Raw genomic sequence first — 108,026 nt, forward strand, 5'->3', positions numbered from 1 at the left:
TATCACTGGATTAGCACACTGTCCCTTCACTCGGATTCAAATCCATTCAGCTTAATAGGATGGAAGCCTCCTGTCTTCGTTGACTGTCACCATCTTAAGTGAAGTGTGTTTGAGCAGTGTGATTTCAGTTCCTAGTGAGTACAGACCCAGAACACAAAACTACCCCAGTTCAGCACAAATTGGCAATCTCGTTCAGACAGCACTTATGGATAGCTGGTATGAGAAAAAGAAAAAGCCACATTGGTGCAATAGGGGATGCTGTTCTGAGATTAAAGTGCATTGTTGTGACAGAATAAAGGTATCAGTAAACTGGGCAAATCTGTTAATGGGTAAAACGACTGATGATCAGTGGGAAATGTTTAAAGAAACATTTAACATGATAAAGAACAGGTTTATACCCCTGAGGGGCAAGAACTCCACTTGCCAAAAAAAAAGCCATGGACAACTAAAGAGGTAAGGGACAGTATAAGACATAAGGAAAGGGCATACAAAAAGGCAAAAAATGGCACAGATCCTAGCGAATGGGAAAGATACAAAGATCAACAAAGGGTCACAAAACAGGAAGTAAGAGCTACAAAAAGAGAGTAGGAAAAGAAACTTGCAAGGGATATCAAAACCAATACAAAAAACTTTTATAGTTATATTAGGAAAAAGAGGGTGGTCAGGAGCAGTGTTGGCCCCTTAAAAACTGAAAGTGGGGATATTGTCATTGACAATGGGGAAATGGCGGACATGTTGAATAATTACTTTGCGCCAGTATTTACAGTAGAAAAAGAGGATAGCATGCCGGAAATCCCAAGAAAACTAATATTAAATCGGGGACAGGGACTCGATAAAATTAACATAAGTAAAGCAACAGTAATGAAGAAAATAATAACACTAAAGAGTGACAAATCCCCAGGACCAGATGGTTTCCATCCCAGGGTTTTAAAGGAAGTTGGTGAGCACATTGCAGATGCCCTAAGTATAATCTTTCAAAGTTCTCTAGATTCAGGAACTGTCCCTCTAGATTGGAAAATTGCACATGTCACTTTGCTTTGCTTTTTAAGAAAGGAGAGAGAGGGAAACCGGGGAATTATAGACCAGTTAGCCTGACATCTGTTGTCAGGAAATTGGTGGAGTCTATAATTAAGGATAGGGTGACTGAACACCTCGAGAATTTTCAGTTAATCAGGGAGAGCCAGCATGGATTTGTGAAAGGTAGGTCGTGCCTGACAAACCTGATTGAATTTTTTGAAGAGGTGACTAAAGTAGTGGACAGGGGAATGTCAATGGATGTTATTTATATGGACTTCCAGAAGGCATTTGATAAGGTCCCACATAAGAGACTGTTAGCTAAGTTAGAAGCCCATGGAATCGAGGGAAAAGTACGGACTTGGTTAGGAAATTGGCTGAGCGAAAGACGACAGAGAGTAGAGATAATGGGTAAATATTCACATTGGCAGGCTGTGACTAGTGGAGTCCCGCGGGGATCTGTCTTGGGGCCTCAATTATTCACAATATTTATTAACAACTTAGATGAAGGCATAGAAAGTCTCATATCTAAGTTTGCCGATGACACAAAGATTGGTGGCATTGAAAGCAGTGTAGATGAAAACATAAAATGACAAAGCGATATTGATAGATTAGGTGAATGGGCAAAACTGTGGCAAATGGAATTCAATGTAGACAAATGTGAGGTCATCCACTTTGGATCAAAAAAGGATAGAACAGGGTACTTTCTAAATGGTAAAAAGTTAAAAACTGTGGATGTCCAAAGGGACTTAGGGGTTCAGGTACATAAATCATTGACGTGTCATGAACAGATGCAGAAAATAATCAATAAGGCTAATGGTATGCTGGCCTTTATATCTAGAGCACTAGAGTACAAGGGGGCAGAAGTTATGCTGTAGCTATACAAAACCCTGGTTAGACCGCACCTGGAATACTGTGAGCAGTTCTGGGCACCGCACCTTCGGAAGGACATATTGGCCTTGGAGGGAGTGCAGCGTAGGTTTACTAGAATGATACCCGAACTTCAAGGGTTAAGTTACGAGGAGAGATTACACAAATTGGGGTTGTATTCTCTGGAGTTTAGAAGGTTAAGGGGTGATCTGATCAAAGTTTATAAGATATTAAGGGGAACAGATAAGGTGGATAGAGAGAAACTATTTCTGCTGGTTGGAGATTCTAGGAGTAGGGGGCACAGTCTAAAAATTAGAGCCAGACCTTTCAGGAGTGAGATTAGAAAACATTTCTACACACAAAGGGTTGTAGAAGTTTGGAACACTTCCGCAAACGGCAATTGATACTAGCTCAATTGCTAAATTTAAATGTGAAATAGATAGCTTTTTGGCAACCAAAGGTATTAAGGGATATGAGCCAAAGGCAGGTATATGGAGTTAGATCACAGATCAGCCATGATCTTATCAAATGGCGGAGCAGGCACGAGGGGCTGAATGGCCTACTCCTGTTCCTATATTCCTATGTTTCCTATGATCTTTACTCTACATCTGGCCATGCTGTTCCTGACCTGGGAATGCTGGGTGCTGACAGTAAACGGCAGATTTGGAAAGATAATCCATTTCCTACTTTAATGAAGGCAATAATTCACAAATATTTTTTAAAAAATAACATCCAATAACCATATACCTGAAAATTCTGCAATGTGACCAGATCAACAAACTATCCTGGTGGAACTGTTACAGTCCATTGAGAAATTCAATCATTGTTCAGGAACCTCTGTCCTTCTGGTGAACAAGAAGAAATAAGAAAAACACATCATTACCTATCCTCTCTGTATACAGTCTTGATGCTGGATAAATGAAATAGATCTGAGCTTCTCTAGAGGCTGAGTTTGTAAGTGTACTGCCCAATGTGAAACAACCTTGCAAACCAGGAATTTGATCCTGGCCTGTACTGAGTTAGCTGACTTCAGTCAGGATGCTGATACGGTACTAAGGCAAATTGTAGCACCTCTGGACTAGTTAGAGGAGGAAGCCACCAGCCAAGGTTCACAATCTTGGTCACTATTCAGTATCTCCTGCTAGAAAGTGTGCATTTATGGATGTCGGGGGAACAATATTAGGCTTGATTGTATGTTTAGCAGGATTGAACAGCTTGCTGATACTCAATGTCTAGGTTCACACAATGAATGACCACCTGGAAATGTACTCCAGTATATGTCAATGTCTTCAGGAGAGGAAGTAATTGTAATGAGGACAAATTGATCCTGAGGGCATTCTGGTGGCAGTGGACAAACCAGGACTCTCCCATACCACCTTTGATCAAATGGTATACCAATGTTCACTGTCTCACATATGAAGAATGGCTAGTTGGTTGAGATACTGCAATTCACCTCAGTTACCTGTCACTATCTTTTGGATGAAAGCAAAAAAAGAGAAAATTAAAACATTTGCTAAGTATAAAATTCAACAAATTGCATTAATTGTATAGAGATTCATTCTGTTTTCTGACACCTCTACTGTGTACCCTTGTATTTGGAATGATTAGCTAAATCTTTTCCAGCTCAAAAAGGTACACAAGGCTGCACAGATGTAAGAATTGTGCTTTTATGTGGAAAGTTTTTTTAAATTACCACTCCTTTATGTCCATGGCACAAAAGCCTGATTGAGTGCTCCTTTTAAAATATTTGGACATAAAATTTATTGTTCAAATTTCAAATTAATGATGTACTTGAATCATATTTGAATATGTACACAAAAGAGAATATATCCAGTGTTCAGGTATAGTGTTCAATGGTGTCCTAGAAAAAAAATCTATTATTGTAGACAAGGTTACAAAACGCATTAGAGAAAAGTTTCTGAGTTATTTATATCTGTTAATTAGTCTTTAGATTATTTTACTAAATATGTTCCATAACAAAGTTGGCATTTTTTACTTTAACAGCATTAACAGTCTTTTACAATATTCAGATGGACAAGCATCTGGTAATTATTAAAAGGAAATGCAGCTAGACTTACCAAACTTTTACCACTTGGTCTAGTTATGCAAAGAAATTCAATAGTTGAATTGTTCACCTTAAAGATCAACGATTCAAGAGCATTGGTCTCATGTGCAGGTAGTGGAAGCAGTCTCTTCTCATATGGTGCTGATGATGGAACCATTGGAGAAGTCCAGCAACCACATCTACATTTCAATGTGGGAGGTATGGCATGACGTGAGGAAAGTCCTGGTGACTGGCAGTTCAGGAGATTGATACAGCCGCCAGACATCAGGAGGAGGGTATAAGTGATATTGTCACTTCTGCAGTGGAAACAGTTACTGCTTCCATAGATTGAAGTCTCAGAATGTACCCTTGACTGCTGAGAAACTGCAGTTTCAAAGTAGTGGACATGATTCCCAGTCAACCGTGTTGCAGAATCGCACTTGTGCGTGTTTACATTTAACCATCCCCACCCACTTCGGTGGGCGCGCTGCCAGCAGAATGATCAGGGCCACAACTAGTTCACGGGAGGGAAACTGTGGCAGAAATTGAGGTGGCCAATTTTGGGGCAGAGTTTTGGTTGAGGGGCCCTACCTCTACACCACCCAGAAATGGGCGGTTTTCAAAAGGAAAGTCCAGGCCCTTACGTTGGAGGAACTTTTGAACAGTCTGCTGCTCAGATCACACTTTGACTACCTTGTGCAGTGCTGGTCATCGAGGCACAAGGGAGATACTGAAGTGCTGGGGCCAGTGCAGAGAAGAGGCACAAGGTGGATCCCCAATATAGGACAAAAGGACATAAATTCAAATATGATTCAAGTAACATTCGTGCCAGACAAGTGGTGGGCAGTGACCATCTCCAACAAGAGTCTAACCACCTCCCCATGACATTCAATGCCATTACCATCGCTGAATCCCCCACCATCACCATCCTGGGGGTCACCATTGGCCAGAAAGTTAACAGGACCAGCCATATAAATACTGTGGCTACAAGAGCAGGTCAGAGGCTGGGTATTCTGCAGTGAGTGACTCACCTCCAGACTCCCCAAAGCCTTTCCACTATCTACAAGGCACAAGTCAGGAGTGTGATGGAATACTCTCCACTTCCCTGGAGGAGTGCAGCTCCAACAACACTCAAGAAGCTCGACACCATCCAGGACAAAGCAGCCGGCTTGATTGGCACCCTATCCACCATCCTAAACATTCATTCCCTTCAGCACCGGTGCACCGTGGCTACAGTGTGTACCATCTACAGGATGCATTGCAGCAACTTGCCAAGGCTTCCTCGACAGCACCTCCCAAACCCGCGACCTCTACCACCTAGAAGGACAAGGGCAGCAGGCACATGGGAACAACAACACCTGCATGTTCCCCTTCAAGTCACACACCATCCCGACTTGGAAATATATCACCATTCCTTCATCATCGCCGGGTCAAAATCCTGGAACTACCTACCTAATAGCACTGTGGGAGAACCTTCATCACACGGACTGCAGCGGTTCAAGAAGGCAGCTCATCACCACCTTCTCAAGGGCAATTAGGGATGGGCAATAAATGCTGGCCTTGCTAGCAACACCCACATCCCACGAACAAATTTTAAAAAAATCAAGAAATCATTCTCCACACAAAGGGCGATCAACATGTGATGCAAGGTGGGCCATATGGCCTAGCTCATCCATAGTTACCTTGTGATCTCTCTTTTTTGAGGTAGGAACAATGGAATGAGTTCAGGCTGCATTCATAGATACACATATCCCACTGCCAGAGCAGCTCTAGGGTTGAAGAGATGATATTGTGTATTTGCCTGTGATTTTTGATGCAGTAAAGCACCTTGGGACTTTTACTATGTTAAAGATGCTATATAAATGCAAGTTGTTGTTCTTAAATAATGTGCAATGTCTAAAAGACATTGCACATTATTTGCTGCTGTGGAGTAGAAGGCAATCCTGGTGTCCATTGGCCCTATGCCTATCTGCCATGTGCACAAGATGGCAGGTCGATGGTATGTCCACTTTTCAACAAATTGCAGGTCTGCCATAGATATTGGCCCAGATTTTTGCGCAAAATGGACAGCAGCTTCCGATGATCGGAGATGTGCTGACAAATGTGAAGATCCGGAAGTTGCTGTCCAAAATGTGCCGCTCCTACACAAGCTGCCGAAAACAGCATCTCACCATTCAAATGAATGGAACGGCGTGAAGTTCCTGTACTGACGTAGAAACGGACTAAACTCGCCACAAAAAGTTAGGGCTTGTCCATTCCAGTCTAAGCACCCTTTTAATGGCGTTGTAAGTCTTAATTACTGCCAAACAACCTCTCTGGCACTGAAAATTAACTTTTACAAGTGTGGAGTCTCATTCCTTCAGCTTTTAATTGTTGTTGGAAATTTTTTTTTAAATTTAAAGCTTTTTTTTAAACTTTTTCTTTCTGCCTCTTTTATCTCTCTCTCTCTAAGTCCAATCTTTCTTGCCCTCTCTTTATTTCGCTTCCTGTACCCAATTTGACATTGAATTCATTATTCTAACTTACATTTCCTGGTTCAGTGTCTATTCTGCCAATTAACGATTCTTCAATCTGAATGGTTAAAGGAGACACACAATTGCTTGCTCTGTTCACACAGGTCCCAGATGCCCTGTAGAGGGCACCGCACTGTTTGGATTTCCCGCTGACAGCAACTTGCGGCGCAAAACCCTATGGATAGTCTATGGGCAAGTGCAAGCCTAACCAGCATCTGGCACTGTTTGTTTGCCGCTCACGGCTATATCTGGCCTAATTTCTCAACACAGGAGTGCAACCATACTGCCCAGTGACAGTTCGGACAAATCTAACACACTTCAGCATAACCTCACCCAGTTTCCTCCTCATGAAGAAAAATAAGAAACCATGCGACCCTGTTCCAGTCAGCAGAGCAGATATGCACTTTCTGTGGCCCTCTGTGTGTTATCATTAGTGCAGTGTTAGCACCTCTACTGTTAGCACTGCACATCGCCAGTTCCAATATTAGCCCTGTGCATTGCCAAACTCTTGGGGGGCTGTTCAAGCTATGCGCTGTCTCAACTATGGGCAGTGCTAGCACTGTGCACTGTCTGAACTATGGGCAGTGATAGCACTGTGCACTGTCTGAACTGTGGGCAGTGCTAGCACTGTGCGCTGTCTGAACTGTGGGTAGTGCTAGCACTGTGCGCTGTCTGAACTGTGGGCAGTGCTAGCACTGTGCGCTGTCTGAACTGTGGGCAGTGCTAGCACTGTGCGCTGTCTGAACTGTGGGCAGTGCTAGCACTGTGCGCTGTCTGAACTGTGGGCAGTGCTAGCACTGTGCGCTGTCTGAACTGTGGGCAGTGCTAGCACTGTGCGCTGTCTGAACTGTGGGTAGTGCTAGCACTGTGCGCTGTCTGAACTGTGGGCAGTGCTAGCACTGTGCGCTGTCTGAACTGTGGGCAGTGCTAGCACTGTGCGCTGTCTGAACTATGGGTAGTGCTAGCACTGTGCGCTGTCTGAACTATGGGCAGTGCTAGCACTGTGTGCTGTCTGAACTGTGGGCAGTGTTGTCACTCCGCATTGTCTGAACTTTGAGGAATGTTAGTACTGTGTGCTGTCTGAACTGTGGGCAGTGCTAGCACTGTGCGCTGTTTGAACTGTGGGTAGTGCTAGCACTGTGCGCTGTCTGAACTGTGGGCAGTGCTAGCACTGTGCGCTGTCTGAACTGTGGGCAATGTTGTCACTCCGCATTGTCTGAACTTTGAGGAATGTTAGTACTGTGCGCTGTCTGGAACTGTGGGCAGTATTAGCACTGTGCGCTGTGAGAACAGTGGGGACATTGGTGCTGTTCGTTGTCTGAACTTTGAAGGGTTATTCCTGCAGTGTGACTATACTTTGGCAACTAGCTCTATGTTGTCAATCAGTGTTTGAATGCAGCACTGCCTGCCTCCAGCCTTACTGCCACTAACTAGATCAAATTATACATTTCAGGCAGGATGCTGGGTGACTGGTGTCCAATTACACATCCTACTTCCCTAAGTCCTCTGTACACCTGAACACAACAGGACATGCCAATGTCCACAATTGGATCCTTTCTAAATTACATCTTTACATGTAAAATGAGGCCAGGGCCAACCTATTGAGAAAAACTTTCTAATTAATGGCTCTGAATTACCTTGGGGTCTAGGGTGTAGTCAGTGTAAAACAACTAGGAGAGCAGCAGGTTGCAGGGAGTGGTGTAGGCGGAGGGGGGGAGTGGGATGCAATCCAGAAACACCAGGTCTCTGCTCCCAAGAGCAATAAAGGCTATTTGTAATTTTATGAAAAATAATATATAAATTCTAATAGTCAGTTTTACTGCACTAGTGACAAAGTAGGAACACAAAGAACAATACATTTACTGTCCTGAAGCTTTTTTCAGGACTGATGATTCATTCAGTCATAGCCGGATTTCACTACTATATCTATCAACAAAAGATTCATTTACATAACACTATAGATATTATGGTGTCTGTTACACTTGAACTTCTACAATCATTTTGTCAGTTGTGAAATAACAATATATTTAGTTTCCTAAAGTTAGCTTTGTTAGCTTGGAAGACATTAACCCCAAATCAAGTAAAAATATAAATATATGTTTTGTTGCCCAGTGACTAAGCTTCAATATAATTCCTTTGGGTGCTTTAGCTCTTGGTTGCTTGTTACATAATAATGTTGTTGCTGCATTTCTCCTGCTTTATAAAAGAATATTCAAGAATACACACTAATTTCCTGAAAAACAAATTTATAGTGAAAATCTGTGCATTCTGAATATTATTGTATTTAGTATAATATGATGACTGGGACAGCAGAATGGTGCAGTATGTCAAGTCCAAAGCACTGTGCCACAAGAATGAGCAGATGTAATTTTACACCTGTTACTAACCCACAAGCTAAGTCACAATTTCAGCCATAATGGTTTACAAGACAGGGAACTGCACTACAGAGGCAAATCATTTCCAGATCAACCTCAGCAGCAATTTCAGAGCAAGTCATCCACTTGGCTTCTTGGGCAAGCGCTGTGCATAATGTGAAGAGACCAAAGAGGTGAAAATAACTGAAAAAAAGCAGAGGTATTACATAGTATCATAGTATGGTACAGCACAGGAGGCCATTTGGCCCATCGTGCCTGTGCCGGCTCTTTGAAAGAGCTATCCAAGTAGTCCCACTCCTTGCTCTTTCCCCATAGCCCTGTAAATTTTTTCCCTTTGAGTATTTATCCAGTTCCCTTTTGAAAGTTACTATTGAATCTGTTTCCACCACCCTTTCAGGCAGTGCATTCCAGATCGTAACAACTCGCTGTGTAAAAATTTTTTTCCCAATTTGCTTCTGGTTCTTTTGCTAATCACCTTAAATCTGTGTCCTCTGGTTACCGACCCTTCTGCCATTGGAAACAGTTTCTCCTTATTTACTCTATCAAAACCATTCATGATTTTGAACACCTCTATCAAATCTCTTAACTTTCTCTGCTCTAAGGAGAACAGCCCCAGCTTCTCCAGTCTCTTCATATAACTGAAGTCCCTCATCCCGGTACCATTCTAGTGCACTCTTCTGCACCCTCTCTAAGGCTTTGACATCCTTTTTAAAGTGTAAAGTGTGCCGCCCAGAATTGAACACAATGGGCCCGATATTACCAGGGTTGGCAGTGGGGGGTTGACTGGGCGCATGGGTAACCCACCCAATAAAATCGGTAAGTTCCCCACGCGATTGCGAGTAAATTGAAGCCACTTACCTTGGCTTCCGGGTTTCCCGTTGGAAACCTGCGCACCCGCATCACAGGCTGTCAGCTGGAGGAGCACTATTTAAAGGGGCAGTCCTCCAATGCTGCTCCTGGAGCAAACACCCAAAATTACAGCATGGAGCAACCCAGGAGAAAGGCTGCTCCCAGGTTTAATGATGCCTCACTCCAGATCCTACTGGATGGGGTGAGGAGGAGGAGAGAGATCTTCTACTCGGTGGACGGGAGGAAGTGGCCTGCCTCTGCCACCAAGAAGGCCTGGCTCGAGGTGGCAGAGGAGGTCAGCAGCACCAGCAACATATCCCGCACCTGGATACAGTGCAGGAAGCGCTTCAATGACCTAACTAGGTCAGCCAAAGTGAGTACACTTATTCTCCTACACTCAGTCTTCCACATCATCGCCCCCACCCCACAACTCCTGTGCTGCCAACACTACTCTATCACATCACTCTCACACCCACTCAAACCTCATCCTCAACTTACCTGCACTTACTCACCTCCCCAGTACTCATCCCACCACTACCACTCAACCCAATCCTCATATAATCTCACGGCTCTGTCTCATACTCACCCTCTGATGCATCTCTTTCACGGTCACCCTCACCCAACCTGCCACTGCCTCTGCTGCAGCCACAGGGGATGTATCACATATGAGTAGTAGGAAGCATAAGGCAAAGGTTTCGTGAGCACAAAGGGGATGCACAAGGGTGTTTGACAGTTTGTCATGTTTTTTTATTTATATTTGATTTTGGTTCAACTCACATTAAATATTATATTGTCACCACTACCGCCACGTCTTGGCCATTCTTGATTGGCTTGTGCAATAAGTCCCATTCATGAGGTTCTCCATGAACACCCACACTTGATGCCACCCATTAGGTCACCCTACAGTGGGTGTATGTGTAGTTGCACGACTATTCTGTGCAGGTGCCTGTGGCGCAGCACTGTGTTGTGGAGTTCCACGTGGCGGAGGTGGATGGCGTGCCTGGCGAGGCTGGTGATGTTGCTCGTCCTCGGATGACGTAATGAATGCAGCCATGGCGTCCCCCATCCTGACGGTGTGAGTTTGAGGGGGTCCACAAAGTAGGTAAATGTGTTTGTACAGCAGAGTTTAGGGTATAAATTAATAATTTTGAGTGGAAAGACAAAGGTGTTGCAGCCAAAACTTTGAAGTGACAGAGTGCCCTGCTGCAATAAATGAGGTATTCCCAACTGTCAAAAAATCCTTTGCATCTCCCACTGGCTGCTGACTGAAACACGTCTGCTCCAACAGGGAGTGTTTCCCACAACACGGGAAACACGCTGAGGATCCATGAAAATTGCACCCCTGCCAAAATCTCCTGTCAATGAGGTCTGTCGAGTACCTCAACTAGGTAAGTAAGTGTTTAAATTGTCATCCCGCCGGCATTCCAGGAAGAGAAATAACAGTGAATTAAACACTAAATCAAAAGCAAAATACTGCGGATGCTGGAAATCTGAAACATGCTGAAACGATGGGTCTCCCAGGGCAGTCCTGTTTGTGGATTTTGGGAAGGAGGTAGAAGCAGGCTGTGCGGGGTTGGGGGACCACGAGCTAGGATTGTTCTCCTTAGTGCAGAGAAGGTTAAGGGGCGATCTAATAGAGGTATTCAAAATTATGAGAGGTTTTGATAGAGCGAGTAGGGAGAAACTATTTCCTCTGGCAAGTGGGCCAGTAACCAGAGGTCATAGATTTAAAATAATTGGCAAAAGAACTAGAGGGGAAATGAGGAGAAATTTTTTATTCTTTTTTTACACGGAGGGCTGTTAAGTTCTGGAACACATTACCTGAAAGAGTGGTGGAAGCAGATTCCATAGGAACTTTCAAAAGGCAACTGGATGTGTACTTGAAGAGGACTAATTTGCAGGGTTATGGGAAAAAAGCTGGGGAGTAGGACTAAACTGGACAGCTCTTTCAAAGAGCCGGCATGGGCACAAAGCACCGAATGGCCTCTTTCTATGCTGTGAGATTCTATGATTCCAGTTTGTCCAAATTATTTGAAAACAATCTGCAGAACACATTTTTCAGTTAAAGTTTCATGTAACCAACTGTTAAATTTCATCAGAAATTGGTCATAGGAACAGGAGTAGGCCATTTTGCCCCTCAAGCATGTTCCGCCATTCAATGAGATCATGGCCGATCTGTGACCCTACTGCAGCTCAGAGACAACTAACCACCAAGATGGAGTAAGAGAGAAGATAAAAGACACAGAGATACAAACTTTCAACTCTGGCTGACGTGAGCGAGGTGTATGCCACATGATGGTGTCATCATGACACACGAACCATTTTCAAGTTTGTGCATCATTACACTATTTATGGGGAGCTGCCAGCATTAATTGTGCTTATTATTGGCAGCTCACCCATTGAAAGGTAACCTGCACCTCTTATAGGGGAATTGCTCTTATTCAATGTTGGAAAAGATGGCTTCAGTCAAGGCCCCCAAGGTGCTGGTGGAAGAGGTTGGAACCAGGAAAGAGGTACTCTTCCCAATAGATAGCTGCAGAGTGCCCAGGGAAAAAGCCCAGCAGCAGTGGAGAGAGATTGCAGAGAATATGAATGCCAGAAGCATTGTTCCCAGGACATGGAAGCAATGCCACAAGAAATGTAATGACCTGACCAGAACTGCTAAGGTGAGGATCCCATTCACATCCCTCATACTCTCTGCACAGCCCTGCACCAATCCATTGTAGCCACAGAACTACCAAGGCTTCCCTGCTTCCCATCCCTCTCCTCCAATCACAACAGCACACTTCACTGCTCATCTTTCCACTTGCACTTGGGCACTCAGCACCTGATACTGCCCTCACAACTGCTGCTTCTTTCTCTCACCATGCACACTATACCAAGCTGCCTTATACATCATCAAACCCCTTCAACAAGGCAAACACAAACCTACTAGTTAGAGGGGGAGTGTGGCTAGCTGGATTGCTCTTGCAGACAGCCGGCACGGGATCAATGGGCTGAATGGCCTCCTTCTGTGCTGTATCCATTCTATGATTCTACTTCAACTCTTCTTGCAAAAAGGAGATGATCAGACCAGCAGCCACGGTAGTGTTGACACCAGTGGAGGAGTCCACCATAAACATCATTGGCAGAGGGAGGAAATGAAGGGTTGCAGATAGTAAGGTTGGAGGATACGTGCAGCAGTGTGTTGGTCATCTTCCTAGAATCATAGAAAGGTTTTTTTTTTATTCGTTCATGGGATGTGGGCGTCGCTAACGAGGCCGGCATTTATTGCCCATCCCTAATTGCCCTAGAGAAGGTGGTGGTGAGCCGCCTTCTTGAACCGCTGCAGTCCGTGTGGTGACGGTTCTCCCACAATGCTGTTAGGGAGTTCCAGGATTTTGACTTTTTTTTATTCGTTCACGAGATGTGGGCGTCGCTGGCAAGGCCGGCATTTATTGCCCATCCCTAATTGCCCTCGAGAAGGTGGTGGTGAGCCGCCTTCTTGAACCGCTGCAGTCCGTGTGGTGAAGGTTCTCCCACAGTGCTGTTAGGAAGGGAGTTCCAGGATTTTGACCCAGCGACAATGAAGGAACGGCAATATATTTCCAAGTCGGGATGGTGTGTGACTTGGAGGGGAACGTGCAGGTGGTGTTGTTCCCATGCGCCTGCTGCCCTTGTCCTTCTAGGTGGTAGAGGTCGCGGGTTTGGGAGGTGCTGTCGAAGAAGCCTTGGCGAGTTGCTGCAGTGCATCCTGTGGATGGTGCACACTGCAGCCACAGTGCGCCGGTGGTGAAGGGAGTGAATGTTTAGGGTGGCGGATGGGATGCCAATCAAGCGGGCTGCTTTATTTTGGATGGTGTCGAGCTTCTTGAGTGTTGTTGGAGCTGCACTCATAGAAAGGTTGCAGCATGGAAGGAGGCCATTTGGCCCATCGAGTCTGTGCCGGCTCCATGTAAGAGCAATCCAGCTGGTACCACTCCTCGCCCTATCCCCATAGCCCTATAATTTTTTTTACTTTCAAGTGCTAATCCAGTTCCCTTTTGAAGGCCATGATTGAATCTACCTCCACCAGCCCCTTGGGTAGTGCATTCCAGATCCTGACCACTTGCTGTGTAAAAAAGTTTTTCCTCATGTCCCCTTTGGTTCTTTTGCCAATCACCTTAAATCTATGCCCTCTGGTTATTGACCCTTCTGCCAATGAGAACAGTTTCTCTCTATCGACTCTGTCTAGACCCTTCATAATTTTGAATACCTCTATCAAATCTCCTCTCAACCTTCTCTGTTCCAAGGAGAACAACCCCAGCTTCTCCAGTCTATCCACGTAACTAAAGTCCCTCATCTCTGGAATCATTCTAGTAAATCTCTTCCACACCCTCTCTAAGGCCTTCACATCTTTCCTAAAGTGCGGTGCCCAGAACTGGACACAATATTCCAGTTGTGGCCAAACCAGTGTTTTATAAAGGTCATCATGACTTCCTTACTTTTGTACTCTATGCCTCTTTTTATAAAGCCCAGGATCCCATATGCTTTTTTAACCACCTTCTCAATCTGCCCTGCCACCTTCAACGCTTTGTGCACATATACCCCCAGATCTGCCTGTTCCTATACCCCTTTTAGAATTTTAGAGCTAATATATATTGCCTCTCCTCTTTCTTCCTGCTGAAATGTATCAGTTCGCATTTTTCTGCATTATATTTCATCTGCCACGTGTCCGCCCACGCCACCAGCCTGTCTATATCCTCTTGAAGTCTATTACTATCCTCCTCACTGTTCACTACCCTTCCAAGTTTTGTGTCATCTGCAAATTTTGAAATTGTGCCCTGTACTCCCAAGTGGTCCCGTCACTGACCCCTGGGGAACACCACTGTACACCTCCCTCTGGTCCGAAAAACAATCGATCACCACTACCCTCTGTTTCGTGTCACTTAGCCAATTTGGTATCCATGTTGCTACTGTCCTCTTTATTCCATGGGCTGGAATCTTGATGACAAGCCTACCATGCGGCACTTTATCAAACGCCTTTTAAAAGTCCATATACACCACATCAACTGCATTGCCCTCATCTACCCTCTTTGTTACCTCATCAAAAAACTCTATCAAGTTAGTTAAACACGATTTGCCTTTAACAAATCCGTGCTGGCTTTCCCTAATCAATCCACACTCGTCCAAGTGACTGTTAATTCAATCCCGGATTATCGTTTCTAAACATTTCCCCACCAGAGGTTATACTGACTGGCCTACAGTTGCTGGGTTTATCCTTACACCCTTTCTTGAACAAGGGTGTAACATTTGCAATTCTCCAGTCCTTTGGCACCACCCCCACCTTTAAGGATGTTTGGAAGATTATGGCCAGTTCCTCCGCAATTTCCACCCTTACTTCCCTCAGCAACCTAGGATGCATCCCATCCGGACTGGGTGACTTATCTACTTCAAGTACGGTTAGCCTTTCTAGTACCTTTTCTTTATCAATTTTTAGCCCATCCAGTATCTCAACTACATCTTCCTTCACTGAGACTCTGGCAGCATCTTCTTCCTTGGTAAAGGCAGATGCAAGGTACGCATTTAGTATCTCGGCTATGCTCTCTGCCTCCATGAGTAGATCTCCTTTATGGTCCCTAATCGGCTCCACCCCTCCTCTTACTACCCGTTTACTGTTTACATGTCTGTAGAAGACTTTTAGATTCCCTTTTATGTTGGCTGCCAGTCTATTCTCATACTCTCTCCTTGCCCCTCTTATTTCCTTTTTCACTTCCCCTCTGAACTTTCTATATTCTGCCTGGTTCTCACTTGTGTTATCAACCTGACATATGTCATATGCCCCTTTTTTCTGCTTCATCATACACTCTATCTCTTTTGTCATCAAGGGAGCTCTGGCTTTAGTTGCCCTACCTTTCTCCCTCGTGGGAATGTACCTAGACTGTACCCAAACCATCTCTTCTTTAATGGCCGCCCACTGTTCAATTACAGTTGTGCCTGCTAATCTCTGATTCCAATTTACCCGGGCCAGATCTGTTCTCATCCCACTGAAATTGGCCCTCCTTCAATTGAGTAATTTTACTTTAGAGTGGTCCTCGTCTTTTTCCACAGCTATTCTAAACCATATGATATTATGATCGCTGCTCCCTAAATGCTCCCCCACTGACATTGGCCTGCCTCACTCCCTAGAACCAAGTCTGGCAATGCCTCCTTCCTCATTGGGCCGGAAACGTACTGGTCAAGAAAGTTACCCTGAACAATTTCAAAAATTCCTCCCCCTCTTTTCCCCTTATATTATTATCCCAGTCTATATTAGGATAGTTGAAGTCCCCCGTTATCACTATTCTATAGCTTTTGCACCTCTCTGTAATGTCACTGCAAGTTTTCTCCTCTGTATCCTTCCCACCAGTTGGTGGCCTATAGCATACACCCAGTGGCCTATAGATTGCACCCATCCTGTCCTTCCTTCTTGATACTGACCTCTCCCCCTCACATACTCTGCATGACAACCTGGTGATGCATAGTGCTGCCACTCATCTGCTACAGCTTACCCTTGCCATTAAGTGCTAACCCTTGTCCCTCTATCTCCTTTCAAGGTCCATCAGAAGTCCCGGGACAAGTTGCAGCAGACGATGAGGAGGACATCCCTCCAAGAAAATGCACCGTCACTTCCTCTCAGCCTTGCAAGCCCCAGCTTGGAAACTGGCACCCCCGCTACTGTAGAGAATCAGAAACCAGATAACTTTATTATGCATCAAGGTTAAGATAACTTTAGCGTCAAAAATATGAGTTATTGCTAGTGATGGATTATAAGGTGTCAGACTTAATTACCCCAAGTGCTCAAATTTCTGAGATGGCAAGTGCTATGTATAAATCTTTACCCTCCTGTATGATTTCAAAGCACAATATCCTTGGAATAGCAGTGAGGGAACAAGGACAAATGGGATCAAATTGCAGTGTGCCACGAGTACTTCCGTGCAGGTGCTGAACTGAAGCACAAGAGTCTTTTATGGATTCTGTGGTTCAGGATGTGCTATATAATTGAAAGTAAGTTTTAGATTTAGTGGCCTTCACAGAGGTCATTACTTTGTTTCCTAATTTTTATAATATGAGGAAAGAAGTGAGAGAAATGTTCATGTGTATGTTTTCTTTATACAGTAAATTATAGTCATGCTGCTCATTTGGCCAGCTGGAAGAGAGGAGCAATAGGTGACTCAGATTTATTGTGAACATAAGTTCAAGATAACAGAAAAATGTAAGAAAGGATGAGGATGAACATTGCTCATTCTTCCCAAAGTGGAAACTTGCCTAATATTTTGTAGATTGTAACAGGAAACCTATGTGCCTTCTTTGTTATGACAGTCTACCACAGTTCAAATCCTCAAATCTGCAATTTTATTTCAGCACTAATCATTTTCAGGGGCTTGAAAAGTCAAGTCCTTGAAAAGTCAGGTTGAAACAAAAAAGTTTTCAGTAAATTTGCCAAACAAGCCAAGACTGTGACTCTAGCTTCCGATCCAGTCTCATGCAACATTGCCTGTGCAAGAAAGCTTTACTCCAAGAGTGCTTTAGTGATGTCTTGCACTGAACATGGGATCTCAGATCTAAGTAGTGATTTTGAATCTCACCTGCATTCAGACATCCAAAAAGTGTGCATATTTAGCATATTTAAGTCTCACATTAGGTAAGTATTTGATGTTCGGCCAGCAGTTAGTGCATACTGTGTCCAACGAACGCGAACCTGTACATCGAGGAAGGCTTGAAGCCTGAACTTCAGAAATCCCAGGGACCTTAACAGAAACTTACAGCAGTTGCTACAGGTAGGGTGCCAACAATGTTAAGGTCAGTAAACCGGTTAATGGAACTTTCTCAGCGGTAGCACTCTCATCTTCGAGTTAGAAGGTCGTGAGTTCGAGCTTTACTCCAGGACTTGAGCACATAATCTAGGCTGACAGTTCAGTATAGTGTTGAGGATATGCTGCATTGGTGGAGGTGCAATTGCAATCTTTTAAATGAGATGTTAAACTCGGCCATCTGCCTACTGAAATGGCCATATAAGATCCTATAGCACTATTTGAAGAGGAGCACGGGAGTACTCCTGATACTCTGCCCAATATTCACCCCCCAAGCAACCACCGCCGAAAACAAATTAACTGGTCATTTATCTCATTGCTGATTGTGGGACCTTGCTGTATAAATGCAAGTCTACCTTTCTTTGGTAAAGATGATGATGGCTTTCCTGAATTCTTTACTTTTTATTGCATCATTTGCCAGCAGCAACTAGTGTCAAAGTACGTAGCATCATAGAATGTTACAGCACAAAATAGGCCATTCAGCCCATCAAGTCTGTGCCAGTGTTTTTCTCTACATGAGATACCTTGTGTAATCCCAGTCTCCTACTTGCTCCTCATAATTTTTAATATCATTTCATTCTTTTTGCAAGCTATTATATATTTCTCTTTTAATAGAACTTAGAGACCTGCATTTGAAGGACATGCATTGAATCATAGGCAAATCAAAAATCTGACAGGAGAGCTCTTGGCAAAATCTTGCTTCAGACCTTGTGCTTCATTAAGGAGTGCACTAGCATTGTAGAGGAAAACTGAGGAAAATCCTTACACTCCTGGATCTTCCTCTGTTTCAAATGTTTATCTACATTTCCCTTAGAAGAAGCAATGGTCTTTGCCTCAACTATTCCATGGCAAAGCATTCCATTTCTTTACTTGTTCTCAAGATGTGGTGACACTAGCACCTACATTTATTACCAATATCTTTGACCATAGGGAATGGCGTCACAATTGACCAGTGCAATATAAGTCCCTTCTCCTTACCACATTTTAGTACAACCAAGATGATTATCCCAAAATTATCAAAATTGATGCCCTATCCTAGATAACAAGATATCATTCTATGATTTACAGATACACACATTGACTCCTATTAAATCAATTCACACTCACCAATACTCAACACAACGCCAATACATCAATTCACACTCACCAATACTCAACACAACGCCAATACATCAATTCACACTCACCAATACTCAACACAACGCCAATACATCAATTCACACTCACCAATACTCAACAAAACTTAAACTTCAAATCACTCAACATTTACTTCAAATCATTAAGCATTTAAGAAATTCAAAGTACCAATTTTTTGTGTGATGATCTCATGTCCGGAATTTGAGATGCTCACATTTTTAAGAACCAGAATTTTACTTGGCCACAATAAAAATCTGGTTTTCCCAATTTAATAGGTTAGTTAACCTCTATAACTCCAATTTTAATTCAGCAATATCAGAATTAAACACAAGACAAAACAGATAAAATCATCAATATAACACATGCTTACTAAAACACAGTAAATTACATTGTCTTTCATTTTGTTCTTTCTTCAGGCACGCCTTTCCAAAAACTGTGAAAATACTGGAAATAACTGCTTTCGCAGCTAAACAAAATCTTTGTTACATTACAAAAAGAGGAAAACACACCGTTAAGGGGGTGTAGCCCACAACACAAAAAGAAAGCATTCATAAAGAGATAGTACACTGAAAACAATAAAACACATTTTGTAGCTTGTGATCCTCTCCCTTTCTCCTTCTTGATTCCATCATAGAACTCCATTCTGTACTAACTCAAAGTCTCAAACTCACAATCTGTGTCCTCACCCAAGCCTGGTGTGGTGAAGGTCCCTCCATACTTTTTGTTCTTCTTTCTCATCTTTTAACCTACCCATCCGAATTTCAACTTCCTCTCTCAACCTCCCTAACTCCTGTGGCTGAAACAAGACACCTACTTCCCAGTCCTCTTTAGTTTCCTTCTTCCTTACCAGTTTCTTCATCTTAGTCTCCACCTCGCACAAAATCTGACAGATTTTATCTAATACAGTACAAGTTCCTATGTTGTCTCATCCTCCTGCACAATCTTGTCCTGTTAATTGACTTTGAATCTATTTTGTCGCCTTTTGATACAAGTCCCCTTCTGGACTAATCAAAAATGACACTAAATCTCTTGCACATAATTTCTCAAACTTCTCATCTCGGGCTCTCTCAATATTAGTGGAGCTAGCCATTCTTCAGACACTAAAGTGTTAATGAACCACCACTATAATACTGGTAGGCCAGTGTCCTACACTCTCCGAAGGTTCCCTTCCTTAACTGACTAGGCGATATTGGTCCACCTCAGTCCTAGGATCTTACTTACACTAAATATGCCTGCGGCTATTATGTCAGTCTCCTGGCTGGCTCGCCAATTTGTAGTCAATTTCTGTTCAATTGTTAGAGACGGACACCATAATAGTTAATAGCCATATAACTTTATTTAGCACAAGAATCAATACCTTACAGTATTTAAGCAGTAGGTTACAAATACAATTGAGAATTATACTACCCCGTTGTCCTTTGGGTAGAAGCCGCAACCTCGTTCCCCATTCCTTCATGCACGTACCCTCATTCTCATTTACCTGCCTGGTACTTTTTTTTCTGTTCTCTAAAACCTCTCGCAAGGGGTCTCTCTTTTATGCTATTTTTGGGGGCAGGCACAGGGGCTGTTACTGACACGTGTGTTTACCCTATCAGGGTCTTTCTAAAGGGCGAGGTGGCCAATTAGGTGTCATGTATCTCTTTAGACAAAGGGGAAAGAGTCAGCCCACTTCTTGTTTCTACATTTTGCGGGCAAGGGGTGATTGAATGGCCCTCAAAATGTCATACCCCCTGGTTGACCAATGATCAGCTTCCAACACTAGAGGGGGCCTGCCTCTCCAACTTACCTTGTTAGGCGTCTCTTCAAGGCTGAAACCGGCGGCTTTCGGCCTGTTATCTATCACTCCCTGTCTGTTCCCAAGCCACTAAATCTGAGGTCCCTTTGTTATGTTAAGGCTGTTGGCCATTTGGCAGCTTGGACAGCTGTCTCATCCTGTGGCTGCAACTGTTCATGTTAGCAATCTCCACCAGTCTGTTAGTTATCTTCGAAGCAAAAGGCCTTATAAAACTTACAAAACCTGTAGGTGCGAGTTAGTTACCATATATTCCATATACTGTTTGATGAATATAAAAAGGTGATCATATAAAGAGAGTAAAAGTTACACATCAAAAACACATATGGTACAATGAGTCTAGGTATACTGATTCTGGAATGTGGTTGCCTAGCGACATGTCCAGCAGTTTTACAGAAATTAAGAAATTTGCATATGAGCCAATCAGCTGGGAAAAATTTGCCGAGGATTTGGGTTATGATTAAATGCAACACAGGAAATATATGATGTGCCACATCATTTTATTATTTACCAGTGGCTTTACTCCAACATGTTAGATGGTAGTATGATATAGGGACAAGTGGTACGTTAGCCTTTATTGCTAGGGGGTTGGATTGTACAGGGCTCTGGTGAGACCACACCTGGAGTACGGTGTACAGTTTTGGTCTCCTTACCCAAGGAAGAATATACTTGCCTAAGGAAAGATATACTTGCCTTAGAGGCGGTGCAACGAAGGTTCACTAGATTGATTCCTGGGATGAGAAGGTTGTCCTATGAGGAGAGATTGAGCAGAATGGGACTATATAAAGAGGATAGCATGCCGGAAATCCCAAGAAAACTAATATTGAATCGGGGACAGGGACTCGATAAAATTAACATAAGTAAAACAGCAGTAATGAAGAAAATAACAGCACTAAAGAGTGACAAATCCCCAGGACCAGATAGTTTCCATCCCAGGGTTTTAAAGGAAGTAGGTGAGCACATTGCAGATGCCCTAACTATAATCTTTCAAAGTACTCTAGATTCAGGAACTGACCCTCTAGATTGGAAAATTGCACGTCACTTCGCTTTTTAAGAAAGGAGAGGGAAACCAGGGAATTATGGACCAGTCAGCCTAACATCTGTTGTGGGGAAAATGCTGGAGTCTATAATTAAGGATAGGGTGACTGAACACCTCGAGAATTTTCACTTAATCAGAGAGCCAGCATGGATTTGTGAAAGGTAGGTCGTGCCTGACAAACCTGATTGAATTTTTTGAAGAGGTGACTAAAGTAGTGGACAGGGGAATGTCAATGGATGTTATTTATATGGACTTCCAGAAGGCATTTGATAAGGTCCCACATATGAGACTGTTAGCTAAGATAGAAGCCCATGGAATCGAGGGAAAAGTACGGACTTGGTTAGGAAGTTGGCTGAGCGAAAGGCGACAGAGAGTAGGGATAATGGGTAGGTACTCACATTGGCAGGCTGTGACTAGTGGAGTCCCGCAGGGATTTGTCTTGGGGCCTCAATTATTCACAATATTTATTAACGACTTAGATGAAGGCATAGAAAGTCTCATATCTAAGTTTGCCGATGACACAAAGATTGGTGGCATTGTAAGCAGTGTAGATGAAAACATAAAATGACAAAACGATATTGATAGATTAGGTGAATGGGCAAAACTGTGGCAAATGGAATTCAATGTAGACAAATGTGAGGTCATCCACTTTGGATCAAAAAAGGATAGAACAGGGTACTTTCTAAATGGTAAAAAGTTAAAAACAGTGGATGTCCAAAGGGACTTAGGGGTTCAGGTACATAGATCATGGAAAAGTCATGAACAGGTGCAGAAAATAACCAAGGCGGCTATTGGAATGCTGGCCTTTATATCTAGAGGAATAGTGTACAAGGGGGCAGAAGTTATGCTGCAGCTATACAAAACCCTGGTTAGACCGCACCTGGAGTACTGTGAGCAGTTCTGGGCACCGCACCATTGGAGGGACATATTGGCCTTGGAGGGAGTGCAACGTAGTTTTACGAGAATGATACCCGAACTTCAAGGGTTAAGATACGAGGAGAGATTACACAAATTGGGGTTGTATTCTCTAGAGTTTAGAAGGTTAAGGAGTCATCTGATCGAAGTTTATAAGATATTAAGGGGAACAGATATGGTGGATAGAGAGAAACTATTTCCGCTGGTTGGGGATTTTAGGAGTAGGGGGCACAGTCTTAAAATTAGAGCCAGACCTTTCAGGAGTGAGATTAGAAAACATTTCTACACACAAAGGGTGATAGAAGTTTGGAACTCTCTTCCGCAAACGGCAACTGATGCTAGCTCAATTGCTAAATTTAAAACTGAGAGAGATAGCTTTTTGGCAACCAAAGGTATTAAGGGATATGGGCCAAAGGCAGGTATATGGAGTTAGATCATAGATCAGCCATGAACTTATCAAATGGCGGAGCAGGCTCAAGGGGCTAAATGGCCTACTCCTGTTCCTATATCCTTTAGAGTTTAGAAGAATGAGAGGTGATCTCATTGAAACGTATAAAATTCTTATCGAGCTTGACAGGGTAGATGCTGAGAGGCTGTTTCCCCTGGCTGGAGAGTCTAGAACTAAAGGTCATAGTCTCAAGATAAGGGGTCGGCCATTTAGGACTGAGATGAGGAAAAATTTCCTCACTCAGAGGGTTGTGAATGTTTGGAATTCTCTACCCCAGAAGGCTGTGGATGCTCAGTTGTTGAGTATATTCAAGACTGAGATCGATGGCTATTTGGACACCAAGGGAATTAAGGGATATATGGGGATAGGACGGGAAAGTAGAAGGTAGAAGACCAGCCATGATCTTATTGAATGGCAGAGCAGGCTCGAGGTGCCATATGGCCTACTCCTGCTCCTATATCTTATGTTCTTATGAAGGCTGGGGAATTTAGTTAAATTTATAATAAAAAACCATAATCCCTAAGTTCTGATGGAGGTTCTCGAACTGAAATATTAACCTATCTATCTTCTTTCCAGATACCAGAGGACCATCTATGTCTTTCCAGCATTTTCTGTTTTTTTATTTATAAACCCTTCTAAATTTAATAGCAGACAAAATGTAATAGAACAGGCAATTGCAATGGGAACAATAGCAATGTTTTCCTATTTTCCATCAAACTTCAATGTTATTATTTTGTCTCTGTTTGTTAATTGCAGCTCATCTGTTTATACTATAAACTCCGGCTATTACAAAAGCCTCTCTACACAGATGTAGAAGTCCATGCTTAGCAATATTGAAGCCTAGCAATTTTAAAAAACAATTTGATTGTTGTATGCATTTTATCCAGTGCAAGTTAACAATTTCATTCTTTTAAAAAAAATCCAGAATACAAATTTGGATCTACTGCGATCTATGTGTACTCATCCACATTACACTGGCTTTAATTACTTTTGTCATATTACTTTGCTGTTTGCTTTCTACTGAAATTGCAGAAAGTCCCTTGGGGTTCTAATCCAGGTACCGAATGCTTGCCTCTGTATTTCCTTCCAGGCTTCCTGATAATTTGCTGCAGCCTCCTTAAATTCCCAGTATGTTTTTAGTACATTATTTCTATTAAAAGAAGGAAAAGAGAGAAATGTCAGTTTCAATAATAGGAGTAATGAAAGAGCTATTGTTAGGAATAACAAAACAACAAAATGATTAAAATACATTAAAACAAGGAATCAGATACATTAGAAATTTCTCATGGTTGATTTGGCTTTTTAATGACAATTTTTCTCTTTTTTATTTAGTTTGACATTGTGCAGTTTACAGTTGTGCTATGCATCTGCTTTTTAGCTGCAGGGCACTGATACACTTCAGCAACTTGTAGTCTAACTTTTTTTTAAGCTACAGGGTACAAATAGATTTTATATACTAGCTTCTTATTGTCTATCCATTTGCTTTTTTTTGTAAATAGCTGCAGCATCTCGTTTGATTTTACATGTTAGCATTTATTCTAATTTTCCTGCAGTATTATAATTAAGGATTTCTGTTTTCGGTTTAAACCCACAAATAATGACAAAACCCCACCATAAGTACCGATTTTTGGTTTAGTAACAAGAGCAATCCTAAAGAATTTTTTTTTCTAACGCTGAAAAGGCCTAGGTAACACTGAAAATGTGGTGGGGGAGGAGGGGGAATAGAAACTATTAGCTCCAGTTATAATGCAGTTTGATTGTAGATATTTCTTTAGTACTGGATGTATTTTGTTTCAAAACTCAATAAAATGTAACCTAAAAAAGACCTCAAATTGTCATCTGTTGGAAGATGAAACGGGAAGATTTGAAGCACTCAATGGAAAAGCCCAATATCTGTGACTATTATTAAAACTAAATACTTAAAAGAAAAACAAACTAAATTATCTGAGACATATCTAGGGATCTCTCAGGTTTTTCTTTATGGCTTCAATCTAATTTCTTCCACCATTCAATTTCTCCTGTTTTCCCCATCAATCAGTTATTCAGTGCGGATACACTGGAGACCTGCTCCATGGGTTCCAATCTGATTTTTTCTTCCTTGCGGTGTGAAGTGCTCAGTGGCCCAACTGAAATTAGGAACTGGGAATTCTCCTACATTAGAGCTAAAATTCCATGCAACTCAATCAATCTGATTCGCTTTAGATAACTTGGAGATATCAGGAAAAGTAATGTGGGAGACACAGTGAAGTGTTATACTTGAATTGCCTTTTTTTGTCAAACTGCAAACAGCACGAAGTACAATAGGGGAAAATTTCATCTATGTGTAATATATAACAAAACCATATACATTTAGAAAGATTGTGTGTACAATTTCACTACACACAGTGCACAGAGGATGTCTTCCCTCAATGTCTACAGTTTACAGTGATTATGTTGCAGATTGAGGAATCAAGCTGGTTCCAGGTCACTGCTTACTGCTGCAAAAGATTTGAATGTCACATTACTTACTAAATTTCAAATATATAGTGTTATTACAACAATGTTAACAGTGACTTGCATTTATATAGTGCTTTTAACGTACAAAACTGCTTCAAGGCGCTTCACGGATTGAGCAGTAGAAGGGAATATTAGGAGGGGTGACTAAAAGCTTGGTCAAAGAAGTGGCTTTTAAGGAGGGATTAAAGTAGGAAAGGGAGATGGAGACAGAGAGGTTTAGGCAGAAATTCCAAAGCATATGCCTAGATAGCTGAAGGAATGACCACCAATGGTTGGCAATGGGAGTGGTGGATGCACAAGAGTCCAGAGTTGGAGGAATGCAGGGCTGGAGAAGGTTAGAGATAGGGAGAAGTGAGGCCATGAAGGGATTTAAAGATGAGGATGAGAATTAAGGATAATAATTTTAACAAGTCATAAAATGCAGTTTAAATTTGAGTTCATTATTGTATAAACCTTAAAAATGTTTTAGATGCTGTTTTATTACTGCATAAGGCATATGTTACTGTGAACTTCAAATAAAGCTTTGCATATGGCATATGTCCGTAGGGTGCAGGAAAAAATGTTAAATGTCCCCGTGGTGTAAAGCATTCTGGCTGGCTCAAATTTCCAGACAGCAATTAAAAACCACAAACGCTAACTTCAATATTTCTGAGCACATCTTAGAAAATTTTTCTCAACTCCTCTCAACTGCTTCATCCATTCCATGCCCCTACAAATACGTGGAGGTGGATTTTCCCCGGAGCAGAATCCAGGTGGCTGGCTGGCGGAACGCGCCGTAAGGCAGTCAACAGTCCACAAAATGGGCCAGGCCTCATTTGTATTGGGCCAGCAGGCTGCAGCCGGAAGCGGAGCACCTCCAGGCAGCTTGCCAGCTCCAGGCAGCCACAATATCCGGCCTCCAGGCTAGAGAATTGTAGGTTCCGGGTGGAGCCTGGAGGAACACTCTTGCTCCTCCTGAACCCACAGAAATTAAGAGGTGTCGGACCACCACCTGATGCTGGTCAGAGCATGCACAGTACACCCTCTGCCCAGCTCAGTCCAAAAATGGCAATGTACGTCATAGGACCCTGATTAACATTTTAAACGGGCCTACTGCCTGACTCGGTGCTGCTGCAGCCGCCCAGCAGTCGGCCCGGGGAAACATTGCTGAGGCCGCAACAGGGCAGTGGGTCATTACCACCTGGTTTCCCCCAGTCAGGAGGCCTGAAATTACAAAAGTCAATCCAACATGCCATTTTCTCAAAGCTAGCCACACCTGAAACTTTCCTTTCCCCCTTCCCCCTGCAAGAGGGTAACGTCTGACTCACTATGAGCAGTGCCACAGGAGATCCACTATACTGTTATAAAACTTTAGGATATAGTAGATCTCTCGTGGAAATATTCACTGGTGGTCCAGGTCGTGGAATGTAGTTTCTGATGCTTAGTATGATTCCACCTGAGCTAAAATGCTACAGCAGTTTACCTATAGGTGTAACACAGCAAATTTACTACGGCAACACATCACATGACTTACAAGTACAAATGCACCTCTTATTCTCACTTATATTATAATTTTTTTTAAACCTTACTGCGCATGGTGCATTTGCAGTAATTGCTGAAGATTCATGTACTTTTAATAGTTTATTCTTTGCTCCCCAAAATTTTTCTCCCCATTTATTTAAATGATTATAAAATCTACGTTTCTTGACCCCTTGCAACACTGAGGCATAACAACCATGAGAGAGTGACTATAAGGGGAAATATTATCAATGCAATAGGGCAAACACGGATTTAAAAAAATGTTGCAAGAAATAAAACAGCAGTTAAGACAGTGCATATAAACCAGAAGGATCCCAGGTTTGATCCCTGCTCTGTGCTGAATTAGCTGACACCAATGGTGCTACAACTGGCCTCAGCGCCTCTTAGATAAGGAGCTGAAATCTATGCAGAATTCCTGCTATCCAGTTACCCCTGCTGAAGTATGCATACTTGTGCATAGCTTGCCGACACTCACTATCTAGGCTCATACAAGAAGTAATGGTCCCAACTGGATCAGATACTGGAGATCAACTGGCACCTGTGGAACCATATTCCGTCAAGAGAAAAGTGATGGTTAGCGGAGAAAGAAAATCAGTAGTAAAAACAGCAAAGAGAGAAAACCTAATTTTTCTGTGCCTATATAGTGACTTTCATTCCAAGGAGAAGGGGGTTATGTTAAAATGAACTCATCAGACAAACCCATGTGAAACATTTGGTTCACAGACCATTGATATCCTATGAGACCACAGAATGAGCAGGAGTAGTACTTTTACTGGAGCCAGGAAGACCAGCAGCAGTAAGGAAGATCCAGTTTTTTTAAAAATGGGCCTTCTGGATCACTGGTCTTCATGATGCTGCTGGCTGCATGAGATCCATGCTACAGAACCCAGTGGCTGAAGAACAATATAAAAGCAACTAATCAGTCTAAGCACGAAGAGATTACTTTTTGTACTGTTAGCAATCTCAGTTTAAAATCATGTCCACTCACTGTTCTATCCTAGTTTAACACAAAATACCTCTATATCCATTTATCTATTTCCTTCATTATATAAAAAAAAACTTTAAAGATGACAACCTGCCTCTCTTTTCCTCCTCCACAAAGATGCCAACACACTTCAGCTGGTCCTTCTTCCTTTTGTTTTGTTCCATTCCAATAAAAGACTAACTTATCTTCCAGCTTTCAGTTCTGAAAGGAAATTGAAAGCTGGAAGGTAAGTTAGTCTTTTAATGGAATGAAACTTAGTTGTGTATTGCCAGTATTTTTTCTTCTTATTCCAAGTTACAGACCATTGAGTTCTACCGAGAGGCAGTGAGTTTAACATTCTCAGGGGAAAAAAAGGTGAATATGGGGAATTTGATTCAAAGTTATGCTGTATAAATAGGGTAGCTTCGCTAAATTCACCCACAGATTTGAATGGGAGTGGATCTCAACATAAATGTGAATATATTAGTTCCCTTGCCACGAATTTCTCCCCAAGATGATTAAACATCTGTCACTGTGAGAGTTGTCCATTTACCAGACTATTCCAAGAACCCATGAAACACACTATCAAATAGTTATGAGTGAGTTGAAAGCTCATGTGGTAGGTAACAAGCATTCCAGGGGCTCAAACCCACAGTTTGATGGAAAGGTCTACTATAGACTGTGATCTGTGCAAAGTTTCTAATTGCATACTTAATTAACTTCATCATGTGGTAAAAATATAGTGAACATACATAAGATGTTAACAAAATTGCCCAATTTGCATTATTGGACTCAATAAGGTATTAATTCTCAGGACAGCCAAAAAAATGACTGTCGCATGTGACCAAACAGCTCGTCTTTTCCAAGTGAAACATCTGCAAAGCATTTATCTTTTGTGAAGGCTGGTCTTTAAAAGTGCAATCCATTAAAGAAAGATTTTTTTTCGTGTTGTTTAAACACACCACCACGCTATGACCAATAAGATTTTGTGCTGCAATATCACACGATACACATTACCTCAAACCTTCAAAATGCTGTTTTTCTAAATTAAAAACGCTCTCTCAGTAAAGCCTTTTTACTTGAAAGTAGCCGACAGTAAAAGCAGCAGTGTACCAGCTCCAACTGCTTTAAAACCTGCATGTTTAGAAATGTTGAAGATGCTGATGAATGGAATTCATTTTACCACAGTTTTACGGTAAACAAAACTTGAAAATTCACTAACTTTATCTTGTGTATTTGTGTATGGTTGAAGATCCAATAACTGAGTCCTTTAAAAATTTGTTTCAAAGAAAATCTCGGCAGAATCGACCCGTCCACCATCAATTTAGCAAAAATAAACGTGCAAAAAATTAGAGCTTCCACGATTTTGGAAGCTTACTTCATCTGTTTTAAGATAAGCACCACTAGGGCTTTAACTATTAATGTTTGGAAACCTGCTCTAACATCATACACAAAGCAACTCTAAGAAAATAATTCAACAAAAGCTACTACAGTTATCAACAGCCAAATATTTGGCTGGTAAGAAATATTAATGTTGTTGCCCAAACGTGTCACAGTTGACTAACTGACTGCTAGACGAGGAAATTTAGTTGTAAGGAGTCTCATGAGTGGCACTAAGAATATGGCTGCTGCCATCAACCTGGGATCTGTAAATAATTGTTGGAATCTTGCCTTTGCTAGGAGATTGAAGCTTTCCATGTGCATGTTCCTAAAGTGATCCAGTGGCAGTGAAAAAGTGATTTAAAAAAACCTCAGAAACCAGATCAGAACCGCATGATATATACACAGACATAAATTTATTGTTCCAGTATTAGTTAAATTCATATTTTCATTGTGTATATTTCATCACCAACATATCCCCACACCATTTCTCTCCATTTGTTAGTTTTCATTTTTGGCAGAACATTTTTTAAACATCAATAAACATAAATGTTTCTTCAGTAACATTACTATTTTTGATGGACAACGTGTATAATCTGCAAGAAATACAGAATGGTTATTTCTCTTGTGGTCTGGAATCAGTATATGTCTTTTTTGTAAAATGAGTGTCTACACATTAATGTGGCTAATACTAAACACTAATTTTAACAAATGCTCAGGAGTCTGCAGCCACATCATTTTGTAGCTGTGTATAAAACCCTCAACGCAAATAGTATGCCTCAGGTTATATTCTCCCGAATCAAGTAAAGCAAAAATGCAACTAAATCTGAATTAATTCCAATCATCCACTTAAATGAACTGAATCCTAATCAATTACAATCTACAATTATTTGGAATTTATTTCTAAAAGAATTCAACTTAAATTATATAGTACCTTTAATATAGAAAATATCTTAAGGTGCTTCATAAAGGCAAAATGGACGCATAACCTTAGTAAGAGAGTTAGAAGAAATGACAGAAAACAAGGTTCAAGGGATTTTAAAGGCAAGGAGAGAAGTAGCAAGATGAAGGGGTTCAGGGAGATTAAAAAGTAGGATCAGAGACGGATGAAGGAGGGAAGGGGGAAATGGACAGGAAGCCAGAGCTGGAAACCAAAGGGCTCAGGTTGAGAAGAGCTTCAGGGTAGGATGGGAGGTCACAAAGGGATTTGTAAGTGAGGATGAGGATTTTAAATTTGATATGGTGTGGGATAGGGAGTCAGTAGATAGTGGCAAGGATGGAATTGATACGCAAGCAAGCGTTAGAGTGGGGCAGGATATGAACAACAGAGTCCTGGAGTTTGTGTAAGGTGGAGCTTGAAAGGCCAGTGAGGAGGGCTTTGGAGAAGCTGATTATGGAGGCAAGAAAAATACGAATGACGGTTTCGGCGAAGGTAGGACGAGGTAGGGGTGGAAGCAAGCAGTATTGCAGAGGTGGAAGTAAACAGTTCTGGTGATGAACTTGAAATTTGAAACTCGGCTCTGGGACACCAAAGTTGCGTACCATTTGAGTCAGTCTAAGCCAACAGCCGGGAGGGGAGTCAGAACAAAAGGTATGGAGATTTTGGCAGGAGCCAAATCACATGGCTTAGTTATTTTCCGAATGCTTAGTTGGAGGAGGATCAGTCTTTAAGACAAAATGTCTGGCTTTGAAGATGAGGGTGGAAGGGATGCAGAGGGATAGTTGGTTGTTGCAAAGGGGAGTCTAGGATTATCTTTACCCTTTCATGTGATCATGGAAAGGGAACATGATTTGGTAATGTATACTTCAACATGGTCAAGCCAGATCTGCCAATGGGCGACCAGGCAAGTCGTGTGCCCGCTGCACGTCCGAGCCCGTGGATCTCTGACTTGAGGGTGCGCAGGTGGGATTTGCACCAGGAGAACAGCAGGGATGAGAGACTAAGTGACTTGGTGAGGACAAGGGTGTCAAACAAGAAGCAAAGGAACTGTTCAGCAGATTGATAGAGGCAGAAGTATCATGAAAGAGGCAATTGGGAGTTAGAGAATGTGTTGGTGAGGGAATTGGGGAGAGTGGTGGGGGAAGCACTATTTCTAGATGCATAAAGTGAAGTGGAGTTGGAGGTGCCACAGAAAAGTGAACAGTAATGGACTGAGAAAAATGGCCTTGGCAACAATCAAAGCCTCATAGCTAACAATGTCAATAAGAACATAAGAAATAGGAGCAGGAATAGGCCATACGGCCCCTTGAGCCTGCTCCGCCATTCAGTAAGATCATGGCTGATCTTCGACCTCAACTCCACTTTCCTGCCTGAACCCGATATCCCTTGATATCCTTTCAAGGGGGTGAAAGGCTGAGAGAAGATAGGAGGGTGGAGAAATCAAAAGATTGGGGCAAAAGAAATTTAGATAGCGATTGAAGTCACCGAGAATGATTCACCGCTAGGTGCAAAGGCTAAGAGGAGACAAGAAATTTTGTTGAAGAAATCGGCATGTTGTTTGGGAGAATAGCAGACAACAAGGACTTTGAAGGAGAGGTAAGAGGAGTGTAAGAGTGTAATTTCAAACAACTTCAGAGCGTAGAAGGATAAGTTGAGATGGGACCTGGTGATACGAACTAGTCTGCATCTATGGCTGTTTGAGGAAAGGAGTGACTGTCCATCAGCCAGGTTTTAGTGCAGAATATCAACAGACTTATCCAGGATAAGGTTGCGGATAGGAACAGTGTTTGCAAGGGAGCATACATTCTAGAGATCAATATGGAGTGGGAGACCTGCTGGGAAAGTGAAAGGCCTAAAGTTACATACTTACTGAGATATATGGAGAAATCTGCCCACCCAAAGATGACACTTAAATAAATCACTTCTAAGAGAAAGCTAGAATCTTTCCAGAGAGAATTTTTGTGGAAGATATTAATTGTATACTTACCTTTCAACATTAAACATTTATAAGATGTTACATCTGTGTGCCTTTAGCTAACACATGAAAGATAAATAAGCCTAGTTAGCGCTGCTGCCCGCTCACAAAACGGAATTCAAAATTCGGAATACTATTGCAGGTGTGGTATACTCACAAAGTAATCTTTTAATGTACCTAATGCTTTATTTTGTAATGTTTATAAGGGAATAAAAGCTACAGCTTTCTTTGTTAAACAATCCTCTACTGAATACATTCAAATAAAAATTTGCTTGGATGGCAGCTACATTTCATTCTGTTTTATAACTACTTCTATACCCGTTGATGCTAAAGTTATGACCTACCGAAGGGATATTGGGTGATTGTCTTCAGAAAGGAAAGTGAGAAGTTCTCTGAATGCAATGAAAAGCTCAGCCTTGCAGATTCTACACCTGCAAATAAAAAAGCAAATTTACTACATTGTAAAGAGCACCAGGTTTATTGGTAGTAGAGACGCCACTTTGTCTCTACTTGCTAGCCTGATGCAGTCAAGGTCATTGCAGCCTTGAACTTCTTTACCTCCGACTCCTTACTGGCAGCCACAGGATTTCAGCAACTTCAGTCAGTCTGCAGTTTATGCTTGCATTAAGCAGATGTTTGCTAGAGCAAATATTTTCATCACTTTCCCCAAATTGACAACCAGAAGCAGCAAGTTGGAACTCCGGGGCTTGTTTGCAGAGAATTCCATCTTCCCCCCAAGTGCAGGGTGTCATTATCTGTACCAACGTCACCCGGCGGGCTCCTTTAAATGTCAACTAACTTCAGAAACGCTCTCTGATTTAACTTACTCAAGTACTTACACACTAATTATCACCCTAATATGAGTCAATTGTGCCTATCTTAACTGCTCTCTTATCTAGTCGAGTGCTCCTATGAGATACTCTCACAGTGGACTCAGCATAGGAGACGGAATACTGCTGCGGTAGTCATGGGCTCTTGAGAGCTCATGATCTGCGACCTGTAGGAACTTGGGCCTGAGAGAGCACAGATGCAAACTACAGAAAGTTGACAGCTGCCATGGCAGTCTGGCCCAGCTGGCTTCCCGGCATCAGAGTGGGCACTGGTTGAGGCAGTGGTGAGGATGCAGACATGCTATCATCCTGAGAGAGGGCAAAATGATCCATTCCCATTGCTTGACTGCCCCTGCGATCTGGCTGCAGCTCAGTGATCAATCTGCTCTATGAGTGTGTGCGCATCGGAATCGTCTCTTTGCCCCTCTAACTTTTAAAGTTTTACTATTCAATATATATTATCCTTATTATCACAAATTCTGTAGCCTTGCCACTGATTCCATCCCCCTCCGTGGCCACGGTCTCAGTTTGAACCAGACTGTTCGCAACCTCGTTGTCCTATTCGACCCAGCTGAACTGCCAACCTATAGCCTAGGCCCCACACTTTGGATTTCGCTCCCTAAACCCATCCACCTGCCTTTCCTCCTAAAAGACCCTCCTTAAAATCCATCTCTTTGATCAAGCCTTTGCTCACCCCTCCTTGACTTGGCATTCAATTTTGTCTGCTTATGTCTCCAAGAAGAATTTTGGGACTTTTTCAACGTTAAAGGCGTTAAATGCAATTTGTTGTTGTTCTTACCAAAATTTATCACTTCACATTTCTCTGCATTAAATTTCATCTGACATCTATCTGCCAAGTCTACCACCCTGTTATCCTCCATTGTGCTCTATACACAAAGCAATCCAGAATACCCTACATAATATGAAATCACTAATTTGAAATGCTTTAATTCGGTGCAAACCATAAATTTAAATAGATTCGTAATATATATTTGTACATATAAAATACACCATGCACAAATGTCAAGAAATTCAGATGTACACAAAGGATATGCTATCTAATTAAAAATGCATAATTCTGTACCTGGCTTGTGGGGTTCCAAGGATCTTTTTTGTTGCTCCTTGCTTATAGCCATTTACAGAGACATTCAGTGGCTGGTGCGGAACAGCACACCAACTTATTGCTGTATGGGATTAAAAACAATTACTTCTGCTTAAAAGCATCACAGTCATTACTTTACGAATATATTGTCATTAACTATATTTATTATGTACATACAATTTACTATCTATTGAGTTCATCAAGAGTTGCATCAAATAGTTGAAGTGCGCACAGTAAATTGCCTTGCCTTAAAAAAAAATCATAGACTAAGATTAAAATGTTGCATTCTGAAAAGGAAATATGGGAATTTATGATCAAAGCTTCTATGTTTTTGATTAAAGGGAACAATCTGTAAGAAGAAACCTTTACTTTCCTCCTCTTGCTGCTATGTCAAGTCTCAAGGTTGATGAGCTGGGGCTGACACAAAGTAGAACTATGCACCAGTTCCAGTTGAAGAGCTGGCACTAGCACAGCCATGAAGAGCTGAGTGACCTCCTTCTGTGCTGTAATTTCTGTGATTCTACATCTGTCATCCAGCAGCTTTCATCGCTGTCATACTGGATGCTACTCTCAGAATCATTAGTAATTTAAAACTTCAGCAATAATCAGGACACTCCCCACTCCTTTCACCCCATTATTTGTAGCCATGCCTTCAGTTGTCTAGGCTCTAAGCTCTGAAATTTGTTTCCTAAATTTCTCTGCCTCTTCACCTCTCCTCCTTTAAGACTCTCCTTAAAAGCTTAGTTAAAGAGGTAGCTTTTAATCATCACTCCCAATATCTCCTCCTTTGGCTCGTTGTCAATTTTTGTCTGATTACACTCCTGTGAGGCATCCTGTGGGATATTTTCCTACATTAAAAGGCACCATATAAATGCAAGTTGTCAAAAAAGATTTCTCCTCATAGTTAGAACTCTTTTTTTCTGCAACCATATTGAGTGGGAGAGAGTACTTCACATCAAAAGCATTTCTTCGCCTCTTCCACCACCACCCCCCCCACCCCCATGATAACATACTGCTTTAATGTTCATACTGTGGGCGCAGTGCACATCATGAAACAGAAGCTAACTCCAGGAAATATACCCACTTTTGAATCAGCATGTTGACAAAACAAACCTTACACATATTTATAAATCCGCAAACACACTGTATAAAACATATTTTACGCAGACAGTAAAAGCTTCTTGAATGGGGTAAACATTAAGTTCCTTTGAAGGGTAGCTCTTTCATAATTAATTTGATAGTTTTTCTGCTTAATCTTCCCTGCTTATACTGCAGGTAGGAAAACTGAGTGTGTACAATTTTTTTTTTATTACAATCATATTTGTGATTTCACCAGTCATAAGGTGAGCACCCGATGACAAGTGCCAACAATGGGAGATATATGACTTTACTACTCGTGACACCTTTCATGGAAGCAACTAGCTTTACTCCTACTCAGAGAGTTTAGGTGCCTGATGGCAACAGTATTAGGTCCTTTATGATACAGGGTTGCCTTTAATAACAATCTTTATAAAGAGGCAATAATTACAGCAGTTTGCCTATATTACAACAGTAACTACACTTCAAAGGAAATTCATTGAGTGTGAAGTGTTTTGAGATAGCATAAGGACATGAAATGCACTTTATCAATGCAAGTTTTTTTCCTAATCATTTTATAATTAACAGGCTGGCTCATACTTATTGCTGTCAGCATTTAGAAATGCTTTACCAAATATTTTTTGCCTGAAACTATGTTCTGAAGAGATAATGTGGAATATAATTAATCATAGCAAATAAACATGATTCTTTACTGTTTGAGAGGTATTCAAGTTTTGTACTTTTAAATGCATTGCAAAAATGCTGCAGTCTTTAAAAGGTTAATGTTTCAAAGACAAACACCAAGTTTGAGGTTCTGAATAACATCTGTAAAAATGTTTTTTTTTTAAATTGTATCTCAGTACCTGCTGCACAAGGTACAAGTTTCCCTTTGCTGGGATCATAGCTACTTTGTGCTGAACGGCGACTGTGCACAAACTCCAACTGTGACTGTAGCAGCATTACATCTTGAACTCTGAATTCTTTTGGGAGTGAGGTAATGTGGCGACATCTGTTGGAACACAAGGGGAAATGAGTAGTAACTGAGAATGTTTCCTTTGGATATAGGACCTTTGCTTGTCACTTTGTCAGAGATCAAGTGATTATATTTAAATATATGGTAACACTGAGTGGAGCACATACAACTCAGTTTTCATGCATTTTAAAATTACTTTGATTACATTTTACTGGCGAACAAACAAGATTTTGTTACAACAGAATGAGAAGTTAACCTACCCAGGATTGTTACACATAGTAAAATTTAAGGCTACTCTTCATAATATAAAATTAGCTCTATAATTACAAATTTTTTTTTGGAGGGTGTTGGTAATTTTGCGATTCTAATGTCAACCAGAACCAGCAGTTCAATAAGCTACAAAAATAACAGTCTGGTGCAGACAGATATTCCCAGTTCCCAACACAGATTCAAGACATAAGTAAAGCAGCTATTAAGCCATTAATTGGCAGGCTGATGAAACATAATATAGCCATGTTGCAGCTTCCGAATGCTTAATGGTTTGCACACTTCAGGTTCAGAGCTGTTGTTAACTGGCTAAATACTTCACCAAAGCCATGCAAGAGGACAGCAACAGAATTTTGTCCTAGTGCAACTGTCATCATTCGTACAGAGTAGGAAAGGAACATTCAAGAGGTTAGGGAAAATGGCACCCATTTCTGCACTGAGAAAGAACAAACCTGCATTTATATAGCTCATTACACAGCTTCAGGATGTCCCGAAGCGCTTCACAACCAATTACTTACTTTTTGAAGCATAGTCACTGTTGTAATGTAGGGAAACATAGCAGCCAATTTGCGCACAGCAAAGTTACACGAAGAGCAATGAGATAAATGACCAGATAATATATTGTGGTGATGCTGAAAGAAGTATAAATGTTGATCAGGTCACCGAGAGGACCCCCCGGCTCTTCAAATAGTACCACTGAATCTTTTACATTCACTATAGAGGGCAGATTGGGCATTGATTTAACATCTCATCTGAACGACAACACCTTCAATGGTGCAGCATTCCCTCAGTACTGTATTGAAGTATCAGCATGGGTTATATGCTCAAGTCACTGGAGTGGGGCTTGAACTCAGAGGCGAGCATGCTACAACAGAGTCAAGGCAGTCAAAGGTCATTCAAGAGGTGAATGAAGAATGAATTCTGAACATTGTCCCACATCCCATAGTATTCTAGTTATTGGGCAACATTAACTTCAGCCTGGAAAGACGTCACCATTCCTGAGAATTAAAATAACTTAAATGAAAGTAATTGTTTTTTGTAATTTGCAGATAAAGATTCAATTTTAAACCTTATTCCCTTAATCCTTGAAAAAATTTCATAAAGTGTGCAGAGAAGGTTCAACAAAGAGAATCTCTGAAGAAATTTATCTGGCTATCTCTTTTAACTTGTAACAGAATGCTTCACTGTAGAGTGTAACTGATTCCTAGCTTGTTTATTTTTCAACTTCAATACATGAGAAAGGTTACATAATTCACAAATACCAAACGATGTGGGTGAATTAGATTCCTCTTCAAGATTGAAGCAAAATACATGAGTTTTATCTGCTTTTTTTAAACTTTTAGTCTTAGTAAAGACATTTTACCAATACTTTAACAAGTCTCAAACTGATTCTGTAAAAGTGTAAAATTTGTGTGCATCTCATTGTAAAACAAATACAGCTCTATTAATTTCAGTGGGTTACAAAAATGTATTTACTATCTTTTTCCTTTTCCAGTCCAAATAATTGAAGTGTTTCTGTTGCCAATGATCTGACTATGGCAACTGCCACAAACTAGATGACACAGAAAGTGCAAACAGGAAGCACAAACACAGTATCTCAGTAATGCACAAAGGATTACAGATGGTGGTAAGCTAAAATATTAATTAGGTTATGCTTTCACTAATACTATCATTGTATATCTAACTCAATACTGAAACACAAAAATTACAATTTATGATTGTTAGTATTAAATAAGGACAGAAGCTAGGAGCGTGTGTTGCCACAATGCTAATATTCGTGTGTCAGCTAATTCAAGTGGAAAGTAACTACAGGTTAAGCAAAATTACAGATACAAATTTACCCATAATTCTTCCCTTTTTTATTATAGCTTTGATTACAAGTCTCCTCTGTGGTGCTCTGCAAGCACTAATTTAGGCAGTAGCATGTGAAGCCAATGCAGCAGAGTGAAATAAGGCAAAGAGATTCCCTTCCTGCACAGCATGGAAATCATTGTTTATGGTCTCATTTAGCAGAGGCAAGAAATGCCCATTAGTCTTAACCTAATTAATATTTGTACCTGGGAGAAGCTATCACTAAAAAAAAACCTAATTGCCTACTTCTGTAACTTTCCACTTCTCAAACTGCCTATTCTTATAACACGTATATCATTCCATATATTTGGGTGAGCTCCAAATTAGCTTTGTACCCCCTTCTCCACACTGCTACACTTTTCTCTGAGGCAGTCCCAGCTTTTCCCCGAGTTTCTTGCCATGTATGCCGTATGCTTACAGCAGCCAATTCGGGAAAGATTTCTGTTAAATCTTTTGATGCAAAGTTAACCAGTATCTTCCAAGTACATCAATACAAGAGAGCTGCTGCACTACAGTGAAGGTGTAGTTCGGATCAGATATGAAGAGGCCATAATTTATATTACCGTAACCACGGATCTGTAGACAAAACTGAAAAGAGCACAGCACGGCTACAAAAATATTACAATTTCTCACTGCCAGTAATCTCATAGCTTTTCAGGGTGCAAATTAAACTCAAATGCACCAAAATAGAAGGCAGTTATGTGTTGTTGACTCATATCCACTGGGAAAGAATTGAGACAGCCAAACCAGTTCAGTTCTGGATCTTTACCAAACTTAGAGAAAGGAGACTTTCATTCCATCTATTTGGCCTAGATTCGAAACAAGGCAGCAAAAATAAAAGTAGTCTCCCAGACCCACAATTTACTTAGTCTTGATATTAATCTTTACTCTCCAGTTTTTTTAATGATTGATTGTATTTCCTATTTCAGTCATGATGCAATCCTACTTGGCTGGGATGACAGGCAAATAAGTTATAGACTCCACTGTGATTTGTAACATGAAAAGTACACTGAAATTAGTAAACAGGAGCAAGCCTCAATACAGAGAAAGAAATACTCAACATACCAGCCCTGCTAAAAAAAAAGAGTACAATTCATCACACTTGACTGAATACAGCCAAATTTGGAGCTAAATGCTGTATGTAGTTTACTCGAGATAATTCAGTCAATTTTTGTGCTTAAAAATTTGAATTATCGAGTAAGTGCTACAAATTAAATTATTAGATCACTTCAATTAACCATTTCAAATTATTTGGAGTAGACTATAGTACCACTTCTTCAGACTGGCCAAAATACTTTTTATATGCTTTACAGAAGTATCGTCATGTTGTTACCTATCCATTATAGCTCTCCTCATGACCTCCTCACTATATGGACACTGTCCCACTACAATGGAAGAGAAATACACAGGCTCCTCGAAGAAATGCATGAGAAGTGCTCCTTGACAGCCAAGAATGTTCCAACGAGCAAGTTTATCACTACAGGACATCGATAATGTCCTGTCACCTCTCCCTGGCTTCACCCTCAATGATTCCACACAATGGTAGTTAACTCCAGGCTTATGGGGATCTTGAAAGCCACCTGGTACACATTTAGCTCCGGTTCGGTACGTGTCTGAAACTTTGATTTGCATCTGCCTGGTTTCATCTGTGTCCAATGCAACTGCATTTTGAGATATAGCAGTATCTTGGCTGCTAATATGCATTGTTTCTGCTGCACAAATGTGATTGTCATCAAACCTGACATCAATACTACCTCTTGCAGACTGATGATTGGGTTTTCTTTCAGGAACACTGCTACCTCCAGACACAAAGTCTCCACTTCCATCAACCCTTTTTACTCTTTTTTCAGGAACCTCTGTGGCACTTTTATCACATTTCCGTTTTTTGTCCTGTATGTACTCTTCATTATTTATTAAATGTACATCTTCAGTGCTTTTATTATCTTGAACAGTGATATGTCTCTGCTCACCAGCCTCCACTGCTCTCACTTTCGGGCAGGGTTTGTTCTCATTTTCTGCCATTGGGATAATAGAAGCATCACCACCTGCAAAAAGCAACAGATAAAGGTTTCTATTCAAATCACTTAAGAGCTTTTAATTGTCATTAGTCTTCACAGCCTCAGAGGATTAAATACTCAGAGCTCAGGGACCTCAGAACAAATCTGATAGAATTACTACAAAATCAAACATTGGCTAATGCATCTCTAAATCACTATGTACTTACCATTGACCATATCCAGTTGATATCCAGTATCATATTTGCTAATAGTTTCCAGTTTTAATTTGATGGGGCTAAAATTATTGAATACGCATACTGAGGACTGAGAAATTTGTTTTTCTTCAGTTTTCAAGTTCAAAGTATAAAACAAATCAAAAGTAACTGCCAGATGAAGCAGTGACGACAACATTTAAGAAACAGCTGGCTGCTGTGATAGTGGCAGGTGAAAGACTCTAGGTTCATCCTGGATGTATATGTTAGGATAGATCAAATGGACTTCCTTATTAATCTTGTGAAATACAATATAGTCCCCACCACTTATATCGGGCGTGTTGGCGTTAATGCGATTAGCTCGCTATAAGCATTGGACAGTGTATCATATTTTACAGACACCGAGAGAGAACAGGAACAGAGAAGATAACAAACGGCTGACTGGATTACAATTCTCTACTGTCTGCACCAATTACAATTGGTACCAACAAATGGTTTGTCTGAGATTTAAACCAAGAGTTTTCCAATGTTCCCAAATTACCGACTGAAGAATTGGGAGTTAGTAAAATGCAGGAAAACCAGGAGGGACAGGATTTTTTAAATCTCTGCAGCCGTTACTGGTAACTGAGCCATTAGTGGGATTCCAGTTCAGAACAGATGAATGTAAACAATGAGCTAAATCATGGGCTTAAACAGATACGGACACAGAATGACCATGGTGCGATGTAAATACAAATACGATAATGAGGTGCGAAGAACTTATTGAACTGCCTGAAATAGCTGGCGCTAGAAGCGTCGTTACGTTATAAGCGGCACCTTTGTAATTGACTCCTATGATACTGCCAAATGGTTAGCCCTATTTGTCAGACATATGCAGCTGCCCTTGATAAGCGTGGACAGTGTAAGTGGCGGGTACTGGATCAGCTTTGTGAATTATATTTTTGGGCATGGGTGGACATCGACCACTTTATTCAGTTTAAATAACCCATTGGCTCAGGGTTTAGGCCTAAGGAAACAATCTGAAAGAATTCCTGTAATGCAAATTTTGACCAAGAGCAATGGTTTCAACGATACAGCATTTGCTTCATGATGGTATAGTCATGAAACAATGTTCCAGCTATGCCTATGCTCCTTGTTAGACTAAGAATCACACAAGGCCACCTACACATCTTCCTACTAGATTAGGAATAAAGTGGACTGCATGAGCACCACAAGGTGACATACCCTGTTCTACATCAGACAGATATTTCAAAAAAAGTGTGCATTTTCTTGATGCCTGATAGATGAGTATTTGATAGAAACAGGAGTAAGCCATTCAGCCCCTCAAGTCTGTTCCACCATTTGATTAGATCATGGCTGATCTGTATCTTAACTCCATCTATTCACCTTGGTTCCATAACTCTTAATACCCTTGCCTAACAAAAATGTGTAGCATGGACAATTAGCAAAAATTACCCAATCAACGATTGCAAGTTTGGGACCCAAACTCATGACCTTCTAGTTAGGACCTAGGATCTGACTACTTGAGCTACCAGACTGCCTCCATAAGCTTCATCCTAACTCTTTCATTGACATCCACATCCAAACATTCTGTTTGAACCAATGTAAGAACCATTAGGCTACGGAGTTCAGTTTACAAAATGCCAACAGTATCCCAATAATCTGTTAGCAGGTGGGATGAAAATGAATGGAATGATGTTGGGCTTTCCATCTCAACTCCTGCAACACCACATACTCAGTAGCAAACTTGATCAGTGGAAAAACTGAACAGGTGACTGGATGATTGTGAATCACAGAATACAAAGTGGGATGAATCCACAACCTCAGCACAGTTAAGTGAGTTGCATATTTCTGTAACGAAGCAGATTTGTTTCAAATTTCCACATTTTTCCCCCAAACAGCTTTAAAATTTTCCCCGTGTTAGAAATTCAAATAACCAAAAGCTGTGCTATAATTAATTAGTTTTACTCACATGGAGTGTGGCTTATAAATAATACAAAGGAGATGCCTGGCTTCAGAATCCATTTTGCTTTGTGTCTGCCTGCAATGAAGATGCTATTTTTATCTTTAAATGCCTCTTTCAGTTGATAATATAAGTACCTGTAATACAAAGAAAGAAATGGAAATTTATAATAGCAAATAACATGCTTATTTGGCTATTTCTTATTTTTATGTATGATTAACATCTGGTACCAGTATGTGGCTAACACCAAAGTTTTCAAATAGTAGATGAATGTAGTACCCTTATTAACTTATACTTGCAGAGTTTCAAGCCTTTTCATTTCTTCCCTTTGCCACATCCTTCAGTAGATTTCAGTAAACAAATGGAAGTCCTTTGATGATATAGTGGCATGGTGCACTGCAGCAGCAACGCACAGTACCAGGGACTGGAAAGATGCAAGAGCAACTTCATATAATCAGCCTTGATGTCATGCATATATGCTGAATGGAAGATTGCAGGCTGGGGAGGGAGGAAAGTGCATAGAAGAAGGGAAGAGAATTTGTAGAGCAACTGTCAGACTGTTCCCATGTGAAGCCTGATGCTTGGTCATAGAACTGCATGAGGGGAGGCCTGAGAATAGGTCACCTGCTCTACCTCTCAATCACTGGTGGTTGTGTCTTGTCAAGACCTGCATAAGTGGAAATAGATGGCTCTAAGTCTTGCTTTCTTACCAACAACCTGATCCTCAACTGCTGATTGAAGGACAAAAGAAAGCTTTCATTTTAACATTAGCCGGGTCAGAAAAATCATTTGCCTATTGCCTACATTTATGCAATTAAAGAATAAAGAAAGAAATGTATAATACCACTATCTTATAATTCAAAACAAAGTAGACCATACCCAGTCACACCCCTCAATTGATGAAATTCCAAATTGAAAATGTACAATGCAAACTTCAACATTTACCATCATTGAAACTTGTTAGCACATCTAGATTGTGTTTCTTCCTTATTGCTGGGACGTTTCATCAAGTCATTGATGAAGTGGCATCCAAGAAAGCCTCCATTGAATGCAACAGAAGTTGAAACCACAGAGTGGCCCAAGAGATGACCCTTGAACTACCTGACCAAATGCCAGAAACAGTTTCCACTGTGAGTGGCTCCAGATCGGCTTTTTGGACTGTCCAATGTCATGAAAGACAGACATATGTATTTATGCAGCACTTAATCACATCTCTTAAAAATGCTTCAAAACTCTTCAGATACAATGAATTAGTTTGAAGTGCAGTTATTGTTATCTAGGCAAACAAGGCAGACATGTTCATGCACAGCAAGATCCCACAAACAATAAGATGAACGACCCAGTTAATCTGCTTATTTTTTGGTAGTGTTGGTTGAGATAGGAATACTCGTTAGATCACTGGAAGAACGCCCTATTCTTCAAATAATACCATTAGATTTGTAACGCTCATCTGAATATCGAACAGGTAGATAGGACCCAACATTAAGCCAACGTCCCAAGAACAGCACCTCTGACAATGCAGCACTGCCTCAGTACTGCCCGAGATGAATCCCACTGCATTCAACAGATCCACTCTCGATGCCTTTCCATCAGTCTACCAGTGAGGACACCACCTGATCTGACAGGTGTCCATTCAGGTAAAGATTTAGCATTTATAAAAACAAATCAAGGTTTTTGTTTAAAATACAAGGGCAATCTCTAGACTTTTTCCCCTGTAAATGTAACAGGTACATTCATTTTCCTAGTATAATAAAACTATAAATAGGATAACTGACAAAGAACTCAGTACAGGCTTTATTTCCTTTATGGACATTCTGCTGCTAGAATTCTCACCTCAGGAACCCACGTCGTGCAGTCACTTCAGCGTGGCTGTCATTAACTACATCACCTAGAAAATATTTAGAGAAAATATGAAAATTGATGTGGGGGGAACAATGCAGCACAAATCAATATATTTTTTGTATAAAAAATGCGAATCTGTCCATCAGTTTTGAATGCTTTGATTAACCTTTGGACATCATGTTACCACTAGTCTGAGTCAACTGGTCAGACACTCTTTTCTGATTGGTTGGAATTAAAAATCTGCTGAGCAGATTTAATAAGATCCAAAATGGTGCATCCATTAGACACAACTTTCTCTGTAGCCTGCCAATCCATGTCTCCTGCTTTACTTTCCATTCCAATTTCAAAGCCTGACCTGCCATTCGCTCCTGAGCTTACTAAGTGCTCCATTCCTACCTTTACTTGTGCTAGTGATCCCCTCCTGACACAGGGAGCCCCCTTCTTTTCCTCTCCCCATTCATGGGATTTGCTGCTCCCTGCCTCAGCCCACTCCTTGCCACTCCAGTGATTAGGCTCTGCTCTAGGCACCTGTCCTGCCATGGGCTCTTGGGAGAGGGGATAAGGAAGTTAAAAAAAGAGAAACTCCTTTGAGGGGCAGAAAATAGAGGAGCTCTTCTACAGAGCAAGGCAGAACCTTTTGTGGGGAGGATTGGCAGAGAGGAGGAGAAGGAGAGATTTCCTGTTGTAGCGAGGGAGGAGAGGGAAACAGATAGTGACACTCAAACACACCCCCAATAGCCTTGCCACTGGGAATGTAGGCTTCAACCCGTAGAGATTCAGTAAGAAGTCTACACTGTACAACCAGAAACAAGTGGAGCAAATGCCTTTCAGAAGGTACTTAAAGACCTCACAGTCTTCAGTATATGTCACTGACATACACACTTCCTCACCCCTAAGTATCTCATTCACACGAGGTCAGAATCTTGTAGCCTAAGGAAACTAAAATACCCATCACCTTACCAGGTCCCGACCCAATAGGAGACCACCTGCAAGCAATGCCCTGGGAAATGAACTAGTAGTTTAATATCAACGTAGACATACAATATATATGATTAGTGTATTTTTTATGCTCAGTGGCACTGCAATTGCGTGTGACTAAAAATCATGACCATTGGAAATAAAGTTTGTGGACTGGAATCACGTGCTCTACACAGATTCTTAATAATCGATATAGATAGATGTGCATATTGCTTACTTGTAACCAAGGTAGTATTGAAGCCTTCTATCATTCTTTTGAGACTTGAACTTTTCAATATATCTTGAAGCACAATTTACTCTGGGTGGGAGAGGGAAGGGCAGTCAAGTCTAACAGAAAGACATTGGGGGTAATTTTAACCCCCAAGAACGGGTGGGTTGGGGGTGTGAGGGTTGAAAATAGTTTTTTTGAGGTCCTAACTGCAAAATTTTAGGACTTTGCATTCCCAGTGGGAAGCCTGTATTTTACGCACCCACGTTAAACCCAGAAGTGGAGCCAGGCTGCAGTTGCAACTCAAAAAACAACTATTTTCAACTCCCACCTGTCCCCAACTCACCCGTTCTTGGGGGTTAAAATTACCCCCACTGAGTTCTTTGGCTGTCTCTTCAGCCCTGAAAGAAGGGACTTGATAGAGATATGGAAGATGGAAAGCCAATTGTGAAAGTCAGTTAAACTAAGGCTGCAGGATAAGGAGTAAAGGTATAAATTGGCAAAAGACAAGTTCAGAGCTGATATCAGGAAGCACTCCTTCATACAGAGAAAGATTAATACCTGAAATGGTCTTTCAGGTAGAATAATGGAGGCACAAACTCTAGATTAATTTAAAAAGCAGTTAAATGATAGACAATCATTGATAGACAGTCTTCAAGATTCTTTGGAAGCATAAGCCATATAGAATCATAGAATCATAGAAGTTACAACATGGAAACGGGCCCTTCGGCCCAACATGTCCATGTCGCCCAGTTTATACCACTAAGCTAGTCCCAATTTCCTGCACTTGGCCCATATCCCTCTATACCCATCTTACCCATGTAACTGTCCAAATGCTTTTTAAAAGACAAAATTGTACCCGCCTCCACTACTGCCTCTGGCAGCTCGTTCCAGACACTCACCACCCTTTGAGTGAAAAAATTGCCCCTCTGGACCCTTTTGTATCTCTCCCCTCTCACCTTAAATCTATGCCCCCTCGTTATAGACTCCCCTACCTTTGGGAAAAGATTTTGACTATCTACCTTATCTATGCCCCTCATTATTTTATAGACTTCTATAAGATCACCCCTTAACCTCCTACTCTCCAGGGAAAAAAGTCCCAGTCTGTCTAACCTCTCCCTATAAGTCAAACCATCAAGTCCCGGTAGCATCCTAGTAAATCTTTTCTGCACTCTTTCTAGTTTAATAATATCCTTTCTATAATAGGGTGACCAGAACTGTACACAGTACTCCAAGTGTGGCCTCACCAATGCCCTGTACAACTTCAACAAGACATCCCAACTCCTGCATTCAATGTTCTGACCAATGAAACCAAGCATGCTGAATGCCTTCTTCACCACCCTATCCACCTGTAACTCCACTTTCAAGGAGCTATGAACCTGTACTCCTAGATCTCTTTGTTCTATAACTCTCCCCAGCGCCCTACCATTAACGGAGTAGGTCCTGGCCCGATTCGATCTACCAAAATGCATCACCTCACATTTATCTAAATTAAACTCCATCTGCCATTCATCGGCCCACTGGCCCAATTTATCAAGATCCCGTTGCAATCCTCGATAACCTTCTTCACTGTCCACAATGCCACCAATCTTGGTGTCATCTGCAAACTTACTAACCATGCCTCCTAAATTCTCATCCAAATCATTAATATAAATAACAAATAACAGCGGACCCAGCACCGATCCCTGAGGCACACCGCTGGACACAGGCATCCAGTTTGAAAAACAACCCTCTACAACCACCCTCTGTCTTCAAGCCAATTTTGTATCCAATTGGCTACCTCACCTTGGATCCCATGAGATTTAACCTTATGTAACAACCTACCATGCGGTACCTTGTCAAAGGCTTTGCTGAAGTCCATGTAGACCACGTCTACTGCACAGCCCTCATCTATCTTCTTGGTTACCCCTTCAAAAAACTCAATCAAATTCGTGAGACATGATTTTCCTCTCACAAAACCATGCTGACTGTTCCTAATTAGTCCCTGCCTCTCCAAATGCCTGTAGATCCTGTCCCTCAGAATACCCTCTAACAACTTACCCACTACAGATGTCAGGCTCACCGGTCTGTAGTTCCCAGGCTTTTCCCTGCCGCCCTTCTTAAACAAAGGCACAACATTTGCTACCCTCCAATCTTCAGGCACCTCACCTGTCGCTGTCGATGATTCAAATATCTCTGCTAGGGGACCCGCAATTTCCTCCCTAACCTCCCATAACGTCCTGGGATACATTTCATCAGGTCCCGGAGATTTATCTACCTTGATGCGCGTTAAGACGTCCAGCACCTCCCTCTCTGTAATATGTACACTCCTCAAGACATCACTATTTATTTCCCCAAGTTCCCTAACATCCATGCCTTTCTCAACCGTAAATACCGATGTGAAATATTCATTCAGGATCTCACCCATCTCTTGTGGTTCCGCACATAGATGACCTTGTTGATCCTTAAGAGGCCCTACTCTCTCCCTAGTTACTCTTTTGCCCTTTATGTATTTGTAGAAGCTCTTTGGATTCTCCTTTGCCTTATCTGCCAAAGCAATCTCATGTCCCCTTTTTGCCCTCCTGATTTCTCTCTTAACTCTACTCCGGCAATCTCTATACTCTTCAAGGGATCCACTTGATCCCAGCTGTCTATGCATGTCATATGCCTCCTTCTTCTTTTTGACTAGGGCCTCAATCTCCCGAGTCATCCAAGGTTCCCTACTTCTACCAGCCTTGCCCTTCACTTTATAAGGAATGTGCTTACCCTGAACCCTGGTTAACACACTTTTGAAAGCCTCCCACTTACCAAACGTCCCTTTGCCTGCCAACAGACTCTCCCAATCAACTTCTGAAAGTTCCTGTCAAATACCATCAAAATTGGCCGTTCCCCAATTTAGAATTTTAACTTTTGGGCCAGACCTATCCTTCTCCATAGCTATCTTAAAACTAATGGAATTATGATCACTGGTCCCAAAGTGATCCCTCACTAACACTTCTGTCACCTGCCCTTCCTTATTTCCGAAGAGGAGGTCAAGTTTTGGCCAAATATAGGCCAAATTGTCTCCTTCATCTGTGCATATTTTTGAATCTTAAAACACAAAATGGTCTGGAAAGCAGGAAATACCCATTGACAGAGCTGGCAGAAGCGTTAGGGTAAAATAGCCAAAATGAAAACTATATCCCTCACAATACATTGCAACTAACTAGACTAGGCTGTGTGCGCACAAAGTTCATGGCTATCAGTAAAAAAAAGTTCACATTTGCAGAGTGGTGCAGTGACCCTAGTTATGGGAAATGGGTTTGCATCTTGACTATACACACCACTGACTAGTTGATTTCAACTACATCAGTGTAGGGAAGCGTTGAGCAGAATCAACGACACTTCTCTGCGGTGGGATGTGTAAATTTAGAGGTAGAATCTCTCACCCACCTCCTTTCAGTCACTTCAGAGCATTGCAATCAGAAGCCAGAGAGCATGATGCTTGCCTAATCTCTTGGCTCTAGCTAGTATAACCCACAGATCAGCCAAAAAAGGAAGGCGATTCATATGCAAAATACTGCAGATGCTGGCAATCTGAAATAAAAACAGAAAATGCTGGAAAAGCTCAGCAAGTGAGGCAGCATCTGTGGAGAAAGAAACAGAGTTAACGTTTCTGGTCGAACACCTTTTGTCAGAACTGGAAGATGTTAAAGAGATAAAGTTTTTAAGCAAGTACAGAGTCAGGGGAGGGAGGGAGGGGTGGGGAGGAAAGAACAAAAGTGAAGGTCTGTGATAGGGTAGAGGGCAAGAGCAATTAAATTACAAAAGGGATGATGGTACAAGGCAAGGAGGGTGGTAATGGGACAAGTTAAGAAACAAAAGATCGGTCTAGAGGAGCTGTAAATGGCAACAGCTGAACCATTACCAGCAGCTGCAGTCCAACAAAAAAAATGGGAGCAGTGGTTATGGTCTGAAGTTATTGAAATCGACGTCGAGTCCGGAAGGTTGTAAAAGGATTCCAAAAGATGAGGTGGTTGTTCCTCGAACTTCTGTTGAGCTTCATTGGAACAGTGCAAGAGGCCGAGGTCAGAGTTGGAGTGGGACGGGGAATTAAAATGATAAGCGACCGGCAGGTCAGGGTCACACTTGAGGACTGAGGGAGGTGTTCAGCAAAGCGATCACCCAATCTGCATTTGGTCTCCCCAATGTAGAGGAGATCACATTGTGAGCAGCGAATACAGTACACTAAATTGAAAGAAGTACAAGTAAACCGCTGTTTCACCTGGAAGGAGTGTTTGGGGCCCTGGACAGTGAGAAGGGAGAAGGTGAAGATCTTGCATCTCCTGTGCTTGCATGGGACAGTGCCGTGGGAGGAGCGTAGGTGTTGGGGGTGATTGAAGAATGGGCCAGGATGTCGTGGAGGGAGTGCTTCGGAATGCCGAAAGGGGTGGTGAGGGGAGGCGAAGATGTGTTTGGTGGTGGGATTGTGCTGGAGGTGGCAGAAATGGTGGAGGATAATATGTTGAATGTGGAGGCTGGGGGTGGAAGGTGAGGGCAAGGGGGACCCTATCATGGTTCTGAGAGGGCGGGGAAGGGGTGGGGGCAGAAGAGCGGGAAATAGGACAGACACAGTCGAGGGCCCTGTCAACTACATTGGAGGGGAATCCTAGGTTGAGGAGAAAGGAAGACATATCGGAAGCACTGGTGTGGAAAGTGGTATCGTCAGAAAAGATGCAACGGAGACGGAGAAACTGGGAGAAGGGAATAGAGTCCTTACAAGAAGCAAGGTGGGAGGAAATGTAATCAAGGTAGCTGTGGGAGTCAGTGGGCTTATAACTGATATTGGTTGGCAGCCTATCCCCAGAAATGGAGGTAGAGAAGTTGAGGAAGGGAAGGGAAGAGTCAGAGATGGACCATGTGAAGGCGAGGGAAGGGTAGAAATTGGAAGCAAAGTTGATGAAATCTTCCAGTTCGGGGCAAAAGCAAGAAGCAGCACCGATACAGTCATCAATGTACCGGAAAAAGAGGTGAGGGAGGGGACCTGAGTAGGGCTGGAACAAGGAATGTTCCACAAATCCCACAAAAAGGTAGGCATAGCTGGGACCCAAATGGCTTCCCGCAGCGACATCTTTTACTTGGAGGAAGTGAGTGGAGTCAAAGGCGAAGTTGTTCAACATAAGAACAAGTTCAGCCAGGTGGAGGAGGGTGGTGGTGGATGGGGACTGGTTGGGCCTCCGTTCAAGGAAGAAGCAGAGGGTCCGCAGGCCATCCTGGTGGGGGCTGGAGGTGTGGAGGGACTGAAGATCAATGGTGAAAAGGAGACGTTTAGGGCGGGGGAACTGGAAACTGTTAAAGTGTCAATTATTTATTATTGAAGGAGATTCATACCCTCACAAAAAGACTATTTTTGGATGAAATATTAAAGGCTTATTAAAGTTGTACACAGGTGCTAGGAAGACTAAGCACTTCATTGGAAGTTGTTTCCAAATTGGGAGGTGCCAGGCAGATGTCAGGTGCTTTCACTTAGGTGGGGATGGGGGAACAAAACAAATCAGAGTTATGACACTTCCAGAGCTCAGTCATTCCTCAAGCAAGTTCAGTGCAATATCTTTCTTATATAATGAATTTACATTGACAGAATGTAATTTTAAGACTGGCTCCAGGCCCATTTTAAGAGTTCTTTTGTCTTGGTGTCAAGGGAGAAAAACACAATTGTCTAAGATATGGTCATTAGTTTTGTCAGAAGGCAGCCAGCTTCTGTTGTGCACTGCTTGATCAAACTGAACAGATCAAGTTTGTTTAGTCTTTCATGTTTTTTAAATGCTAATGTATGCTAGTTTGCAGACTAAGGGGGTTGGGACAAAAACAAAACTTATCTTTAACGGATGAACCATCAAGGAAATTTCATTCCAGTTAAAATTCCAATATGCAATGTTTTAAGCCTTGGCATGTGTGAGACCCTAACAATGTGGATTAGGTTGCTAATTAATATTACTTCGTTCAGCATCTTTGATCACATCTTGGAAATCCCAGAAAATTGTCGACGAGCAGACCTTTTCCCTGAGGACTTTGTTCAAACTGCCACTGCCCAAATCCTGTAACACATTATATCCCGCTTCACCCATCACCCCATGCTGGCTGTCTTCCACTGGCGCACCGTCTCCCAGTGCACTGAATTCAAAATCTTTTTTACAAATCCATACATGACCTCACCCCTCCCTACTTCTACAACCTCCTCCAGCCTATCTCAAGGGCTCCATGTATCCCTACTCATAGCATTTCTCATGATGGCAAATCTTTCATCCGTCAAAACACCCGACCTAAACCTCTGTCTCGTTTCTTCCCTCCCCACTTTTAAAATATCCTCAAAATATTCCTTTTTGAAAATACATTTGGGCACATCTCCTAATTCATCCACTACTATTCAATCCATTCTCTCCTACATGAAGCACTTTGGAATGTCTTTGCATATAAAAAGCACTATGCAAATGAACATTGTTGTTGTATGGTTCAGCTAAGGCAAGGAAAAATGGGTGTAAGTTTTTTAGTATGTTTTTAACTAATAAAAAGTCCAAATTATCATTGTGATCAAATAGAAAGCTCAGACTTTGAATTGTACAGTTTAAAGTTGCTGGCATTTAAAATGGGAGCTGCTCTCAAATATCTTTTTTCGGTGTATTATTTTGTTTGTACACAAAATTCAGAATACTAGTTTAACCTGTATAAAGTGATTTAGTGGTCCATTATTTCTTGCCAGCCAAGTTGACAAGAGAACATGGTGGGCATCCGCATACTCTCAATTGTCAATTTACCATAACCAAGGTTAACTGTTAGATCTGGGCTATGCTAACCAAAACATGACAGATAAAAGACATAAGTTTCGGTCCATAAGAGACTTGATCTGCGTATCGAAAAGAATTGTCAAGCCTTTTACACAAGAAAAAGGTGTTGGGAGAAAGCTCGAACTATATCAACCATCTCAAATGAAAATAGGAGCATAATTGTTTTAATTAGACCTGATTAGTATATGCAAATAATAAAACACAAATTCTTCATCATTCAACACATGTAAATCTCTTTAAATGAAATTTAAGAGTATGGATAAGCTTATCATTGAATTAATTTTAGTAGGTGCTGTACTACAATAAATTTGAAACATTTTCAGTGCTGTATAAAATAGCTTAGTAAATAAGACACACTCTTTACAATGTGTTCAAATGTTGTAACAAAGGAGAAGTACAATTATTTCACTATAATCATAAATACATACCATTTTTGCTCATTCTTATCTGTCCAATGCATTTTGATCCAGTTCCCATTGCAACAACCTCCAGGGGTACTGCAAGAAATACAGATCTTTCTCAGAGCATCTCAGATTAAAATGTGTGTTTAAAAAAAATTAGCACCAATGCCAATCACACAATGTGAAATGATGTGATTTATGTCTTTCACAAAGTTGACATAACATGAATGTCAATTCTGCTAGACAATAAAGCCAGACATTAGCACTCTTTCCCTCGTTCTCGAACCCCCAAAACATTTTTTCCTTACTTAAACTCATCCAAGGACCATTCTTCATGTACGAATCTAAGACAGCAAGTCTCATAATGCTTTTTTACCATGGGGCACTGAATGTCCTCACCTGACATCCATACATGTACACTTATAACAAGGGATAGCAAATAGGAACAAGGAACCCTGTCTGATTTAACTCCTCCCAGACCCAGAGTTGCTGGGTACAACTGCAGTACCTTACCATCACCCCAACTAGGATTAACTAACTCATCACACACGGGAGATCAAACCTGGACTTTCGTGGTCAGTATGACACCAGATAATGCATTTAGGCACTGGGCCTGACAGCAGTACCTTTAAAGAAAATCACTACACTAACAGCACAAGGGTTTCAGTACTGAAATTCATGATCTTTACATCAAACAAGTCTTAGGACTACAAGTTATTCAAAATTGTCAGTATTATTTAGTTGAGTTTTGAAAAATGTCAGATGGGCTGCATGAAGCAGCACAGTACAATAGCTATGCACAGGAATATCAGATGGCAAACAAATCCATGCCAGTGAAATTAAATTAGACAATTTCAACCTAGTTCACAGTGGCTGCAATTCCAAAGCACAAAAATGGGGAATAAACTGGCAGTGTCACTCAGACAGCTTACAACAATGATTGGTATTGGAAACTCAATTAGGTCTTTTTAGTGCAGCCAGAGGAACTAAGGTACACAAGAGGTTGTGGGTTAAGGTACACAAAAGCATTTTTCTGCCTCGAATCTGGAGTGCTTAATCTTAACACTCGTTATAATTGGGCTGAAATTCCTCCCATCAATAATTCGACCAAAAGATGTCTGTTGGTATAAAATGGGATTTCCTCTTTCGTGCCCTCTCCAAATATGAAGATTTATTCCACGCTCCATGATTCACTTCCTTCATGTTGTTCAGCATGAAAAATCACTAACAGAAATTACAAAAGAAATTGTTTTGAACCTTCAGCCAAGTGTGATATCAAGTGCCATTGTGGAAATGGGGTAGGTAGTAGGGATTCCAAATACAGCAACTTATTCCGGAGCTGGAACTGGATCAATTAAATTATTAACTTCCTGTTGTAATGCACTAAGGAAGTATACAAATGATGTGGAGATGCCGGTGATGGACTGGGGTGGACAAATGTAAGGAGTCGTACCACACCAGGTTATAGTCCAACAGCTTTATTTGAAATCACAAGCTTTTGGAGCTTTCCTCCTTCGACAGGTGAGTGCAGGGTTCCATAAAGGCACAGCATATATAGTCAGAGAACAATGCCTGGTGATTCCAGATAATCTTTCCAACTGCCCGTTATCACACCTCGGCAGAAAGATAATCACAGCAATCAAAGGAGTGGATGGTGTTCAGACAGGGGAACATTACATCCAAGACAACTGAATACACAAGCGGTCAGGTCACAAAGACAGAGAGAGAGAGAGACACCTGAAAGGCAGAGAGAGAGAATGACCAGTTGTATTAAAAACATAACTTTTTTTTCGCTGGTGGGGTTACATGTAGCGTGACATGAACCCAAGATCCCGGTTGAGGCCGTCCTCATGGGTGCGGAACTTGGCTATCAATTTCTGCTCGATGATTTTGCGTTGTCGTGTGTCTCGAAGGCCGCCTTGGAGAACGCTTACCCGAAGATCGGAGGCTGAATGTCCTTGACTGCTGAAGTGTTCCCCGACTGGGAGGGAACCCTCCTGTCTGGCGATTGTTGTGCGGTGTCCGTTCATCCGTTGTCGCAGTGTCTGCATGGTCTCGCCGATGCACCATGCTCCGGGGCATCCTTTCCTGCAAAGTATGAGGTAGACAACAATCGCCAGACAGGAGGGTTCCCTCCCAGTCGGGGAACACTTCAGCAGTCAAGGACATTCAGCCTCCGATCTTCGGGTAAGCGTTCTCCAAGGCGGCCTTCGAGACACACAACAACGCAAAATCGTCGAGCAGAAATTGATAGCCAAGTTCCGCACCCATGAGGACGGCCTCAACCGGGATCTTGGGTTCATGTCACGCTACATGTAACCCCACCAGCGAAAAAAACGTTATCTGTTTTTAATACAACTGGTTATTCTCTCTCTCTCTGCCTTTCGGGTGTCTCTCTCTCTCTGTCTTTGTGATCTGACCGCTTGTGTATTCAGTAGACTTGGATGTAATGTTCCCCTGTCTGAACACCATCCACTCCTTTGATTGCTGTGATTATCTTTCTGCCGAGGTGTGATAACGGGCAGTTGGAAAGATTATCTGGAATCACCAGGCATTGTTCTCTGACTATATATGCTGTGCCTTTATGGAACCCTGCACTCACCTGACGAGGAAGGAAAGCTCTGAAAGCTTGTGATTTCAAATAAAGCTGTTGGACTATAACCTGGTGTTGTACGACTCCTTACAGAAGTATACAAAGGGAGATAAAGGATGATTGAGAACACTTAGGAATTTGTGGCTTTGTCTCCCCTCTTTTTCTGTCTTATTTATAAATGTCAAGAAATCGATGGAACATGAACAGTGGAAAATCACTAAAAACAGCAGTTTCCTGGCAGAATTCCAAAAATAATCAGCTTCTTCACTTTTAATATCTATTGGGCCAGTCAAAAATCTCACCTGGCCAAAAAGTTTAAAATTTACTGGTCAGTTAAACATTCACTATGATAGGCAACAGTAAGTCTCCTGATTTCTCACCATCATTGCTCTCACTGCTACAACATGGTTCTGTGCTTAGCTTTCCCTCAACTTTCACCACAGCTGCAAGTAGTGTCCATTCTCGTCCGGGCTCTGGCTGCCCCTTCTTTGGTAGTTTGGTACAATAGTGCTCATAACATAGACTGGCAATTTCATCTGCTGTCCACATTGCTGAGATGCTTAAAGGGAACAGGAAGAAATGACTGTTACAAATGGAAACAGAAACACCATACTGTATATTCTACATTGGACTGAAGTAATATTTTGTAAAGTGAATAAACACATCTCTTTCCTGATGTAAACTGTAAGGGTGTATGCGATATGCATGCAATAAACAATGCTACTGCTTCTGAACTGCAATAATATTTCTGCAAAAGAGAAAGATTAGGAGGAGTAACTGAAAACAGTCAAAAAGATAGAGTTTTGTAAGCTTCTAAAGGTGGCAGATAGAAGCAGGCTGTTTCCAGTTGTTGAGGGGCTAGAAAGAGGGCCCATAGATACAAGATTAAATGTAAGAGATTTAGACCAGAGAGCAAGAGAAACTTCTTTACACAGAGAGTTGAGAGCCTGTGGAATTCAATTCCAGAGTTTGCAGTAGAGATAGAAACTATCTCAAAATTCAAGACCAGATTGGATAGGTGGTTGAAGGAAAGGGAGATAAAGGGATATGGGAACAAGGCATGTAAATATGATTACGGCTATTTGCTTATATGGAAGGTAAACATCAACACAGGGCTGAATGTTCTATTTCCATGTTGTAACTTCGATGTATTTCTAGGAGAGTAGAGGTAGAATGGTTTAGCGAGGAGATGCAGAAAGAAGGGCGAAGGTTGCTGGCATAAATAGAGTGGTGGAGGGCCAGAGTCAGAGAACTGAAGGGCAAGGAAGGGGATACAAGGCTGCAGGAGATTGCAGAGATAAGGTGGGGCGAGGTCATGGATAAAGAAGTGTGTTCAGGAGAACTTCCTTGATCAGTATGTTTCCGGTCCAACAAGGAAGGAGGCATTGCTAGATGTGGTTCTGGGGAATGAGGTGGGTCAAGTGGAGCAAGTGTCAGTCGGGGAACATTTAGGAAACAATAATCATAGTATCATAAGGTTTAGATTAGTTATGGAAAAGGACAAGGAGCAATCTAGAGTAAAAATACTCAATTGGAGGAGGGCCAATTTCAGTGGGTTGGGAACGGATCCGGCCCAGGTAAACTGGAATCAAAGACTGACAGGTAAAACTGTAATCGAACAATGGGTGGCCTTTAAAGAAGAGATAGTTCAGGTACAGTCTAGGTATATTCGAACGAGGGGGAAAGTTAGGGCAACCAAAGCCAGATCTCCCTGGATGATGAGAGATAGAGAGTAAGATGAAGCAGAAAAAGGGAGCGTATTACAGATGTCAGGTTGATAATACTAGTGAGAACCAGGCTGAATGTAGAAAGTTCAGAGAGGAAGTGAAAAAGGAAATAAGAGGGGAAAAGAGAGAGTATGAGAATAGACTGGCAACTAACATAAAAGGGAATCCAAAAGTCTTCTATATGCATATAAATAGTAAACGGGTAATAAGGAGGGGTGGGGCCGATTAGGGATCAAAAAGGATACCTACTCATGGAGGTAGAGGGCATGGCTGAGGTACTAAATGAGTACTTTGCATCTGTCTTTACCAAGGAAGAAGATGTCACCAAAGTCATAGTAAAAGGAGGTAGTTGGGATACTGGATGGACTAAAAATTGATAGAGGTAGTACTAGAAAGGCTGGCTGTACTTAAAGTAGAAAGTCACCAGGTCCTGATGGGATGCATCCACCACCTTCTCGAGGGCAATTAGGGATGGGCAATAAATGCCGGCCTTGCCAGCGACGCCCACATCCCGGAAACGAATTTTAAAAAAATACAAGGTTGCTGAGGGAAGTATGGGTGGAAATTGCGGAGGTACTGGCCATAATCTTCCAATCATATTTAAAAACCGGAGTGGTGCCAAAGGACTGGAGAACTGCAAGTGTTAAACCCTTGTTCAAAAAAGGCTGTAAAGATAAACTCAGCAACTACAGGCCAGTCAGCTAACCTCGGTGGTGGGAATGCTTTTAGAAACGATAATCCGGGACAAAATTAACAAGTCACTTGGACAAGTGTGGATTAATTAAGGAAAGCCAGCACGGATTTGTTAAAGGCAAATCATATTTAACTAACTTGATTGAGTTTTTTGATGAGGTAACAGAGAGGGTTGATGAGGGCAATGCAGTTGATGTGGTGTATATGGATTTCCAAAAGGCGTTTGATAAAGTGCCACATAATAGGCTTGTCATCAAAGTTGAAGCCCATGGAATAAAAGGGGCAGTGGCAGCATGGATACGAAATTGGCTAAGTGACAAGAAACAGAGTAGTGGCGAACGGTTGTTATTCGGACTGGAGGAAGGCACAGAGTGGTGTTCCCCGGGGTCGGTACCAGGACCAATGCTTTTCTTGATATATACCAATGACTTGGACATACAGGGCACAATTTCAAAATTTGCAGATGGCACAAAATTGGAAGTGTAGTGAACAGTGAGGAGGATAGTGATAGACTTCAAGAGGACATAGACAGGCTGGTGGAATGGGCGGACACATGGCAGATGAAATTTAACGCAGAGAAGTATGAAGTGATCTATTTTGGCAGGAAGAACGAGAAGAGGCAATATAAACTAAAGGGTACAGTTCTAAAGGGGGTGCAGTTAACAGAAAGACCTGGGGGTATAGGTGCACAAATCTTTGAAGGTGGCAGGTTGAGAAAGCAGTTAAAAAAGCATATGGGAATCTGGGCTTTATAAATAGAGGCATAGAGTACAAATGCAAGGAAGTTATGTTGAACCTTTATAAAACACTGGTTCAGCCACAAGTAGAGCAGGGTGTCCAATTCTGAGCACCGCACTTTAGGAAGGAGGTGAAGGCCATAGAGAGGATGCAGAAAAGATTTACTAGAATGGTTCCAGGGATGAGGGACTTCAGTTACATGGATAGACTGAAGAAGCTGAGGTTGCTCTCCGTATAAAAGGTTGAGAGGAGATCTGATAGATGTGTTCAAAATCATGAAAGGTCTAGAGACAGTACATAGAGAGAAACTGTTCCCATTGGCAGAAGGGTCAAGAATCGGAGGACAGAGATTTAGGCGATTGGCAAAAGAACCAACGGAAAAAAATTTTTACACAGCGAGTGGTTAGGATCTGGAATGCACTGAAAGGGTGGTGGAGGCAGATTCAATCAAGGCTTTCAAAAGGGAATTGGATAAGTACGTGAAGGGAAAAAATTCGCAGGGCTACGCAGAAAGGACAGGGGAGTGGGACTAGCTCGATTGGCCTCCTTCTGTGCTATAACCATTCTATGATTCTATAAAGACAAGGATTTTAAATTTAATGTGTTGGGAAACTGGGAACTATTGCAGGTGTGCAAAGATGGGGGTGATCGGTGACTGGAATAAAGTACAAATCAGAATACAGACAGCAGAGTTTTAGTCACATTGGAGTTTACGGAGAATGCAGGATGGAAGGCTGGCTGTGAGGGCATTGGAATTATCAAGTCTAGAGATGACAAAAGCATAGATAAGTATTTCAAAGGTCAAAGCGCTGAGATGGGGGTGGAAGCTGCAGAGGTGGAAATATGCCTTGGTGATGGATGTGGAGTTTGAAACTCAATTCTGGGTCAAAAAGAACACCAACAAAGAACATCTATAACTAGAAGATGTTTCTAGTATTGGAATGTTGCAGACTGGAAAGTCCTGGTTGCATTGCTGTACATGTGACTGCTTTTATAATTACAGTAATATCTTCTCAAATCCTTTTACAAAAATTATATTCCCAACCCAAGAGTATGTTCAATAATGGTGTTTCTTAGGCCTGCAAAGCACAATTATATGCACAGATTAATTCTGAAAAGATATTATACAGCCCGAGGGGAAAGATCCCATTGCAACATCTCCATTATTACAGCTCTCCAGATCTAAACTTTTATATGCAGTCACTCATACAGCAATCAGTCTGAACAATTGTGCAAGTTTACTTCAGGTCAACTTTTATTCAAAATAAAAAGGCACTTTCTTATCTAGACAGTGGTTTATTCAAGTGAAGGCATTTGGCATAGCCTCATGAAATAACACTGTGGGTTTACTACCCAGACTCATTCCTCCATTTCATAAGAGTATGGTCAGTGCAAACAGTATTGGTATGGCAAGAAGCCAGAATATGATCTTCATAACTTGTCCCCAAGCAACAGGAGGTGTCAGTGTGAAGACGCAACATCACTCTACTACTACAGTCCTATCCACTACTACAACTGGAATATATATTTAAGGTCTACACTGGTGGAAGCAGATTCCAGACTTTGAATGTGACAAAAAAAATCCATTCAGATGCACTTAATTATTTGGTTTAACTATTATTTCTGTAATGTCAATCCATTCTGTATATTGTAAACAATTTTACAACACCAAGTTATAGTCCAACAATTTTATTTTTAATCCCACAAGCTTTCGGGGGCATTCTGTATATAACCAACAAAATCCAAAGTAGATTCCCCAGCCTCTATCTTAAAGTCAAATTCTGCTTGTGTCAGTGATCCAAACTGAAAACATCTGTAAAGGGCTTAATATTAGGGCTACTACAATTCAAATTATAATTGTATTAAATGACTTGCCAAATACGAGTGGAGTTTTCTCCTCCTTGGCAGAAGAAACCTTACATTAAACTCTCCAGTGTGAAATCAATCTCCTGAATTGGGCAGCAACAGCCAACTATGAAGGGGGAGCGTCCGATAAAGTATAGCATCATAGTGGAAAAGGAAAAAAACACTGCTGTCTGGAACTTAATAACGCGCCCAGACAGTGACAACTTTAGGCAATTCACTGATGCACTCCAAAAATAAACTCCACCACTTCTTTCCATTACTAACAGTCTATTTAGTACTCTTCAACTAAAGCCAGAAAAGACCCCACGAACAGGAGGGAGAATCTCTATTAGTAAAATTCGTATGCTGTGAAAAAATTAAATAACAGCTCACTATTAAATTGTGTTAACATATTTTCTTCCTTTGAGGGTATCCCCTCAAAATTTGGACCTGGATAGTCCCATCTTGCTACCCCTCAGTTTATTATTTGTTTGTTTGTTTATTTAGACAGAAGTCCCAGGGCTTACGAATATTTTAAACTACCCTTGAACTCTCAAAAAAAATACAGCCAGCTGCTCACCCCTTTTTACCTTCACCGTGCAGCCTGCGACTCCAACAGGCCATGGGGGTGGGGAGGATATCGCGCATGCGTACTGTCGCTCCGCAGTAGTCAGCTGCGTAACGGACATCCAAACTCAAACAACCGCGTCTCGTGGCTTGATCACGTGTCGCTTAGATAAGGAGATATGGCAGTTTGTGTGCGTGCGCAGTTTCTAGCCACTAGCCCTCACACGCTAGAGAATAAAAGCGGGGCTGCGTTACTAACCCTTTACAGTTGACGCTGGGCAGATGGGAGGGAGCAGAGAAGCTGGAAAGATGGTTGAATATAACATACAAGGCCTCAGAGCCTGTGCGACGAAAAAGAACGCGTAAGAGTGATTGTCGTTACCTCAAAAAAAATCCACTGGGTCACATGATTCACAAAAACCAACCAAATCGCTGAAGTGAGAGTTTGGGCTGCGCCAATGATATGACCCATCAGATAGCTGGAAGTCAACATGGGTTAAGCGGCTCATTAGACAGCTTCAACTTAATGGGTCAGATTTTGCTGGAGTGGTGAATCTTGCGCCCTGCCCTGTTAGACTTGTTTAGGTTTTAAGATTTTCTTGCCCTGCAAATTGCTGGAAGTGTGAGCTGATAACAGTTCAGTGAGTGCGACAGGGCCTCTGGGACCTTGGCGAACAACTGGGCAAACAGTGTCCTTAACCAATGAGATTAAAAGATTGAGAAATAAACATTGCAAGGATTGAGGAGGGTGAATTTGATATCAAATCAGGAAAGAAAGATAGGATAGAAAGACTTTTAAAAAAAATGTTTACATTTAAAAAAACCTCCAACAATTATAAGCTGAAGGAATGAGACTCCACACTTAGTTTTCAGTGCCAGAGAGGTTGTTTGGCAGTAATTAACACTTGTCACACCATTAAAAGGAGTACTTAAACTGAAATGAGGTGAATTTACTTCCTTTCTACGATCCATGTACAGGAATTTCACATGTTCATTGCACTTGAATGGTGACAAATGTAAAGAATCTTACAACACCAGGTAAATAATAAATCTGTAATTACAGATAATAAATCTGTAATCACCAGGTATTGTTCTCGGACTATAAATGCGAAACGTTCAAGGAATCCCACACTCACCTGACGAAAGAGATAATCTCCGAAAGCTTGTGATTTTCAAATAAAATTGTTGGACTATAACCTGGTGTTGTAAGATTCTTTACATTTGTCAACCCCAGTCCATCACCGGCATCTCCACATCTTGACTGGTGAGTCAGAGATGCGATTTTTGCGAAGCTAACAGTGGAATGGTGCATCTTAGACAGCAATTTCCAGATTTTTGCATTTAACCACGCATCTGCCCTCGATTGAAGTTGCTGTGTGATTTGTGCAAAAGTAACTGAGCACCGTTAGCCTCACTTATTTTGACAGTAAATTCTGGCCCATAGTTTCAAACACTGTCTTAATTGCAATTGCTGCAGTAGATTCCTCCAGCTCTTTTTGTAATATATATTCTGATTATTGCTAGCTTTCTTAAAAAAAAAGCAAATTCACCCCAGTAAACTTTGAAACAGACCTAGGATTAACAAGTACAGCTGAAATTTCTTTATATCCTCCTTTTACAATGAGTCTAAATGGAAGAAGTGATTATGCTAAGACCTAGAATCAAAACTGGCACATAGATGGGATGAAAGTCTCCTTTAATAAAAACCCTAATATTTCAGCTCTATGACACCTAGTCAGAACTGGTTCTGATAAAGGGTCATAGATCTGAAATGTTAATCCTACCTTCATTTCTCCATATATGCTACTTGACCTGTTGAGTGTATCCAGCATTTTCAGTTTTTATTTCAGATTTCCAGCATCTGCAGTATTTTATACTTTTGAATGTCTCCTTTGTCTGATAATTGAAAAGATCCAGTTCAATCAGAAATTTCAGCTCAGCTCAGCTCACCATTTGTTGACTGACTTCACTTGAGACACATTCTTAACCCAAACCTTCTAAATGTATCTTGTGTGCCTTTAAGATTCCTTCAACTGCACTAGAATTATAAGGAATTAGGCAGGCTTTCGAGAGAAGCTGGATTGACAAACTAATTAATTGCTTTCCTAGCCTAAAGACACAGGTCAGTTGTAGCACCCCCACTTCAGCCGAAATCAGATCAGTATAGAACAGGAATCGAATGTGTGACCATAGTAGTCTACATGTCTTGTACCACACTACATGTTATTACCCACTGAGTTATTAAAAGGAATCCAAATGTAAAATAAAATAAATGGCTGTAGTCTATTGTCGGGGTATATAATCACACAATGTTCCATTACATTGCCATAATTTATTCAGTGACTCACCAGTACATTACCATTCACTGTAATATGAAAATACAGCTGCAAACAAGAAACAAATCTGGGCATAGTGCAGAAACATTGGTATAAAAGATGTTAAACATAACAATTAAAAATCTAGTTCTCCTGATGTGAAGTGACTTACAGGGATTGGAGGTAGTTACAAAAAAAACACAATCTGGAAATGTCAGCATAGTTGAAAGTACATTAGTCAGGCACAGTATACATTTATAGCATCTTGAGCCTATGTTGTAAATAAGTACATGTGTCTCTTCAGTATATATTTTAATAAAAAAAAGTTTCAGGAAGAGGGGGGAATATACCTCCACAATAAAGTTTTCACATTTTTACTGAAAAGGAGAAGTGTGGTGATGCAATCATCATTCTGTGATCCAAGCTGAACAGCAATGTTCCTATTCTGCTGAATGTCCATCTTCAATTGAATCTGTAAGTTCCTTTTTGTTGTCCTCTGGTTTCATTGCTGGGAAGAACAAGACTTCCTAAAGTAGCACAACACAATGTGAAATTAACTTGAGTATTACAGCTTTTAATAATCTTTAAAGATGTCCTCAATCTCAGGTATAGCTCAGATTACAGACTTAACCAAACAAGTTTAAGACAGCTGGTCGCTGAATACAGGTTAGAAAAAAAATAATAAACGCTCTGTATATTATGACCTGAAACTAATCACACCAACAATTTTAAACTTTGATGTTTACAGGTAACATTTTAAACAAAGAGTTGGGTTCCATTACATTGGTAACCATTTTAGGGGGTAGTGGTTATGGCACTGGACGTGTCAGGTTCCTGTGATCTACAGGGTTATGATTCTTTGTAGACCGTTTGACAAACAACTATATTGCCAAGAGCTACAAGTTGTAAATTTATACTTGGCTGCCTGCACTCAGCTCACTAGTCAGTCTGAAGCCATCAAAAGATCGAAGCCTAGTCAGAGAAGTGTCTGGTATGAGTTGCCATATAAGGAGTAAGCAACTGTGTTTTGACAATCAGTCTTATATTGAGGGTTAGCACCAGAGAAGCATCTGTTTTGACATTTTGAGATTAGTAAAGTTTATAATTACTATAAACATGTTTATACTTAGTATTGCTCTTTCAGCTGTTCATAGAAAGCTTACAGCACGGATGGAGGCCATTCGACCCATCGAATCTGTGCCGGCTCTACACAACAACAATCCAGCTAGCCCCACAGCCCTGCAAATGTTTTCCTTTCAAGTACCTATCCAGTTCCCTTTTGAAAGCCACAATTGAATCTGCCTCCACCACCACCCGCCGGCGGTGCATTCCAGATCCTAACCACTCGCTGCGTAAAAAAGTTTTTCCTAATGTCACCTTTGGTTCTTTTGCCAATCACCTTAAATCTATGTCCTCTGGTTTTTGACCCTTCCGCCAATGGGAACAGTTTCTCTCTATCTACTCTGTTTAGACCCTTCATGATTTTAAACACCTCTATCAAATCTCCTCTCAATCTTCTCTGTTCCAAGGAGAACAACCCCAGCTTCTCCAATCTATTCACGTAACTAAAGTCCCTCATCCCTGAAATCATTGTAATACATCTTTTCCGCACTCCCTCCAAGACCTTCACATCTTTCCTAAAGTGTGGTGCCCAGAACTGGACACAATACTTGTCTTGTGTACTCTATGCCTCTATTTATAAAGCCCAGGATCCTGTATGTTCAAATAAAGTAGTGATTTCTAACTTGAGCTACTTACATTTATATAGCACACATCATATGTCCTCACTTTAATAAATTACTTTGGAAGAATAGTTATTTGTAGGCAAATGCAGCAGCAATGTTGTGTACAGCAAGGTGCCACAAGTAGCAAAGGAGATAAATGTGCAGTTAATCTGTTTATGTAGTGTTGGTTGAGGGATAAATGTTGACCAGGACACCAGGAAAACACCCTGCTCTTCGAATAATGTTGTGAGATCTTTCACATCCATCTCAATAGGCAGATAGGGCCTCGGCTTAATGTCTCATCCAAAAGATGGCACCTCCACCATTGCAGCACTCCCTCAGCACCACAATAAAGTGTCAGCCTAGATTACGTGCTGAAGGCACACTCTGGTTCAAAGGGGATGCGAGGTCTGCATACAGGAATGGCCAGTTATGCTGAACCCAATGAGAATATCTAATTTTAAAGAACCAAAAACATAACAGCCACAGCAGTTGTCCAGAACACCACTCAAGCAGCCACCCCTCAAGAGCCAGATAGTATCACAACAATAGGCCAATCCTGTTCTCACGCAATATCCGCAAATTCACAATTTCCAACAGAGAACCTTGCCTTATTTTCTTTCTTTCCTCCATAACCCAGGGATACTAAACCCAATTGTAGCATCCTTACTGCTGCCTCGGAGGTCAACTTAACACAGATCTGGGTTTGAACTCAGGATCTGCCTGATCGATATGGCTCAGCAGCATACCAACCAATATTCAACCAAAATTCCAATGATGAAATAAACACCCAATAGGACATTATTGTTTTATTTTTATAACTACCAAAAAGATACCTTGTGGTTAGACTTTTGGGCCCCTTGAATAGGTTTGGACAACGTGCTGTGAAATATTGAAACCAGCTGTAGAACCCCAAATGTTGCCCTGGTTCAAGCCAGTTCTCAGTGCAGAATCTGACTGTTTTAATTTTTAAAAATAATAAAGCAAAAACATTGCACTTACATATTTTTATTTTTTAAAAAAAGTTTACCTTGATATTATTAGAATCAGTCAGGAACATGGCGACTCTGTCTATGCCCATGCCCCAGCCAGCTGTGGGAGGAAGTCCATACTCCAAAGCAGTACAGAAGTTGTCATCAATAAACATGGCTTCATCATCACCAGCAGCTTTAGCCTGCGACAATTTTTAAAAAAATAGGTTTTCAATACACAAGTGTAAAGGCACAAAAATCAAAACATATTTCTGTGCGCATTCCCTTGACCTTACACAGGGCCAAACTTACCAACTTAAAAAAACTGGTTCCTTTCCTAATTTTTATTTCATTGTAAACAAAATTCTCAGTGAACAAGAACTGATCTTGATTTTCTTTACATAGATATTCAGACCAATTTAGTTCACATCATAAGATTTTAAGCACTGGTCAGAAAAGTGGACTATGTTACAATTTATTTGTTGATTACCTGCGGTGTTGCACATGGAGAATCAAGACTGTGTAGTCTTCAGGTGAAGTGGAGTTAGAGGATGGGGGATAATTGGACCAGAGCATGCAGAGGTAATTCAGTCCCTATTTGAAAGTCATACATTCTGGAAGAGGAAGGAGACGAGGAAGAGGAGGGGGACACGAGGGGTGTTGAGCACAGAGGTGGTTGCAATGTTGATGACTGCAGGGGGTGTAGGGGTGTTAATTATGGGAGGGAGGAGACAGGTGAAATGAAGCTTATGGAGTGGGGGGGAAGATGGTCAATGAGGTGAGAATAGGGTCAAAATATGCTCCCCACCCTCAACACTGAGCAACACTGCCATCTGATTTTTCTTTCTCCCCCCACTTATGGTTGGATGTCATTCGTTGCCGACAACCACCAAGAGAAAAATGCAGTATTTAAAACTGCCCGTGGACACACCAAACTCATGATGCGGGTGCTTTGTCTAACCAGAGCTAATGGGGCAGCCGAGCGAGTTGCTGGGTGATAAGCAAGCCAGCTCAGTAGGCTCGCAGAACCAGGAGCTCGCATCAGATCGCCAGGAAGGTGGGCATTCCAGCAGGCTGGAGAGCAGGCGGCCGAGCAAGATGGAGAGACTGGGTGGGCCCAGTGCACGGGAGGGGCCTAGTAGATGCATTGACTGGTAGGTGTGCGAATAGGCGAGATGAGGCAGAGTGAGGCATTTCTCTGGTGCTTTCTGAACACAGAAAAGTCAGGCAATGGAGTGGCATGTCTGGAAGAGCTGTAAGGGGGCAATAATTTTTTTTAAAAATTCATTTAGTTTTAAACCTTGTTACCTATTTACTTTTAAACTTATGCCAACTGATACAAGGCTGCTGGCTGAGACAAGGGTAATAAGTGAAACAGGCTGCTCCGCAGTGACTCAACCTGTTTTTTAAAAACATTAATTCTCCCTATACTATAGCTGTTTTAGCAGCCAGCATTACATTTGACATTCAACACTGAAAACTCCCCAAAGTGCCACCTACATGCATAACTGGTATTGCAGATTGACACTTTGATAATGCATTTTCCCATTGAGAGAAGATATAGGACTTTTCAATGCTTTTTCAAATGAAATGTTGCTACGCACTCAGCTATTTTAATAGATATAAATAGAATTTATCCACATTTACAGACAGTGGAATATAGAGGATATAGTCAAGCGTCCAACCATAATATCCAATATACACTTCTATTGTTAAATTGAACCAGATAACTGAAGAGTGACAAATGGAAGAGTATTTAATGAGTTAAATACAACGTGGTGTGTACAGTCGGACTTCACTGTATGGAGCTCCAGCCTCACAAAACACTGGGCTTACCAAAGCTATTTCAACCCCTAGTGACTCACTGCTGCAAGCAATGATCTGTTTGAATTTTCATTGATGTTTGTTAAGCTGGTAATGCTGTTAAATTTGACTGAATTTCACAGGCCTCCATCGATAGGGGAACAGCATCAAGAACAGTTTCATGTAATTTAAACAGTTGAGTTCAGCTGCAATTAGCGGCATAAAAAACAGCAGAATAAAGACACGCGGAGAACTGTTTGTAGGATTGTGCATCACCATGATAGGGATTTTTTTTGTAAATCCAGAGTTCATTATAGTGAGGTCCTATTATGCAACTCCAGAGCTGAATGGATTTGGATTACTTTCTTAGGGTGAGATTCTATTAAAATTCTAATATTTTCAGTAATTAACTTTCAGGTGATTCTTTGTGCTGATCAAGACAGAGGGTGTCAGTCGTGAGAAATGGAACATTTGCTGTTTTATTTTTTTTTTAAAAAGAACCTGTCATTAGCTTCAAGAACTCCCCAAATCAGAGTAAAGCTCTCTCTACTCTGCCCTGCCCTGACAATTTGGCTTAATTCAAACTTCAATATAGCACCAATGTGATTTTTTTTAAACTTCTGAATGAGATTGCCAATTCTGTAGTGAATTACAAGCAGTTTTGTACTGTGAAAACTGGGAAACTTCCTTTCTCAGTTACTTGAACATTTTGGTTTAAGAAAATAGAATCAGTCAGAATTTCTTCTCTCTACCTACCATGAATGGTACAGTACAAGTACTGCTACTTGCAGTCTCAAGTTCAGATCTAATTAAAAATAGTCACCTTAGCCTGTTCTTCAAATAGCTCTCTCTGTTTAATAGGATCATTCAATTCCGTGTACGAATTGCAAATCTCCTTCTTCATAACAAAAAGTTCAAAGCGCTCTGTCAAACCTTTAAAGGAACGATGCCTAAAACAGATCAAAAAGCAAACGTAAGTATATTTACAATTTTATTGAGTTAATACAACAAATAATTTACAGTCCTTAGAACAGCAACTTGTTTTTACTAGTAGTATGTGGTTTTGCTTTAGATTAAGTGTTTGACAGCCCCTCCAGCTTCATGCTGAATAGTGGCCCTGATAATCATAGATTTATATTCAGAATTAAAATAAATTATACATTATAAGAACATAAGAAATAGGAGCAGGAGTATGCCATCCGGCCCCTCGAGCCTGCTACGCCATTCAACAAGATCATGGCTGATCTTCTACCTCAACGCCATTTTCCTGCACCATCCCCATATCCCTTGATGCCTTTAATATCTAGAAATCTATCGATCTCTGTTTTGAATGTACTCAATGACTGAGCCTCCACAGCCCTCTGGGGTAGAGAATTCCAAAGATTCACCACCCTCTGAGTGAAGAAATTTCTCCTCATCTTAGTTCTAAATGGCCTACCCTTTATTCTGAGACTGTGACCCCTGGTTCTAGATTCCCCAGCCAAGGGAAACATCCTCCTTGCATCTAACTTGTCGAGCCCTGTAAGAATTTTGTATGTTTCAATGAGATCACCTCTCATTCTTCTAAACTCTAGAGAATACAGGCCTAGTCTACTCAATCTCTCCTCATACAACAATCCCGCTATCTCAGGAATCAGTCTGGTGAACCTTGTTGCACTCCCTCTATGGCAAGTATATTCTTTCTTAGGTAAGGAGACCAAAATTGTACACAATACTCCAGGTGCGGTTTCACCAAGGCCCTATATAATTGCAGTAAGACATCTTTATTCCTGTACTCAAATCCTCTTGTAATAAAGGCCAACATACCATTTGCCTTCCTAATTGCTTGCTGCACCTGCATGTTAGCTTTCAGTGACTCATGTACAAGGACACCCAGGTCCCTTTGAACATCAACATTTCCCAATGTCTTACCATTTAAAAAATATTCTGCATTTCTGTTTTTCCTACCAAAGTGGATAACTTCACATTTTTCCACATTATATTCCATCTGCCATGTTCTTGCCCACTCACTTAGCCTGTCTATATCCCACTGACGTCTCTTTGCATCCTTCTCACAACTCACATTCCCACCTAGTTTTGTGTCATCAGCAAACTTAGAAATATTACATTTGGTCCCCTCATCCAAATCATTGATATAAATTGTGAATAGCTGGGGCCCAAGCACCGATCTCTGAAGTACCCCACTCGTCACAGTCTGCCAACCTAAAAAAGACCCATTTATTCCTACTCTCTGTTTTCTGTCTGTTAACCAATTCTCAATCCATGCCAGTATATTACCCCCAATTCCACGTGCTCTGACTTTGTTCACCAAGCTCCTGTGTGGGACCTAATCGAAAGCCTTCTGAAAATCCAAATACACCACATTGACTGGTTCCCCCTTATCTATTCTACTAGTTACATCCTCAAAGAACTCCAATAGATTTGACAAACAAGATTTCCCTTTCATAAATCCATGCTGACTCTGCCAAATCCTATTATTATTTTCTAAGTGTCCTGTTATCACATCCTTTATAATAGATTCTAGCATTTTCCCTACTACTGATGTCAGGCTAACAAGCCTGTAGTTCACTGTTTTCTCTCTCCCTCCTTTCTTAAATAGTGGGGTTACATTTACTACCCTCCAATCTGCAGGAACCGTTCCAGAATCTATAATTGGGGAACTACTGCCTTTCAAAACACGCACAAAACTGATACATTTACAGCAGATGATCATAATGGGAATTATGCCCAAGTGTAAATTATGTTGAGGTTTCAATTAATGTGTTTTAAGCTTATCTAATGGCTCTTTATCTATGCACAACACTATCTCAGACTACAGTCAGACCTGGTTTATTTGAGTAAAAAAGGAAAAAAACTCAAACACTGTAAAAACAGAAAATGCTGCAGATACACAGCAGTTCCATCAGTATTTGTAAAGACAAGAGACAGGTCACAAAGTTTCAGGTGGGCACCCTCTTTCAGAACTGTTCTGATGAAGGATACATACCTAGAACATTATAATCTATCTTCTCTTTGTCCAGATCCTGACTGAACTGCTGTGAATTTTCAGCATTTTCTGTATTTACTTCTGGGTTATTGGGGACTCAATTAGCCTGAACGTAATGGGAATCTAACTACTGATGGACAGTAAAGACCAGCTGATCCATTGAACCTGTTCCATATAGTTTAGTTGCAACTAAGCATCATGACCCTCAATGCTTTCCCCCCGCGCCACCCCCCCCCCCCAATCCCCATGAGCAACAATGTATTCTCCTGGGAGAAGCAAAAAGATATTTTAAAAAGCCGAATTCAAGGATGACACCACTGTGCACCTGTATAAAGAGACGCATAGGTACCAGAAGGGGCTTCCTGGTTTTCTTATAAGCTGTTTGCCCCTAGATTTGGTGGGTGTTTATTGCTTCCTTGATTTGCTTTTGTTGCATTTATTTCTTTTTGCATTTTACATAATTTTACCTTTTACTTCCCCCCCCCCACCCCTTTCCTCTTTTCATGTTTTATCATTCAGGGAAGTGTCACTGTGACTTGCAACTATCCCCCTTCTCCCAGTAGCCTTGGCAAAGGCTCACGAATACCTAAAGTTCATTTGAAACTTGATAAAAGCTGAAATATATGTCCCTATATACAGCCACTTACCTTTAAGTGCACAGATCCTTTTCATCTGCACCTGTGGACCAGATTTTACCCTTCACACATTAAGCTTCGTCCCTACACAAGATAAAAGCTGCCCAGGCAGCTAGGATTCAAATGAGCTGAAATTGGGGGTAGTCAATTCACTGTGCTGATAGCTAAATTTGCGCCAATGTGACACAACACACTCAATTGCATAGTGGAAGAAATCTTCCCTTATATCTCAATTTATTCTAGGAGCACTGGTGAATGGAGCACTTGGCTGACAGACAGACACAGTAACCATCTAATGTTACACTCAACAAATTGTTTGCTGGCACTTTACACATTTAGAACTGCTTTTCAAGAGCCTCAGCATTAAAAGCTGTATTTAAAATTAGTGCTCATGTTTAAAATTAGATTTCCAAATGTTTAGTGTACTGCTGAGCCAAGTGTGTAACATCAGCTGGTTACTGAATCTGTTTGTCAACATGCCTTCTGCTCACTACCACTTTAAACAAATGAGAAGGAACAAAGTTGTAAACAGCATTTCTGTAACTAGGATCACTAGACAATTTGACAGACAGGCACAACATTTAATTCCTTAAACCTGACATGACTTGACTTGAAGTTTGCTCTCCCAGCACTTTTTTTTTTGTTTGTTTGATCTAGTGATCTCCAATCCATAACAAAAGTGTGCATTCCCAACATATTTGAATAAACCAAGCTTGACTGCAGCTCAAATCATTTATTTCACATTTCTTCTCCACCACTTTTTCATCAGTTGACAACAGGCTCATTTGTAGCTCAACTAGTCAAACCCAGACAAGAACAAATTAGTCATCCTAAATATGACTATGGAGATTTAAGTCATAGATAGTCCACGCACTGAAAACACACTCACACTGGGAGCGAGACAGCACTATGTGACTAGACTATTTGGTCATATTTTCCAGTGTTTTATATTATTAAAATGAAATTTCTTTTGAGCCATACCATTACATTTGTGACACAAAACCTCAAGGTGTACATATCTCATGACAAATAAATTGCTATATCACAATAGAATATGTCTAAACTTGAGGGTTCCCCCCACAGATAGTCATACCACAGGCTAGTTGCATTTTATCTCCTCTCCCCACTTCCAAAAATGCATGAGTTTAGAGCACTGCTGAAACACAAATGCTGTGTTATTCCTGATCTTATTAGTCATAAATCTTACCACTTGGCCAATGGGCTCATGATCTGAGGGTGATCACAGATGAATGTTGGGTTGATACAAGTAACCTCCAGGAATTCACCAACCAACTGAAACAAAATGATAATTAAATAGAGCCAAAACTAAATGTGTTATTTAAAATATACTGTAAACCCCACTTTAGGCATAGTCGATAAAGCAGGTGCCCACTGAGGTGGTTGCAAGTTAGCTTGTGGGGTCTCCTTATTTCAGGGAATTGGAATTTAAGGGAAATAAGCTTCACATAAATTATTCTGCTTTTGCATGGTGTATGTTGAATTTACTAGACATGGCCAATAAAAAAGTGAGGGGGATGAATGATGCAGAAGAGGGATGAAAAAATGACCACAAAAAAAAGCTTGAGTACAGTAATCAAGTATTTTAGAAGGCAGTTCCATACAACCACAGTTGCATCTTCACTTTTTGTCAAAACTAGGAATCAAAATCTATCAAACATGTATAGAGAAGTTATTCTTTCCTTTTTATCAATCAGTAAAACAAATCCGGATATCAATCCTGGTTTAATTAGGAGCCAACGATCCTTTGCCATTTATCGCTACAGCTCCCTATGCCCACACCACTAGCAGGGAAAAAAGCAGTAAACAAAATAAGAAAACATAAAACTACCGATCTAAATATTCAACAAAACGCACTTCAAAATATTCCAAAGTAGTAATGCAGCCTGTGATTGAAGGTACGGTAGCATAGTGGTTATGTTACTGGACTAGTAATCCAGAGGCCTGGATTAATAATCCGGAGTCATGAGTTCAAATCCCGCCACGGCAGCTGGGGAATTTAAATTCAATTAATTAAATAAAATCTGGAATTAAAATACTAGTATCAGTAATGGTGGCCATGAAACTACCAGATTGTCGTAAAAACCCATCTGGTTCACTAATGCCCTTCAGGGAAGGAAACCTGCCATCCTTACCCGGTCTGGCCGATATGTGACTCCAGACCCACAGCAATGCGGTTGATTCTTAATTGCCCTCTGAAATGGCCTAGCAAGCCACTCAGTTGTAAAATCTCGCTAAAAAAAGTCATAATAAGAATAAAACCAGACGGACCACGTGGCATCGGACCACTAGGCACCGGACACGACAACGGCAAACCAAGCCCAGTCGACCCTGCAAAGTCCTCCTCACTAACATCTGGAGACTTGTGCCAAAATTGGGAGAGCTGTCCCACAGACCAGTCAAGCAACAGCCTGACATAGCCATACTCACAGAATCATACCTTTCAGCCAATGTCCCAGACTCTTCCATCACCATCCCTGGGTATGTCCTGTCCCACCGGCAGGACCGACCAGAGGTGGTGACACAGTGATATACAGTCAGGAGGGAGTGGCCCTGGGAGTCCTCAACATTGACTCTGGACACCATGAAATCTCATAGCATCAGGTCAAACATGGGCAAGGGAACCTCCTGCTGATTACCACCTACCGTCCTCCCTCAGCTGATGAATCAGTCCTCCTCCATGTTGAACACCACTTGGAGGAAGCACTGAGGGTAGCAAGGGCACAGAATGTACTCTGGGTGGGGGACTTCAATGTCCATCACCTAGAGTAGTTCGGTAGCACCACTACTGACCGAGCTGGCTGAGTCCTGAAGGACATAGCTGCGAGACTGGGCCTGCGGCAGGTGGTGAGCGAACCAACACGAGGGAAAAACTTACTTGACCTCGTCCTCACCAATCTACCTGTCGCAAATGCATCTGTCCATGACAGTATTGGTAGGAGTGACCACCACACAGTCCTCGTGGAAACGAAGTCCCATCTTCGCACCGAGGACACCATCCAACGTGTTGTGTTGCACTACCACCGTGCAAAATGGGATAGATTAAGAACAGATCTAGCAGCTCAAAACTGGGCATATCCATGAGGCACTGTGGGCCATCAGCAGCAGTATTGTATTCCAGCACAATCTGTAACCTCATGGCCTGGCATATTCCTCACTCTACCATTACTAACAAGCCAGGGGATCAACCCTGGTTCAATGAGGAGTGTAGAAGAGCATGCCAGGAGCAGCACCAGGCATACCTAAAATGAGGTGCCAACCTGGTGAAGCTGCGACTCAGGACTACATGCATGCTAAACAGCGGAAGCAACATGCTATAGACAGAGCTAAGCGATTCCACAACCAACGGATCAGATCAAAGCTCTGCAGTCCTGCCACATCCAGTCGTGAATGGTGGTGGACAATTAAAGAACTAACGGGAGGAGGAGGCTCTGTAAACATCCCCATCCTCAATGATGGTGGAGTCCAGCACGTGAGTGCAAAAGACAAGGCTGAAGCGTTTGCAACCATCTTCAGCCAGAAGTGCCGAGTAGATGATCCATCTCGGCTTCCTCCCGATATCCCCACCATCACAGAAGCCAGTCTTCAGCCAATTCGATTCACTCCACGTGATATCAAGAAACGGCTGAGTGCACTGGATACAGCAAAGGCTATGGGACCCAACAACATCCCGGCTGTAGTGCTGAAGACTTGTGCTCCAGAACTAGCTGCGCCTCTAGCCAAGCTGTTCCAGTACAGCTACAACACTGGCATCTACCCGACAATGTGGAAAATTGCCCAGGTATGTCCTGTCCACAAAAAGCTGGACAAATCCAATCCGGCCAATTACCGCCCCATCAGTCTACTCTCAATCATCAGCAAAGTGATGGAAGGTGTCGTTGGCAGTGCTATCAAGTGGCACTTACTCACCAATAACCTGCTCACCGATGCTCAGTTTGGGTTCTGCCAGGACCACTCGGCTCCAGACCTCATTACAGCCTTGGTCCAAACATGGACAAAAGAGCTGAATTCCAGAGGTGAGGTGAGAGTGACTGCCCTTGACATCAAGGCAGCATTTGGCCGAGTGTGGCACCAAGGAGCCCGAGTAAAATTGAAGTCAATGGGAATCGGGGGGAAAACTCTCCAGTGGCTGGAGTCATACCTAGCACAAAGGAAGTTGGTAGTGGTTGTTGGAGGCCAATCATCTCAGCCCCAGAGCACTGCTGCAGGAGTTCCTCAGGGCATTGTCCTAGGCCCAACCATCTTCAGCTGCTTCATCAATGACCTTCCCTCCATCATAAGGTCAGAAATGGGGATGTTCGCTGATGATTGCACAGTGTTCAGTTCCATTCGCAACCCCTCAAATAATGAAGCAGTCTGAGCCCGCATGCAGCAAGACCTGGACAACATCCAGGCTTGGGCTCATAAGTGGCAAGTAACAATGACATCAGACAAGTGCCAGGCAATGACCATCTCCAACAAGAGAGAGACTAACCACCTCCCCTTGACATTCAACAGCATTACCATCGCCGAATCCCCCACCATCAGCATCCTGGGGGTCACCATTGACCAGAAACTTAACTGGAGCACCCATATGAATACTGTGGCTACAAGAGCAGGTCAGAGGTTGGGTATTCTGCAGCGAGTGACTCACCTCCTGACTCCCCAAAGCCTTTCCACCATCTACAGCACAAGTCAGGAGTGTGATGGAATACTTTCCACTTGCCTGGATGAGTGCAGCTCCAACAACACTCAAGTAGCTCAACACCATCCAAGACAAAGCAGCCCGCTTGATTGGCACCCCATCCACCACCCTAAACATTCACTCCCTTCACCACCAGCGCACAGTGGCTGCAGTGTGTACCATCCACAGGATGCATTGCAGCAACTCGCCAAGGCTTCTTCGACAGCACCTCCCAAACCCGCGACCTCTACCACCAAGAAGGACAAGAGCAGCAGGCACATGGGAACAACACCACCTGCACGTTCCCCTCCAAGTCACACACCATCCCGACTAGGAAATATATCGCCGTTCCGTCATCGTCGCTGGGTCAAAATCCTGGAACTCCCTTCCTAACAGCACTGTGGGAGAACCTTCACCACACGGACTGCAGCGATTCAAGAAGGCGGCTCACCACCACCTTCTCACGGGCAATTAGGGATGGGCAATAAATTCCAGCCTCGCCAGCGACGCCCACATCCCCATGAACGAATAAAAAAAAACACTTGAGCACTGCTCTTGCAGATTATGTTGTCATTTCAACCAGTTTGTTGTTGCCTCTTTATCAGGCTCTTGACTGTGTGCTGACTTAGGGTTTCTTATCGTATTTTCAACTCATACCTTGTCCAAAAGCCTGGCTGTGGACCTCGGAGGTGGACATTCAACACCTTTCTGAACGCATACATCATCGAAAAATTTACGGGCCTCTGTTTACACAAAATGAAGTGGGTTCATTGTACAGCAGGTAAAAACGTTACTTATAGCTCTAACAATTTCATTTATATAGCGCCTTTAATGTAGGAAAACGCCCTAAGGTGCTTCACAGGAGTGTAATCAGACAAAAATTGGCACCGAACGAAAGAAGGACCTATTAGGACTGGTGATTAAAAGCCTGGTCAAAGAAGCAGACATTAAGGAGCGTCTTAAGGGAGGAGGGAGAGGCGAAAAGGTTTGGGAGGGAATTCCAGAGCTTGGGGCCTAGATGGCTGAAGGCAAGGCCGCCAATGGTGAGGCGCAAGAGATGGGGAATGCGCAAGAGGCGGGGGATGTGCAAGAGGCTAGAGTTGGAGGAACGCAGAGTTGTTGGAGGTTTGCCGGTGGAAGTTACAGAGATAGGGAGGGGCAATGCCATGGAGGGATTTGAACACGAGGATGAGAATTATAAAATCGAGGTTTTGGTGGACTGGGAGCCCTTGTAGGTCAGCAAGCCCGGGTGATGGGTGAACGAGGCTTGTTGCGAGTTAGGATAAAGGCAGCAGAATTTTGGACGAGCTCAAGCTTATGGAGGGTGGAAAATAGGAAGCCAGCCAGTCGAGCATTGGAATAGTTGAGTCTGGAGGTAACAAACGCATGAATGAGGGTTTCATCCAGCATGAACTGAGGCAAGGATGGAGCCAGGTGATATTACGGAGATGAAAGTAGGCGGTTTTAGTGTTGAAGAGGATATGGGGTCGGCAGCTCAGCTCCGGGTCAAACAGAACGCGGAGGTTGCAAACAGTCAGGTTCAACCTGAGACTGTGGCCAGGGAGGGGGATGGAATTGGTGGCTAGGGAACGGAGTTTGTGGCGGGGGCCACAGACAATGGCTTTGGTCTTCCCAATGTTTAATTGGAGGAATTTTCGGCTCATCCAGGACTGAATGTCGGTCAAGCAGTGTGATAATATAGAGGCAGTGGAGGGGTCGAGAGTGGTGGTGGTGAGGTAGAGCTGCCTATTGTCAGCGTACTTGTGGAACCTGATGTCATGACTTTGGATGATGTCAATGAGGGACGGCATGTAGATAAGAAATAGGAGAGGGCCAAGGATAGATCTTTGGGGGACTCCAGAGGTAATGGTGCAGGAAGAGAAGCCATTGCAGGAGATTCCTGGTCTACGACTGGATAGGCACGAGTGGAACCAGACAAGGGCAGTTCCACTCAGCTGAACAATCGAGGAGGAGAGGCGCTGGAGGAGGATCGTATGGTTAACCATGTCAAAGATTCTAGGAATAAGAGTCAAGCTTTAGGGAGCCTGATGGAGAATCAGCTATCACACAACCAGCTATTTAGCTCTTCAGTTAAAAACATTTACTACAAAAAAAACATACTCTTACCTTCTGTCTCGTATTGATCAGAAGATGGAAATTTCATTCCCACAATTTTCTCCAGATCTGTTGCCAAACTGACGCGCTTGAATGGTGGTGTAAAGTCAATCTCATAACTCTGACCCTCAGGTCCATCAGGATGGTACGTAACCTTGTAACCACCTGTGATGTGCTTAACCATACCTACAAAAACAAAAATTCATGTTTGCGTTCTCATAAGGTCCTAGGTTTGATCCAATTCAGCGCCAAGTCAGCTGATTTGTTGAGACAGCAGTAGGGACACTCTGATTTGCCTCAGGGTCCCTGAGGTACAGGGGAAGGGAAGAGAAGAAGGAAAATACAGCCAGGGTTGTCATTCCTGATCATTACATACTACTTCCTGTGGGAAGAGTGCGGGTGATTGTCAGGTGGTGACAGGATAGGGCTAAACTTCAATGGGCCCCCACAGTTAAAAAGCCCACTGACACTGACTGTTGAAACTCATGAATAATGATCAGTGGGATGGAATAGCAGCACGAGAGCTGGAGTCTGTGGAATTGTTTCCCAGCAAGAACTCAACACCTTCAGGATACGGAGGAAGGGAAACAAACTAAGATCACATCACCCAGAAGATAACAATCATTCTTCTAAAGATTTGTAACATCAAACAATCTAAGTTATTAACAAATGCAATCTTCCTATGCTTTGAGTACACCATCAAGAATCATATTACTAACCTGAAAGAAGTTTCTCAGTGATTTGCATCAGGTCATTATAGTCAGCATAGGCCATGTAAAACTCGCAAGTGGTAAATTCTGGATTGTGAGTGAGATCAATGCCTTCATTCCTAAACTGACGGCCAATTTCATACACTCTGTCAATACCTCCCACAACCAACATCTGAAAAGTAAAAATACGTTTTATTTAAGGAGACCCTCCTTAGGTTATACAACAGCTGACTGAAATGATCATTGCTTTCTACAAGTTAGGTTTGAACTCAAAACCATGAATTGCAGTCACAGATTGTATTTATATAAAATAAATTGTCTTTCATAAGGAACTCACTCTTGCACACCCAGTAGTATTTCTACAAGGGATAAGCTGAGCAGAATACAGTTTTTAGGATTCAGTATGAACTGAGTTTTTTTTTTAACTATTGTTTCCAAATTTTCATTGAATAAACATTTATTTCTAAATATATCCCTTAAATTTAACAGTTAAATAAATTTGAAACCAGTTTGTAATTTACGGAACAAAATGCTGTCATTCATATTTTTCATTATATATTATACATCCTTCTGAATAGTTACCACACAAAAATGTTCATACACTTAATGTCTTTATAACTGAACAAAAACAAGTACAGGCTTTCAAATAATAAATAGTGTTCTTCCTCCCACGTTTTGTTACACCAGATAGATATGGTATACGTACACATACATGTAGACGGAACAGATAATTTACCATAAAATTTTATTAGTTATCAGGAATGCAATGAAAAACTTTCTGTGCACAACTTCTTATGCACTGGAAGATTTTAAAAATAAGATACAAATGAGCACATAATCTAGATCGACACTCCAGTGCAGTACCAAGGGAGTGCTGAACTGTCGGAGGTACAATCTTTTGATGAGATAGTAAACCAAGCCCTCTTAGGTGGACGTAAAAAATCTCAAAGCACCATTCAGAGAAGAGCAGGGGAGTTTTCCCGGTGTTCTGGCCAACATTTATCCCTCAACCAACATCACTTATCTGGTTATTTATTTGCTTGCTGTTTGTGGGACCTTGCTGTGTGCAAATTGGCTGCTATGTTTCCCTACATTACAACTGCAACTAGACTTCAAAAGTACTTCATTGGCTGCAAAGTGCTTTGGGACATCCCAAGAACATAAAAGGTGCTATATAAATTCAAATTCTTTCTTTTTCATATCAGAGGAATTGCATCAGTCTATACTTGTACCTTATGGTAAAGTTCTGGAGCAATTCTCATGTACAAATTCATGTCTAACTCATTATGGTGAGTAACGAAGGGCTTGGCAACAGCTCCACCTGGAATTATATTCATCATGGGTGTCTCCACCTGTAGAAAAGATTACATTTATATAAATTAGAGCAACACTGGGTTCCATTAAGTAAAATCTAATGTACTATAGGGATTCCAATAAAAAGCAAATTATTCAAATTGTTAAAACTACATTTAACTAATATAATGTTCCCACACCACTTTAGAAAAGAAAATAAGTCACAATAAACATCCAGTAATAACAGTAGGACGTGTTGAAATATTCATCAACTCTGATGAAGCTCTTAGCACACTCCTTCAGTCCTAGAGAGACTAGATTACCAAAGGAGAACCAAGAACCTTTAAAGGAGTTTATAAATAACTAATTTCTTTCCAACTCACTGACCTAGAGTTTTGGATAAAATGCATTAACCTTCAAAGATACAATTATTACAGTTTTAAAATATATCCACAATAGCACTCTCACCTAAAAATCAAAATATGTGTTATTCAATAATTTGCTATATTTATGAAAAAATTACAAAGAAACTTGCCTCAAGAAATCCCAGATTATCTAAAAACATCCGTAGATAGGTGATTATTTTGGCCCTGATGATGAATTTCTGCCTCACATAATCATTTAAAATGAGATCCAAGTACCTCTGACGATATCTAGTTTCCTGTCAAAAGTTATGAGGAAAGAATAAATCATTTTGTTTAAGGTTGAAGAATATACACATTCCAAAAAAATCCACAGAAGACAAAAGAAAATAGCCTAGAATTTGTTAAAAATTTCAGTAGCAGCATGCTACAATCAAAGAGGGTAGACTGGAAGCTTATTCCGAGGCATCTGAAAATGTGCTCTGTAACTGAATGCTCAGAGGTATACAAGTATGACAATGGGCTGATTTCCCTCCCGAGTTCACTTGGTATCTTCTACTGACTGGATAGGCTCGAGAGCTCACTAGTACTAGAACATGAAGCAGCACTGAAACTAAATCTATTAAGAGAAACCATTATCATACAGGTTTTCAAACACACATTTGGTCTTTATTGCAGTGCACAGTTCATCAGAATTTGGTATCCATTACAAGCATTTCTATCATCCCGGGACTGACCCATTACTTTATGGTGTCTGCAGCAGGTGGATGAACTTCAGGTAGTATCACTTACATTTAATTTGTTGCTTGTTTTTGTGTTAGTGAAGAGAGTAGATCAAGTTTTAGGACTAACTGGATGGGATGCCCCTGATCCCTCTTCAGACAGCAATCCAAGAGAGGAAACATATTGAAAAGTACCAATTGTGTTCTAGGCATTTTGAATATACACCTTGTTTAAGCAGGGTTCAAAGTCAGACAGTGAGGGTGAATGCATTCCCCATCACCAGGATGGAGGTATAAACTAGCAGAATGCAAATAGTAGGAAATCACTAAGTTCACTAATTTCTGGGGAAAGAGGGCTGTCTGGGGGTGTCTCAGCAAGTGGTGGCTTAGACCTTCTAGCTTTAACTTGGTGATCTTTAGCATCTCTAAGATTTTCATCCCTAAAGGAATGAATCTTAGGCAGAGCCAAAATACATGATGCAATCCTTCAAGCACATTGGCTTTCTTTAAATAATACTGAGCAACAACACCTTGATTTGTAAAAATCAAATGTTAAAAAGTCAGAGATCTAACTATGAAATTATGCACTGAGTGGAAGCTAACAGAAATACAGCTTAAAAACAGCTTCTTAATAAAAATAAGTTACATGATCTTTCAAAAAAGTGAACGATTCATTACTAACAAGTGGTGTAGGCATAAATATACTGCAGTAGGCATCTATTTAAATAAGAGAACACCTGGAGCTCACCCTCACCAGTTAAATAGTGTGTATACATATGCATCCTACCAGATTTAATCTTGGAATAACTTCTGAAATTTTGTATGTAATTATAAAAATAATAATGGGTTGAGCTTTGGAGACTTCAGATGAAAATTGGATGAGCAAATTAGAATGCTGTAGATTTTGCTAATTCTAATTTAAGCAAACTGAACAAAAACGAGAAACTCAAACTTTGGCTTGGGATTATAGTTTTTATTTTTTGAAATAGCTTTTAGTAATCTGTCAAAAAGCAATTCAAGTAGAATTCACTGGTCTCTCTCACAGGGTGTGATTTACAGATTGTTTGACTTTGACTTTATAAAGCCATTTTCATTTGAGTACTGTATTTACCTTATCTCGGAGTCCAAAGTGCAAGTGAGGCAGCATGTGCAGGCAGGGAGATAGAAGTTTCATCTCAGTGGGGATAATACTCAGCTCTCCCTTTTTTGTCTTTCCTGGGTTTCCTTGCACTCCAATAATATCACCACGACGCAGGGTATTGTTGATCTTAATGAATTCCCCTTCAGATTTGTAATTTCTAAAATGATTGAGGGGAAAAAAAGTCAGTAAAATCACAAAAAAGGCTCAACATGAATTGCACACTTTTAAAAAAACATGTTTAATCCTGTTGTGTACCAGTTTTCCAGATAACTTTCCTGATTTCTACAGTATACATTTAACAGCATTTTCCATTTACATGCAACTAATAGAAGAAAATGCACTTAAACTCAAAAGCTTCAGTGTGACACACCCGTAGTATGTTTAACTATTTCTGGTGGTGGTACTAAACACAGCAAAATAAAAAATGTTTTTAGAAGAAGAAATATTCGAGTAAATTTAAGCATGTGAACTAAGCATCTTCTCTTTCCCCCGTTCCCACAATTTTTTTTAAACCAGTTTCAAAAGCAAAAAAACAAACTGAACATGTAAAACACAATCCTAGTAAATTCTGTACACTCAACATTTTGCCGATTGTCAACATCATGATGTCTCTTCGAATTAATACAATTAAGGGGATGGGTGGTCCAGTCAAGACACCTTGGAGTTCAAATCCTATCCAGAATAATTCAATGAAAGTGTGGTTTCTATGCTGCTGCTAGAATCAATGCAAAATGCCTGGTAGGCACACTTGCTCAGCACAAAACTGCCTGCAAATTGACACTTAGTGGCAATCTCACTGCGACACTGCAAGAATAGCTGCTGTAAGAAACAGAAAAATTCAAACTAAGGCAGTTGGAGGTCAGATTCAGGCCCATTTTTGTTGAAGAACAGAAAGAGTTTTACTTTACAACAGATCACGCTATATCTAATCTACGAGTGCTTGAAGATTACATTGTGTGTCAAAGTACCAATATCCCTTACCTTAAGAAGCACTAAAGTTGTCTGAATCAATTCATTTTCCAAAAGTCTACTAAAGCTTGTTTCAAGCAGTATTAATCAGCGAGTGCACTTTATTTGCTAAGATGCGAGAGTTATTGGAGGCGAAGAGCTTTGATGGGCCCAATGGCTTTCCCTTGTTCTCAGTTTTCCTTATGTTCTAAATATTTATTTTCTTACACAAAGAGGACTCCATATAAACAAAGTAGCAAAACTTCCACTTGCGCCAATATTTTAAAAAAACATAATTTTATACACAGTATACCAGTGAGGGTGACGACACCTCGAAGGAGTGCAATTCTGAGCATGGCACCATGGGGCAAAGGACTGCACAGTGAAGTATAGAAATGCAGTAGTCATAGGGGACTCGATAGTCAGGGGGAAAGACAGGCGCTTCTGTGACCGCCGACGTGAGTCCTGCATGGTGTATTGCCTCCCTGGTGCCAGGGTAAACAACATCACAGAGAGGGTGCAGAACATTCTGCGGGTGGAAGGGGAAAAGCCAGAGGTCGTGGTCCATATGGGTACCAACGACATAGGAAAGAAAAGGGATGAGGTCCTGCGGTCAGAGTTTCAGGAGCTAGGGAGGAAGTTAAAAGCAGGACCTCAAAAGGTAGTAATCTCTGGAGTACTCCCAGTGCCACATGCTAGTGAGTACAGAAACAGGAAGATAAGGCAGGTTGATGCGTGGCTAGAGACATGGTGCAAGAGGGAGGGCTCCAGATTCTTGGGGCATTGGGACCAGTTCTAGGGCAGGAGGGGCCTATTCAAGACAGATGGGTTGCACCTCAACAGAGCTGGGACCACTGCTCTAGCAGGGAGGTTCACTGATGCTGTGGGGAAGGGTTTAAGCTAATTTGGCAGGGGGATGGGCACCAGGATGTAGCATTAGAAAGGCGAAACAAGGTGCACAAAGGATTGGAATAGACAGATAGCACTAGAGTAAGAAATAGTACAATATTAGGTGAGATCAGACTAAGAGAGAGAGTACAAGAAGGTCTAAGATATGTTTAGAGTGCATGTGTGTAAACACATGAAGTGTGGTAAATAAGGTTGGTGAGCTGCAGGTGCAAATAACCACATGAGAATATGATGTAGTAGCGAAAACAGAGACCTGGCTCAAAAAAGGACAGGATTAGGTACCAAATATTCCTGGATACAAGGTGTTCTGGAAAGATAGGGAAGGAAAAAAGGAGGGGAAGGGGGGTTGGCAGTATTGATTAAGGAGACTATTGCAGTGCTGGAGAGAGAGGGTGTCCTTGACGGTTCAAGGACAGAATCTATTTGGTCAGAGTTTTGAAACAAAAGAGAGGCCATTATATCACTGGGTGTATTCTATAGGCCACCAACCAGTGGGAAGGATATAGAAGAGCAAATTTGCAGGAAAATTACAGAGAGGTACAAGAACTATAGAGTAGTGATAATGGGAGACTTCAACTATCCTAATATAGACTGGGATAGTAAAAATGTAAAGGGCAAAGAGAGAAAGGAATTTCTGAAGTGTGTTCAGGAGAACTTTATTGATAGTATGTTTCCGGCCCAACGAGGAAAGAGGCATTGCTGGCCCGGGTAAATTGGAATCAAAGATTGCCAGGCAAAATTGTAATCCAACAATGGGCGGTCTTTAAAGAGTTGGTTCGGGTACTGTCGAGGTACATTCCCACGAGGGGGAAAGGTAAGGCAACCAAAGCCAGAGCTCCCTGGATTATGAAAGAGATAGACAGTAAGGTGATGCAGAAAGAGGAGGCGTATGACAGGTGTCAGGTTGATAATACAAGTGAGAACCAGGCTGAATATAGAAAGTACAGAGGAGAAGTGAAAAAGGAAATAAGAGGGGCAAAGGGAGAGTATGAGAATAGACTGGCAGCTAACATAAAAGGGATTCCAAAAGTCTTCTATAGGCATATAAACAGTAAACAGGTAGTAAGAGGAGGGGTGGGGCCAATTAGGGACCAAAAAGGAGACCTACACATGGAGACAAAGGGTGTGGCTGAGGTACTAAATGAGTACTTTGCATCTGTCTTTACCAAGGAATAAGATGCTGCCAAAGTCACAGTAGAAGAGGAGGTAGTTGAGATACTGGATGAGCTAAAAATTGATAAAGGCTGGCTGGCTGTACTTAAAGTAGATAAATCACCCAGTCCAAATGGGATGCATCCTAGGTTGCTGAGGGAAGTAAGGATGGAAATTGCAGAGGTGCTAGCTATAATCTTCCAATCCTCCTTTGGATATAGGGGTGGTGCCAGAGGACTGGAAAATTGCAAATGTTACACCCTTGTTCAAAAAAGGGTGTAAGGATAAACCCGGCAACTGTAGGCCAGTCAGTTTAGCCTCAATGGTGCAGAAGCTTTTAGAAACGATAATCTGGGACAAAATTAATAGTCACTTGAACAAGTCTGGATTAATTAAAGAAAGCCAGCATGGATTTGTTAAAGCGAAATCGTGTTTAACTAACTTGATTGATTTTTTTGATGAGGTATCAAAAAGGGTTGATGAGGGCAATGAGGTTGATGTGTATTTGGACTTTGATAAAGTGCCACATAATAGGCTTGTCAGCAAAATTTAAGCCCATGGAATAAAAGGGGCAGTGGCAGCATGGATACAAAATTGGTTAAGTGACAGGAAACAGAGAGTAGTGGTGAATACAGTGGTGTTCCCCAGGGGTCAGTACTAGGACCACTGCTTTTTTTGATATATATTAATGACTTGGACTTGGGTGTACAGGACACAATTTCAAAATTTGCAGATGACACAAAACTTGGAAGTATAGTAAACAGTGAGGAGGATAATAATAGACTTCAAGAGAACATAAACCGGCTGGTGGAATGTGTGGATACATGGCAGATGAAATTTAATGCAGAGAAGTGCAAAGTGATACATTTTGGCACGAAGAATGAGGAGAGGCAATATAAACTAAATTACAATTCTAAAGGTGGTGCAGAAACAGAGAGAACTGGGGATATAGGTGCACAAATCTTTGAAGGTTGCAGGACAGGTTTGAGAAAGCAGTTAAAAAAGCATACAGAATCCTGGGCTTTATAAATAGAGGCATAGAGTACAAAAGCAAGGAAGTTATGTTGAACCTTTATAAAACACTAGTTTGGCCACAACTGGAGTATTGTGTCCAATTCTGGGCACCACACTTTAGGAAGGATGTGAAAGCCTTAGAGAGGATGCAGAAAAGATTTACTAGAATGATTCCAGGGATGAGGGACTTCAGTTATGTGGATAGACTGGAGAAGCTGGGCTTGCTCTACTTCGAGCAGAGAAAGTTAAGAGGAGATTTGATAGAAGAGTTCAAAATCATGAAGGGTTTAGATAAAGTAAATAAAGAGAAACTGTTCCCATTGGCAGAAGGATCGAGAACCAACAAATACAGATTTAAGGTGGTTGGCAAAAGAACCAAAGGCAACATGAGGAAAACCTTTTTAGCACAGCGAGTAGTTATGATCTGGAATGCATTGCCTGAAAGGGTGGCGAAAGCAGATTCAATCATGGCGTTCAAAAAGGAATTGGATATATACTTGAAGGGAAAAAATTTGCAGAGCTACGGGGAAAGAGCGGGGGAACGAGACTAACTGGATTGCTCTTACAAAGAGCAGGCACGGTTCGATGGGCTCAATGGCCTTCTCCTGTGTGCTGTAATGCATTCTATGATAGGAACAAGTTCAATTTAAAAAGCAGAAAGATTTTCATCTATTCGTTGACACTAATTAATACCAGAACTGGAGCACGGCTCTTAGTAGGGAAACTTATACAGCACAGCAACTTTCTGAAAGGTGTAATGAATCTTTCAGTTAGTAGTCACATAGTCACCCTCGTTGACCAGATAAATTAAACTTTCCTGTCACTAATTTGTGTATTCGAACTATTCCAGGGAATAGCTTGCTCCAATGTGGAACTTAACTCTTAAAGTTAATGGGAATATATCTGTGCCTGGAACAAACTTGCTTAGGCAAAAATGGGCAAGTATTACCCTTACGTTGAATAGCTCGTGTACATAAAAATTAAATCTGTATAAATCAGAAGGTTCAATTCCCCTTGTAAATAGCATCTGCACAATCTAACTTACTTGGAATTAGCCATAACTTGTAGTTTGACTCCTTCACCACGGAGGTCATAGAAAATTAGTTTGGCACCAGAGGCTCGCTTAGCGTGGACACGACCTAAAGAAGATGGAGTTACAATGTGCTTCAATATAGACTTAACTCACAAAGCGCACCTAATATGAATTCACAAAACCCACAAATTTATATGTAAATCAGTAAAAATGGGTACTGTATTGAAGCAAAGAAAATATATTTTTGCAACAGAACTTCCAGACTAGAAAATGACTCCGATGTCAATTCATTTTTGTTTACATTACATTTAAAATTGCAACAGCAATACTGAATAATCAGCATAAAGTAGCAGGTGGGACATGACTGCAAACTTACACTTATGCAAGTTATGCTAAGTTGGATTTGCTTTTTGTACATAAGTTATTGAATTTCAAATAGATAGTAGTCAATGATAACCAAACTGATTTATGAGCAAATTATTATAATGATTGAAGTCGTCCTTTCTCCAATACATTAATTCTTACTCCCAAATCTCTGACAAATAATTAGGAACATAGCAGTGGTAGGCCATTTAGCCCCTCAAGCCTGCTGCCATCATGGTTGATCTGTACCTCAACTCCATTTACCCAGCTTTGATCCATATCCCTTGATACCCTTACCTTCTCTGTATCTACCCTACTGAATCCCTTAATCATGTTAAATACCTTGATTAGATCACCCCTCAACCTTCTAAACTCAAGGGCATACAAACCAAGTTGATGCAACCTGTCCTCATAATTTAGCCCTTTAAGCCATGGTATCATTCAGGTGAATCTGTACTATACCCTTTCCAAGGCCAATGTTATTTTCCTGAGATTCGGTGCTCAAAACTAATCACAGTATTCAGATGGGGTCTGACCAAGGCTCCATACAACTGAAGTATCTCTTCCTCACTTCTGAATTCCAACCTGCTTGAGATAAAGCCCAACATTCCATTAGCCTTTTTGATTCATTTTTGTACCTGTGCATTAGCTTTTAGTCATTTGTGGACACCTAAATCAAATTGCTCCTCCACAGCTCTTAGTGTCTCATCATTAAGAAAATATTCCAATTTGTCTTTCTTAGATCTAAAGTGGATGACCTCACACTTCCCACATTGAACTCCATCTGCTATAGTTTTGCCCACTCACTTAGTCTGTCTATGTCCCTTTGTAACTTCCTGCTTCCATCCACACAACTTACTATGCCTCCTAATGTACTGTCATCTGCAAACTTGGATATACAACTTTTTATTCCTTCATCCAAGTTGTTAATATAAAACTGAGGCCCCAATACAAATCCCTGGGGAACATCACTTGTCATATCCCACTAATCAGAGAACAAAGCCTTTGGGCTTCATTTTAGCACCCGCTATCGGGTGCATTCCTTGCGGGGGGGGGGGCTCCGAAAATCGGGGAATCCCGGAGCGGGTTCGGAGCCCGGCTCCAACCCGCCCACTTCCGGGTTCCCCACAGACGCGCTGACGTGCGCACGCAGCCCCCGCATGTGGGACTCCCGCAGGCAATTAAAGCCGGCGGGGTGCCACTTAACAGTATTTATCTAGCTATTTCAGGTCATTAACAGACCTGATTAAGGGAATATGTGAGGAGGGGTGGGATTTTGCAGACAACTGGGACTGTTTCCCATACTGGGGAAAACACTCCCAGTTGAAATGGACGTGTTGCAGCTGTCAGCCTGTGGCAGCTGCAAAGGTCCATTTGACAGGTGGGGGTGGGGTGGGGGGTTGGGGGTGGGGGTGGGGTGGGTGGGGTGGGGGGGGTTGGGGGTGGGGTGGTGGTGGGGTGGGCCCTCCCTCATTGCAGGAGGCCACTCTGTCACTTGGGACAAAGTTTGGCCTCCACCACCCTCCTCCTGACAAGAAAATTCACCAACTTGCACACTTACCCTGGTGTCCAGACACATTTACCTACCTCGCGGACCCCCTCAGATGTACATCTTCCGGATGGGGGCCGCTGTAGCTGCAGTCATGACCTCCTCGGAGGGCGTACAACATCACCAGCCTCGCCGTCCACCTCTGACGCATGGAGTTCCACAACAGAGTGCTGTGACACATCCACCTGCACAGCAGGAGGGAGGGCAACCGCAGAGAGAGATGCGTCGCAGAGGGCACTACCCTCGCCACAGGGTCCACAGACCAAGGCTCAGCTTCCTGGACCTCTCTGAGCAGCAGTGCACACGGAGGCTCAGAGTCACTCAACATGTAGTCGTGGACATCTGCAGCCTCCTTCATGCCAAGCTGCTCCCGGTTGGCCCGAGCACCATCTTCTTACCTGTCGCTGTCAAAGTCACCACTGCCCTCAACAACTTCTCCTCCGCATCCTTCCAGGGTGCCACCGGGGACATTGCCGACGTCTCTCAGTCGTCTGCACAAAAGAGCCCTGCAAATACACCTACGCCCACTCTGCAGTGACACAATGGGTGTCATCAGTTGTGGGTTTTCATTGTGATCCTCAGGAAAGGGTATTATTGCACAAACCAGACAAGATTCGCAAAGACGTGGCAGTAGTGGTGCCAATATAATATGTAATGTGAGTTGGTCAGAAATTAAATATAAGTGAAAACCATGACAAACCCTCAAACACCCTTGTGCATCCCCTTCATGCTCACGACACGTTTGCCTTACGCTTCCTACTGCACATATGTGATGCATGCCCTGTGGCTGCAGCACAGGTAGTGGCAGGTTGAGTGAGGCAGACCGTGAAAGAGATGCATGAGAGGGTGAGTATGAGATAGAGCCATGAGATTGTATGAGGATTGGGTTGAGTGGTCGTGGCGGGATGAGCACTGGCGAGGTGAGTAAGTGCAGGTAAGATGAGGATGAGGTTTGAGTGGGTATGAGGGGTGATGTGACAGAGTAGTGTTGGCAGTGCTGAAGGAGATGTGGGGTGGGGGCAGTGATGTGGCAGACAGAGTGTAGGGAAATGAGTAAGTGTACTCACTTTGGCTGACCTACTTAGGTCAATGCAGCGCCTCCTGCACTGTATGCAGGTGGGCGATATCTTGGTGGTGCAGGTGACCTCCTCTGCCACCTCGAGCCAGGCCTTCCTGGTGGCTGAGGCAGGCCGCTTCCTCCCGCCCGCTAGGGGGAAGATCTCTGTCCTCCCCCTCCTCCTTACCCCATCTAATGATACCTGGAGTGAGGCATCATTAAACTGGGACCAGCCTTCCCCTTGGGCTGCTCCATGCTGTAATTTTTGCTATTTGTTGCAGCATCTGTCAGTGGAGGACTGCCCCTTTAAATAGAGCTCCTCCAGCTGACAGAGCTTACTGCGCATGCGCAGTCCACCCGACGCGCAGATCAGCAGTGGGGAACCCGTAAGACCAGGTAAGTGAATCCAATTAGGCTGCGATCGCGCGGGGGGCAGACTGATTTCACCGGGCGCGTTACCCACGCGCCCAATAGCCCTCCCACCGTGAACCCGCAGCCCTGGTAACATCGAGCCCCTTATCTCTGCTCTCTGTCCCCTACCTACCTCCCAACCAATTAGTGGCCTATGTCACAAGGTTCCCTCCATTTCCATACACTCTGATTTTTGCTAATAATCTCTTGCGCAAAATCTTATCAAATGTCTTCTGAAAGTCCAAATAGACAACATCCATAGACATTCCCCTATCCACCACCTCAAAAAAATTCAACTAGATTAGTCAGACATGACCTACGCTTCACAAATCCATGCTGACTCTCCTTGATCAGTTGATACTTATCCAATTGCTCAGTCACTCTGTCTCTGATGATAGATTCCAGTAGCCTCCCCACAATTGATGTTAAACTGACAGGTCTGTAGTTACCTGGTTTCTCCCTACTTCCCTTCTTAAATAATGGGGAAATATTTGCAATTGTCCAGTCCAAAGACACAATTCCTGAATCTAGAGAGCTTTGGAAAGTTATGACTAATGCTTCGGCAATTTCTTGATCTATTTCTTTTAATACCCCGGGGTGGAAACCATCTCGTCCTCAATATTTGACTATCTTAAGTCCCATTATTTTCTCCATTGCCATTTTTTTAAACTTGTATTAAATCCACTAAGTTCCTCCCCAGATACTCATTTACCAGCTCTTCCATTTTCTTATTATCCATTATAGTCTCATCTGCCACCATCTTTAATGGGCTCACGTTCCCCTTCACCATGCTCTTTCTCAATATATTTATGAAAACTTTTGCTGTTAGCTTTGATATTCCTTGCAAGTACTTTTTTTCATATTCCCTTTTTTCATCTCATCACTTTCTTTATATCTCTTTGTTGCTTTTTATAGCTCTCCCAGTCTGCTGGATTTCAACTTTTCCTTGCACTTGTGTAAGCCTTTTCTTTCAGTTTGATACTGTCGTTTACCTCATTTGTTGACTATGGTTGCTTAACTGCACAAGTGAAGCCTTTGCCTTTTAGGGTTATCCCACTGTTTGTCTGCAGGTTTATCCATTAACAGTTCAGCCAAGTTTACTGTAGTCAGTTTATTTCTAATCCTTTCGAAGTTTTCCTTTACTTAAATTTAAAACCTTGGTTTGTGACTCTCCCTTCTCCCTCTCAAACCTAATATCAAATTCAATCATATTATGGTCACTATTTGCAAGATGCTCCTTTAACTTAACATTGTTAACTAATTCTGGTTTGTTACTCATCACTAAATCCAGTAATGGCCTATTCCCATGTCAGTTCCAAAACATATTGTTCTAGAAGATTATCCCAAATACATTCTAGAAATTCATTGCCTTTACTACTTGAGCTGTTCTGCTTCTCCCAGTGTACCTGAAAAAATTAAAATCTCCCATTATAACCACTTTGTCTTTGCTAAATGCTTCCCTGATCTCCATATTTATACATGTAGTGGGGGGATAACTAGTATCAGGAGGTCTATAGACAACTCCTACCAGAGTCTTGCATCCTTTGCCGTTCCTGAACTCTACTCATACTGTTTCAACTGCCCAATCACTCTTACTTAAATCCCTTCTTTCTATTTTGAAATGTTTAGCTCCCATTCATGCTCAGGTTGTAGCTTGTAATGGCTACTACACCATATCCTTTTTGTTGTCAGCCGTGGCTCAGTTGGTAGCGCTCTAAAGAGTAGCATCGGGTGTGTACCTGATGCTACCAGAACACATACAAGTGCCCCCATCCCCGGAAGGAGGGCATTGCTAACAGACACCAAACAGCCCATCCGAGCAAGAATGTGTGTGACAACCTTGGCTCTGTGGTAGCACTCTCGACTCTGAGTCAGAAGGTTGTAGGTTCGAGTCTCACTCCAGAGACATGAGCACAAAATCTAGGTTAACACGCCAGTGTGGTACTGAGAGAGTGCTGCACTATCGGAGGTGCTGTCTTTCAGATGAGATGTTAAACCGAAGCCCTGTCTGCCCTCTCAGGTGGATGTAAAAGATGGCACTATTTCGAAGAAGAGCTGGGGAGATCCCCCCGGTGTCCTGGCCAATATTTATCCCTCAACCACCACCACTAAAACAGATTACCTGGTCATTATCACATTGCTGTTTGTGGGACCTTGCCGTGCGCATTTTGGCGTTTCCTACATTACAACAGTGACTATACTTCAAAAGTATTTCAATGGCTGTAAAGTGCTTTGGGATGTCCTGAGGTCATGAAAGGCGCTATATAAATGCAATTTTTTTTAAGCTGAATTTGTGCTTCTAACTCACTTGTTTTATTTCTTATGTTACATGCATTTGTGTTCATAACGGTTGTCTTAGTAACTGTCCCCACCCTGCCCATATGTCCAGAACGGTTATCTGGGTGACCGTGCCCATCCTGCCCATATGTCCTGCTGATCTTTTTCTCACACTTTTTGACTTAGTGTGGATTTTCCCCTCCCACCCCACTAACTTGTTTGAGTCTTTCTTCAGTGCCCTGTTTATGCTTTCATTTCAAAGCAGTAGAAAAAAAAAATCACTACCTGGTGTCAAAGAAGAGTAGGGTGAGGCAGTTTGTAAATTTGCCGAGACAATAATGTCTGCAATTGTGAGGACTGGTTAGGACAGATGTAATATTGACCCTTGTCTTACTTGTGGATTACGAATTATTTTTGGCTGGAATACGGGGCAGTGGGGGGCATAGTTGTCTTGCTATAGAGTTGCCTTGCACACAATTATATATGGTTAATTCTATCAAGTGGTTAAACTAAATGTACCAACTAGATTTTCCACTAGCTTCATTGGTTCATTAAATCTTAAGTCACTAGCCCTACATAAGTCTTACATATCGCATGCACCTCCTGTAAATGTCACACTTTCCGCATCACACTTTGTCGATAACACCCCATTATTATGAAATAGTGGATTCTCCAAATAATTGCGAGCAACAAGAAATCTATTGGTATATTATGCATATATATGACACTGAACTGTTGAACTTTCCATGGAGGACACAGAATCTTCCATTTTATAGACTTCAAGTTGAAATAAACTAATCAGAGAAATTGAAGCCAACTTTCAGAGTATGGAAATAAAAAGCTAGAGCAGCAATGATTCTCAAAAATTAATATTTGTTTTAAAGATGTGATCCAAACCAACTTGTAAAGGCCAACATAAAAGTGAAAGCACTTCCAGCAGACTTGTGGCTTGATAACACACTGACTCAGCAGAATAGTGCCTTGGATACAATTTAGCCGATTCTTTTCGTTAGGTTTTAATAGCATGTAATGTGCCTTCTTGTACTCAGGATATCAACCTTGAGAAGCAAATGAGATTATCAAGCCATGTTTTCACTCGTTGATCTAGCCCTGGCGTTGCTCGCAGTTTGAAGTACTTTGATCCAGAGCAACCACTGTATTCAAAATAATGGCATGAACAATAGCTTATTTACTTAAACGTAAAAAGATAATTAAAATGCCATATCAGGGACCAAAGAGCAATAGTTATCACAGACCAATTACATAATATTTTTCGGTCACAGTGGGAACAATCACCTTGCTCAAAAAAAACTCAAGGAGCTCAATTTTTAAAAAAATATTCCAATCCATTTATTAATAGTGGTTAGGTTTATTTAAGTTTGTGACCGTCTCCAACCATTTTCTGGTATTACCTTTGACAAAAGTTTATTTTAAGAAAAGTAAAATCTAAAAGTAAAGGTGCTGATTTGAAAACATCTCACCTGCCACAGACAAAGTAACATTAGAGAGATGGTCACCAGGCTGCAGATCATTATATTTCTCAATGAACTCTGTTAAGGACATATCTACATGGAATTTATGAGGATATGGATCCTCATTAGTCCCCTTCAGTTGCTGGATGGCCTGCGTACGAATTTTGTAGTATTGCTGGAAAGGAAGAAATAAAACATGTTGCAACATAGTCCATGGAAAACATGCTTAAGACATTTTAAATAATATAGACTTTAATGCAGCAAAATGTCCCAAAGCACTTCACAGAAGCGTAATCAGACAAAAGTGGATGCTGAGCCAAAGAAACAGATGTTAGCGATGACCAAAAGTTTGGCCAAAGAGGTAGGTTTTAAAGATGGTCTTAGAGGATGACAGGGAGGTGGACAGTCAGAGATTTAAGAAGAGATTTTCAGAACATAGGGCCTAGATGACTGAAGGCACAGGCGTCAAAAAGTGGGAGGAAGGCTAGAGATGGAGGAATGAAGAGTTCAGGTAAGGCGGGCGGAGGGTGGGGGGGTGATAGGTTGGAGGAAATTTCAGAGATATGGATGGGTACCCTGGTACTCAAAATTAGAAAAAGAAGTTGAACAGAACCATTATCATTACTGGTAATCAAAGCAAATGTTTTTAAGCTCCAAACGCATCCCATCCTAGTCTCCTCCACTGGGATTCCTTGCAACATTACAAAAATTCTTTGAACCACACTATTTGACAGATGTTCATCATTGCTCATTCCTGATACATTATGCCGTCTTAATCGGATTTTAAAAAGTCCTCACACTCACATTAGGATCAAGGGTTTCTTCATCTCCACTAAAGTCGATTCCATCAACCTTTTTGGCTTCGAGAGCTTGCTTATCAGCTACTTCTTTAACTTTAATTTCCTTCTCAGCAGCTTTCTTCTCTGCCTTCAAACGCCTCTTCAGCTCACTACAGAAATTAGAACATAGAAATGAAAAATCAATTTCAAAAGTAAATCAGCTCAACAGATTTAGCCACAAAGGAGTTACTGCTCCTATGCTACATTAACTTATTTTAAAACTAGGGGCAATTAGGGTTGGCACCATCTTTCCAACTACCTGCAATGTCCCTTGTATTCTTAGTACCACTAGCAAATATGAGTGGGAAATGGAAAAGAAAAACCATGACAATTTTCCACACATAGAAGTTATTGATATGCTTCACAAAGATGCAAGCGATTCAATAGTAAAAACAAAATCAATAAATCTTAAGATGTGTTTTTTTTTAAAAAAGCACCATTCTTGTAATTTTAATACAAAAGAACTTTCAGGATAGAGCTCTCAGCAAAGAAATGCAAAACCTGTATCATGTCCCAATAAAATTTCAATATTGAATAATCCAAAAAATTATAAAAATAGCAAGTTTTAAAGAACTAGAAGTCCATCATGAAAATCAGAGGGATTAATAAAGTAACTGAAACTGTAGATAAGAAATAAAAGTAAAACACAGTGGCAGAGATTCCCCTTTAGCTCCTGGGGATAAATCATCATATAGATGGAGTGTGTATAAATGGTGAATGAAAATTGGGTGTGGACGATTGTATACCTGTACTGCAGCCTGCCTAAGTTCCTGCCCATTTAAGGAAGGAAAATTGGGTGGACTGCGCCACGGGTTTGCAATCCTCCCTATCCGATTTTCCTATATATGTTTCACCCAGGTGATGCTTTACATCCAAGGACTGAAGAGATAAATCTGCCCCAGTTTAATAATTGCTTTATCACTTATGTGTCAATAAACATAATTTTGCATAGAATGTGACATTAATAAGTTTGTTGACGTGAAAACAAATGAGATTCTAATAGTACAATATTTCAACTAATCACCTGCTCAAATGTAGAGCTATCTGAAAATTGAAGGCAGCATTTTAAGTAGGCATTTGTAAATTGTATCCTCATTGTTCCGACTACCCCATACCTAACTAATCCTACTTCCCTCCAGATTAGCTGAGGGTCCTTTGTGATAATAAACCTGTCTGTCAGTGCATCAAGGACTGTCTTCAAAATGGCATCAGGCTGTGCACAGGTAAGGAAGTGCAGCTGCAGTCCACACAGTCCAGCTGTTTTGAAAATGAGCAGCAGTTCCTCTGTCAAAAATGATCAGTTTTTATTCTACTTCACCATGCCAATGAGGTTTCTATTCCTGTTCAGGGCAATTCAAAATCTCATTTATGATGAAAAAAGGTTGGGTTTTTGAACAAATTTAGAATGTCTAAATATGAAACAAAGCACCACCAACCTTTTTTCATCACGCACTCTCTTCTGGAAAAGAGGAGCAAAGGAAGTAAGACTGTGCATTGGCACCTTTCCCCAGTGACCCCTGACCTTGCAGATTTCGACTACCTGCAGCCCAAGAAGCCTATGGATACTTCTGGCCATCATAATGAACTGTCACACTGTTGTCCCATTTACAAAGCACTTATGACCTAGTGAAAGACAAAATAGATAGAATCAGACTATTAAAGCTGAAATCAGCATCGATAGTTTGCTCAAATCCAATTACTGTACAGTGAGCCTCTAAATTCTGGTATTATCATTGTTTTCTGCCATCAAAATGTTAAAATACTATAACTCAAAGGGGAGTAAAATATAAAAGACAGAACTTCAATTTGTTCAATAAAACTGATTTCATTGTAAAAGTGGGAATAAAATAAAGAATGTATATTCTTTCACCAGTCATCAGATTGAAGAGAATGTATAAAGGTCACAACCAGAGGAACTGCTGTAATGAATTAAAAGGCATCTTGCCAATAATTTGGTTGTTTTTACAGTTTTAGGTTGAGTAAGACAGGCACACTGCACACACAAACTGTAGCAATTGCTCAACTTTTAACACTGTAAAAGCACAAAACAAAACACAACTCATCTATACTATGTTAGGTAATTTCAGCCAAAGTGGCAGTGGACACACAGGCTAAGGAACAGACCAGAATCAGCCAGGCTTATACAAATGATCTCCATCTAGTAACCTCAGTTGGAAAGTGTTGGGTTCAGCTGCAATGTCCCTTTTGATCAAATAACCTGACAACCATTCACTGCCTACACTCAAATAACCACTTGGTGGAGATGCTGAGGGTTGCAGACCTATCATCTCCATTATTTGAAATGAGACTCATTTAGTTTAATATAATCACACTATATGCTATGTTCTTCCATTTAAAGAACATTAACCAAGAAATGAAAATATTGTGATTGGCCTGAAATACTGGCAATCTTGATCAAAGACAACGTAACTAGAGATAAATGAACATCAACACAAAAAAAAACTGCACCTTAAGACCCCTGTTAAGAGTTTCGGGGATTTTACTCTCTGAATGATCCAACAGCTGGTCCAGTTAAGGGACCTCTGTCCCCTGTGATCCAGAAGCTGTACCTTTTCTATAGTTTTCCTTTATAGAGTTGGTTCCCAAGTTTAACAATTACCCAACTTACAGTAAGATGCTGGTTTTGTACACTACCAAATTTGCCTTGAAATGGCAGAATGACCAGACAGTCGTTTTAGTTAGGTTTACAAACTAAAAATACGAATAACTCAATAACAAAACAGTAATATGAAGCAAATAATAAAATACTATATAACAAATACAATGAGAATGCCTGAAACAGGCTAATTATTCTTTGTAAGAATGGTTTCTTATTTAGTTCAGTATATCTCTTGTTGATTTGGCAAATATGTTTTGCTGCAAAGTAAATTCAGTCTTTTACTTTTCCTACTCAAGTCTATTTCTCCCTCAAGCGGAGCTTGGCAATGAAAATGGCATGAGAGGTTCAACAACAGATTTCTAAAGAGTTGATTCACCATCTTAAACTTGTTTTTAATTTTATATAGTTGTCAAAACCAACACTTCTGGGAAGCTCGTGAATAAGCGATTGTTGTTACAAGTCATTTCCCACATAAATCCAGCTAAACAGATGAGATGGACGTTGCAAGATACAAGATTTATTTTACAGGATATTGAATGTGAGATATTAATGTTTTGCATGTCTGCAGTAAGCATACAAGATTTTACAATGAAACAAGCTCTTTAGTTAAAGGAGCCATCTGCTAATTAAAATCAAGAAACCAGTTAGATCCAACATCTGACGCCATTGAAAATTAAGACAATACTGACTCCATCACAGTTCAAATTCATTACTTAAAACTCTGCCAAATAAATTGGTAACTGAAAGTCATAAACATGAACAATACTAATGTTCCAGAGTTTCTTAAAAACTTTATGCATATTGAAGCTGAGGAATTAAACCATATTTTCTCAAAGCAAAAGGTAGACTAAACCATCATACATTAATACCATGCAGACTAGCAAACCTAAACATCAAAACTTTCTCCAGTTTCATTAACACTGCAGGAATCAAGTAATTACCGTTTACAGTGAAAATGAATAACCGATTGAAGTGAGAGGTTTATGGGGAGGGAACGGGAATTCCAATAATCAGGGAATAGATGGGCAGTTTTGTAGTCACAACTGAGAGTCTGAAATGGTGTGTTGATCCCCAGATGGCAAGATAAGGAATGTCACGAAGTGGGTGCAAAAGATTTGAGAGGGAAAGGAAACAGTCAGAAGTTATCGTTCATAATGGAATCAATGAGAAAAGAAACAGAACTCAGGTCTCGCAAAGGGAATTTCAGCAATCAGGAGATAGATTAAAAAGCACAACTTCAAGGATAGTAATCTCAGGACTACTCCTGATGCCACTTGGCAGCTGATGAATCAGTCCTCCTCCATGTTGAGCACCACTTGGAGGAAGCACTGAGGATAGCAAGAGCTCAGAATGTACTCTGGGTGGGGGACTTCAACGTCCATCACCAAGAGTGGCTCGGTAGCACTGCTACTGACCGAGCTGGCCGAGTCCTGAAGGAAAGGATGCCCCGGAGCATGGTACATCGCCGAGACCATGCAGACACTGCGACAACGGATGAACAGACACCGCGCAACAATCGCCAGACAGGAGGGTTCCCTCCCAGTCAGGGAACACTTCAGCAGTCAAGGACATTCAGCCACCGATCTTCGGGTAAACGTTCTCCAAGGCGGCCTTCGAGACACACGACAACGCAAAATCGTCAAACAGAAATTGATAGCCAAGTTCCGCACCCATGAGGACGGCCTCAACCGGGATCTTGGGTTCATGTCACGCTACACGTAACCCCACCAGTGAAAAAAAGTTATCCGTTTTTAACACAACGGGTCATTCTCTGTCTTTCTCTTCCTTTCGGATGTTTCTCTCTCTCTCTCTGTCTGTCTTTTTTGTTCTGGCCGTTTGTGTATTCAGTGGTCCTGTAGGTAACATCACTTTGTCTGAACACTTTGATTGCCTTGACAACGGGCAGTTGGAAAGATTATCTGTAATCACCAGGTATTGTTCTCTGACTATAAATGCGGCAACCTTCCATGGAATCCCACACTTGCTCACCTGATGAAGGAGAAAGCCTCCGAAAGCTTGTGATTTTCAAATAAAACAGTTGGACTATAACCTGGTGTTGTAAGATTCCTTACATTTGTCAACCCCAGTCCATCACCGGCATCTCCACATCATGAGTCCTGAAGGACATAGCTGCCAGACTGGGCCTGTGGCAGGTGGTGAGCGAACCAACACGAGGGAAAAACCTACTTGACCTCGTCCTCATCAATCTACCTGTCGCAGATGCATCTGTCCATGACAGTATTGGTAGGAGTGACCACCGCACACTCCTCCTGGAGACAAAGTCCCGTCTTCGCACTGAGGATACCATCCAACGTGTTGCGTAGCACTATCACCGTGCTAAATGGGATAGATTAAGAACAGATCTAGCAGCTCAAAACTAGGCATCCATGAGGCGCTGTGGGCCATCAGCAGCAGCAGAATTGTATTCCAGCACAATCTGCGACCTCATGACCTGGCATATTCCTCACTCTACCATTACCAACAAGCCAAGGGATCAACCCTGGTTCAATGAGGAGTGTAGAAGAGCATGCCAGGAGCACCACCAGGCATACATAAAAGAGGTGCCAACCTGGTGAAGCTGCAACTCAGGACTACATGCATGCTAAACAGCGGAAGCAACATGCTATAGACAGAGCTAAGCGATTCCACAACCAACGGATCAGATCAAAGCTCTGCAGTCCTGCCACATCCGGTCGTGAATGGTGGTGGACAATTAAACTAACGGGAGGAGGAAGCTCTGTAAACATCCTCATCCTCAATAATGGCAGAGTCCAGCACGTGAGTGCAAAAGACAAGGCTGAAGCGTTTGCAACCATCTTCAGCCAGAAGTGCCGAGTGGATGATCCATCTCGGCCTCCTCCCGATATTCCCACCATCACTGAAGCCAGTCTTCAGCCAATTCGATTCTCTCCATGTGATATCAAGAAACGGCTGAGTGCACTGGATACAGCAAAGGCTATGGGCCTCGACAACATCCCGGCTGTAGTGCTGAAAACTTGTGCTCCAGAACTAGCAGCGCCTCTAGCCAAACCGTTCCAGTACAGCTACAACACTGGCATCTACCCGACAATGTGGAAAATTGCCCAGGTATGTCCTGTCCACAAAAAGCAGGACAAATCCAATCCGGCCAATTACTGCCCCATCAGTCTACTCTCAAACATCAGCAAAGTCAGCAATCAGGACCAATAACCTGCTCATGGATGCTCAGTTTGGGTTCCGCCAGGACCATTCAGCCCCAAACCTCATTACAGCCTTGGTCCAAACATGGACAAAAGAGCTGAATTCCAGAGGTGAGGTGAGAGTGACTGCCCTTGATATCAAGGCAGCATTTGACCGAGTGTGGCACCAAGGAGCCCTAGTAAAATTGAAGTCAATGGGAATCAGGGGGAAAACTCTCCAGTGGCTGGAGTCATACCTAACACAAAGGAAGATGGTAGTGGTTGTTGGAGGCCAATCATCTCAGCTCCAGAACACTGCTGCAGGAGTTCCTTGGGCCAGTGTCCTAGGCCCAACCATCTTCAGCTGCTTCATCAATGACCTTCCCTCCAACACAAGGTCAGAAATGGGGATGTTCGCTGATGATTGCACAGTGTTCAGTTCCATTCGCAACCCCTCAGATAATGAAGCAGTCCATGCCCACATGCAGCAAGACCTGGACAACATCCAGGCTTGGGCTTATAATAGCAAGTAACATTCGTGCCAGACAAGTGCCAGGCAATGACCATCTCCAACAAGAGAGAGTCTAACCACCTCCTCTTGACACTCAACGGCATTACCATCGCCGAATCCCCCACCATCAACATCCTGGGGGTCACCATTGATCAGAAGCTTAACTGGACAAGCCATATAAACACTGTGGCTACGAGAGCAGGTCAGAGGCTGGGTATTCTGCAGCTCACTTCCTGACTCCCCAAAGCCTTTCCACCATCTACAAGGCACAAGTCAGGAGTGTGATGGAATACTCTCCACTTACCTGGATGAATGCAGCTCCAACAACACTCAAGAAGCTCGACACCATCCAGGACAAAGCAGCCTGCTTGACTGGCACCCCAACCACCACCCTAAACATTCACTCCCTTCACCACTGGCACACCGTGGCTGCAGTGTGCACCATCCAGAGGATGCACTGCAGCAACTCGCCAAGGCTTCTTCTACAGCACCTCCCAAACCCGTGAACTTTACCACCTAGAAGAACAAGGACAGCAGGCACATGGGAACAACACCACCTGCACGTTCCCCTCCAAGTCACACACCATCCCGACTTGGAAATGTATCGCCGTTCCTTCATTGTCGCTGGGTCAAAATCCTGGAACTCCCTACCTAACAGCACTGTGGGAGAACCTTCACCACACGGACTGCAGCGGTTCAAGGCGGCAGCTGACCACCACCTTCTCAAGGGCAATTAGGGATGGGCAATAAATGCTGGCCTTGCCAGCGACGCCCACATCCCATGAACAAATATTAAAAAAACAGGAATATTTAGATAAGGGAGTTACATGTGGCTTCAAAGATAGTGTAGGAAGGAAGGGTTTAGATTTCTTGAACAATGGGACCAGTTCTGGGATAGGAAGTTACAGTAAAGAATGGAGGAGCTTTACGTGAACACGGATGAGATCAACTGCGAGAGTAACAAGTGCTGGGGCAGGTTTTAAACTAACATGGCAGGAGGTAAGGGACAAATAAGATTAGGAAGCAGCAAGTTAAGCAAAAGGGCCAAGGAATGTAGGAAAGATTAAAGAGAAAAACAAGAAAGTTATAAAGAACAGGTTAGAAGGAGGAGGGATTAAACAAGTAAGATTTAAAAAGAGGATTGAGTTGTAAATATGTAAATGCACAAAGTATTGTGAATAAAATTGGTGAGCTACAGGCACAAACTGCCGTGGGGGAGACATGGCTTAGGTTAGGGCAGAACTGGGGGTTGAACATTCCTAGTTACAAACCATTAAGGAGGGGTAGAGTGGGGAAAAAGGAAGATAGCAGTGGAAATCAAAGATCCCATTACAGCACTAGAATAGAGGGATGGATGATACTGGAGATGGTGCAAACGCTGACTCTATCTAGTTAGAGTTAAAGAATAAGAAGGGCACTATTTGGAGTAGATTATAGTCCACCAAACAGGAAAGGAAATGGAGGACGAGTTAGAGACAAATTCAAGAAAAATGTTGAAACAGCAGGGCCATAATAATGGGCAAACTAAATTATCTAAAGTTAGACAGCATAAAGTAATGCAAGTTGAAAAAGGGGCGGTGTTTCTACAATATGTCTAGAACGGCATTCTAGGTCACTGTGTTTCTAATCCAACAAAAAGGGAAACGATGCTGAACCTAGTGCTAGCAAATGAAATGGGAAAAAGGCAATGCAAGGATAAGGGAGCCTCTAGGAAACACCAATTGTAATAGAACAGTCAAAGATAATTAATTGGAAAAAGCCAATTTCAATTAGATAAAAGGGGAACTAGCCCAGATAAATTGGGGAAAAAATTAGCAGAAAAGAAAGTGAACAAACAACATGAAATATTCAAACGCAAGATGATTAGGATTCAGACTAGCCATATTTCCACAAGAATAACATGTAGTGCAGATAAAACTGTCATTCTTGGATGAGTAGAAAAAATAGAATTAAAATGAGCCTTAAAGAGGTAGACAATAATACAAAAGAAAATCAACCAGAATATAGAAAATATAGAGGAAAAAAAAGATTAGAAAGGCTAAGAGAGGGGTATGAAGAATGAGTGGGAGGTAACAAAGAATTTTATAAACTCATAAAAAGTAAAAGCAGAGATAAATAAAGAGTATGGCTGAATAGCGATGAAAAGGGAATCAGCAGTGTGGTAGTGGGAATGAAAGGATACAAGAGGAAGAGGTGGAACAGTTAGGTAGGATAACTATAGGTAAGGAATTAGTACTGAAGAACGGAAACGGTATTTGTCCCAGATGCTGTGCATCCTAGAATGCTGAACAAAGTCAGAGAGAAAATAGCAGAGGCTCTGACTATCTTTGAAACATCCTTTAATATGAAAGTTGTACCAGTGGACTGGAGGGTTGCCAATGTAACATCTCTGTTCAAAAAGGGAGAAAAGCATAAATCAGGAAACTAAACACCGGTCAGCCTAACATCAATAATGGTTAAGCTTTTAGAGGCCATAATGCTTACTTAGAAAAACATGTTAATTAAAAACAGCCAGCATGGATTTATAAAAGGCAAGTTATGTCTGGCGAATGAGTAGAGTTCTTTGAGGAAATATCAAAGTATATTGATAAAGGAAATTCAAATTTTGTCTGATTACACCCCTGTGAAGCACCTTGGGATGTTTTAGTACATTAAAGGCACTATATAAATACAAGTTGTTGTTGACATGCTTATATCAGTAAGAACAAGAAATAGCATTTATGTGGCAACTTATCACATCACCAGGTTGATTCCGAGTATGGAAGGGTTGTCTTATGGGGAAAGATTGAACAGGTTGGGTCTATACTCATTGGAGTTTAGAAGAATGAGAGAAGATCTTATTGAAACATACAAGATTCTGAGGGGACTCGATAGGGTAGATGCTGAGAGGATGTTACCTCTCATGGGGGAATCTAAAACTAGGGGGCATAGTCTCAGAATAAGGGGACGCCCGTTTAAGACGGAAATGAGGAGGAATTTCTTCTCCCAGAGGGTCGTGAATCTTTGGAATTCTTTACCCCAAAAAGCTGTGAGGCTGAGTCATTGAATACATTCAAGGCTGAGTTAGACAAATTTTTGACCAGCAAGGGAGTCAAAGGATATGGGGAAAGCGCAGGAAAGTGGAGTTGAGGTAAAAATCAGATCAGCCATGATCTCATTAAATGGCAGAGCAGGCTTGAGGGGCCGAATGGCCTACTCCTGCTCCTAGGTCTTATGGTCTACCAAGAGGTTATAAAGCATTTGACAGCCAATTGACTACTTTTGAAGCTGTTAGGTAGGTAAATACAGCAGCCAATTTGCACACCACATGGTCCTGCAAACAGCAAGTGAATGAATAACCATTTTGATAGTGTTAGTTGAGGCAAAAATGTTCCTGAGGGTACTGACACTCCCTATGCTTGTCAGAGTAGTGCCGTGGAACCTTTTAGCTGCACCAGAGTAGGCACATGTAAGGAATCTTACAACACCAGGTTATAGTCCAACAGTGAGTCACCTGACGAAGGAGATAATCTCCGAAAGCTTGTGATTTTCAAATAAAGCTGTTGGACTATAACCTGGTGTTGTAAGATTCCTTACATTTGTCCACCCCAGTCCATCACCGGGCATCTCCACATCAGAGTAGGCACAGCAGACCTTGGTTAATGTTTCATTTGAAAAGGATACCTCTGACAGTACCACACTCTCTCATGTATAGAATATTTTCCTTATTCATTCTCGCGATATGGGCATCGATATCAAAACCAGCAATTATTACCCCCACCCCAAGGAGGTTTTAAGTTGCCGAAGGAAGTCAGCAATACTCGCAGAGCACCATGAGACTTGTAGTTCTTTAGTCCGTCGCTCTTTCCCCAGAGCTGCCGTAAAGGACTACAACTTCCAGCATGCTCCGCGCCGCACGGCCCGGTCTGATGCAATTCTACAGAGCCAAGAAATGCGCACATGAGGAGGCAGTCGGGCCCCGCTGCTTAAACACTGGGGCGGCGGGTGTCGGTGTCGGTGTCGACGGGGCACTTGACTGGAAACGGGATTCCTGTAGTGTTAAATTTAACGGGCCGAGGATGCCAACAAGCGCAGTTACATACTTTTTGCTCAGTTTGTTGTCTCCGCTGTTCGTCGCCGCAGCTCCGACCTCCGCCATGTTGAGTAAGTTGCCGGAAAGGTGCGAGTTCCGGTTTCACTTCTAATTTTTTCCAGGGGCACGAACTGTCCCAAGATTGTTTATTGTTTGCTTGGTCTGTGGACCTGAGAGAGGAGGGAATAGGGCAGTTTTCGAATTCTCTATTGGGAGTGAAACTCATTTTGGTTTAAAAATATTACCGACTTTGGTGAAAGTAAATCTCGCTTCATTATTTTAAAAGGGCATCACTCTCTTTAGTCGTGGGCTCCCACGCCTAACATTTCTTACGATGTTGACTGCAGTGTATTAGTACTGTGGAAGGAATCAGAAACTGAAATTTAAAAAAAATCAGAAACACTTTATTTTGTAACTTCAACACACAGGCGTGCAACAAGCATGGTGAACTGAAACTTTGTACACATCATACGTTTATTAATATTCATTCGAGTTCTGTTTACAGTGCTGGGAAATGTGTTACAGTGGCGACCTTCTGGCTTTGAAGAGGATACTAACTTATACCGATAATGTTTATATGGGGGGAGAGAAGGTTCAGGACAGACCGGATTAAAGTTTTCAAGATTCTAAGGGTTATCGATAAACGGAACCCCAATAAGTTGCTCAATATAATCAGAAACGTGGTAATCAAAGGTCACAACTCAACCTCAGAAAAGGGAAGGTGTAGGGTTTGCAATCCCTTTTGTGACTCTGATATTTGTATTAAATCTTGTACTTCACGGATCCCAGGGTAGGAATTTGGATCACTAGTTACTGTCATAAGCTAAGGAATTGCCTAGGATCAAGGGTGGATTAACATATTGGTGTATGGGGTCTGTGTCCAGGGGTCCCAGTCAAATATGCCCCCCCCCCCGATACGGGCCTATTTCTTCATGCACCTGTTTCCTCATGCATTTTACTACACGTTTATGTTTTAATGGAATCGGGGTGGGGTGGGGTTGTACAGTGGGTGCAGAGAGACCCTGAATGTTCTTGATGTCCAGAGGTGTGGGGTTTAAAAACCCCTTGACATTTGAAGGAAAGGTTTAACTGCCCCTTTTAAACAAAGACATCTGAAAACCTGCAAACATAGTATTGTAGCCAGAATTGGTTTAAGTTGTGTTCTCTCAAATCCTGTTCTCCCTCAATGACGCTGATGCATTGGAGAAGTATGAGTTTCGGGACTGAAAACATTGTATTGTGCGGACAAATATGCCTAGATTATTAAATAAATAAATAAGCTAGATGGATAATATTGAGCTTAAAGGGTTGTTATGCATTTAAAACATAAGCTTTTCATTGCTGCAGAGGGTGATGTAAGAGAAGCCATACATCAAAAGTTGTTTACAACAGAGCCGAGGGCTTCTCATTCCTATCTGGTAATCTGTTCAAAGAACTAGTAAATGAAAGAGGCCGCACAAGACAGGATGTGCAAAGTCATAAAAGATTTGAAACCATTGACAGTTAAGAATCAGAGGCCAAATTGTCCGAGGAACAGAGATAAGAAGGGCTTCCACGTTCCAATCACATGAGATCTTTGCACCTAGTTTTAATTTACTAAACTATCAATCATTGGGGTCCTTATGTGGCTCAGTGTCAAATTTTGTTTGATTGCTCCTGTGAAGCACCTACATTAAAGGCATAATATAATGTTGCTAATAATCAAAGCCTAAACTGTCAATCATTGAGATAGGTTAATAATTGAAGCCTAGCAACAGGGAGTTAATTGGACAAAAAGATGATGCTCCCCCCAATCCTATGTTTCATTGGTCCAAAACCATATAAAAGGAAGACCTCATGGTGAAGATAGTCTTTCTCACTGCAATCAAAGAAGACAGAAAGGTCCAACAACAGGAAGAAGAGCCTCATGTGCTGAAGAGCTGATCACCTTCAAGCCTTGATGAAAAATCCTTGCTTTAAGATTATATATATTAATGATTTGCCTGATGTGTGTATGAATTATTAAATCATAACTTTGCAAATTATTAAGTGTACTACAGGTAAAAGTGAGGTCATAAGTATTCTTTAAAAATGCTTGTATGAATTATAATATCATTAAATAATTACTTTTGATTAACAAAACTATTGTGAGTGGGGACTTTCTTTGCTTGACCATTCATCCAGGTCCAAGAATCACAGGAAATAAGGATTTCCCTATAAGAATTCTTAATCCGTCTCTGCCTGGGATCCATTAAAATTTAGTGAAAAACCAGACATGGTATTTAAGATGGATCCAAATATATTTATTTTCCTACTCAACATTTTTTTTTAAACTTGCAAATGGAATGATTCCTCTACAATTAGCTTGTCTTCAACTTCATCTGGCAGCATTCAGGCTCAGCACATGTTGTAATTAATTATTTTGCTTGCAATGCACGTTGAATGGCAAACCATTTT

At 41.7% G+C, this 108,026-nt stretch overlaps 2 protein-coding genes across 4 annotated transcripts; both read right to left on the reverse strand.

The window, feature by feature from the left end:
* Positions 1 to 19,927: 19,927 nt before the first annotated feature.
* adat1 (adenosine deaminase tRNA specific 1) lies at positions 19,928 to 60,830 on the reverse strand. Of its 2 annotated transcripts, none has more exons than XM_067998068.1 (10): positions 60,761 to 60,830; positions 55,558 to 55,736; positions 52,612 to 52,680; positions 44,186 to 44,240; positions 42,362 to 42,489; positions 39,514 to 40,225; positions 35,953 to 36,098; positions 33,995 to 34,094; positions 32,425 to 32,511; positions 19,928 to 23,957 (listed from the first exon to the last, which is right to left on the reverse strand). In XM_067998068.1, the coding sequence occupies exons 1-10, from the start codon at positions 60,826 to 60,828 to the stop codon at positions 23,825 to 23,827; spliced, it is 1,677 nt and encodes a 558-aa protein (XP_067854169.1). In that variant the 5' UTR covers positions 60,829 to 60,830; the 3' UTR covers positions 19,928 to 23,824. The 2 variants fall into 2 exon arrangements, with proteins under 2 accessions (XP_067854169.1, XP_067854170.1); XM_067998069.1 differs by lacking the exon at positions 19,928 to 23,957 and adding an exon at positions 29,626 to 29,761.
* Positions 60,831 to 63,033: 2,203 nt separating this feature from the next.
* Positions 63,034 to 105,702, reverse strand: kars1 (lysyl-tRNA synthetase 1). 2 transcript variants are annotated; one of them, XM_067998072.1, is made up of 15 exons: positions 105,601 to 105,689; positions 96,666 to 96,852; positions 95,195 to 95,339; positions 94,400 to 94,565; positions 87,274 to 87,367; positions 82,176 to 82,362; positions 80,516 to 80,641; positions 79,920 to 80,039; positions 78,697 to 78,859; positions 77,990 to 78,163; positions 76,520 to 76,605; positions 72,389 to 72,474; positions 68,384 to 68,510; positions 65,817 to 65,960; positions 63,034 to 63,589 (listed from the first exon to the last, which is right to left on the reverse strand). In XM_067998072.1, the coding sequence occupies exons 2-15, from the start codon at positions 96,806 to 96,808 to the stop codon at positions 63,503 to 63,505; spliced, it is 1,848 nt and encodes a 615-aa protein (XP_067854173.1). In that variant the 5' UTR covers positions 96,809 to 96,852; positions 105,601 to 105,689; the 3' UTR covers positions 63,034 to 63,502. The 2 variants fall into 2 exon arrangements, with proteins under 2 accessions (XP_067854173.1, XP_067854174.1); XM_067998073.1 differs by lacking the exon at positions 96,666 to 96,852 and having other exon boundaries at positions 105,601 to 105,702.
* Positions 105,703 to 108,026: the final 2,324 nt, after the last annotated feature.

Source organism: Heptranchias perlo, chromosome 16 (assembly GCF_035084215.1).
Source record: "Heptranchias perlo isolate sHepPer1 chromosome 16, sHepPer1.hap1, whole genome shotgun sequence".
Taxonomy (NCBI): Eukaryota; Metazoa; Chordata; class Chondrichthyes; order Hexanchiformes; family Hexanchidae; genus Heptranchias; species Heptranchias perlo.

Excerpts from the sequence above, each read along its gene's own strand:
- adat1 (XM_067998068.1), bottom strand. The coding sequence starts at position 60,828 with ATGCGCGATATCCTCCCCACCCCCATGGCCTGTTGGAGTCGCAGGCTG. Across the intron at positions 52,681-55,557 it reads TAGCAGTGAGAGCAATGATG|TACCCCTGGAGGTTGTTGCA; the intron begins GTGAGAAATCAG and ends TATTTCTTGCAG. Across the intron at positions 23,958-32,424 it reads AATCACCCAATATCCCTTCG|AAATAATGTACTAAAAACAT; the intron begins GTAGGTCATAAC and ends TTCTTTTAATAG.
- kars1 (XM_067998072.1), bottom strand. The coding sequence starts at position 96,808 with ATGATGGCCAGAAGTATCCATAGGCTTCTTGGGCTGCAGGTAGTCGAA. Across the intron at positions 95,340-96,665 it reads AGAGTGCGTGATGAAAAAAG|TGAGCTGAAGAGGCGTTTGA; the intron begins GTTGGTGGTGCT and ends TAATTTCTGTAG. Across the intron at positions 65,961-68,383 it reads TATTTGAAGAACAGGCTAAG|GCTAAAGCTGCTGGTGATGA; the intron begins GTGACTATTTTT and ends AAATTGTCGCAG.